Source organism: Bubalus bubalis, chromosome 4, assembly GCF_019923935.1.
Source record: "Bubalus bubalis isolate 160015118507 breed Murrah chromosome 4, NDDB_SH_1, whole genome shotgun sequence".
In the NCBI taxonomy this organism is placed as follows: Eukaryota; Metazoa; Chordata; class Mammalia; order Artiodactyla; family Bovidae; genus Bubalus; species Bubalus bubalis.
This window is the reverse complement of record NC_059160.1, coordinates 82,756,951-82,878,846: the sequence shown is the minus strand read 5'-3', so window position 1 is coordinate 82,878,846 and position 121,896 is coordinate 82,756,951. Positions and strand designations below refer to the sequence as shown.

Genomic DNA, 121,896 nt, shown 5'->3' with positions numbered 1-121,896 from the left:
TGTCTCAGCTCAGGTAGTCAGGCAGAGAGAGTAAATTTACTCTTTCTCCACATTTTCATACTCTCCAGCCCTCCATGGACTGGATGATGCCATGGGACTGGATGCCACAGACTGGATGACCCACTCCAGGGAGGAAAAATCCACTTTACTCAGTCCACCAATTCAAATGTTAATCACTTCTGAAAACATCTTCATAGTCATACCCAGAAATAATGTTTAATCTGGGCAACCCATGTTTCTATCAAGTTGACACAAAAAATTAACCATCACATCATCTAGCTTTCAATCATCTCCAAAACTTGGGGCTCTATTTCTCAGCACAGGAAACCTGAGAATGTCTGAGTGCAAAAAAAGACGAAAAGAAAAGAATTATTTTTGGAAAGATAGAAAAGCTTAGGGGTGGAAAAATGGGAATATAGCATCCTTTAGCTAATGTAATGGGAAAATCACTAACGAAAGAAAATTTTTAACTGGCAGATTAAAACTTGGATTTTTATCTTTCTTTATACCTCTTTGTTTAAGCATTTTAGTGGAAGAATTACTCAAAATTGGAAATATATTGAGCTCCGTGCAAAAAGGTTAGAGTTGTTTTCATCTTTTTTTAGCAAAAAGAAAACATAGACATTGTAAGCAACATGAGATGTCAATACAACTGCCCCATATACCTTTTCTTCTAAACAACAAAGCTCATCTGGCTACCATTACTTTCCTATCTTGATGGGATATCCTCCATTTATTCTTCCATTCATTTTTGGTTAGAAAGGACATTGGGTATGTTGCTAGAATCACTGGAACCCAGTAACAACTGTACATTATACGCCCTCACTTTACAGTCTTGGCAGGAAGAAAGTTCTGACAATCTGAATACTGCTATTCAGATGGTCTCCCTGGAAGGAAAAAATGCCAAGGGCTTATCTAACCACAAAGAGAGCAAAACCTTCCAGGAACCACAGAAGAGACAAGGTTCCCTCTCTCAATTCAATTTAAGACAGCTTTAGTCAAGATGCAGTTTCAAAAGATTTTGCAGTGATATATTGGGTGCTTTTTCAGCAAACTCAAATCAGAAGGTCCTGACCCATTAAAGTGATATAAAGCATAGCATTAATTAATGTTTTGGTCAATGGTTTCCTAATATCTAGTAATCTTAGCTCAGATATCACCAAATGAATATAAAAAACTGCCTTTTTTATGTGTGTAAATTTTTTTTTGAATTTGTCTAAATAGAGACTCTTTCCTATTGATTTGTTCCCTGGCTCAGGACGTGCTATAGTATACCAGAGTTTGAAGTCAGAAAATTAAGATTCAAACCCTGCCTCTGTCCTTATTATTATCTGAACATGGACAAACAATTTCACAATTCTCACACTCACATTCCCATATATAAAGTAAGGATAATAGAAGCTACTTGATGAGGCTGTTGTATTAAATAATGCACATGCCAAGATATAGCCTAGGGCTTAGCACCTAGGTATGACTCACTCAAGTAAGAGCCGTTCATTTTTCTTAATTGATTTGTGTTTCCTGATGTATTTTTCCCTCTATAAGACATTAAAAAATTGATGAGGAAAAGTCTGACATTATTTTCTATATTCAAAATTTTGATCCATTTTATAAGGTTAACTTATACCTGTGATATCATCTAAAAGTAAAAATGCCTTTTTTTAGAAAAATAAGTATCATATATTAATGTATATATATGGAATCTAGAAAGATGGTACTGATGAACCTACTTGCAGGGCAGCAAAGAAGATGCAGACATAGAGAACATACTTATGGACAAGGGCAAGGGGAGGAAGGTAAAGGGTGAGATGAATGGAGAGAGTAGCATGGAAGCATATACATTACCATGTGTAAAATATATAGCCAATGGAAAAGCTGTGTGACTCAGGGAACTCACACTGGGGCTCTGTAATAACCTAGAAAGGTGGGATGGGGTAGCAGGTGAGAGGGAGGTTCAAGAGGGAGGGGCATATATATACCTATGGTTAATTCACATTAATGTATGACAGAAATCAAGCCAATATTATAAAGCAATTATCCTTCAATTAAAATCAAAATAAATTTAAAAAACTAAACAAATGAACCTCAAAAAATTCCTCTTTTTTATAGCAACAACAAAATAAGAAGAGCTAGAGAATCTACCCGGGCAGTAAGCATTTACTCAGTTATCACAACAGGTCTGTGTTGTATTTGGGTGCTAGAAAGATGATTAAGAAATGGCTAATCTACCCATAATCTAGTGAAAGATATTTGGATTAAGGATTTTATGGGACTTGATGGCATCAGTGATCCTTTATTATCAGGCCTCTGCCTCTCTCTCCAATCTCAGCAATCCCTCAGGACTCTTGTGTCACCCTTCATTCCAGTGCACCCAAAGCTTCTTACAGTTTCCTTTGCCCACACTGATTTCTAGGTCTGGTTCTCATCTAGGTCCTTGGAGACTCAACTCAAATATCATCAACTTCTCAATTCATCTTCCCTTATTCTCCTTGCCTCTCCTACAACCCTCTACTAAAATGGGTTAGGTACCACTCCTTGGGGTTCACCTAACACTTTTGCTTATTTCTATCACTGTAATTAGACATTATTTGACTGTAAACTCTTTAGACTGTGCCTTACTCACCTCTGAATTTCTTCTAAGCACAGAACATGGCATTTAGTAGAAACTCAAAAAGATCAGTGGGATAAACAAATAGATCAATGACATCATGTTAAAAAAATAGTTTAATATTAATTGCTATAGACTGAATGTGTCCCTCCAAAATTCACATGCTGAAAATCACTACTGTGAGGGTATTTAGAGATGGGAGTCTTTAGAAGATGATTAGGTCATGAGGAACATCCTCTTGTGAATGGGATTAGTGTACTTATTAAAGAGGCCCCAGAGACATCACTTACCCTTCTTCTATGTGAGGACACAGTGAAAAGGCAATCATCTATAAACTAGAAAACGGGTCTTTACTAGAAACGAAATCTACCAGCCCTTTGATTTTGGACGTTGCAGCCTCTAGAACTATGAGAAATAGATTTCTGTTATTTATAAACTACTCAGTTTGTGACAATTTGTTATAGGAAGCTGAATAAACAAAGGGAGTAGCATTAGGGACAAAAAACAATGTTCCTGAGTGAAAATCTACACTCATCAGATCATCCAGCATTGCAATTCCTTGGGAAGTTCTGGACACTGTTAATGTATTGTCCTGTTTTTCAAATAGATTAAGGAATAAAAAGCATGATTCCTCATGAGTCAAGGATCTGGCTTGAAATAAAGTCCATACCTCTAATTTCCCAACTTGGGTTTCTGTAACTCTACTGTGCACCCTCTTCTAGAATAAAAATTCTAATAAAAATTCCTTGATATCATTATTCAGTAGCAGGAAATTGTGACATGATATCCTCAAATAAACAAATCTGAGCACACAGGTTTGAGTCTGGATGATTTTAAAAGAAAACCAAAATTCCTCAGACATTTTTTCTGTGACCTTGCAGGCTACCTTAAGTCTGAGGCCAAATCTGTCCAGAGATTTGACAGAACTGTTTAAAAATTCATATGATTTTATTGATTATGCAATGGAAAAAAATTGGAATTGGTCTTATATTGTCATTGGCATTAGTGAGGTTGAGAGTTTTTGTTTGATCTCCATTCAACCTTTCTAGAAACTTGGAAACTACAGACTGAAGCAATTCAAATTTATGCAGAGTTTGACAGTAAGTTAATTACCAGAATTATGCAAAATGGAATTTTCAGAAAACAATTCTGGCATTTTTGAATAGTTGTATGTTACAAATACACTTCTCCATAAGCATATGCAAGCTATCTGTCAACTAGCTGGCTCATTCTGAAGACATGTCCACTTAAGAGAAAATATTATATTTCAAAGAGTCTTAAGAGGCATAGAGAAAAGACTACAAGTACTTTGCCCTTTACCCTTGAAATGTATGCAGAATCCCAAACTTGAGTTGAACTCATAATAACTGAACTCCCAGGCACCATACTTGTTAAAATAGATACAGACACTAATCCAAACAGGCAGGGTGGTCTCTTCTCAAATATTCACATTCCACACCCTGTCACAGACATACTCAAATCAGAGCAAGCCTTAACAGGGAAACAGAGGAGACAGCCAGGCATCTCTGCAGTGTGATTTCAAACATGTTCAGGTTGCCCCCAAGTTATGTTTCTTCACCAGCTGAAATTTCCCAATTCGAGATTTATTTGATGACTTAACATTCTGAATACTGTCAAAAGGGGAATTCTCTGACATATATGCATGAATAATGAAAGAGGCAAAGCAGCTTTAAAATTATTTTTCCTTCCTGTAAATAAATGTATAAGGCAATTTTTTGAAATCAATTATAATAAGGAGAAAGATGAAAGCATGAGTCCTTACACACCAAAAAAATAAAATTGTACCTTTAAAAGTTAGAGAATAGATAAAAGGAAAGACTGAGAGCATCAAAAGCAAACAGATTGTGATATCTGCCTAGTAGGGGGCCTGGGCCCTACAATTTCTAAGGAAAAGGATAACAAAGCAGGAGTGGGGGTGGAGGAGGCAATGTTTTTCTTGCTTGTCACCCTGTCTCTTCAATGAGTCACATTTTCCATCTGAAAGTTTACATATTTGTTTTCAGATTCTCAATATGGTACAAAGAATGAGCCAGGAATCATTTGGTTTCAAGAAACATACACTCACTTATACTTCACAATTACTGAATTTTATTGAAAAGATCTTAGAGAATCTCAAGGAAATAAAGCATTTGCAGGATACCTGGACTTCAGATGATCCAAAAGTCATCAGGCAGCCATTCTTGAATCTTTCCCTCCATAACCACATCCTGTCTGTGCTTCTCCCTGCATGTCTGCCTTGTTCTTGACATGTTTTCTGGAAAAGACTCTTTTGTTTTAATTCTGCTATTAGCATAGCTTTTATAACCCTTATCAACTTACAGTCCAGCTCGAGGGAACTGTCTAATACAGTAGTCACAACAAACTGACTCGATATATATTAACTCCCAATTCTCAGGAGAGACAGACACATACACAGACACACACACACACAAAGAGAAAGAGAGAGACAGAGAGACCCCAACTTGAATGAAGTTGCTACCTTAGAGCATATAATGGCCAATAGAGAGTTCTCTGGTGTTTATCCGCCCTCTAGGTTTAAGTTTTTCAGCAGACATTTAACAGAAGATAAATTATCTTGGAACAATGTATGTGAACAGATATTGATTGAGCATTTCTAGTAAATTAATGTTGCAGAGATAGATGGATAAATAAAAAGGGATTAGGAAAACTGTGTGAATCAGCTCCACCCAGTTTTCCTTATCCTTTAGGCAGACAATTTGAGTTCTGAGCCCTCTAAATACAGTGTGTACACATTAATATAATAATGTATTTAGATAATTTAGATAATATTGTTATCTATATTTAGATAATAATATTCTGTATTTAGATAATAATAATCTGTATTTAGATAATAATGTTACAACATTATTAATCAGAATAGAGTGAATGATCCCAAAGATAAGTCCCAAAATATGTGAGCCAGGTATTTTCCAAAGCAGAAGTTTTATACCCAGTTTAGGCATAAAAATTGGTATTTGACATACACCATTGGAATGATTAAGTGGTGTTTTACAATAAGTAAAGAAACAAAGAGCAGGAAAAGAAGTAAATTCTAAAAATCAGGACCTTCCAAATAATTTTAGTAAATAGAGAATTTTGAAATACCCAAGGAAGAGATTGAATAGGAGATAAGAGAAATGGACAGAAGCATCTGGGCTAACAAAACCTTTTTATGTGTTGTGGAAATTTTCCTAGAGTCTTTTCAGTATCCAGAAAAAATAAAATACTTTTATTTGATTTATTCTCCTTTTTTCTTTATTATACAGTTCCCAACTCTCTGAACCTAAAACTCAGGCTACAATAATGTGGTATTAGTTCAACTTCCATATTACTGAGGACTTTTTGCAGAATTTTGTGAGCCTTATCCATTTCTTATCTAGCATGACAGAATGTGTTTTAGGACCCAACTTGACAAACTTACAAATGAACTTCAACAACTATTTTTAAATTGTGATCTATCTCTAGATCTCATAGAAACCCTAAGAGACTTCCACTTAATCAGCTCACAGATGAACAAACAATGCCCATGTCTGTACCCACAGCAAGTTATTTCTGCTTTCATTGGTTCAGCTATGTGTCAAGCAAGAGTCAAGGTTTTGACCTTAAGCTTCTTTATGCTAATTGCAATTGTATTTGTAATCACATAGTTAAGGTAAATATTATATAAACCAGTGATATACGAGTGGGAAAAAAAATGTGTTCTTTATCTGATAACTAAGTTGAATACTTTGGAAAGGCTAAATAAACATGAGTTGTTAAAAATTTCAGTGTAATTAGAAGCCATTCACACTTGTCATTCATTCAACATTCAATGAATATTTATTGAGTCCTTTCTGTGTGTCAGCCTTTATTCCAGACATTGAAAATACAAGTGTGAATAAAGCAATATTTCCCCTTCTCAATTTGCTTATAGTCCTCTGTGTGAGGCAGATTATCAAATACTGTGTTATTCTCTTTCCATAGATATTGGTTAGGAGGGACACACTATATAATCTTGGGAGTTAAGGAGAGCTTTGGAGAAGGAAATGGCAACCCACTCCAGTGTTCTTGCCTGGAGAGTCCCAGGGACGGGGGAGCCTGATGGGCTGCCGTATATGGGGTTGCACAGAGTTGGACACAACTGAAGCGACTTAGTAGCAGCAGCAGCAAGGAGAGCTTCCTGGTTACATCTGAGAAGAAACCTTTTAATCACTTTTTTGTACACCAGAAGCTAACACAACATTGTAATCTGTTATGAAAATTTTGATACCTCAATAAAAAACGTTTTTAAAGGATAGCAAGGCAATTGATGTGATTAGAAACAAGAGACACATGTCTTGTATAAAGAGTTTGTATTTCATTTTGAGAGAAATGGAAAATTGTTGAGGTGTTTTCAGAGAAGTAAATTAATTAGATAACATCTTTGAGAGATCACACTGACAATACTAAAAAAATAATAAATTGGAATTGAACAGGACCAGTTAGAAATCATTTGTAAACAGCCCACTGGAAAACTAATGATCACTTAAACTAGTATAATATGAATTATCAAAACTGACACAAAATAAGACATAAAACTAGAATATAACCAGAAATAATGATAATATTGCCAAAGAAATGTGTGCTTCCCAAGTCACAAAGCTCAAATGGTTTCATAGGAATGTTACTTGAAATTTTTATGTCGGTGAAGTTGTTTTCAAACAATAAAAAAAAAAAAGAATTCCACTTAGTTTTATGAAATTAGCATAATTTTGGTAATGACATATCTAACAATTACTTACATCAATGTACTCAAATAAATAATAACCAAAATATTTTAAAAATCAATTTATTAATATATTTACAAAATCTCAAATAAACTAAAGGCCAGCTAAATGAAAAGATATATTGGGGAAAAAATCATGATCTCATGAGATTTATTTTTGAAATAAATCACATAATTTATCACATTCCAGGGTAAAGAAAGAAAGCCATATTATTGCCTCAAAATGCAACTTTAGGTCCTCTTAATAATATTTGAAATTTGTGCCTATTTTTAAAAACTCTCCTTAGTAAACTAAGCATAGAAGTTTACTTTCTTAACATAAGAAAAGTTTAAAATTATCATCTTAAATTATATGTAGAGTCAATGTTTAATAAGAATTTAGTCTATACACTATATGCTTTTCATTGTACAAAGATATCTCAATCTGTCATCTCATTTAACTTTCTTATATTTTGTAATTCCCTACTCCTCTTACTCATACCTACCTATACACCTTTACTTTACACCTTGATTTTTCTGTAATACAGACTCCATTTTACTTTTTAACTTAAACGTCACTTTTTCAGAGAGGAATTACTTCACCTTCCAACCTAAATTAAAGTGAGAGTCATTCAGTCGTGTCTGACTCTTTGTGACCCCATGGACTATATAGTCCATGGAATTCTCCAGGCCAGAATACTGGAGTGGGTAGCCTTTCCCTTCTCCAGGGGATCTTCCAAACCAGGGATTGAACCCAGGTATCCTGCACTGCAGGCAGATTCTTTACCAGCTGAGCCACAAGGGAAGCTCAACATTACTGGAGTGGGTAGCCTATACCTTCTCCAGTGGATCTTCCTGACCCAGGATTCAAACTGGGGTCTCCTATATTGCAGGCAGACCTAAATTAAGACACCCTTTTTTTCCTCTCATAGCATCCCCCTATTTTCACTCCTAACACTTTTCACAAGCTATTCTTTTATTTAGTATCTATTATCACAAGCTAGATCTGTTAGACAGAGTGCCTGAAGAACTACGGATGGAGATACATGACGTTGTACAGGAGGCAATAATCAAGACCATCCCCAAGAAAAAGAAATGCAAAAAGGCAAAATGATTGTCTAAGGAGGCCTTACAAATACCTGAGAAAAGAAGAGATGCTAAAGGCAAAGGAGAAAAGGAAAGATAAATCTATCTGAATGCAGAGTTCCAAAGAATAGCAAGGAGAAATAAAGAAAGCCTTCCTCAGGGACCAATGCAAAGAAATAGAGAAAAACAGTAGAATGGGAAAGACTAGAGATCTCTTCAAGAAAATTAGAGATACTAAGGGAACATTTCATGCAAATATGGGCACAATAATGGACAAAAATGGTATTGTCCTAACAGAATAAGATGATATTAAGAAGAGGTGGCAAGAATACACAGAAGAACTATACAGAAAAGATTTTCCTGACCCAGATAACCACGATGGTGTGATCACTCACTTAGAGCCAGACATCCTGGAATGTGAAGTCAAGTCGGCCTTAGGAAGCATCACTATGAACAAAGCTAGTGGAGGTGATGGAATTCCAGTTGAGCTATTTCAAATCCTAAAAGGTTATGCTGTGAAAGTGCTGCACTCAGTATGCCAGAAAATCTGGAAAACTCAGCAGTGGACACAGAACTGGAAAATGTCAGTTTTCATTTCAATTCCAAAGAAGGGCAACACCAAAGAATGTTCAAACTACCACATGATTGTACTCATCTCACACAACAGAAAAATAATGTTAAAATTCTCCAAGCCAGGCTTTAAGAGTACATGAACCATGAACTTCCAGATGTTCAAGCTGAATTGAGAAAAGGCAAGGGAACCAGAGATCAAATTATCAACATCCATTGGATTATCAAAAAAAACGAGAGAGTTCCAGAGAAATATCTACTTCTGTTTTATTGATTACACCAAAGCCTTTGATTGTATAGATCATAACAAACTGTGGAAAATTCTTTAAGAGATGGGAATACTAGACCACTTTACCTTTCTCCTGAGAAATCTATATGCAGGTCAAGAAGCAATAATGAGAACTGGACATGGAATAGACTGGTTCCAAATTGGGAAAGGATTACATCAAGGCTGTATATTGTCACCCTGCTTATTTAACTCATATGCAGAGTACATCATGCAAAATGCTGGGCTGGATGAAGCAAAAGCTGGAATCAAGATTGCTGGAAGAAACACCAATAACCTCAGATATGCAGATGATACCACCCTTATGGCGAAAGTGAAGAGGAACAAAAGAGCCTCTTGATGAAAGTGAAAGAGGAGAGTGAGAAATCTGGCTTAAAACTTAACTTTCAAAAAACTAAAATCATGGCATTCAGTCCCATGACTCCATGGCAAATAGATGGAGAAACAATGGAAACAGTGACAGACTTTATTTTCTTGGGCTCCAAAATCACTGCAGATGGTGATTGCAGTCATGAAATTAAAAGATGCTTGTTAGTTGGAAGAAAAACTATGACAAACCTAGACAGCATATTAAAAAGCAGAGACATTACTCTGCCAACAAAGATCCATCTAGTCAAGGCTATGGTTTTTCCAGTAGTTATGTATGGATGTGAGAGTTGGACTATAAAGAAAGTTGAGCACTGAAAAATGGATGCTTTTGAACTGTGGTGTTGGAGGAGACTCATGAGAGTCCCTTGGACTGCAAGGAGATCCAACCAGTCCATCCTAAAGGAAATCAGTCCTGAATATTCATTGGAGGGACTGATGCTAAAGCTGAAACTCCAATACTTAGGCCACCTGATGTGAAGAGACATCTCATTTGAAAAGACCCAATGCTGGGAAAGATTGAATGAATGTGGAGAAGGGGACGATATAGGATGAGATGGTTGGATGGCATCTCTGACTCAATGGTCATGAGTTTGAGTAAGCTCCAGAAGATGGTGATGAACAGGGAAGCCTGGTGTGCTGCAGTCCATGGGGTTGCAAAGAGTCAGACACAACTGAGCAATGGAACTGAACACTTATCACAAGCTATTATTGTGAGATGGTATCTTCATAACCTTTTAAAACCTTTATCTCTCCACTAGACTTAAATTATATGACATTCAAAATGGTGCCAAATTATTTTACCACCGTACTTACTTCAATGACTACAATGATAGTGCTTAATAAATATTTATGGAACAAATGAATGCTAATAAATGGTGAAATACCAAAGGCATTCCCATTAAACTCAGGAACAAGAAAATGATTATTTCTGTAAACTTTGTTATTCGTTATTATTCAGAAGTTGCAGTCACTAAATAGAGGAGGGAAATGAACGATAAATGTATTTAAGAAAAGAATGATGAGATGATCGTTATTTTTAGAGGCATTTTTTAAAAAATCTGAACAATGCCAGATTACAAATTTCAGCATGGAGCCCAGAAATCAATATAGAAAATTTAAATAGGCTTAACTTATGTTGGCAATAGCCAGTTGGAAAATATTATGGAAAAAATCTCCTATAAATGAAGGAAACACCTAAGAAAAAGCTAATAAGAAATATGGAAATATGTATATGTTAAGAAGCAGAAGGAAGAAGCGTAGAAGAAGAAGACCACGGTACTTTTGAAGCCTTTGACCTTTATCATGCCCTTGTTTGTTACCTGAATCCTTCTGTTTTATTGGTCAATATTCTCATACACTTTCCAGAGTCATTTCAAACTATTCCACAATTCTTAACCCTCCCTCCATTCTCTCAGCAGATGAGTTTGACTGCTATTTCATACGGAAAGTAAAGTCATCAGCTTAAAACCCTTTGAAGTTTCCATTATCTACAAATAAACAGATATGGTTCTAATGCTTCCTTCCTTCCTTTTGCAATGCATTAGATGTCTTTCCTCCCATCTAAAAATAAGCTAACTGTGCAATCGCCATGCAGAACCTCACCGTACTGATTTTCTTCTTCCTCGATTCCATATCTTCCTCCAAACACTGTCCTCTTTTTCTCCATTTCACAACAAACTTTTAGAAAAAGTGGTCTACTCATATTGTGTCCATTACCTCGGCCTTTTGTGTACTTCTTATCTCACTACTTTTTTGTTTCTTCACTGAGTCCACAAATCTTCACTCTTCGAGGCTATCAGGATCTTCATTGAAATAACCTTTAAAAATATCTTTTTAGTTATTATTTTACCTTACTCTGTAGCATTTAATACCATTTCACTTTTCCTTATGCTTGAAACTCCCAGTTTAGCTTGAATGATCCCGGCTCTCCTGTCTTTTCTCTTACCTCTCTGTATCTTTATTCACTCTTTCTCATCCCACCATTAAATGTAGCAGCAGAGTCCTGGTCTTAGCAGCAGAGTCTTGGTCTTTCTTTTCTTATTTTTCACATTCTTCTCAGGCGAACTTGCCAATTTCAATTGTTTCAGTTACTAACTATAATTCTAGTTGCTCCATCCATCTATGTATTTCTAGCCCAGATAAATTTACTGAACCCTGGTACTGAATATATACCTCCCTCCTCACATTTCCTGTTGTTTCTTCTACATACACCTGTATTTTTAACAAATGTAAATGTTACTGGATCATCTTCTCCATGGAAATAGTTTCCCATTTTATGCTCTTTACCTGAGAATGGTACCTCTATCCACAATGTTACTTAAATTTAGTCATTGACTTTGACTCCTCTCCTCTTTACCCCCTGCATCCAGTCAGTCACCAAGTCCTATTGACACTGCTTTAAATATTGGGTTGGCTAAAGAGTTCCTTCAATTCTTTAAGTAAAAATAAAAGACACACTTTTCATTCTCACCAAGAAGTTTATTGAACAATGTATTCACTGTTTTATTCCACTTTGTTGTTGTTTAGTCATTAAATTGTGTCCAAACTTTTTGCAACCCCCATGGATTCTAGCCCACCAGGATCCTCTGCCCATGGGATTTCCCAGGCATGAATACTGGAGTGGGTTGCCTTTTCCTTCTCTAGAGACTCTTCCCAACCCAGGGATCAAACCCTCATCTCCTTCATTGGCGGGTGGATTCTTTACCACTGAGCCACCAGGGAAGCTCTTTTGTTCCACTACCTTCTGCCATTTTCCAGGCAACTTCATAATTTCACCTTCCCAAAACTTTTCATCTTTTTTTATCAAATGACTGTTCTGGATACCTTTTAACTGTCTTCTAAGGAACTGAAATATTTCCCATTAACAGAATTTTATAAAAACTGAAATAAGTGGACATCCAAAGATCCAATGTCTGGTGATTATGGCAGATGAATCAGAACTTCCCAACCAAGCTTTTCCTGGTCATTGAAGAAACATGCAGTCTTGCCTTATCCTGATGGAATATTATGCACTTTCTGTTGACTAATTCTGGATATTTTTCACCAAGTGTTGCTTTCAGTTGGTCTAATTGGGAGCAGTGCTTAACCATTTGGTTTTCTAGAAGGAGCTCATAACAGAGGACTCCCTCCCAATCCCACCATCTACAAAACATAACCTTCATTGAATGAAGACCAGCCTTTGGTGTGGTTGGTGGTGGTTCATTTTGCTGCCCCACAATCTCTTCCATTCTGCATTATTGTACAGTATCCACTTTTCATTGCCCATCAGTTTGTTTTAAAAATGTAATCTTCTCATTTCATTTAAGTAGAGAGTCACATGTGGAAATGCAGTCAAGATTTTTTTTTTAATTTAATTTATGTGGAACCCAAACATTAAAGTGATTAACGTAACCAAAGTAGTACAAATGATTTTCAATGCTTAATTTGGATATTTTGAGAATGCCGATTCTCTCTTGCATGGTATAATGTTGATTGTTCTCAGTTAATGTCTTAATTTGATCACTATCAACTTCAACTGGTCTACCTGACACTGGGACATTGTCCAGCGAGAAATCTCCGGCATGAAACTTTACAAACCACTTTTGACACATTTGATCAGTCACAGCACCTTTTCCATATGCTGCACAAATCTTTTTTTTTTGCTTTTCAGTTGCATTTTTACCTTTTTTGAGATAATAAAGCATAATATGCCAAAAATGTTGCTTTCTTCTTTTATCTTCAATATTAAAATGGTTACACAAAAATTAATCAGTTTTGATAAGCTTCACCAAAGTTATGTTTAAAAAATGACTGCTGATATGTTAACTGTCACATTATAATCTAACAAAATTATTTTGAATGAAGTTAAGGGCAACTAAACACTACTAAAGCCATCTTAGAGAAAAAAAGCAAACGAACCTTTTGGCCAACCCTACTGCTGCTACTGCTAAGTCACTTCAGTCGTGTCCGACTCTGTGCGACCCCATAGATGGCAGCCCACCAGGCTCTGCTGTCCCTGGGATTCTCCAGGCAAGAACACTGGAGTGGGTTGCCATTTCCTTCTCCAATGCATGAAAGTGAAAAGTGAAAGGGAAGTCACTCAGTCATGCCTGACTCTTAGTATCCCCATGGACTGCAGCCCACCAGGCTCCTCCGTCCATGGGATTTTCCAGGCAAGAGTACTGGAGTGGGGTGCCATTGCCTTCTCCTTAGCCAACCCAATACCTTCCAAATACAGCTTCTCCATGTCATTGGTATTCATTTTCTATAGAGTTCTATAGCTAACTCTTGTATCATTTAAAATGCTATTTTGCTGCATATACTGAAAAGCCAAAATATTTATGACTCGCCCAAAACAGAAATTTATTTCTCTCATATAAAAGAGTTTAGGAAATAAGGTTTCCAGGCTGAGGTACCTTAATCATCCAAGTTCTTCCTGTATTCCCACTCTATCATCCTAGTTCATGTTTCTGTCCTTGTGATCAGCTCACAGTCCAAGGTGGTTGCCTTCTATACAGAAAGAAAGAGGAAGGGTCAAGGACTAAAAGCCTTCCTCTCATATGTCAGGTACCTTTAAACAGCTTTCATTGAAAATGCATCAATCACTTCCACTCAACACATTCACTCTGGTCAGAATATATGGGCATTAGACCAAAGAAGGCTGGGACATTACCTTTTAGCTGTGTTCTTTACAGTTCAAAATAAAATCATCAATCTTTTAAAAATAAATAAAGGAAAAATGGATATTGAGTGATAAGAGGGTATCTTGTTAACATGTTAGATTACATTGCATACATTTAGATGTATAGTTACTTATTTATATGTCCAGGCATTAACTGTCAATTGCATACCCTCTGATGGAAATACAAGAGAAGACTATTACCATAATCAATAGTATTTGATGCTAGCAAACAAAATGCACTTGTAGGTCTAGCCTTAAATGTAACTTGTTTGACTCAACTGAGTTCCTCCTTAGAACTATAATTTTATAGTGGAAAGTGATCCTTGCTATTGTCTAAACTCCTTTACTTGGAAGAGCAAGAGAAGTCCACAGGGTGAATTATTGCCACGATAGTATAGTTACTAAACACCGACTCCACAGTCAGACCACTTGAACTAGAATCCTAGTTCCCCTTCTTGCTAACTGTGATTTAACCCTATTGTGCTTGCTTTCATAGGACACACATAAACATAGGTCTATTTATAAGAATTGAATAAGTTATCCCATGACAGGTACTTAAAATAGTGCTTAGCACAGATGAGCACACCACAAGTCCTGACCAGATCTATGACTTCAACCTCTTATTTACAGCCCAATGCTCTTTCTGCTCCTACCATGCTGCCCTCTGACCACAGCTAGGAGTAGAAAGCTGGGAGAATAAGAACCAAGATGGTTAAGATTCAATGGATACAAAGGAAGAAGGATAACGTTCAAGGCTAGAGAGGTAAGTCCAGATTTAATGCCTCTGACAAGAGTTCAAGACAACCAGGGAGCAGTACAGGAGATCTCAGCTCCTAGAAGGTGGCACCAAAAGAGAGGTGGGAAGAAATGGCTGACAAGTTCCACCAATCGCAAAAATTGCCAAAGAATTGTCATACTTGATCAAAAGGTAATAACTTTGTTTTAAAAATTAAAAATCAGAAAAGAATGGAATATTACCGAATACCCTTAATTCTAAATTCAAATGGATATGGAATTTTCCTCTCATCCTTCTTAAAATGGTTTGCAGAATAACATCAAGAAACCAAAATATCAAATGCCAAGAAAGGACAGAAAAGGCTAACACTGTGAGAAGCAAAATATATACAGGATTTAGCTATGAAAATTGCTTGTGATATCTAGATTCATAATTTTCATCTTATCTATAAACATCCCACGAGAAGTATATAAATAGGACTTTTTATCATTAAGGGTTTGTTTAAAGATTTAGAGCTATACCTAATCCATTTCTACATAATAGCTTTGAGGTGTATTTCTCCAGTTTTTGTTAGGAGTTTGAAACACTGAGTGAGATTTGTATGAGCCAGGATCAGACAAAGGATGACAATGCCGTGTTATTGTAGAATGTTAATGCTTGGGGGATTCTATTATACTTCTGTCACTCAAAATAAGCTGAAGCACCAAGTGCTTTCACATGTGGATTATCTTTCCATCATCACAGATAAAAGAATGTTGGTGCTGTTACTTTCACTAAACCTTTCACATGGAGGATTTTCTATCATTTTCTGTGGATAAGGAATGCACACATGAGAAAGAGCAGAATGCTGACATAGGAAAATAAATACTTCTTTTCTAAACTGAGTTTACAATATGAATAGGTGAACAAGTAATGATTAAGAAGATAAAGTTAAAGAACATATTGGTTTCTTTCTCAACCCAGAGGAAATAACATTTCCTTTAGTTTAGATGCCATGAACTTGTTCAAAGAAAGCCTATGAAATCTTAAGTAGAAAAGTGCTGATTATTTTTCTACCTAGAGACCCAACTTTTAGTCTAAGTATGAAACCACTTCCTTATTCAATAAACAGTAGTTTTAATCAGGGAGTATTCTCATAGCTACTTTTCTTCTTACAAAGGAAGAATTTTCTGGAAAATAATTTTCATTGGAGATAGACTGCTAGAATTTTCATGCAATTTTATGACTCCATTTGTTATTTCATTATTGACGTAGGAAAAACATGATGATAAAGGCCAGATGGCAATGACAGACTTAGAATTTTCAAGAAATCCTTATTAATAAGACTAGCAACAACAACATAATAATTACTCCCATCAATTGTGCTAGATTCCTTACAGCTATTATCACATTTAATTCAACAATCATATGAGGAGTAATATGATGGGGAGTAATCATATGGGGAGTAAAAGATGAAGTAATTGAGTCTCAAAGAGACCCTACACAGTCACTCAAAAAATAATCAGGTAGGTTAGGATTTGAATGCAAATCTGTCCAAGGTTCCCTGGGACAATCCTGCTGTGTTCTTCTCATTCCTCATGCTACGTTTCTTTAATTTATTATGAAGATATAGTTGGCCATGACTCCAAAGTTCGACATCAACCACTTTCTCTTTATGTTTTGACCTAGAACATTTTCATGTGCTGTGGCAGACTGTGTTACACTATCATATTCAGTCTTTCCTCAACCCTGTTGTAAAGGAATTATTTCCCTTTTTTTGAAGATTCAAAAGCTGAAGCTCTCTATTAAGTAACTTTCTACACACATAATAAGGATATGTTATCCTCTAATACAGAGTCTAACACATAATAAGTGAAAGTGAAGTTGCTCAGTCGTGTCCGACTCTGCGACCCCGTGAAGCCTACCAGGCTTCTCTGTCCATGGGATTTTCCAAACAAGAGTACCGGAGTGGGTTGCCGTTTCCTTTTCCAGGGGCTCTTCCTGAACCAGGGATCGAACCCCGGTTTCCCGCATTGCAGGCAGACGCTTTACCCTCTGAGCCACCAGGGAAGCCCAACACATAAGTGCTTAGTAAATATTTTCTAATGGATGAAGGAATATAAGTAATACCATATCTGGACTATTTAACCCAGATCTTTTTTATTTTACTTTTTATTGAAATATAATTGATTTACAATGTTGAATTAGTTTCTAATGTACAGCAGCCATTTAGTTATACATATATATATATATTTCTTTTTATATTCTTTTCCATTATATTTTATCACAGGATATTGAATACAGTTTCCTGTACTGTACAGTAGAACCTTGCTGTTTATCCATTCTATATACAACAGTTTGCATCTGTTAACTCTAAATTCCCAATCCATCATTCCCTCTCCCCACCTCCCTCTTTGCAACTACAAGTCTGTTCTCTATGTCTGTGAGTTTCTGTTTTGTAGATAGGTTCATTTATGTTATATTTTAGATTCCCCATATAAGTGATAATCATATTAACCCAGATTATTTTACTTAAAAATCCCTGACTTTTTCCTTATATCTCACTGATTCAGGCCTGGGGTAAACTAAATAGGTTATTGAGTATTAGTGAAATTTAACTGTTGAGTTCTCTGATTACCCTTTTTTAGATTCCTGATTATAAATATTTGCTAGGTACAGAAGATCCCTCTAGAACAGAATTTATATATATCATAAATATTATATATATGATGTATGTATATCACAGACATATATATAAGAAAAGGTTTGGACTTACTCTATTATTCCCATAAAAATATTGGACAATTCTCAGGAATCTTTCTAGATTTATGAAACAGATGTGGGCTAATCCACAGAAACATCATGCGCTAAATCATTTGATTACTAAAATGCTTGGACAAAAAGTAAGAAATTATAAATATAAAATTTAAGTGACTACTTGGCATCTGTGTTCCCCACTAAGAATATATTTAAAGTTAATAGATAAATAATTTTGCAAAGTTTTTTTTAAAAGATTAAAGATCTGCAATGAGGAGTATATGTAATTGCCCCTGAAAAGATGAAATTGAGTCATTTAAAACCTTAAAAAGTCTGTCACTTTGTTAGGAATACCTAAATTTGTCATAAAAATCTGATTTCTTTGTTTGTAATGAGGAGTCTAGTAAAAAAGAAATGATAGAATCTTATCTGTGGTAGACAAAACTTTCTTCTTTCCAGTTTTGTGGGCTTCATTATATATTTATTTCTGAAAGTATCATACAAAAAGAATCCTTCCACTAAAAGCTATCCAAATTGAATTACTTTAAAGCAAAATGGTAGAAAGCATAAACTAAAAGACAGCTATGAGAAGCTGGAAGCCTCAGCATGCCTGCATTCCAAACACCTAGCATTGGTCTACGAATAATTCTACCTGTCCACGTACACCATTGTGGTCTGATTCAGAAGTGGTCAATGATCCTTTGTCTCATGAATTAGTTTTTTGATAACTGATCCAAGGGGTGTGAAACTATGACCTTTGAAATCCCTTCTTTGTGCAAAGTCATTCTCTTCCCTAAGTTGGTGCATTGGCATCCAAACACACATTCACAATAATTCACTTATAGTTTAAGCTAGTTCTTACCTAGTTAAAAACCAGAGTTATTACTTTGCCAACAAAGATCCGTATAGTCAAAGCTATGGTTTTTCCAGTAGTCATGTATGGAAGTGACAGTTGGACCATAAAGAAGACTGAGCACCAAAACATTGATGTTTCTGAAGTGTGGTGTTGGAAATAACTCTTGAGAGTTGCTTGGACTGCAAGGAGACCAAACCAGTCAATCCCAAAGGAAATCAGTCCTGAATATTCATTGGAAGGACTGATGCTGAACCTGAAGCTCCGATACTTTGGCCACCTTATGCCAAGAGACGTCTCATTTGAAAAGACCTTGATGCTAGGAAAGATTGAAGACAGGAGGAGAAGGGGACAACAGAGGATGAGATGGTTGGATGGCATCACCGACTCGATGGACATGAGTTTGAGCAAACTCCAGGAGATGGTGATGGACAGGGAAGCCTAGCATGCTGCAGTCCATGGGGTCACAAAGAGTTGGACACGACTGAGCAACTGAACAGCAACAAGCTCTTACCACTGAGAATGAGACTGTGTGTGCTGTGCTTAGTCTGTCAGTCGTGTCTGACCCCATGGACTGTAGCCCACAGGCTCCTCCATCCACAGTGATTCTCCAGGCAAGAATCTTGGAGTGGGTTGCCATCCAGGGGTTGTACCCAGGTCTCCTGCATTACCATCTAAGCCACCAGAGAATGAGGCTAGGAGAAATGAATTACTAGGCTGCTAGAAGACAAAAATCCAGAGAAATATATTTTAATATGGAAAATGATTTCCAAACAAGTTTCAGTCAAGGAGCTCATGACACATGGTTTTAATTATGAGAAGAATTATTCTTAAAGTGATGAGATGTTTTCCCATGAGAAAAAGCTTGCTATGTCAGATACTGTGGGTGTTTAGTGTATGGGAACAATAGGACATTAGAAAGACAGTTTACTATAAAAAATGATTCCTTATTGCCTGATTAGATTAGATCTTTAACTTACTTTTTTAATGATAATTTTCAGACACAACTTAGAACTGGGATCCAGTACTCTTGCCTGGAAAATCCCATGGACGGAGGACCCTGGTAGGCTGCAGTCCATGGGGTTGTGAAGAGTCAGACACGACTAAGCGACTTCCCTTTCATTTTTCACTTTCATGCATTGAGGAAGGAAATGGCAACCCACTCCAGTGTTCTTGCCTGGAGAATCCCAGGGATGGGGGAGCCTGGTGGGCTGCCGTCTATGGGGTCACACAGAGTCAGACACGACTGAAGTGACTTCGCAGCAGCAGCAGCAGAACTGGGCTTCCCTTGTGGATCAGCTGGTAAAGAATCTGCCTGTAACGTGGGAGACCTGGGTTCAATCCCTGGGTTGGGAAGATCCCCTGGAGAAGGGAAAGGCTACCCACTCCAGTATTCTGGCCTGGTGAATTCTGGACTGTGAATACAGTTCATGGTGTCCCAAGGAGTCAGACATGACTGAGAGACTTTCACTTTCACTTTAGAACTTGATCTTTTAATTGCAACAAAGTTTTGTTCCTAGAATCCAGATGCAAAAAAAAAAAAAAAAAAAAAGAAAGAAAGAAAGTTGTAGGACAAGAATAAAAGATCTCATTTTATAAAAGATTCCAATCACAGTTGAAATAAAAAAAAAATTCCAGAAAGTCTTAAAAGCAGATTTTTTAAATTAGAGAAATTCAAGGAAATTTACAGGTTTTTAAAATTAATACTCTAAATTTTCTGTAACAATAAGATAGAAATGATGTCATTTGAAAGTATCTTATGCATGATTATGGCTGATTGATGGATGCCAAGAGCTTCTGTCTTTCAATGGCTCTGTGTTTCTTTTCTTCATGACTGCTTAACAAAAGGATTTGAGGTTGAGGAGGGCAATGTTGACAGAGCAATCCAACACTCCCCAGTCAGACATGATAACTTTACTGTGACTTGGAAGATGCAGAAGGTGGGCTTGGGATAGATCTGGATTTGAGAAGCAATAGAATTGATGGAGTGATAGTGTGCTGCAAATGGTTGCAAATGGATCTTTAATCAATGATTTTTGTTCGAGTGACATCTCAAGACATAATCATTTCTTCCCATTTTAGTTCCCTGCTTATGTAATAGAGCCCAGTATTCTTACATATTCCTGTCATTCGTGCTTGAGAAAGAAAAAGTGCACTCAGTATAGTCCTGATTCTGGGGCGGATTTCTTTAGGCAAGTGGATCTGGAGACAGAGGTGTGTCTTTAGTAAAGGGGCTAGTCTCTTGGAAACTTAAATTTTAAATGAATTAATGACAGATGGACAAAAAAATATTATTAAATTATACCAAAGAGACTATTCTAAAGTAATTTATATTTTGACAGAAAAACATTTTTTGTAAGTATGATATAGATTAGGAATGGCAATTAGATAGGAACCAAAAAGGATCCCAAGCTCAACAAGAGACTGCATCTGTTCTCAAACTTCAATTGCTATCCATAGGTTGACAGTTCCCAAGTTTATTTCTGCTCCAAACCTTTCTTCCAAGCCACAGATCCTCATTTTCAAGTCTGTAGAGCAAGTCTTACACTACTTGACTAAAACCAAACTCATGATTCACTCTTATTCACATCTTATCCAGCTGCCACTGTTAATTCAGACCTTACTCCTCTCATCCATGGATCACGTCAACAGATTTCATATCATACTGGTATCTCTGTTTCAGTCTCTTTTCTTTCCATTGCATGCTTGATACTTTTGCCAGTTATGTGAACTGAAGTGAAGTGAAGTGAAAATCTCTCAGTCATGTCTGACCTTTTGGGACCTCATGGGCTATACAGTTCATGGAATTCTCCAGGCCAGAATACAGGAATGGATAGCTTTTCCCTTCTCCAGGGGATTTTCCCATCCCAGGGATTGAACCCAGGTCTCCTGCATTGCAGGTGGATTCTTTACCAGCTGAGCCACCAGGGAAGCCCAAGAATACTAGAGTGGGTAGACTATCCCTTCTACAGCAGATCTTCCTGACCCAGGACTCAAACCTGGGTCTCCTACATTACAGGCAGATTCTTTACCAACTGAGCTATGAGGGAAGCCCCATGCCAGTTATACTCCTACTTATTTTTTCCAAATTCTCTTTGAACCTGATTCTTCTGCTTGAAATCTCACTTTCTCTCTATTGCCTGAAGAATAGATTCTAATATCTTACTCTCGTGACTTTCATCTTTACCCAAACCTACTTCTCCAGCCCCATCATTTGCAAAAGCCCTTCATCTAACCCTCCCATTCAGAATGCACCTGGATTCTCACATTCCTTAACCTGCCATATTTACTTGTATTTCAACACCTTTACACATGTTCTTTCTTTTGTATGGAGTGCCCTTCCCCACATTTTCAACCTAGTAAACATCTACTTGACTTTAATTACACAATTTAAATATTATTTCCTGGAGTCTCCACAAGTAGGCTTATTAAGAGTTTGCTCCTCTGTTCTCCCATGAGATTTTGTTCATAATTTTGTTATAATGCTTATTTTATTGTCCAGTAATAATTAGTTTTCAAATATGTTTCACTTATTTATTTATTCTTTTAATTCAGTTGGTAAATAAAATTGTCTGCTATATGAAAGGCTCTGGAACATAATAACAAAAAGCTGCTATCATACTAGTCATATGTATTTCTTTTTTTTTTTTTCATATGTATTTCTTATTCAAACTTTGTCACCCCTTTTGAGACAGAAATTATATTTACTTTAAAGATGGGGAAATTAAGGTTTAAGGAAAGTAAGTATGTGCTGATGATTTGCAGCTAGTAAATAGTGGACCACAATTTCCATACAGACCTGACTTATTCCAAAGGCCAAACTGCTTATCCTGTCTCTCTTCGAGGTACAGAGCCAAGTTGGATGAGGTATGGTATTCATTTTTCTATCCCCAGTGGCTATCAGAATATATGGGATATTTGACAAATGTTCTTGAATAAATGAAAGAATGAATCAGTGGGGACTTCCCTGGTGGTCCAGTGGTTAAGACTCCTTGCTCCCAATGCAGGGGGCATGGGTTTGATCCCTGGTCAGGGATCTAAGACGCATGTTGCACCTAAGACCCAGCACAAACCACCCCCCCACACCAAAAAAATAGAAAAAGAATGAGTGAATAAATAAATGGATATTGTGTACTTCATTTCACATCATGTTCTCAGCAATTACAGTTGTAGAAACATAGATTTTGAAAACAAACACTATTTGAAATATATTATTTTTCTAGAAGTTCTCCTATGGTGAATCTTATTGCAAACTTTCTTTTAAAAGTCTGTCTCGATTGTCACATAGTGGGATTGCATAAAGCTAGATGTAGCCACATGGATAGAATGACATCAAGCTCATGCTATGAGCCTCCAAGGAAGTAACTTCCTACTTAGTCAGCGCTGTTTAGGAGTCTACACTGCAACACTCTGACCATGGGGGCCTACCCAAGGAAGGAGAATTTGGAGCAGATCCAAAGAAGAGCAATGAAAATGATTAAATGGTTGGAAAATTGTCTCTCTGACTTAAGGTCACGGGAACTGGGTCTATTTAGTGCAGAAATATGAAGGGGAAAAGCTACCAACATATTTCAAGGATGTGAAAAAGAATAAGCAGAGGTAAGCAGCTGTTTTTGATTTTTATTTATGATGGCAATAAGTGCAGGAGAGTGATTTCCAATGCAGCATAAAGTTAGGTTAGTCCCTATAAAGTCTTTATGAAACAATAGAGTTAATTAACCCTCCAAGTTATGGCATTTCTTTCTTTGGAAACTTTTGGGAAAAGAGCTTCCATAAAAAAGAAATGTGCTATGGTTGGACCAGATTAAATAGAAGAAATAGATGTTTAGGAGTGCAGTTACAAAGAAAGGCCCAGTGAAGATTCATGCATCTGTGTTATGCACTTGGAAAATAAAAATCATATCCAGCAAACTTGGCTATTATGCAAAGCCTTAATTTTTTTCTTTATGTTTTTTCCTATGATTTTGAAAATTTGAAATCCAAGTATCTTATGAGTAAACTATTTTGGAAAATCTAATATTCAGTGAAAGGCTTTTTGGCAAGAAACACTGGAGTCATGAGCAATTTAAGCAACAATTTATGAACAATTATCCAGAGAATGACAAACTAATAACGCTAAAGAGGAGAATATTTAGGGTTATTAAAAAAAAGGCAGAGCTCACAGAGTAACTAGTCTGAGTGTCTGCTTTCCTTATCTCTGGACAGCAGTGTTAGTGTTGAGAACAAGACAGTTTATACGACTCAGAGGCACCCAGAACACTGTCTATTTTGCCTTTACACAGACATAAGGTCTGTGAGCTGGAGTTGACAGTAATGGTTTTGGTCCTGCGGAGCCATGTGAAACTCTTAGGGGGTGAGCAATGTTTCTGTTGGATCATGTTACTGCTGCTTTGCTCTAATGTAGTATTAATATGATACAGATGTATTAATTTATTATGGCCTCATAGATATTGAAATATGTTGGCAAAAGAAATGTGTGGGAAGAGTTATCCAGGTCTGCTGAGACTTCTTCAATGATCCAAAAGAAATCAATTCCCAGAAAGAAGCCCACTTACCAGAGAGCAACCACACTGTCTAGACCGCCAAAATTGGTGGTATGGGAAAAATGTTGAAAGCAGATAATTGAATCAAAATGGTATATACCTACAATTTGGGTCGCCAGGAAAAATAAAAATCCTAATTGTAAATGCCAGTGATCTAAAGTATTATTTGATTCTGTTTTCTTCCCCCAGAGACCATTGTTTCAATTCAGTTCTTCAGTGAAAAATTCAAAAAGCAAGGCGTCTTCACCATAGAAGGAATTCCTTTGTTCAGACTGTCTACTGACATTCCAAACAAATTTACACTCAAGATAAGGTTATCCTCTCTGAGAACTCAGACACTTTTTTCTTCCCCATCATCAGCTTGCCAACATTAAAGGCAGTCTCCACTTTTAGACACAGTGCTTGCTGCAAATGCAACTTACAGAGGATGGCTGCAGGGCCAAGGATGGCTGGTCTTGTGTTACATCCGGATTATGCATGAGCTGTCGGATGTGAGGGGAAGCCACCAGATGAATGACCCTGGATGGTAAAAAAGTGAAATATGAGTCTTTATGATTCAATGTCCAATAAGAGGTATGGTGACAAGCAGGCCCCCCAAAATGAACTGATCAAAAGTGAAAGCTATCAGTATCTTTCCACAAAATAAGCAGAGACCTTTCTTCTGAACATAGTAAGTAGTCGCTATTTATAATTGCTACTTAAATGGAGAAACAGAGGGCATCTTTAGACCATCTTCAATTACAAAGCAGGCTCACTTCTCCATTCTCTTTCCAAGTTTCCCATTCTCATTAACAGTATATATGGTAGTTTGGTTCATGCCTTGAGGAACCATTTATGAAGCTACTGAATTATTAAAAGCATGTAGTTGTTCATCGGGCTTCAATTTAAGACGAATTTGGAGCAGTTTTTTTTTTTTTTTTTTTTGCCCCTGAATTGGCAGGAGGAAAAAGGAAAGTAATAGAACTTTCATGGAAACTACTTCCCAGAAAGTTGTTTTTTAACAGTATTTTTAGTCACAGCAAAAATAGGAAACACCAAAAAGAAAGATTCTCTTGAGTTTTCTCCCAAATTTTGTGGAGTCAGCTGCTTATCTGTTTCATAAAACCCTAGATAACTTCCAAACATCTTCTGCTCCACACAATGTGGGCAAGGAGGTGAGTGTGAATGACATGGCGATTATTTAGATGAACATTTTATAATAAATTTTACAATAAATGTTCCATGATTCTTTGTTAGAAGGAAGAAAATGACATTCCATCCTTATGTTATGCTAGTACTTTATGCCATCAAAAAACTTACAGGGAAATAAGTGTTACCCCATGTCCATAAATTTGGCAGACTGATTATGACCATGTATTTATCTACCTCTAACTATCTATCTGGGCTTCCCAGATGGCTCAGTGGTAAAGAATCTGCCTGCAGTGCAGGAGACATGGGTTCAATCCCTGGGTCAGGAAAATCCCCTGGAGAAGGAAACAACAACCCGCTCCAGTATCTTTGCCTGGGAAATTCCAAGGACAGAGGAGCCTTAGTGGGCTATAGGCCATGAGGTTGCAAAAGAGTTGGATGTGACTTAGAAACCAGACAACAGCAACAAGAATCTATCTATCTACCTACCTATGTGATTTCTCATCAGTTCAGTTCAGTTCAGTTGCTCAGTCATGTCTGACTGTTTGCAACCCCCTGAACCACAGCATGCCAGGCCTCCCTGTCCATCACCAACTCCCGGAGTTCACCCAAACTCATGTCCATTGAGTCAGTGATGCCATCCAACCATCTCATCCTCTGTCATCCGCTTCTCCTCCTGCCCTCAATCTTTCCCAGCATCAGGGTCTTTTCAAATGAGTCAGCTCTTCACATCAGGTGGCCAAAGTATTGGAGTTTCAATTGAGCATCAGTCCTGCCAGTGAACACCCAGGACTAATCTCTTTTAGGATGGACTGGTTGGATCTCCTTGCAGTCCAAGGAACTGTCAAGAGTCTTCTCCAACACCACAGTTCAAAAGCATCAATTCTTAGGTGCTCAGCTTTCTTTATAGTTCAATTCTCACATCCATACATGACTACTAGAAAAACCATAGCCTTGACTAGATGAACCTTTGTTGACAAAGTAATGTCTCTGCTTTTTAATATGCTGTCTAGGTTGGTCATAACTTTCCTTGTTTTTCTCATAATTATGTATTAATCAAATACTTACTTTGAATCCAGTGGTGATACATCTCTCAATAGATAGATATAAAGATACTTGTAATATGTTCTTTTCCTCCATAAATGTTCAATAGTTTTAGAAATATTTTCAGGAAAACCCAAAGTCACAACACAGAATGTGGCCATCAAATACTGAGAAAGCTAAACCCAGTAGTATCAAGATGCTTTCATAGTTCAGAAAAGAAACATTAAAAGAAGAATAGAATGGAAGGTCCAGATCTGAGAGATACTTTCTGGCATAAAAAGTAATCAAATTAGGTGAGCAACTGAGTTATTGGTGAGAAAAGTAAAGAAAAATAAAGGAGTATTTGTTGATCTAGAAGATTGGAGAAAATGATCATGGATTTAAGAGGAGGTACATGTTTGGGAAATGAGAAGTGGATAAAAGCAAAGCTTGAGATAAGTTTTAGGCAAATAGTTTAAGGTAGGGTACAAAAGGAGATGATGCGAAGAGCCCAGACAGGAGCCAGTTCATGAAAATCTTTAAGCTGTATTAAGAAGCTTAGGTTGATTCAGTAAACAATGGTGAACCATGGCAATGCTAGAATTAGGAAAGTGACCTGACCAGATGAGGATTTCAAATACAGCATCCAGATTGTTTAAAGGGCAATGTAATGTGGATAAGCCAGTTAGCAACCAGGAAGAGCAGAGGTTTGGTTAGGGAAATATTCCAGGTACACAATTATGATGGACTGAACTGGGAAAGTCTAAAATATTGAGAAATAATCATAAGATAAAATTGGTAGGATTGGCTGGTGGATTGTATGTGGGAGATAAGGGAGAGGAAGTGACTTTGGATGATTCAGTTTCTGGCTGGAGTAATAAATGAATAATGTTGCAATTAATTAATACAGGAAACATCAGAAGAAAGAGTGGGTTTGGAGAGAGAGAGAAAATTCAAATCCACTTTGAACATGTTGTATTTATACATGATGAGTAAGACATCTCAATGGACTAAACTGGAAGGTAGTTAAATATGTGAGTCCAAAGATCAAGTGAGAACTGCAAATCTGATTACAAGGAAACAGGATACAGCAGTAGTTGAAATCAACAAAATGAACAAATTTAATCCAAGGAGTGTAAAGATAGAATGTCAGAAGACCAAAGACAGAAACCCAAGGAGACAACCAGCATTTGGGAATACAAAAAGAAGAGCAGTGCACAAGGAAGACTAAGAAATACTTAGGAAAATACAGAAGAGTTCTGAAAGAGCCCCCTCATTGATGTTAACACAGTAGAGACTAAAGATTTAACGTGTGGATGATAGTGTCAATACTTCAGAGATGTTCAGTAAAACAGGAATTGCAATAACACAGGAAGTTTATCAACAACTTGGCTTTTCCCATATATTATCAGAAGCTAACCTGGTATCCCATGGTGCCATTCAGCTAAAAGACACCTTTCTTCCCAGCACTATGGAGTCCGATTGTCACCATCCGTATACCTAGGTTTTTGCCTTGACCATCAGTCTATATGTAGTCTGTTCTGTGACTTTGCTTTTTATTCTAGGACCCTCTCAGGAATTCTACCTAATAGCTGCATCCATAATGCTTCCCATGTTTCTTGCTTGTTCATTTGTCTATATTTGTCTTATATTTTCCATATATCCAACTATGAATTGAGGGCTCATTGAGGATAAACACCTTCCGCACATCTACCCTTTCCCCAAACTCCTGCTAATAATGTTTTAGACCCACTGATTTGGCCTTACCTGAGAATGACCATATCTACTGGATTAATGCCTTTGGGACATTTCCCAGTGATGTTGCTGGGGCTGACTCTATATAAAAGTTAGCTTTCTGTGTGCCCTCATCCCAGTTAGGATTCCTGTCCTCCCATAATTCAATGTCTCAGATCTATATCACATCTATGATCATGTTGAATTTGAGGTATGGTAGGGGATTCGAACAGAAACACTGGATATGCCATTTCAATTATAGGCTGCAGAGGAGGTACAAGATATAACTTTAGGAGTTGAGATATAATTTTAGGAGCAGGACAAAGGAATGACAGTGAGAAATCTTTAACACGTATCAATAAAGATTTCACACTATCAACCCTTGATAGAGTGAATAAAGAGAAAATATTATAGGGTTTATGACACTTTAAAGGACAATCAGACTTAAAGTGAGAGAGGAGATAAGAAGTCTGAGACATGAAAGGAGAAGCAGAAAAATGGAAAACAGAATAGAAGACAAAGTGAAGTTAACAAAGAGAATGAGAACAGAGAAAAGATCTTCTAAAAAAACAAAAAAAGTCATCATTTTATCTTAATACTTAAGAGAATGATATCAATGAAAGCAAAGCCAGACATAAGTGACTTCTATGGGAATGGTTAGAATAAAAGGAGAGGGAGTGAATTTAGGACATTTGAAAAGTTTTTGAAGAAAGTAAAGAATTTTAACTGGTACTTTAAAAAGAAAATGCACACAAAATTTTCTGTACATTGAATCTTATTTCCTTGCATCCCAAACACCTACAAAAGTGCCTAAGTAGAGCAGCAGTTCAATAAATATTTGCTAAATGAATGAGCCTTGGTTTTGCTTTTATTTTTATTTCAAACATATGTATTTGGTATAAAGTGAAGATGTTAGACAAAAAGCAGATCCTTGTGATAGTAATATCCTGAAAACACTGGTCATGTTTAGAGTCCAGCATTTCAAGAGATGAAGTTTAAATTGGAGGAAAGTGGAGGAGAAAGAGACATAGGAGAATAAACATTAAGAGTTGAAAAAGTAGGCAGATCTGATGTGTATTTCGTCCTAAAGTAGTGGGGTCTCATGACAGTATTGGGAGGTGAAAGGAAACAATGCTTCTAAACTGGTTGCTAAAGCTGAATTAAGATGCAAATTTTCAATGTTAAGGAACATTGAAAACATTCTGTAGACTCAAAAATAAAATAAAATTTAATTTAATTTAAAAGGCAGGGAAAACAACTGGTAGTGGTTATCCAAGGTTGAGAGTTGATGAGTTGGGCAGAAAGAAGAATCACAGAGGCCAACTGAGAAAGTTTGCTGTGGATACAAGGCTGGCTCAGAAAAGAGAGACAGGAGTCACTATTTGAGTACGTACTGGTGCCAAGGAGAACTAAGAATAAAAGTTGGATTAAACGGGGGAAAGAGGCAGGTAAAAAACTGGTTGAAACAGTTAAGTGCTGAATGAAAGAACTTGGAAAGAAAAATATTGACTTGGACTGACAAAGTTCAGGCTAAGTGACTCAGCAAAAAAGGATCTACAGGTCCATAGAATCAGGAATGAGAAGAAATCAAATCAAGGAATCTTCAAGGTCAAAAGTGTAAGTTTTGAAGTTATTGAAGAAGATTGAAGAGCACATGGAAACGGAACTTTTGTGCCAAATCATTTATATAACTTGAAATAAATTATAGGGTGTGGTAGACAAGAGTAGTGATGTTTTAAGGAAGGTCACATAGAGGAAAATAATGGCTTAAAAGTGATAAAAATGGGAGGTGCTTCAAAGGGCAAGGTCCTTCAATTCCAACTGTTATGTTATCATGTGGAAGCAGAAACACGTAAAAATAAAATAAAATAAAGTGTTCTTCTGGTTAGTTTACACCATAGTTGCTCACACACCTGGTTCATTGATCAAGAAATGGAATACAAAGGGAAGCCAGTTCTCATACAAGCCCACCTATTCAAGGTCAGTTTAGGCAAGATCTGCAAGGAAAATGAAAATGGGAATAGAGATTGAGAAAGCAATATTTACATTAGATGAAAAATAAGCATGAAAAAAAGATAATTTTGTCTTACAGAGACAAGTGGTAGGCACAATCCACAGGTACAAGGGAGCAGAACACTTAGAGAAAGAACAACTTCAGAACACAAAGATGCAAACATAAAAGCACACTGCACAATGCCAAGCCCAAACTCTGCCACGTGAGTGGAACATCTTTGAGGTAGAGTTTACATCAACTGTTTCCTTTAGGCAACTATTTGGAATATACTGGTGTTAATGTTCTTCCAGCTACATTTTGCCTGGGAATCACTGAGAAACAGGACTGGATGGAGGAAGAAAGGGCTCTCTAAACAGTTCTTTTTGTGTTTTTTCAGCTTTGGAGGCATCCGTACTACTCAGCAATCAAGAGTTATGGCTATACCAGTGCTTGGAAGAATTCTGCTATCAAGCATTCAGAAGAAGTTTATTTTTAACCAAAGAGCAGCTATAATTGAATCTGGTGGGTATGTTTTGCATATCTTATCAAATACATTGTGGTAGTTATGTCCTTGCTGCTGCCGCTGCTGCTGCTGCTAAGTCGCTTCAGTCGTGTCCAACTCTGTGCAACCCCATAGACGGCAGCCCACCAGGCTCCCCCGTCCCTGGGATTCTCCAGGCAAGAACACTGGAGTGGGTTGCCATTTCCTTCTCCAATGCATGAAAGTAAAAAGTGAAAGTGAAGTCGCTCAGTCGTGTCCAACTCTTCGAGACCCTATGGACTGCAGCCTACCAGGCTCCTCTGTCCATGGGATTTTCCAGGCAAGAGTACTGGAGTGGGGTGCCATCGCCTTCTCCGAGTTATGTCCTTAACACAGACCAAAAATTAAAAAATATGTCACTCCTTATTATGTAATTAAATTTAAGCTGATTTGACAAACTATGAGGGCAGTCAGAAAAAAAAATGTTTTAATCTAAAGGAAAAAGAAACATTCTGCTGCATGTTTAATCATATATAACTATATTGTCTTCTTGTTTGCCTGAATTACTCAAGAGTTAAAATGGCTGTCGCACTGCTCGAATATGACAGAGTAAGTTGTTTGTATGCGTCTTCCACTCTAGGGCTTTGTGGCAGAGTGGTTTTCTGTATGACTTTTGAAGGAGGGGATGGGAGATAATTCAGCAGATGGGGACTGTAAGATTTTTCTTTCATGTCTCAAATACAATATGAAGTGAACTATGAAGTTAACCAGCCACAATTCTTTGCAAAGGTCATCTGGTCTCAACTGATTTCATGTTCTTGCCACAAAGTATTCTTGATCTAAAATAGATTATGTGGAAAAAACTCAGATGTAGCTCTATTCATTATTAATTCATTTCAAATATTTGCTTCAATTCCAGGATAATAAACACAACCTTGACTAAGTCATTCTTTCCCAATTGCAATCCATACTCAATTATCTATGTTGATCTTATAAATGTACTATTTTTATTCATTTCATGAATGTTTGAATTTTTGGTGTTTTTTTAATTATGTTTTGTGATTTTTGTTGTTGCTTGTATTTTTTTCCTCTTCTGGATACTTTCCTTTGTTCATTTGTTTTGGACAGAACAGTAAATAAAGGATAGGTTTCAACCTGGCAGGGCACAAATATGACTTTGCCAAGTAAATTATGAATAAGAACAAATCCACTTCTTCTTTAACATCACAGTACAGAAATGTATCTGTTTTTCTAATCATGCAGAGGGAAAGCAGCCAATCAAACTCTATTGATTAAATACCTGGAATTTATTTTAAAAACAGTTTTGTAAGGATTCTATATGCTCAACATTGTTATAATTATCCTAATGAATACAGAGAAACAAATAGGGATATGGTTTCAGCATTTAAAGTATCTCTCACCTTGCTCAACTACCAAGATTAAATAATACTAAATAATGCTTGAAATAACAAGGAACAATTTAAGATAGTGAGCAACTAAGTATTAATCCCAAAACAGGAGGTCAGTGTGGGTTTTTAAGATAGTGAGCAACTAAGTATTAATCCCAAAACAGGAGGTCAGTGTGGGTTAGGGTTAGAGAAAGTTCAGTGAAGGAGATAGAACTTAAGTACTAGAGAAATGACCTTAACGTTTGGGTAAGACCTGTACAGTGGCAGTGAGGAGTAAAGGCAGGAGGAAGTAATGAGAATAAGTAACAAAAAAAGCAGTGAAAACAACAAGAAGGGGAAGGAGGAAGAAATGAGAGGAAGAAAAGGAGGACTTGCAATGAGTGATTATTATGCTCTAGGAACAAGGATGGGTATATTATACAATCTATAATATCTGTGATATTGTGTCCTAAACACTTTTTTAAGTTTCTTGACCTAAGTCCAGCTTCTTCCAGTATTTCTCTTCTGTGCTGAACTCTTTGAGCTACCCATCTTCCTTCCTCAATTCTCTTTCCAGCCAGCATCACCCAAGGACACAGTAGATAAAAGGAAAGGAAAGCAGAGCTGGGCATCTTTCCTCTTGACATTCTTCTGTGCTCTATCTTGTAATATTTGTATCTTTCTGTAATCAGAAGAAGCAAGGCCCCACTGCTTCTCCTGGCCCCATAAGGTAACCTCTGCTTCCCTTTGTAGGGACTGTACTATATTTGTTCCTGCCTCCTACATCTTCACCCCAGCTTACTTCTCCAGAGTTGCGTTCCCTCACATTTCTTTAGGAAAAAATCCTTCGGAAAAATTTGAGGGTTGGTGGTGGTCTAATTTGATGGCTTCAAAATTATGTTTAAATTTTAAGAGGAATTCTATTACTTAAACCCAAAAGAAAGAGTAAGATTAAGCTGTCAAAAACAAGAATAAAGACAAAGAGTTGCCTATACCTTCATTGGAATGGAATTAAAAGAGAACATTCCCATATTCTCAAGCCAACAAGACAGAATCATACAATTACCTCATCACAAAGCCAGTTAGGCCATGGAAAAGGTTATCTCCATATTGTTAAAGATAACTGGACATAAGTGGGAATTGAACTGATGACCCAGACCCCTTGCACACAATTTTAATAACAAAGAAAAACTATGTCCAGGGGTCAACTAAATCCTGTATCTATAAACTGACTGCACTACTCTCTCTAAAAAGCAGCAGACATGATCATTTGGATTACATTTCTTCGTCTTTTTGAGCAGGATGTGAAGGTAGGAACTGGGGGTAAAACAACAAGTTAATATGTGAGACTGTATTGTGAACTCTGTTTCACTTACAGACCAAGTTCTAACTGATTCACGACTTGGGTCATATAGCTATGTTGGTCCAGATGAGGATTTTTATTCAAGTATCAGTATATAGTAGACAAACCTAACATGGGTTCGATCCCTGGGTTCTTCCCTTCCCATCCCTGGGAGGGAAGATCCCCTGGAGAAGGGAAAGGCTACCCACTCCAGTATTCTGGCCTGGAGAATTCCATGGACTGTATATATAGTCCCTGGGGTCACAAAGAGTCAGCAATTGAGCAACTTTCACTTTCACTTTCAAGATAGCACTGCAAAGAGGGTCAAAGTTACTGTTTGTTTGTTTTTTTTTTTTTTAAACTGCAGGAAAACTAAGAAATATCGTTAGGGAATCAGCAATATATACCAATGGTTTCATACTAAAGACCCAGTCTGAGAGCCAGACTTAGAATCCCTGATTTCAACTACTGTGGATATTTAATGATTGGTTAGAGATATTTTACTGGTGTTTTGTCATATCTCTGGTTCTTTTCATCCTGTCTCTGTGTCTCCTTGTCTTGCCAAATTTAGCTGTTCTAATTCCAGAACAGGTGTGGGATGGCTTGGTCTTTCATGGCAGTACCCCTTGAGGATCCACACTGCCTTTGCCTCTGCAGTAATATCATTAAAAAGACTGAGAGGAAATGAAAGGAAGGAGATTTTTCTCCTCTCTAGCTATTGTTGTTCTTGGCAGGGTGCTACTAAGGGGCATAGATATGTAACACTTAAAGCTTAAATACTACAGCTCATTTGACCAGAGAGCAGTTAAAACACAAAAGCTCTAGTAGATTATGCTCCTTTAAGAGTGACTCATCCCCAGTGATAAATAGAGTGTGCCTCCCACACACAAAAACAGATGCGGCAGATACATAGCCTATAGATGCAGTGCTTAGCAAAAGCTTAGAAGCTACAGAGATTTTGTTCTTAAAATAATGCTTCACATTTCCATAGCATTTTCTTCCCAAGAGTTCACAGCATTTGGGATGGCAGTGAGAGGAGAACATATCATTCCAAGTAAATGATGTGAGGCCCAGCTGAAAGAAAAACATTCACCAAATGTGCAGCCAAAAACAACTGCAGGGGGTTGTTGACAGGATCTGGAAAGCCCTCCCCTGGAGAGTCTGAAGACTTGTCCACCCAGGGAGGCTTCTCTCAGGCCGTCCAACAGGCAGGAAGTGTTAGGTGATTCTTGAGGCTATTTTCATTCATCATATGAAAGGAGACAATTGTAATGCATACCCAGCAACGAAGCTGTTGGCCCAGTTAGTCTTACCAAAACGTGCAAAAGCTGCAGAATCTGATGAAAAGGAAAAAATTATATCCATCATGTTTCTTTTTCCATTACTTACTTTTATTTTTGTATTTAGACTTCTCAGAAGAAAGGAAATGCTTATCTGTCTAAGCGGACTTAGGTCTTTATGGCGGCTCTGGAGAACTGACATTTCCCTGGGAAGCTCCACCTGCTACTAAGTAGCAACTGCTCCTACTAGTTGATTTGCTGTCATCCTTAAAACATGGTTAGTTATTCCCAGGCTTCCATGCTTAGTCTCTGAACCCCACATTGCAATGTGGAACCTACCATCCTTCGCTGCTGCTGCTGCTAAGTCGCTTCAGTCGTGTCTGACTCTGTGTGATCCCAGAGACGACAGCCCACCAGGCTCCCCCGTCCCTGGGATTCTCCATGCAAGAACACTGGAGTGGGTTGCCATTTCCTTCTCCATCCTTCACAGGAATATTCTATTCTTTGGAATCAGCCTTCACCTGAGAACAGGACAGCTTCTATTGAGCAATGGAGATTTCATAACAATGGCTTCTATTACAAAACTATCAGAATTCTGTTTCAGGCACCTCCCCTCCCCTGTGTGCACTGTGAACTCCATGCCATGCTTTTCAAATAGCCAGGTCTTAACAATGATAATGGAGAAGGAAATAGCAACCCACTCCAGTATTCTTGCCTGGAAAATTCCATGACACAGGAGCCTGGCAGGCTACAGTCCATGGGGCGGCAAAGAGTTGGACATGACTTTGTGACTAAACAACAACAACAATGATAAAAATTTCAAAAGTTCCTGGAGGTTGCATGATAAGGTTCTACCTAGTTTTGAAATCAATATTTTAAAAATTTTCTAGAAGAGGGCTCCAAACTATTTCAATAATGATCCCAGGGAATGTATATTAATTTATTTATAAATTATACAGGTAATATGTACAGTACAATGTTAAAGAATGGGAAATGAAACAATGTTTTGTTAACCATGGTGACTGTATAGTTTAGTATATCAAGACTACTATATTAGAATGTCTTACTAAAGTAGACACAAAGCTTTATTTTAAATAACTTTTCTGATAATTTTATTTTTTACTAGCTTCTTGGATATTATCAAGTTGATGTTTTCTTTATCTACCTGAGAAATAGCTCACATTTGGAGAAGAATTGTCAGATCAAACATTTTCTTGTAGTGCCCAAATGCTCACTCAGTTCAGTTCAGTTCAGTCACTTAGTTGTGTCTGATTCTTTGAGACCCCATGAATTGCAGCACTCCAGGCTTCCCTGTCCATCACTGTCCATCCCAGAGTTCACTCAAACTCACGTCCATCAAGTCAGTGATGCCATCCAGCCATCTCATCCTCTGTCATCCCCTTCTCCTCCTGCCCCCAATCCCTCCCAGCATCAGAGTCTTTTCCAATGAGTCAACTCTTCGCATGAGGTGGCCAAAGTACTGGAGTTTCAGCTTCAGCATCATTCCTTCCAAAGAACACCCAGGACTGATCTCCTTCAGAATGGACTGATTGGATCTCCTTGCAGTCCAAGGGACTCTCAAGAGTCCTCTCCAACACCACAGTTCAAAAGCATCAATTCTTCAGTGCTCAGTTTTCTTCACAGTCCAACTCTCGCATTCATACATGACCAATGGAAAAACCATAGCCTTGATTAGATGGACCTTTGTTGGCAAAGTAATGTCTCTGCTTTTCCATATGCTATCTAGGATGGTCATAACTTTTCTTCCAAGGATAAACATGATTTTCAATTTAAACTAGTTTTGCAAGAATATTTTAGACATTTATACATTTTGTGAAGATTGGTAAAAACTGGATAATAAATCATTGTTTATTTAATCATGCATATATTAAACTGTAATGTGTAACAATACATTGAAAGGAAAGGTTCAAGTGTATGCACTGCAGTTAAGCACGCCATCCTGCTCCTCCTCTCAATACTTTCTCTACACAGGCATGTTCTGTATGTAATGACTACCTGACATGCATGTGCATGCAGTGAGGATGCCAATGATGTTTCATAAGACAGATTAATAGTGCTTCATTATTAAGGGAGTGAAAAGACAAGCCACAGGGGTAGAAAAGATTTGTAACACATATCAGTAAAAGACCAGTGTAAAGAATTATTACAAATTATTAAGGAGAGGAGCCAACAGCCTAACCAAAAATCAAAAATGAACAAAAAGGAACCAACAACAACAACAAAAAACTTCAGTAAGAAAATGGGATCTAAGTGGTCCTTAAGCATTTAGAAAGGCTAAAAGTCATTAATCATAAGGGGAATAGAAATTAAAACCACAGTGCAGTGTCATTATATGCAAAAGAAGTGTTGTAAAACTAGATCATATGTTAGTGAAGGTATGGAGCAATTAGAACTCTCATAAAATGGCTGTTGGGAGTATAAACTGATACAACCCCTTTGGAAAATTATTCAGTGCCATATGCTAAAGCCTAATGACCAATCTAGATAGCATATTGAAAAGCGGAGACATTACTTTGCCAACAAAGGTCCATCTAGTCAAGGCTATGGTTTTTCCAGTGGTCATGTATGGATGTGAGAGTTGGACTGTGAAGAAGGCTGAGCACCAAAGAATTGATGCTTTTGAACTGTTGGAGAAGTTCTCCTGGTGTTGGAGAAGACTCCTGAGAGTCCCTTGGACTGCAAGGAGATCCAACCAGTCCATTCTGAAGGAGATCGGCCCTGGGATTTCTTTGGAAGGAATGATGCTGAAGCTGAAACTCCAGTACTTTGGCCACCTCATGTGAAGAGTTGACTCATTGGAAAAGACTCTGATGCTGGGAGGGATTGGGGGCAGGGGGAGAAGGGGACGACAGAGGATGAGATGGCTGGATGGCATCACTGATGGATGTGAGTCTGAGTGAACTCCGGGAGTTGGTGATGGACAGGGAGGCTTGGCGTGCTGTGATTCACAGGGTCGCAGAGTCGGACATGACTGAGCGACTGAACTGAACTGAACTGAATATTTCATACCCTAAAAAAGAGGAATTCTAGTGCTAGCTATCTGTTCAACCAAAATATTGGTTCAGTTCCATTCAGTTAATCTGCTCAGTTATGTCCGATTGTTTGTGACCCCATGGGCTGCAGCACTCCAGGTTTCCCTGTCCATCAAGAACTCCTGGAGTTTATTCAAACTCATGTCCATCAAGTCGATGATGCCATCCAATCATCTCATCTTCTGTCATCCCTTCTCCTGCTGCCTTCAGTCTTTCCCAGCATTAGCATCTTTTCCAAACGAGTCAGTTCTTCACATCATGTGACCAAAGTTTTGGAGTTTCAGCATCAGTCCTTCTAATGAATATTCAGGACTGATTTCCTTTAGCATGGACTGGTTGGTTCTCCTTGCAGTACAAGGGACTCTCAAGAGTCTTCTCTAGCACCACAGTTCAAAAGCATCAATTCTTTGGCACTCAGCTTTCTTTATAGTCCAACTCTCACATCCATACATGACTACTGGAAAAACCACAGCTTCGACTAGACAGACCTTTGTTGGCAAAGTAATGTCTATTCAGTTTAATATGCTGTCTAGGTTTGTCATAGCTCGTCTTCTAAGGACCAAGCATCTCTTAATTTCATAGTGCAGTCCCCATCTGCAGAGATTTTGGAGCCCCCAAAAAGAAAATCACTGTTGCCATTGTTTCCCCCATCTATTTGCTGTGAACTGATGGGACCAGATGCCATGATCTTAGTTTTCTGAATGTTGAGTTTTAAGACAAATTTTCACACTCTTCTTTCACTTTCATCAATAGGCTCTGTCTTTCTTCTTTGCTTTCTGCCATAAGGATGATGTCATCTGCCTATCTGAGGTTATTTTTATTTCTCCCAGCAATCTTGATTCTAGCTTGTGCTTCATCCACCCCAGCATTTCTCATGATGCACTCTGCATATAAGTTAAATAAGCAGGGTGGCAGTATACAGCCTTGACATACTCCTTTCCCAATTTGGAATCAGTCTGTTGTTCCATGTCCAGTTCTAACCGTTGCTTCTTGACCTGCATACAGATTTCTCAGGAGGCAGGTCAGGTGGTCTGGCATTCTCATCTTTTATAGAATTTTCCACAGTTTGTTGTGATCCACACAATCAAAGTCTTTGGCTTAGTCAATAAAGCAGAAGTAGATGTTTTTCTGGAACTCTCTTGTTTTTTTTTGATGATCCAATGGATGTTGGCAATTTGATCTCTTGTTCCTCTGCCTTCCCTAAATCCTTCTTGAACATCTGGAAGTTCACGGTTCACATACTGTTGAAGCTTGGCTTGGAGAATTTTGAACATTACTTAAGTAATGCTCAAAATATTGGTGAAAGTGAAGTCGCTCAGTCGTGTCCAAGTCTTTGCCACCCCGTGGACTGTAGCGTACCAGGCTCCTCCGTCCATGGGATTCTCTAGGCAAGAATACTGGAGTAGGTTGCCATTTCCTTCTCCAGCGGATCTTCCCAACCCAGGGATCGAACCCAGGTCTCCGGAATTGCAGGTAGACGCTTTAACCTCTGAGCCACCAGGGACGCCCGAAAATATTGGTAGATAATACTATTTATTATAGCATTATTTGTGACTGCTAAAACTTGACAGCAACAAAACCCAAATGTTCACCACAGTAGAATGGAGATTGTGATATATTCATAATAGGCAACACTGAAAATGAATGTACTATACCTATAGGTAACAATAGAGATGAATCTCATAAACATGCTGATGAGTAGGAAAGTGCCAGTTACAAAATAATACACAAAAAGTTTCCCTTCAGGCAAAATTTTTAAAAGGCAAAACTAGTAAATGGCACTAGAATTCAGGATAGTTTTTTGTCAAGGAGTAGTCATGGATGGGCGTGGCAGAAGCGTGCCGGCTGCGATGGACCTCACAGAAGCGTGGTGGAGAGGAGCTACCCCACGTCCGAGGTCAGGGGCAGTGGCCGAGACTGTCAGGCTGTGACGGCGCAGCAACAGCCGAGAGGAGCTACCCACGTCTGAAGTCAGAGGCAGCGGCCGGGTCCCCACACCCCAGGTCAGGGGCGGCGGCCGAGAGGAGCAACCACACGTCCAAAAAGTGGTGGCTGCGCGGGTGCAGGAGGGCCTAAAGGAGCTACTCCACGTTCAAGGTCAGGAGCAGCAGCGGTAAGGAGATAACCCTCGTCCAAGGTAAGGAGCAGCAGCTGCCCTTTGCTGGAGCAGCCATGAAGAGATACCCCACATCCAAGGTAAGTGAAAACCCAAGTAAGATGGTAGGTGTTGTGAGAAGGCATCAGAGGGGCAGACACACTGAAATCATAATCACAGAAAACGAGTCAATCTAATCACAGGGACCACAGCCTTGTCTAACTCAACGAAACTAAGCCATGCCCTGTGGGGCCATCCAAGACGGGCAAGTCATGGTGGAGAGGTCTGACAAAAAGTGGTCCAGTGGAGAAGGGAAGGGCAAACCACTTCAGTATTCTTGCCTTGAGAACCCCATGAACAGTATGAAAAGGCAAAATCATAGGATACAGAAAGAGGAACTCCCCAGGTCAGTAGGTGCCCAATATGCTACTGGAGATCAGTGGAGAAATAACTCCAGAAAGAATGAAGGGATGGGGCCAAAGCAAAAACAATACCCAGCTGTGGATGTGACTGGTGATAGAAGCAAGGTCCAATGCTGTAAGAGCAATATTGCATAGGAACCTGGAATGTCAGGTCCATGAATCAAGGCAAATTGGAAGTGGTCAAACAGGAGATGGCAAGAGTGAACATCGACATTCTAGGAATCAGCAAACTAAAATGGACTGGAATGGGTGAATTTAACTGAGATGACCATTATATCTACTACTGAGGGCAGGAATCCCTTAGAATGGAGTAGCCATCATGGTCAACAAAAGAGTCCGAAATGCAGTACTTGGATGCAATCTCAAAAACGACAGAATGATCTCTGTTCGTTTCCAAGGCAAAGCATTCAGTATCACAGTAATCCAAATCTATGCCCCAACCAGTAACACTGAAGAAGCTGAAGTTGAACAGTTCTATGAAGACCTACAAGACCTTTTAGAACTAACACCCAAAAAAGATGTCCTTTTCATTATAGGGGACTGGAATGCAAAAGTAGGAAGTCAAGAAACACCTGGAGTAACAGGAAAATTTTGCCTTGGAATACAGAATGAAGCAGGGCAAAGGCTAATAGAGTTTTGCCAAGAGAACGCCCTGGTCATAGCAAACACCCTCTTCCAACAACATGAGAGAAGACTCTACACATGGACATCACCAGATGGTCAACACCGAAATTAGATTGATTATGTTCTTTGCAGCCAAAGATGGAGAAGCTCTATACAGTCAGCAAAAACAAGAGCAGGAGCTGACTGTGGCTCAGATCATGAACTCTTTATTGCCAAATTAAGACTGAAATTAAAGAAAGTAGGGAAAACCACTAGACCATTCACATATGACCTAAATCAAATATTTTATCATTATACAGTGGAAGTGAGAAATAGATTTAAGGACTAGATCTGATAGATAGAGTGCCTGATGAACTATGGAATGAGGTTCATGACATTGTACAGGAGACAGGGATCAAGACTATCTCCATGGAAAAGAAATGCAAAAAAGCAAAATGGCTGTCTGAGGAGGCCTTACAAATAGCTGTGAAAAGAAGAGAAGCAAAAAGCAAAGGAGAAAAGGAAAGATATAAGCATCTGAATGCAGAGTTCCAAAGAATAGCAAGAAGAGATAAGAAAGCCTTCCTCAGTGATAAATGCAAAGAATTAGAGGAAAACAACAGAATGGGAAAGACTAGAGATCTCTTCAAGAAAATTAGAGATACCAAGGTAACATTTCATGCAAAGATGAGCTCGATAAAGGACAGAAATGGTATGGACCTAACAGAAGCAGAGATATTAAGAAGAGGTGGCAAGAATACACAGAAGAACTGTACAAAAAAGATCTTCACAACCAAGATAATCACGATGGTGTGCTCACTGACCTAGAGCCAGACATCCTGGAATGTGAAGTCAAGTGGGCCTTAGAAAGCATCACTACGAACAAAGCTAGTGGAGGTGATGGAATTCCAGTTGAGCTATTTCAAATCCTGAAAGATGATGCTGTGAAAGTGCTGCACTCAATATGCCAGTAAATTTGGAACACTCAGCAGTGGCCACAGGACTGGAAAAGGTCAGTTTTCATTCCAATCCCAAAGAAAGGCAATGCTGAAGAATGCTCAAACTACCACACAATTGCACTCATCTCACATGCTAGTAAAGTAATGCTCAAAATTCTCCAAGCCAGACTTCAGCAATGCATGAACCATGAACTTCTGATGTTCAAGCTGGTTTTAGAAAAGGCAGAGGCACCAGAGATCAAATTGCCAACATCCGCTGGATCATCGAAAAAGCAAGAGAGTTCCATTAAAACATCTATTTCTGCTTTATTGACTATGCCAAAGCCTTTGACTGTGTGGATTACAATAAACTGTGGAAAATTCTGAAAGAGATGGGAATACCAAACCGCCTGACCTGCCTCTTGAGAAACTTATATGCTGGTCAGGAAGCAACAGTTAGAACTGGACATGGAACAACAGACTGGTTCGAAATAGGAAAAGGAGTACATCAAGGCTGTTTATTGTCACCCTGCTTATTTAACTTATATGCAGAGTACATCATGAGAAACGCTGGGCTGGAAGAAGCACAAGCTGGAATCAAGATTGCCGGAAGAAATATCAATAACCTCAGATATGCAGATGAGACCACCCTTATGGCAGAAAGTGAAGAGGAATTCAAAAGCCTCTTGATGAAAGTGAAAGAGGAGAGTGAAAAAGTTGGCTTAAAGTTCAACATTCAGAAAACAAAGATCATGGCATCTGGTCCCATCACTTCATGGGAAATAAATGGGAAAACAGTAGAAAGAGTGTCAGACTTTATTTTGGGGGGCTCTAAAATCACTGCAGATGTTGACTTCAGCCATGAAATTAAAAGATGCTTACTCCTTGGAAGGAAAGTTATGACCAACCTAGATAGCATATTCAAAAGCAGGGAGATTAAATCCTTGCCAACAAAGGTCTGTCTAGTCAAGGCTATGGTTTTTCCAGTGGTCATGTATGGATGTGAGAGTTAGACTGTGAAGAAGGCTGAGCGCCGAAGAATTGATGCTTTTGAACTGTGGTGTTGGAGAAGACTCTTGAGAGTCCCTTGGACTGCAAGGAGATCCAACCAGTCCATTCTGAAGGAGATCAGTCCTGGGTGTCCTTTGGAAGGAATGATGCTGAAGCTGAAACTCCAGTACTTTGGCCACCTCATGTGAAGAGTTAACTCATTGGAAAAGACTCTGATGCTGGGAGGGATTGGGGGCAGGAGGAGAAGGGGATGACAGAGGATGAGATGGCTGGATGGCATCACTGACTCGATGGACGTGAGTTTGAGTGAACTCTGGGAGTTGGTGATGGACAGGGAGGCCTGGCATGCTGCAATTCATGGGGTTGCAAAGAGTTGGATACAACTGAGTGGCTGAACTAAACTGAACTGAACTGAGTCATGCATGGGAGGTACAAGGCAGTTCTTTGGGGTTGCTGCTGCCTATTTATTAATCTGTGTTGATTACCTGAGTAATGTGTTCACTTTATGAAATTAATCCAACTGCATACAAATCATTGTTCACTTTTTTGCATGTATGGTATGCTCAACAAATTTACAAAAAAAAAAAACTTCCAAAGAATGAAAAAAGCTTTAGCTCATTTTTAAAAAATTATAGATAAAAATAAATGAAAATTTTGTTCCTTTTCACAGCCTACTCAATGATGTGATGATTCACTCTAAAGCATGCTCTGAAGCCACACTCCCTCCCAGCCAATGGTTCTAATGTTTAAAAATTCTAGGTCAAAAGAGAAAAATTGCTGATTTAGAGAATATGGAATCTGTTGCCCCTTCCCTGAAGACCACTTTGTGCTGGTCAGTTTAACAGAATATTAGGAAAAGGGAAAGAGTAAATTCTTCTCATCTTCCCATTATAAACTTCCTCTAGTCCCAAGACTGAGTGGTCAGTCGTTCAGTCGTGTCTGACTCTGTGACCCCATGAACTGTAAACTGCCAGGCTTCTCTGTCCATGGAATTTTCCAGGCAAGAATACTGGAGTGGATTGCCATTTCCTACTCCAGGGGGGTCTTCTTGACCAAGGGATCAAACCCAGATCTCTTGTGTCTCCTGCATTGGTAGGTGAATTCTTCACCACGGTACCTGGGAAGCCCAGTCCCAGTATTGGCTAATTAGAAACTCCAGCATGTTAATTAAATCTCTGCTTTCTTCTATTTAAGTAAGACCAACCCTCCTCCTCTTTTCTCTCCAGGGCACAAAATAGGCAATGCATGTAAATCAAGTATTTGCTTTGTGCAGCCTGGCACAATTACTGAAATTCTTCACATGCTTCAAATACAAAAATGACCTTTGCATTCCTCTCTGCTGATTTCATCACTAAACAAATTTTATGTCATCCTGTAACATTTGTTGACACATTCAGCTACTAATCCATATTCAATATTTAGTGCCTGTTTTGTCTGAGGCATTCTGCTAAGTCCTGATATTATAACCATAAATAAGAAATCGCTATCTTTGTTCTTAAAGATCTATAAATATTCATGTTGCAATTTTATACATTGTTTAATTTTCCAAAAGTTTGTTATAAAATAGTACAACCTAACAGGCATAATTTACCCAATATAGTGAATGAAATTTTTTCATTTCTTCAGCCAAAATTGGTATCGGTGGCAATGTACTACTGTCAGATCATATAACTGGTTAAGTCTGTTGAAGTCAAGAAAAAAAAATGTCTTAGGGAGTTTAAAACAATAAAGAGTAGAGCCAAGAAAAAGGTCCCTTTATCCATTATCAAATATCCTTTAATGACTCAAGTGTAAGTGGATGAAATAGAATAATTAAATTTCTCTTGAATATACAAACATTTACATGTATGTGGAATTTCTGAGTGGAATGTATTTTCATTTTTATTGAAACTAAAACATTTGTTCAGAAGATGAACTTCATACCCAGCAGGCTTTTCAGCCTACTTGCTCACCCACTGTGAGTACCAATCTTGGTATTTAAGTGAGTATATCATTTACCAATAAGGGTACTTAATAATTTCAATAACTCAACAGACTTTTTTTCTAAGAATAAATTCTAATTTAAACTATTCATAAATAAAATGAATTTTAAAATCTAACCATTAGATATTGTTTTATACTATCTACCAGACATATATTTTTTTTTTAACGAGTTTTACAATTGAAACCAAAAACCACGCCTGTAGACTCCAGGATCACAATACAGTACAATTTGCAACAATTTGGAAGTACTTAAGATCTGATTACAGTGCTGTTATCACTATGCTGGAATTACGCAAGCTGAGTTGAGGAGACTGTTAAACACTGCAGTTTTTGAGAAAAGACTACATGGCATTGAAGGAGTAATAAGATGGGCGTTTCTTTTTGCACTCAGTGATATGACTGCCAAATAAATCAGAGATGACAATAATTTACATTCATTCATTAATTCTCCCCCTTTTTTTCTTTTAGCGTTTATTATTTGCCTATCATGTGCCAGACACTGACAGGCTGTGGGTACACCAAGTGAATTAAATAAAACGCTGTCTCAGTTTTTTGAAGAGCTCAGTCTGGTGAGAGAGACAGACGTGTAAACAAATAATTACAATGCAATGTGAGGAGTGCTATAAGAGAAGAGGAATGCACTGTTAGCAGAGATGTTACAAGAGATGAAGGAGATGTAATCCTTCTGGAGGGGGAAGGAGGGAGGTTATGAGCAAGAGAAGTCAGAAGAAATTTCAAAGAAGAGATAATGTTTGAGTTACCTCAGGGCTTGAGAGAAATTGAATTTAACCATTAAGATATTAGGAACAGACTTAATAATACATATAATAATATAAGAAACTTTCTTTTCTTCTATTAGAGGACCATGCTCTCTCATAAAACTGTCTAAGAGAATGTGGCATTTCTGTGTCTCTCACTGAATATCGTGCATCAGCGAAACCTAAAATTGGGTACATAGTAAATATCATAGGTGATTCTTTCACCCAATTTTCAGTTTAGAAAACCCTGTCTATTTCAATAGTGTTATTAGATTGAGCCAGTTTCTTTTCCAACAGCTATAAATATCTCTAATCCCAAGAGTTACATCCAAATGGAAGTGTAATTACCTTATTGATGACAAGAAAGCTATAAACATAAATCCAAAAGGGTCAACTCATTCATGTTAATATATAATTTATTCACGTAGGCCTTGTGCCTTTCCAGGTTGCCCAGAATCAAAAAATCTTTTAGCACAAAAACAACAAGGGATTATTACTTTTTACCAACATTTCCACATTGTATTATTACTATTGCCACCAAAGTTTCTCATCACTTTTGTCTCTTCATGTTTGAAATTTAATTTTAAATCTTCAAGTCATCATCTTAAAGACATTAACAATATTTTACAATACAAGGAAATAGTATATTTTAATCATCATTTAGCAATTCATACTACAAGAAAATATAAGAGTTTGTAATATAGTATTTAAATATGTGATCAGTAATCTTTTTCTGCAAATCCATATAGACTTCTAGTAAGTCAAGCTTTTGATAGTATTCCAAAGTGTCAGTTGTGTGCTGGGAACTATCAGCTACATTTGGAAGTACTTAGAAATGCTTATAATCAAATACGAGTCTTAAATTTTATAATATGTTTAAGAAAATCATAAAGCAAAATAAAGGTAAACCCTCGGAACACATGGACTAATGATATGGACACATGGCTCTCTCACCAGTTCCTTGAAAAAGAAGATGAAGCCAAAACTAACACTTAAGTTTAGACTTAACACCATTATCTCCAAGTTCCCTCACACCACTCCTGATATGACCTACACAAAAGTAGCTAGATTTAATTTATCCTTTTTATGCCATGGCAACTAAATCAAGAGTAAAGCTTTCAGATCAAATGCGGTCTGGGTGGAAATATTGAAAACAGGCTTCCAAACAACCAGAAATGTGTGAAAAAAGGGGTGGGGGCAATGTAACAGGTTCTGTGATGCAGGTGAAGTCTTGTTATAATTAAGCTTGTTAAAGTCCCAATTCTACTTCAATAAAACAGTACGAGACTCCAGCTGGTAGCCAGCTGCTCTCCAGACCCTTTCCATGCCAAAAGAAAAAAAAATTTTAAGGCCTCATGGTGTAAGGCCCTATAGGTTTGTTTTAACCACATTTCACTTGTCCAGGTAAATCAAACAATGCCAGATAGAGTTATCTGAGTATGCAGAAACTAATGTCTTTCATCAGTCAATAAATATACCTAGATCATTTTATAAATACCTTATTCTGTTCAGATGTATCGCTATGAAGAGGAACATATGGCAAGATTTTATGTAGCTCACTCATGGAAAATTGGGACATAATTCAAAAAAGTGAAGCCTTGAGAAGTTTTTATTATTTTGGATTAAAAAATCCTACTAGTGTAGGCACGAGCTTTCAAAGTTGCTTGTCAGGACTGCAAAATCTAAGAAAGACTTTTAAGAACACATTACTAATCATATGGATGGAAAATCTCAAGGGAATTGATTACAGCAAGGTCTAAGATTCCAGTATGTTTGGACCAAAAATTCAAATGCCTTTTCTGCATAATGGGAAACTCATGTATATTTGCATTTTTATTGTTATTTTGACCTATGAGTTAGCTGTGTATAGGTAACAAATCATTCACAGGAAATATTCACAAATTTTGATGGGTAGACTGAAAATAGAACCCATTGGAAGCCAAGGCTGAAAAGTAGGTAGTGAGAAAAAGTGGAAGGAGAAAAGTAGCAAAATAGGATTTTTCAAAATTTACTCTCTCTCCTCTCAAAGTGATATCTGTTCTTTCCACTACTCTCAGAAAGCTACAGAGTGATTAAAGGGGCTTCATACTTATAAAGGCAGGCCTCACCTTTAAGTCAAATTAACTCATTCTTAATATGCTAAAACATTTAAGAAAATAATAAGGGTGACTTGGAAACTGTCCGGAAGACAGAGTATATTTGAATAATATATTTTAATGAATTCATCATTGATTCATCCTTTCAATTCATCAGTGAAAAGAATAACTCTTTAACACCTACTATGAGCCAGACACTGAATAAAATAGAATCTTCTGTTCTCCTATAGTTCACAGATCAGAGGGTGATAAAATTAAAACACAAAACATTATGAGGATGGAGGGCAAGTAAGACCCTGTGGAGGGGACTACAGAGGGGGTTGGCCATTAAAGTTCCCTGGACATGATGAAACATGCAATGAAATGTGAAGATTGACTGAGAGTCAATTACACAAAATGATGGCCAAAATATAGGCAGAAGCAAAGAACACAGAAGTAAATACTCAGAAGTAAGAGGAACTGGGGCAAAATTGAGGACCTGGAACACATTCAGCTTGACTGAACTACAGATACTTAAATGCCAAGGTGATAGTGATAATATACAAGACTTGGGTAGGAAAGAAGATCCTGACCATGAAGAAACATACAGGCTAGCAAAGCACATATGATGACTCAATCATGAGACTTAGGAACAAAAACCCAAACTTGAGACTTACTCATTGTAAGACATTCAAAATATACCCATAAGCCTTCTGAGTCTTACTTTCCTGATTTATAAACTGATGATGCCACCTACTTCGTACTGCTATTTTAAGGATAGGATGAGACAATGCATGAGAAATTATACATATAAAATATACTATGAATACAGAAGCATGCACTGGAGTAGGTCAAGGAGAATCCAGTTTACAGAGGGACAAAGCAAGAATAGAGGAGTCTGATTTAATGATATCTTTCAGGTCTAGAAAAGGAAATGTATTTTGAATGAGCTCAATCTTTGTCCTTGTTTTCAATAGCCATAGAGTTATACCCTTCTCCAAATCTCTTCTTACAAACACGCAATTCTACATTTATTTCAACGCTCTGCTTCCCAGAATTACTGGCCCAATGCCCACTTCCCTTCATTCTCCATCTAAGAATCCCTTTATCTGTGAACAGCTTGCACATGGCAACAGGTAACTTGGAAGACTGTAAGGGGAGAATGGTGGTTTCCTGACAACCTCCCTCCCCCACCCCACCCCCACCTCCACAGAATGGGTCTCCAGAGGAAGATCAATGCTAGAAAACTTCCCTGATCTATTTTCACTTACTCCCTAAGACTTATCCAGATCTCAATTTTCATTCACCTAATTAGGGATTTATTCCTGAGGGTTAAAATTTTCTAAAGCATTAAAAAGGAAGTAAATTTGTTACTTTAAGTCTTATTCTAACATCCAACACATGTTCTCACAAGGGACTATAACAGTAACATCCATATGAGGAAAATGTGTTAAAGAATTTAAAATGAATCTTGTGTATTCGGATACCCTGAAAAATAACTACAGAACCTAAAATATAAGCACCCCAAAGTGCTGCTCAATGCAGCAGACAGTAGACAAGTTCTTCCAGGCCATCCATAGGGCCTTGGCAGGAACTGCTGACATCAAGACCTTTGCACAAAGTAGATGGTTTTGACTTTGAGAAGTACATTTTAACAACCTGCTCATTAATAATAATTAAAAAAATATATATATATATATTAGTTTTATTCAATGATTCAAATTAAGTATTTTTATCAGTATCTTGGAGGTAGTCCTAATGTTTTCTTCAAATTTATTGAGCTTGTCAAATTATTTCTTCTATTATTTTAAACTTTTAATTAATAAAATATAAAGCTACAAAGATATATAATCCCTGCCCTCAGTTAGCTTAAAATCAAATCTTCCAAGTCTTCTTTGCCCATCTAATGAAGATAATCCTATTTTGCGCATAGTGCAAAGGTAATGAATGGTTTTTTAACAGTGATAGTAGCATGGAACCCAAATTTATCAAGTGGGAGGGAAAGTCGTAGAAACTTCTGGCTGCCTCATTCAGCTTTCACTGAATTCTTGTTTTCTACTCTCTGACTTGCAGCCATTCTAAAACTTAGTTCTTTACTTGATACTCATTAACAATACATGCATATATATGGAAACACTCAAATCAACAGAAAAAACTTCCTTGAGGCCTCCCCATGAGCATCATGGAAGTTAGTGATAACCTGGGTCACAGAAGGCTTTTGCATTGTCAAAGTGCGATCAGGTGAACTAAATGAAGATCAAAGACATGAGGAGGTGCCATCTTCCTTCCCAAGTCCTAAGAAGTTGGAAGGAATAACAAAGTGGGATGGATAACATAATGTGTGAGAATGGAGAAGAAAGTGCTTTGTTTTTATAGTTTAATTTAAGAACAGTAATATTTTAAGCTAACTTTTTTGTCATTTACAACTCAATATGTTGTTGTTGTTGTTGTTGTTTAGTCCCTAAGTCATGTCCAACTCTTTTGTGACTCCATGGATGGACTGTAGCCCACCAGGCTCCTCTGTCAATGGGATTTCCCAGGCAAGAATACTGGAATGGGTTGCCATTTCCTTCTCTAGGAGATCTTTCCAGTCCAGGGATCAAACCCATGTCTCCTGCAGTGGCAGGCAGATTCTTTACCACTGAGCAACCAGGTAATCCCACAGTTCAATATAAAGGATTTCAAATCCCTCAAATGGAAAAAATTTCAAACTCTCTTCTCTCAAATGGGCTTGTAACAATCTCACTCTTGCTCATTACACTCTAGTCTGCTCCCCAGTCTTTCATGTTGTCACATTTCCTTTTATACGTTGAGTCTTAAATATCACTCTTCAAAAGTGCTTTTCCTGATCATTCTGCATAGTGCATATCCCTCCCTGTCTATTTATAACATTGTATTGTTTCATTAACTTCACAGCCTTCATCAAACTCTAAAACTACCTGAATTATGTTTCTTATTCATTTTTATGTCACACTTCTATGGAATGAGCTCCTTGAGGGCAGGAATCATGTCTGTCAGTAATGCTAGCACTTAAATTGGTTTCCTATTCGATAATATTAGCTAATAAGTATTTGAACAGAAACATAGTCAGTGTCCCTAGCAACTTCAGTTACTGAGGACAGACATACATCAACAGATACTCATTAAACTATAAATTGGTTGCAGTGGTTGAGTAGATTTTGAATGCTACTGGGCCAAGGGAGAAAGATCCTTATCATGTGAGGGAGAGAATGGAGACACAGGAGACTGAGAAGTGATACCTAAGATAAGGCATAATAATAAATCATTAAGCTGGTCAATTGAAGGAAGGAGAAGACAGCAAGGACAAAGAAAGTGTAAAGTGAAATACAGAACAGCAAGCAGTGGAACTGCTAATTCAATGTCAAATTTGAAGTAAGGAGTAACTAGAGGAAAAGCTGAATGGTTTTAAAAGGGGCAGATTAGAGGCAGCATTGCATTCATGTCAAGGAGTTTGGATTTAATCATGAAATAGTTGATGAAATTAAAGAATTTTAGACATTAAAGTGCTGTGGCCCAGCTTGTGATTTCGATGGATCATTAGAGAAGCTTGATGGAGGAAACATTTACAACAAGCAAACTAGAATAGGGACCAGGATACTGGGTAAAAGATTAGAAGAATAGTCAGAAGGAGATGATCCATCACCTTAGGTGATGATAACTGAGATAAATAGAATGGATAAGGAGGTAAAATGACCAGGGTTTAGTCATGAGTCAGCTACATAGACAAGGCAGAATCAGTGGTAACACCCAAATTCTAGCTTAAACAACTGAGCGTAAGCAAGAGAAGACTCTCCAGCAGATGCCTTCAGACTTCATCTGCACTGTCAGCTTTTCTGAGTCTCCAGCCTGCCAGCTCACCCTGCAGATTTGGTCTTGACAGCCTCCATAATTATAGGAGCCAATTTCTCACCAAAAAACAACAACAACAACAACAACAAAAAAAGCAAAAAAAAACCTCTTTCTATATATACACACATCCTATTGGTTCTGTTTCTCTGAAAAATGCTGACTAATACAAGTATGGAAGTGGAGCATGAATCTTTGATGGCGAGCCAAAGCCCATATTTCCAGCCACCAAATTCATGGGCAGATCTCACACATCATTTGCCTCTTCAAAGAAGACAGTGTGTGGTCCAATACAGTCACTTCATCCAGCTCAAGGATCTCTGAGTGACGTGGAGCCTTCTCCATCAAGTTTAAATATTGTTCCTTATCGTCCAAAAACAAAGAAACTTGAAGACAAATTATCTCCTCTTGCCCTTGCCCTAACCCAGTAGGAAATATCAGTGCAGAGACCAGAAGTCTATCATAAAATACTTCATTCAGGAAAAAGGATCAGAGATACACAGCATTCATTGCTCCATATCAATACTTTCCTGCAGGGAAATTCCCTAGCAGTGGGAGAGTTACTTCATTAGATGCTGGTTTCTACTTACTAGGAAGAATATCCTTGACCATTGTTCTTAGGGAACATAGCTCCACTTCTGCAAAAATTTTCCTGTCCTTTTTCCTCCATGGTCACACGTGAAATGAATCTGGAGACATAGCTCCTTCTTAGTGCCTGCATGGCTTTAATAGCCCTTTCTTGCTGGGGTTTATTTGGGAAGTCCATGATAGTTTTAGAATAACTAGGTTTAATTATTTTGGCATTGTATTTCTTAAAAAAAAAAACAAACAAAAAAACTAATTTACATCTTATTTAGTTTACTTGTTTTAAATCAATTTAATTGTGGCAAGAGTTCTCCAAGAGTTCTCCTAGTTATATTCTACTTAGCTCCCTTTATTTCTATGCCTTCTTGCCCTTATACTAACCTCTCTCAACTTAAAGCTGGGTATTTTGAGGCCATCTAAAGGGCTTTCCTGGTGGCTCAGAGGTTAAAGCATCTGCCGTCAATGTGGGAGACCTGGGTTCGATCCCTGGGTCGGGAAGATCTCCTGGAGAAGGAAATGGCAACCCACTCCAGTATTCTTGCCTGGAGAATCCCATGGATGGAGGAACCTGGTGGGCTACAGTCTACAGGGTCACAAAGAGTCGGACATGACTGAGCCACTTCACTTCACTTCAAAGCAGTAGACATGGCTGGGACAATGACCACGAGGCTAAGCTCCTTTGTTTTGTAAGATATTTTAATGAGTATTGCCCGCAAAGACTCTCTTTTTAACAAATGGGGACTAGAAATTGAGAGAGTCAATTTCTGTCAATTTCTAGGCAGATTGATAAGAAGTCCAGGGTCCCTGAGGAGGGGAAAGGGGTCTGGGGTTCTCGAGGAGGAGATAGGGGTCTGAAATTCTCAAAGAGGAGGAAAGGACAAATATCTTTTTTTTTCCCCCCTCTCTCTACATTCCTTAGTCTTAGTCAGATAAAACCTGTTTTTGTTTTTTTTTTTTTCCCCTTTAAGCCCAGAACTAATGATTACACAACTGAACAACTCAGTTTAAACTCTGTACTAAAAATTATATAACAACAATGTATTCTGCTTGAGGACAGTTTCTCCTTCTTGAAAACCTTCTGACTAATCTTGTTATTTTAAAATGCATATTTCTTTTACAAGTGGTTGACCAGTTTTCCCAGCACCACTTGTTAAAGAGGTTGTCTTTTCTCCATTGTATATTCTTGCCTCCTTTGTCAAAGATAAGGTGTCCATAGGTACGTGGACTTATCTCTGGGCTTTCTATTTTGTTCCATTGATCTATATTTCCGTCTTTGTGTCATTACCATACTGTCTTGATGACTGTGGCTTTGTAGTAGAGCTTGAAGTCAGGCAGGTTGATTCCTCCAGTTCCGTTCTTCTTTCTGAAGACTGCTTTGGATATTCGAGGTTTTTTGTATTTCAATATAAATTGTGAAATTATTTGTTCTAGCTCTGTGAAAAATACTGTTGGCAACTTGATAGGGATTGCATTGAATCTATACATTGCTTTGTGTAGTATACTCATTTTCACTATATTGATTCTTCCAATCCATGAACACAGTATATTTCTCCATCTATTAGTGTCTAACTAAAACACATTCTAACACCATACACAAAAATAAACTCAAAATGGATTAAAGATCTAAACGTAAGATCAGAAACTATAAAACACTTAGAGAAGAACATAGGCAAAACACTCTCTGACATAAATCACAGCAGGATCCTCTATGACCCATCTCCCAGAATATTGGAAATAAAAGCAAAAATAAACAGGTCAGTTCAGTTTAGTTCAGTCGCTCAGTCGTGTCCAACTCTTTGAACCCCATGAATCGCAGCACGCCAGTCCTCCCTGTCCATCACCAACGCCAGGAGTTCACTCAGACTCATGTCTATTGAGTCAGTGAAGCCATCCAGCCATCTCATCCTCTGTCGTCCCCTTCTCCTCCTGCCCCCAATCCCTCCCAGCATCTGAGTCTTTTCCAATGAGTCAACTCTTCACATGAGGTGGCCAAAGTACTGGAGTTTCAGCTTTAGCATCATTCCTTCCAAAGAAATCCCAGGGCTGATCTCCTTCAGAATGGACTGGTTGGATCTCCTTGCAGTCCAAGGGACTCTCAAGAGTCTTCTCCAACACCACAGCTCAAAAGCATCAATTCTTTGGCGCTCAGCCTTCTTCACAGTCCAACTCTCACATCCATACATGACCACTGGAAAAACCATAGCCTTGACTAGATGGACCTTTGTTGGCAAAGTAATGTCTTTGCTTTTGAATATGCTATCTAGGTTGGTCATAACTTTCCTTCCAAGGAGTAAGCATCTTTTAATTTCATGGCTGCAGTCACCATCTGCAGTGATTTTGAAGCCCAATAAAATAAAGTCTGACACTGTTTCCACTGTTTCCCCATCTATTTCCCATGAAGTGATGGGACCGGATGCCATGATCTTCGTTTTCTGAATGTTGAGCTTTCAGCCAACTTTTTCACTCTCCACTTTCACTTTCATCAAGAGGCTTTTGAGTTCCTCTTCACTTTCTGCCATAAGGGTGGTGTCATCTGCATAGCTGAGGTTACTGATATTTCTCCCAGCAATCTTGATTCTAGCTTGTGTTTCTTCCAGTCCAGCATTTCTCATGATGTAGTCTGCATATAAGTTAAATAAGCAGGGTGACAATATACAGCCTTGACAGACTCCTTTTCCTATTTGGAACCAGTCTTTTGTTCCATGTCCAGTTCTAACTGTTGCTTCCTGACCTGCATACAAATTTCTCAAGAGGCAGGTCAGATGGTCTAGTATTCCCATGTCTTTCAGAATTTTCCACAGTTTGTTGTGATCCACACAGTCAAAGGCTTTGGCATAGTCAATAAAGCAGAAATAGATGCTTTTCTGGAACTCTCTTGCTTTTTCCATGATCCAGCAGATGTTGGCAATTTGATCTCTGGTTCCTCTGCCTTTTCTAGATTTGGGAGAAAGGCATTGAAACATGTAAAATATCATGTATGAAATGAGTTGCCAGTCCAGGTTCGATGCACGATACTGCATGCTTGGGGCTGGTGCACTGGGACGACCCAGAGGGATGGAATGGGGAGGGAGGAGGGAGGAGGGTTCAGGATGGGGAACACATGTATACCTGTGGCAGATTCATTTTGATATTTGGCAAATCTAATACAGTTATGTAAAGTTTAAAAATAAAATAAAATTAAAAAAAAAAAAAGAAAAAAAAAAACAAATAATGAAGGCAAAAATAAAAAAAAAAAAAAAGAAATTCCACTGGAATCATAAAAAAAAAAAAACAAAAAACCAGCTTGAACATCAGGAAGTTCATTGTTCATGTATTGCTGAAGCCTGGCTTGGACAATTTTGAGCATTACTTTACTAGCGTGTGAGATGAGTGCAATTGTGCGGTAGTTTGAGCATTCTTTGGCATTGCCTTTCTTTGGGATTGGAATGAAAACCAACCTTTTCCAGTCCTGTGGCCACTGTTGAGTGTTCCAAATTTGCTGGCCTATTGAGTGCAGAATTTTCACAGCATCATCTTTCAGGATTTGAAATAGCTGAACTGGAATTCCATCACCTCCACTACCTTTGTTTGTAGTGATGCTTTCTAAGGCCCACTTGACTTCACATTCCAGGATGTCTGGCTCTAGGTGAATGATCACACCATCGTGATTATCTTGGTCGTGAAGATCTTTTTTGTACAGTTCTTCTGTGTATTCTTGCCACCTCTTCTTAATATCTTCTGCTTCTGTTAGGTCCATACCATTTCTGTCTTTTATCGAGCCCATCTTTGCATGAAAATTTTCCTTGGTATCTCTCATTTTCTTGGAGAGATCTCTAGTCTTTCCCATTCTGTTGTTTTCCTCTAATTCTTTGCATTGATTACTGAAGAAGGCTTTCTTATCTCTTCTTGCTATTCTTTGGAACTCTGCATTCAGATGCTTATATCTTTCCTTTTCTCCTTTGCTTTTCACTTCTCTTCTTTTCACAGCTATTTGTAAGGCCTCCCCAGACAGCCATTTTGCTTTTTTGCATTTCTTTTCCATGGGGATGGTCTTGATCCCTGTCTCCTGTACAATGTCACGAACCTCATTCCATAGCTCATCAGGCACACTATCTATCAGATCTAGGCCCTTAAATCTATTTCTCACTTCCACTGTATAATCATAAGGGATTTGATTTAGGTCATACCTGAATGGTCTAGTGGTTTTCCCTACTTTCTTCAATTTCAGTCTGAATTTGGCAATAAGGAGTTCATGATCTGAGCCACAGTCAGCTCCTGGTCTTGTTTTTGCTGACTGTATAGAGCTTCTCCATCTTTGGAAGCAAAGAATATAATCAATCTGATTTCGGTGTTGACCATCTGGTGATGTTCATGTGTAGAGTCTTCTCTTGTGTTGTTGGAAGAGGGTGTTTGTTATGACCAGTGCATTTTCTTGGCAAACCTCTATTAGTCTTTGCCCTGCTTCATTCTGTATTCCAAGGCGAAATTTGCCTGTTACTCCAGGTGTTTCTTGACTTCCTTCTTTTGCATTCCAGTCCCCTATAATGAAAATAACATCTTTTTTGGCTGTTAGTTCTAAAAGGTCTTGTAGGTCTTCATAGAACCGTTCAACTTCAGCTTCTTCAGCATGACTGGTTGGGGCATAGACTTGGATTACTGTGATATTGAATGGTTTGCCTTGGAAACAAACAGAGATCATTCTGTCATTTTTGAGATTGCATCCAAGTACTGCATTTCGGACTCAAACAAATGGGACCTAATTAAAATTAAAAGCTTCTGCACAACAAAGGAAACTGTAAGCAAGGTGAAAAGACAGCCTTCAGAATGGGAGAAAATTATAGCAAATGAAGAAACTGACGAAGAAGTAATTCCAAAACATATACAAGCAACTCCTGCAGCTCAACTCCAGAAAAATAAATGACCCAATCAAAAAATGGGACAAAGAACTAAATAGACATTTCTCCAAAGAAGACATACAGATGGCTAACAAACACATGAAAAGATGCTCAACATCACTCATTTTCAGAGAAATGCAAATCACAACCACAATGAGGTACCATTTCACACCAGTCAGAATGGCTGCAATCCAAAAGTCTACAAGCAATAAATGCTGGAGAGGGTGTGGAGAAAAGAGAGCCCTCTTACACTGTTGGTGGGAATGCAAACTAATATAGCCACTATGCAGAACAGTGTGGAGATTCCTTAAAAAACTGGAAATAGAACTGCCATATGACCCAGCAATCCCACTGCTGGGCATACACACTGAGGAAACCAGAATTGAAAGAGACATGTGTACCCCAATGTTCATCACAGCACTGTTTACAATAGCCAGGACATGGAAGCAACCTAGACGTCCATCAGCAGACGAATGGATAAGAAAGCTGTGGTATATATACACACAATGGAGTATTACTCAGCTATTAAAAATAATACATTTGAATCAGTTCTAACTAGGTGGATGAAACTGGAGCGTATTATACAGAGTGAAGTAAGCCAGAAAGAAAAACACTAATACAGTATACTAATGCATATATATGGAATTTAGAAAGATGGTAACGATAACCCTGTATGAGAGACAGCTAAAGAGACACAGATGTATAGAACAGTCATTTGGACTCTGTGGGAAAGGGAGAAGGTGGGATGATTTGGGAGAATGGCATTGAAACATGTATAATATCATATGTGAAACGAATCGCCAGTCCAGGTTCTATGCATGATACAGGATACTCAGGGCTGGTGCACTGGGATTACCCAGAGGGATGGAATGGGGAAGGAGGTGGGAGGGGGGTTCAGGATGCGGAACACGTGTGCACCCGTGGTGGATTCATGTTGATGTATGGCAATACCAATACAATACTGTAAAGTAATTAACACCCAATTAAAATAAATAAATTTATATTAAAAATAAATAAATAAAATGTATATTTCTTTCTATTGTTAGTTCTAATCCTGTCATCTTACAATTTAAATTGTGGGAGTTGGCCTAGTAAATCTTGACAGCCTTGAGACATTCTTTTGATTTATTGTAATAACCAATTAAAAAAGCATATAACTCCTTTGCTTAGACTAGCATGGGAGCACTCTCCATCCCCCTTCTGATGTCTATGTCAGACACTTTCTCTGTTCCTTTTCATACTTTAATAAAACTCTGCTACACAAAAGCTCTTGAGTGATCAAGCCTGGTCCCTGGTCCTGAAGCTAAATCTTCTTCAGAGATCAAGAATCTGATCAAGAATCGCTGTGAGAATGTTTATTTATTACCACTTTAATAGATTATTATTTTAGAGAAAAATTGAGCAGGTAGTGCAGAGTTTCCACATAGCTCTGTCCATACTCATATAGCATCATCCACTAACAACATTCACCCTAGTCGTACCTTTGTAACAGTGGATGTATTGACACATTATTATCAACCAAAATCTATAGTTCATTCTTGGTGTTGTACATCCTTTGAGTTTAACAAAGGGGTAATGATATATATCAACATGAATCTGAGCAAACTCCAGGAGATAGTGAAGGACAGGGAAGCCTGGCATACTGCAGTCCATGGGGTTGCAAAGAGTCGGATATGACAGAGTATGAACAGCAAATAATGATACATGTATCCACTGCTATAAAATCATACAGAATAGGTTTATTGCCCTAAAAGTCCTCTGTGCTCTGTCTATTCATCTTTCCCCCCATCCTTAATGCTTGACAATCACTGACTTTTTTTATCATTTTCATTGCCTTTTGCAGATGTCACATAGTTGGAATCATATAGGATGTAGATTTTTCATCCTGTCTTTGTTCACTTACAAGCATATATTAATGTTTCCCCATTTCTTTTATTTTTTCTTAGCTTTAATGAGGTATGACTGATAAAAATTGTACATATTTAGGTTCTACAACGTGATGATTTAATACACATATACACTGGGAAACAATTACCACAATTGAGTTAATTAACTCTACTCATTTATTTTTAATTAACTTTTAATTATCTCTTTAATTAAGTTAACTCTACGTCATATACTATCTTTGTTATATGTGTAGGGAGGAATTAAGATCTACCGTCTTAGCAAATTTCAAGCTTTCAATACAGTATTATTATTTTTTAACTTGATTTTTAAAAAGTCTTTATCAAATTTGTTACAACATTGCTTCTGTTTCATGTTTTGGCTCCTAGACCCCAAGGTATATGGGATCAAGATTCCAAACCAAGAATCAAACCTGCACCTCCTTCCCGACTTGCAGGATCTTAGTTCTCTGACCAGGGATCAAACCTGTGCCTTTGTCAGTGAAAGTACAGACTCATAACCACCAGGAATTCGCTCTTCTATTCTGTAAGTTATCCTTTCATTTTGTTGATTATTTCTCTGGCTGTCCAAGAGGTTTTTAGTTTGATATAGTCCCATTTGTGGTTTCTTTTATTTTTTTGCTTTTGTAACCTGTGTTTTGGTGTCATATTTAAAAACATCACTTTCTTGAAAAGTTTCAGAAGCTTTCCCCCTTGTTTCTATTAGAGTTTTATAGTTTCAGGTGTGGTGTTTAAGTCATTAGTCCCTTTTGAGTTAATTTTTTATTTTTATTTTTTATTTTTTTTTAACTTTCTTTTTTTTTTTTTAATTTTATTTTATTTTTAAACTTTACATAACTGTATTAGTTTTGCCAAATATCAAAATGAATCCACCACAGGTATACATGTGTTCCCCATCCTGAACCCTCCTCCCTCCTCCCTCCCCATTCCATCCCTCTGGGTCATCCCAGTGCACCAGCCCCAAGCATCCAGTATCGTGCATTGAACCTGGACTGGCAACTCATTTCATACATGATATTTTACATGTTTCAATGCCATTCTCCCAAATCTTCCCACCCTCTCCCTCTCCCACAGATTCCATAAGACTGTTCTATACATCAGTGTCTCTTTTGCTGTCTCGTACACAGGGTTATTGTTACCATCTTTCTAAATTCCATATATATGCGTTAGTATACTGTATTGGTGTTTTTCTTTCTGGCTTACTTCACTCTGTATAATAGGCTCCAAATGTGGTGTAAGATAAGGGTCCATTTGCCTTCTTTTGTATATGAATATCTAATTTTCCCAACACTACTTACTGAAGAGACTAAACTTTCCCCCATTGTATACTCTTGTCAAATTCATCAAAGATTAGTCGACCATTTGCATGGATTTATTTCTGAGCTCCTAATTGTGTTCCATTGGTTTATGTGCCTGTTTTTATGCCAATACCATACTGCTTTGCTTACTACAGATTTAAAGTGTCATTTAAATCCAAATGGGTGATGGGAATGAGACATCTTGCTTGCTTCCAAGTTTTGCAATTATAAAGAAAGCATACTATAAGCATCTATGTGCAGGAATATTTGTAGATATAAATTTTCACCTTGTTTTTGTAAATACCAAGGAACAATATTACTGCATTATACGGTAAGAGTATATATAGTTTCCAGAGACTGCCAACCTGTCTTTTGGAGTGGCTATGTCATATTTTATTTCCACCAGCGATTAATGAAGTTTCCTATTAATTAATTAATGAAAGTGGAACCACACCTTCACCAGCATTGGGTGTTGTCAGAATTTTGGACTTCTCCCATTTTAACAGATTTGTAGTTATATCTCATCATTTTTAATATTTTTTTAATTTTATTGAAGTGTAGTTGATTTACAATGTTGTTAGTTTCATGTGTACAGCCAAGTGATTCAGTTATATATACCTAAATCTTCATTCTTTTTCAGATTCTTTTCTCATATAGGTTATCACAGAATATTCAATAGATTTCCCTATCCTATACAGTAAGTCCTCATTGGTTATCTATTTTATATATAGTAGTGTGTTTATGTTCATCCTAAATTCCTTATTTATCCCTATCCCTACTCCCATGTTTCTCTTTTGGTATCCATAAGTTTGTTTTCAATATCTGTAAGTCTGTTTCTGTTTTGTAAACCAGATCATTTGTATCACTTTTTAAAATTAGATCATATGATCAAGTGGGATTTATCTTAGGTTTGCAGTGATTTTTCAATATCCACAAATCAGTTAGTGTGATATACCACATTAACGAACTATAGAAGAAAAAGTATGATCCTATCAATAAATGCAGAAAAACCCTGTGACAAAATTCAACACCGATTTATGATAAAACTCTCCAGAAAGTGGGAATGGAGGGAACTTGCTTCAGCATTAATAGTTGTCATGTACGGCAAAACTACAACTAACAGTATTTTCAGTGATGAAAATCTCAGAGTCCCTCTAAGGTCAGAAGCTGGAAGCATTCCCCCTAAGATCAGGAATGAGACAAGGGTGTCCATTTTCAGCACTTTTATTCAACATAGCTTCGGAAGTCCTAGCCATGGATATCAGAGAAAAGAAAGAAATAAATGGAATCCAAATTGGAAAACAAGTAAAAATGCCACTGTTTGCAGATTATATGAGTCTAGTATATAGAAAACCCTAAAGATGCTACCAGAATATCACTAGAGTTCATGAACACATTCCATAAAATTGCAGGATACAACATTAATATACAGAAATCTCTTCCATTCCTATACACTAACAACAAAAGATCAGAAGGATAACTTAAAGAAACAATTCCATTTACCATTGTATCAAGAATAATAAAATACCTAAGGAGACAAAAGACTGTACTCTGAAAACTATAAGATTCTAAAGAAAGAAATCAAAGATGATACAAACATATGGAAAGATATAACATGTTTTGGAATTGGAAGAATAAACATTATGAAAATGACTATACTACCCAAGGCAATCTACAGAGTCAATGCATTCTTTATCAAATAACTATTGACATTTATCACAGAATTAGGATTTTTTTTAATTTATATGGAAACACAAAAGACTCCTGAAAAGCCAAAGCATTTCTGAGAAAGAAAAATGACACTGGAGGAATTAAACTCCCTGACTTCAGACTATACTACAAAGCTACAGTCATCAAAACAGTATGGTGTTGGCACTAAAATAGAAATATAGATCAATGGAACAGGATAGACAACCCAGAAATAAACTCATGTAGCTGTGATCAATTAATCTACAACAAAGATGTTAAGAATACTCAGATAAAAAACAGTCTCTTCGACAAGGGATGGATTTCATCATTTTAATTTACAACTTCCTTATTATTTATGATGTTGAGCATAGTCAATGAAGCAGAAGTAGATGTTTCTGTGGAGTTTTATTGCTTTTTCTATGATCCATTGGATGTTGGCAATTTGATCTCTGGTTCCTCTGCCTGTTCTAAATCCAGCTTGTACACCTGGAAGTTCCCAGATCATGTATTGTTGAAGGCTGGCTTAAAAGATTTTGAGCATGACCTTGCTAGCATGTGAAAGAAGCACAATGTATGGTAGTTTGAACATTCTTTGGCATTGCCCTTCTTTGGGATTGGAAGGAAGACTGATCTTTTCCAATCCTGTGACCACTGCTGTTTTTTGCAGATTTGCTGGCATACTGAGTGCAGCACTTTAATGGCATCATCTTTTAGGATTTGAAATAGTTCAGCTACAATTCCATCACCTCCACTAGCTTTGCTCATAGTAATGCTTCTTAAGGCCCACTTGATGTCATAGTCCAGGATGTCTGGCTGTAGGTGGGTGATCATAACATGGTGGTTATCTGGCTCTACATGGGTGATCACAACAGGTCATTAAGGCCTTTTTTGCATAGCTCTTCTGGGTATTCTTGCCACCTCCTCTTAATCTCTTCTGATTCTATTAGGTCCTTGCTGTTTCTGACCTTTATTGTGCATATCTTTGCATGAAATGTTCCTTTGGTATCTCTAATTTTCTTGAGGAGATCTCTTGCCTTTCCCATTCTATTGTTTTCCTTTATTTTTTTGCATTATTTACTTAAGGTTTTCTTATCTCTCCTTACTGTTCTTTGGAATTCTTCATTCCATTGGGTGTATCTTTCCCATTTTCCTTTGCCTTTCACTTCTCTTCTTTGCCCAGCTATTTGTAAGGCCTTCTCAGACAACCATTTCTCTTGTTGTATTTCTTTTTCTAGGGGATGGTTTTGGTCACCACCTTCTGTACAATGTTACAAACCTTTCTGTCCATAGTTCTCCAGACACTCTATCAGATCTAATCCCTTGAGTCTATTTGTCACATACTATTTAATCATAAAGGATTTGATTTAGGTCATACCTGAATGGCCTAGTGACTTTCCCTACTTTCTTCAATTGAAGTCTGAACTTTGCAATAAGGAGCTTATGATCTGAGCCACAGTCAGCTCCAGGTCTTATTTTTGCTGACTGTATATAGTTTCTCCAACTTCAGCTGCAAAGAATATAATCAATCTGATTTTGGTATTGGCCATCTAATGATATTCATATGTAGAGTTGTCTCTTGTGCTGTTAGAAGAGGGTGTTTTCTATGACCAGTGTGTTCTCTTGGCAAAACTCTGTTAGATTTTTGCCTTGCTTCATTTTGTACTCCAAGGCCAAACTTTCCTGATACTGCAGGTATCTCTCGCTTCTTACTTTCACATTCCAATTCCTTATAATGAAAATGATGTTGTTTTTGGCGTTAGTTCTAGAAGGTCTTATACGTCATCATAGAACCATTTGACTTCAGCTTCTTCAGCATTAATAATTGGGGCATAGACTTGGATTGATGTTGAATGGTTTGCCTTGGAAACTAATAGAAATCATTCTGTCGTTTTTGAGATTTCACCCAAGTACCGCATTTCAGAGCCTTTTGTTGACTATGAGGGCTACTTTATTTCTTCTAAGGATTCTTGCCCATAGTATTAGATACATAATGGTCATCTGAATTAACTTCACCCATTCCCATCCATTTTAGTTCACTGATTCCTAAAATGTCAATGTTCACGCTTGCCATCTCCTGTTTGACCATTTCCAGTTTACCTTGATTCATGGACGTAACATTTCAGGTTCCTATGTAATATTGTTCTTTACAGCACTGGACTTAACTTTCACCCCCAGACACATCCACAACTGAGCATAGTTTCCACTTTGGCTCACCCTCTTCATTCTTTTTGGAGTTATTTCTCCATTTTTCCCCAGTATCATATTGGACACCTACCAACCTCAGAGGCTCATCTTCCAGTGTCATATCTTTTTGCCTTTTCATGCTGTTGATGGAGTTCCCAAGGCAAGAATACTGAAGTGGTTTGTCAACCCACTGTCCAGAGGACCACAATGAAATTTAGCTTATCAATTATTTCTTTCAAGAATTGTGCCTTTGGTAATTTGTCTTCTCAAAGCCTGTTTAAGTCTTATTTCCTTTTGACTGGAGTCTAAAAATAGTAATGTTTTTCTCACTTTCAGAGATTCCATATTTCAGGACTTTCTCTACTTCTTTCACTGACTGCTTGTATAATGATTCTTTCTTGTCTGACCACATCTTTTTCCACTCATAACTTGTTAAAGTTAAGCAGTAACAATCAACAATTGGTACTAACATTCTGTTTTCCAGTCTTTGCTCCTACAACTACAGAGAGGAGCCTTGGATGCCTTCCAAGTTATTACAAGAAATACTTCCAAATATTTTACTACTGTGTGATTTTGTCAACATCTTACTATACTCTGATATTGATTTCCTATTGCCTGCTACCCAAATACTAAACCAGTTCCACATATTCCAAGTTTTTCAATTATAACACTACACTTCAAGTTTCTAACATATATTAGAATAACATTGGCTACTGCAATAAATAAATCCCCAAATTTAAGTGGCTTAATACCATGTAAATTTATTTCTGAGTTACATAAATGTCAAACATAAATGTCCCTAGCTGGTGTTTAGTTACATGCTGATTATGAATTCCATGTTATTTCAGTGTATGGTTCCATTTTCTCCCAGGAAAACAGGAAAGCCAGAAGAGGTTTTGTTTCTTTGTTTTTAGTTTCCTTGGCCTAGAAATGACTTATTATTTCTCTTCATAGTCTATTATCATGAATTGGTCTTTTGCCCTCTCTGGGATTTAAGGGGGCTTGGTCTGAGAAATGTGATTATTAAATGGAAAATCTCTCTGGATTATGGTAGAGAGATTTTGTAGGACATATATTAATAAGTTATTTGTATAAAAGTGTCATAGAGTGAAAGATTTCAGCCAGGAGAAATTTGAGAAGAGAAATAAGTGAAAAAGTCAAAGATGAATTTCTAGAGCATATCAACATTTAAGAGACTGGCTAGGGAAGAGACCATTGGGAAGAAGACAGAAAAAATCATTAGCCAGAAAGCAAAATCAAGCAGACTAAGCAAAGAGAACTGTTCCAGGGAAAAATAAATCAAGATCTGATTGAAGAAGATGTGAAAGGTAATAGAGGGACTTAAAAGAATTTGTTGTATTTGGTATTAATAGCACATGCACTCACACTCAAAATCAGTATGGATGGTGACTGCAGCCATGAAATTAAAAGATGCTTGCTCCTTGTAAGAATAGCTATGACTAACCTAGATAGTGTATTAAAAAACAGAGACATCACTCTGCCAACAAAGGTCCGTATAGTCAAGGCTATGGTTTTTCCAGTAGTCATGTATGGGTGTGAGAGTTGGACCAATAAAGAAGACTGAAAGCCAAAGAATTAATGCATTTGAACTGTGGTGCTGGAGAAGACTCTGGAGAGTCCCTTGGACTGCAAGGAGATCCAACCAGTCAATCCTAAGGGAAATGAACCCTGAATATTCATTGGAAGGACTGGTGCTGAAGCTGAAGCTCCAATTCTTTGGCCACCTGATGCAAAGAGCCAACTCATTGGAAAAGACCATGAAGCTGGGAAAGATTGAAGGAAGGAGGAGAAGGGGATGACAGAGGATGAGATGGCTGGATGGCATCACCAACTCAACGGACATGAGTTTGAGCAAACTCATGGAGATGGTGAAGGAGAGGGAAGCCTGGCATGCTGCTGTTCATGGGGTCGCAAAGAGTCAGACTCAGCTTAGCGACTGAACAACAAAGTGAAGTGGTAGATGTAGAAGTCAGTTTGAACATGATTGTGAAGTGGATGAATTTTGAACAAGGATTTGGGAAAAGGAACTAAAACTCTTTCTTTTAAGAACTTTGCATTTGAGGAGGATAAGAAATCTAGAAAAATTCCTCCAGAGAGACAGAGGGAAAAGGAAAGAGTTTATTTTTGGATTTGTTGTAAAAAGTTTTGTAATGAAAAGACTAAGTTTTGTTGCAAAATATTATTGTATTTTGAGATGGGAGAGACTTAACCATGGTCATGTGCTTAAAAGAGCATTTATTTCCTGCTAATATTAAAAAAAAAAATCCCTTATCTGAACACCCTATCAATATTTAACTCTATCACAGTAATATGTACAGGTGTTGACATATTTCCCCTACCAGACTGTAACATTCCTGTGACAGAGTCCAATTCTAATTTATATTTGCATTTGCAGATGTGTTTTAGGAATATTCAGTGTCTACTTTCTGTATATACAATAGGTGTTGAGAAATATTCTCTGCATAAATGTTGTAAGAAATCTTCCAATTCCAGAATTATTTATTTATTGAAGTGCGGAGAAGGCAATAGCACCCCACTCCAGTACTCTTGCCTGGAAAATCCATGGACGGAGGAACCTGGTAGGCTGCAGTCCATGGGGTCACTAAGAGTCGGACACAACTGAGCGACTTCACTTTCACTTTTCTCTTTCATGCATTGGAGAAGGAAATGGCAACCCATTCCAGTATTCTTGCCTGGAGAATCCCAGGAACGGCGGAGCCTGGTGGGCTGCCATCTATGGGGTCACACAGAGTCGGACACGACTGAAGCAACTTAGCATTAGCATTAGCATTGCTTCATGGAAAGATAGATGATGGTTCTATGACTACCCACCTTCTTTGTGCTCCATAATTTTCTTCTCTTCTTTTCATATTCTTATTTAGTTTTCTCCCATGTACTATTAAACAACAGACACAGCCATCACAATTACAAAAAAAATCCAACATGAACTACTTCATAAAGAAACATTATTTGTGATTAATATAAAGAGATTAAAGAATCATAATGCCCTTTGGAGCCATCCAACCTTATTTTCTGTGGTATTTGCATAATATATCAATCATATCTGTAATACTTTATTCTCTTTGGTGGGTGAACTCCCTATTCCCTTTCATTAAATCGTTAAGGGCTTCCTCAGTGATTTGCCATTTGCTTTTGCCTCGATGGTTTTTAGATATTTGTTTAGAGCTTTTCATTTAGTTTCCTGAATTGATAACTTCATAGGAATATTGACTATGAACAGGAATTCATTTGAAAAATCATTTACTAATACATCTAAGTTCTCAATTCAGTGTACTGTCTAAATCTAATCTTGCTTACTCACACAATATTTATAAATCAAAATATAATACAGTTTTTTCTTCTAGACTTAATCAGAGACCTGAGATTTCACTTGCCTTGTGGTATATGTATATATCACATCTTCTTTATTCATTCATCACCAGAGGAAACAAATTGTTTCCATATCTTGGCTGTTGTAAATAATACTGCAATGAATATGAATGTGGTGGTGGGGAGATATGTGTGTTTTTTCAAATTAGTGTTTTAATTTTCTTTGAATAATATCCAGAAGTGGAATTGCTGGATCATGTAGTCCTATTTTTAAATTTTTGAGGAATTTCAATACTGTTTCCATAGTGTCTGCACCAATTTACATTCCCACCAACAGCAATGATTGTTCCCTTTTACCACATCCTCACCAACACTTATTTGCTTTTTCTTTGAAAATAGCCATTATGGCAGATGAGAGGTGTTACTAGTGCGATTTTGATTTGCACTTCTCAGATAATTAATGGTGTAGAGCATCTTCTCATGTACCTATTGACCATTTGTATGTCTCCTTTGGAAAAATTCAGATCTTATGCTCATTTGTTAATCAGATTGTTCACTTTTCCACTATTGAGTTGTCTGAGTTATTTTTATATTTTGAATACTGACCCTTTGTCAAATATATGATATGCTATTATCTTTTACAATTTAGTAGGTTACCTTTTTGTTTTGTTAGTGAATGGTTGCCAATTCTGTGCAGAAGCCTTTTAGTTTAAAGTAATCCTTCTTATTTATTTTTTTCTTTTGCTTCTGGTATCAGATTCAAAAAGTTTTGCAAAGACCTATGCCATGGAGCTTACCACCTATGTTTTCTTCCCTGATTGTATGGCTTGGGGTCTTACATTCAAGTCTTTAATTCATTTTGAGTTAATTTTTTGTGTATGGTTAAGATAATGTTCAGTTTCATCCTTTTGCATGTGGTTGTCATATTTTTTCCATACCATTTATTGAAGAAACTATCTCTTCTCCCATTGTATATCCTTTGCTCCTTTGTTATAAATTAACCAACCACATGCTTGTTGGTTTATTTCTGCATTCTAACTATTTCATTGATCTCTGAATCTGTTTTTATGCCAGTACATATTATTTCAAATGCTATAGCTTTGTAATATAATCTGAAATCAAAAAATGTGATGCCTCTGACTTTGTTCTTTTCTTCAAAATTGCTTTGACTACTCAGAGTCTATTGTTGTTCCTTGCAAATTTTAGGATTGTTTGTTCTGTTCCTGTGAAAAATATCATTAACATTTTGATAGGGATTGCATTGAATCTGTAGATTTCTTTGGGTAGTACAAATATTTTAAAAATATAAATTCTTCCAATCCATAAGCAAGGAACATAGCTCTACTTCTATGTATCCTCTTTAATTTTTTTTCATTAATGTCTTATAGTTTTTATTAAACAGGTCTTTTGTCATCTTGGTTAGATTTATTCCTTGGTATTTTATTCTTTTTGATGCCATTATATATGGGGTTATTTTCTTAATTGCTCTTTCTGGTTATTTTCTTTCTGCTTTTTCATTACTAGTTTAAGGAAATGAAACAGGTTTTTGTGAATTGATTTTGCATCCTGGAAATTTGCTCAATTCACTTATTAGCTTTAATAGTTTTTTAATGAAGTCTTCAGGGTTTTCTATATATTATATCTTGTCATCTATGAATAGTGACAATTTTACTTCTTCCTTTCCAATTTGGATACCTTTCATTTCTTTTTTTGCCTAATTGTTCTGGCTAAGATTTCAATATTATGCTGAATAAAAGTGATGAAAGTAGACATCCTTGTCTTCTTCCTGATCTTAGAGGAAATATTTTCAGCTTTTCACTACTGAGTTTGATATTAGCTTCAGGCTTGTTACATTTAGCCCTTATTATGTTGAGATGTTTTCCTACTTTACCTGCTTTGTTGAGGGTTTTTAACATAAATGAATGTTGAATTGTGTCACATTGACTGATTTGCAGATGTTTAACCATCCTTTCCAGAGAAGGCAATGGCACCCCACTCCAGTACTCTTGCCTGGAAAATCCCATGGACAGAGGAGCCTGGTAGGCTGCAGTCCAAGGTGTCGCTAAGAGTTGGACAGGACTGAACGACTTCACTTTCACTTTTCACTTTCATGCATTGGAGAAGGCAATGGCAACCCACTCCAGTGTTCTTGCCTGGAGAATCCCAGGGATGGTGGAGCCTGGTGGGCTGCTGTCTATGGGGTCACACAGAGTCGGACACGACTGAAGCAACTTAGCAGCAGCAGCAGCAACCATCCTTTCATTCCTGGAATAAATCCACTAGATCATGATGGATGATTCTTTTAATATATTGTTGAATTCAGCTTACTAATATTTTGTTGAGGATTTTCTCACCAAGGTCATCAAGAATATTGGCCTGTAATTTTCTTCTATGGCATACTTGTCTGGTTTTGGTATCAGGGTCATACTGACCTCATAAGGTGTGTTTGGAAGAGCTCCCCCTGATTATCTAACTTTTCACATGGGTCTGTCTCTCTCTCTGAAAAACAGTGACTGTATATTTTGCTTCTTTGAATATTTACACATAATAGATTCTCACTTATAAAATGTATTGATGATAAATAATTTCAAATAGAGATGAAATATTCTAGTAATAAGTATTCAAGATAAGAAAGAAATAAAGGGATTATTGTGTCATATCTTCATGGGGGGATTATATGGGATGCTTGTTAACAACAGCAGATTTTCAGAAGAGGGAAAATAGGCAAAGATATTGAGCTGTTGATGTGAGGTAGAGTGAAGGCCTTTTCACAAATTCAAGGGTAAAGTGTGCATCAAGAGGATAGACTGGCAACTGTGGTAAGTGCTGGTGAGCAGTCAAATGATAATTATGTTTGACAAGACAGAAATCTTTGCAGAATTTGATGAGAGCTATTTCAGCAGAGTGCTGGGTCCAGGAACCTGTATCTTTAACAAGAGCCTCAGATGAGTCGTGTGCAGGATGACTCCAGACAACACTGAGCAACATTATCTTATATTATTTTTACAAACTAGACACAAAATCAAATGACTTGATTATTTGCCTAAACAGATTATTTATTTAGGTTATTCTAGATTATTCTGCCTAAGTAAGTGGTCTCATTGTAACTGGAAATAACCTGAGATCTAGGTGTTTTCTGTTTAAGTGAAAGGAACTTCAATTAAAGCATTAGTAATAAACATTCTAAGTTCCAAAATGTGTCTTTCTATACTCATTTCATGAATGCCAGATGTAAGAGAGTTTTTATTCTTGTTGAACAAAAGAATTATAATAAAGTAAAAACTTCTCATAATGTTTTCCATATAAGACAAGGAATAAAATATTTTAAGTACAAGAGTAGAAAGAAATGTCAGGTATATGCACAAGAATGGATTTCCAAAGGATAAGCATTATAAGAAGAAAATTTTATGCATATCTCACTGTGTTGAAAAAATTATATATATATGTACATATATATATATATGTTCAACTAGAAATTATGCTTAAAAGGTGTTTTACAAAGATTTAATGCAAAAGTAAGGATATTAAAATAATCTTAAAAAATGTTGTAATATTTATTTGACACTTTCCACAGGAAATAGAGTTTTAGTAATAATTAAATACAAATAGCATCAACTAAAAGAGGCTTATAAGTGGTTTTATGTAATACCAGATTTAAAATTGGAAGGTTCCTGCTCTCAGCTCTACTTTTGAGAATAATAGTAAAATAAAAATATAACAAGAGACTATTACTTAGGAAAGATAATTGTGTTTCTGTGTGCATTCACACGGATTACAGAGAGACTTACTGTGTAGGAATATAATTTTTATTATGTAAGATAATGGGTTCAAGAAAGTCAGCTGGTAATTAATAACCCTCAGGGGGTTTAATTGTTATTTTCCATTTTTATGAACTTGTTTCGGATGCCCAATAAATAGCTGATGAATCATGCAGAAACTAATGGGGAAAAAAACTATATGAATCAGTGCCTTTTGTACAGAGTTGGGTTTTTATTGTGACACTGATGTTTCCTGGTGTCCAGGAAACAGTACCCAAAGCAATTCTAACATAATTTACTAATGAAAATGAATATATTCAGCAGACTAAAGTGTGATTTTGAAACTCTCAAAGGGAAAGTAGATGATTATTTTAGAACAGGTCATCAAGAAAAACATCCTAGTATTTAAAACTATTCAGTGATAAATGCTTCAATTAAGTGATTTTCATTTTTAAAGACACAAGGCATGGAATTATTTAACAATGTATACAGTAACTGGATTTCTGAATTCATTTAAAGAATTGTACATCACAATTTCCAAAGAAAGATTTATATAGTTTCCACAGAATACACATGCATTCATCTTCTTCCCTTCTCCTTTTAATTTTCCAGATCTCATGGTCCGGTTGTAATGTGTTCTAGCCATTTGCTGTATGTACCCTTTCACAAAAAACGTAGTCGATTTAAAAGAGTGAAAAATTGCACTGTCTGGTTTTCAAATTTAACATGAAATCAAGGCCATCAGGCCTGGAAAGCCTAGGTTATGGAGGCAGAATCATTATAATTGGTGAGACGAGCCCATCACTTATGGGAACTCAGGATCTGAACTTTCAAAGGTTTACAAGCAAACTTCCCTACCTACGGAGGTCTAGCTTCACTGTGAAGTGATCTTTAGACCTTTGAGTCTTCAAAGTGAAGGTTTTTTGTTGTTGTTATTGTTTTCTTGTTGTTTTTACTTCTTAACCATTTTGAATTTGACCCTTCAGAGAGTCAAAAGGCACAAACTCAGTGTCCCATGGTGAATATCTTTCCACAGAGCTAACTCGGTGCCATGGCCAAAGTCAGTAGTATTGGGCAGAATTCATTCAGAGCTCTCAAGGTCTGTCAGAGTTCTCTCAAAAGTATATTTTCATTTATAAGATCAAAATGAAATATTGTGTGGGAGAATAGCTCAGAGAAGTGATAAAGTCATTGCCTTTTGAGGGAGGAACTCATGAGGAAGAAGTAGCTATAACCTGGAAGTTCAGGTATTTCCATTCTGTGTGTGGTCATTAATTTGGAGGTAACTACTTAAGTCTTACAACTGCCGGACCCCAACTCCATACATAGACTTTCTAAAAACTTATATATTTTAAAATATACTACATTTTAAAGCAGTTTTAAGTTCATAGCAAAACTGAGTAGAAAGTCTACCCATATATCCCCTCTTCCCACACGTCTGTAGCCTCCTGACATCTACATCCCCCACCACAGTGGCACATTTGCTACAAGGGATAATGTACATTGACACATCATTATCACCCAAAGTCCAATTTCTTTCTTTTTTTCCTCTCTTCCTGCTTTTTAAGAAATCTTTTCTGTTCCCTTGAGGACTAAATTTATTTCAATGTTTCAGAAGTTTCCAGTTATTTAAAGGATAGGTTTTGACAGTAGGATGAAATATTATACATCCCTTAGCCTTGATATCATCACCCACATTTCTTCAAACTGACAAATGCAGAGAATTATGGGTACATTAGTTCAATATATAGAAATGCCTGTTAATCTGCTGCTTCCCAACCAATGTGACTGGCCAAGAAACAGAGTACAATCAATATATATCTATGATCTTTATATCCTTTGGTGAAAAAAATATATTAATGCATTTCAAGTGTCAGAATTGCATGCTAAAGGGCCCACTTCTTCCCTCTGCCAATTAACTAAACTGCAAGCCCCGTACTACTGACATGGGCCATGGCACCGAGTTAGCTCTGTGGAAAGATATTCACCATGGGACACTGAGTTTGTGCCTTTTGACTCTCTGAGGGGTCAAATTCAAAATGGTAAAGAAATAAAAAACACTATTTCTCCATAAGCAAAAAAACACCAACAAGAAAGATTGCCAAATGCTAATAGTGTGCTTTACAACTGAATTATCTTTATAATAGTTTAAATTTCGGAGAAGGCAATGGCAACCCACTCCAGTACTCTTGCCTGGAAAATCCCATGGACAGAGGAGCCTGGCAGGCTGCAGACCATGGGGTCGCTAAGAGTCAGGCACAACTGAGCGACTTCACTTTCACTTTTCACTTTCATACATTGGAGAAGGAAATGGCAACCCATTCCAGTGTTCTTGCCTGGAGAATCCTGGGGATGGAGAAGCCTGGTGGGCTGCCGTCTATGGGGTCGCACAAAGTCGGGCACTACTGAAGCAACTTAGCAGCAGCAGCAGCAGCAGTTTAAATTTCTGCTTCTCTCTTTTTTCCTCTGCCTTCTCTCCTTCTCTGACAGTGCCTTCTTAGTGAGACCAGCCCTAACCTTTCAAGTGCTGTATAGAGGGCTTCCCTGGTAGCTCAGCTGGTAAAGAATCTGCCTTTTTTTTTTTTTTAATTTTATTTTATTTTTAAACTTTACATAACTGTATTAGTTTTTCCAAATATCAAAATGAATCCGCCACAGGTATACATGTGTTCCCCATCCTGAACCCTCCTCCCTCCTCCCTCCCCATTCCAGATTTTCCCAACCCAGGAATCCAGCCAAGGTCTCCTACATTAAAGGCAGATTCTTTTCATGGCTAACAAACACATGAAAAGAATCTGCCTTTAATGTAGGAGACCTTGGCTGGATTCCTGGGTTGGGAAAATCTGGATAAGGAAACGGCTACCCACTCCAGTATTCTGGCCTGGAGAATTCCATGGACTGTATAGTCCATGGAGTTGCAAAGAGTCAGACATGACTGGGCCAATTTCACTTTCAGAGAAGATTAAAAAAATAAGGAAAAATGAAATGTAGCACATTCATTGTTCTATAGTATAAGTCTAATAAGTGAAAGTGGCTTCAGTAGCAAATTTGTCTGTTGGATTTTTGTTGTCATTATTTGTTTTTCATCACTCAACCAGCAGTCACCAATGGGTGCAGAATTCCACATTCAATATGCTGAGGTTCCATCAGAAGTGACCCAAGTGAATTCCACTGCTGGAACCTCATTCTACACTTCTTCCTTAGTCATTAAATCATATCCACTCACTCAGTCATTAATTCCATCTCCAGATGGAAGCTCATCTCCAGACTGTGCTTAATCACTCAGTCCTGTCTGACTCTTTGCCACCCCATAGTGTGTAGCCCTCCAGGCTCTTCTGTTCATGGGATTCCCCAGGCAAGAATACTGGAGGGGGTTGCCATTCCCTCCTCCAGGGGATCTTCCCAACCCAGGAATTGAACCCAGGTCTCCCACATTGCAGGTGGGTTCTTTATCGACTGAGCCACCAGGGAAGCCAGATGGAAGCACCCACTGTGTGCCAAACACTGAACCATGATCACTAAGCAAACATTGGTAAATACAACAGACATGATCCCTGCCTTTGAAGAGATTTTATTCTTTTGGGGTAAAATGTAATCAAAGTATTAAAAAATAAACAAAATAGCTACCAGAGCAAATAGGTTAATCTTTATAAATTGGTCAAGAAAAGACTTTTTCAAGAGGATAGTGTTAATCCTACATACCTTCAGAAGAGCTGAAAGGCCTTTCAAGAAAGTACACCCACAGAAGAGAGAACTACACACTTTCAAACAGAAGAAAAACACTTTAGGAGCATGGGGATCATGGTTTCTCATAAATAACTTGCTTCTGAATTTATTTGAATATTCACTAATAGCAGAAATTGTTATGAAAATGACATGGTTTAGCAAACTTGCTTCCCTAAAAGTATACATTATAAATGGTAAAAAGGAAGAAAGCTTTAGACACTGGTTACTTAAAATATTGAAAAACTCCCTTTACTTTTCTTGTCTTCAAATCCTTCTAAAAATAATAAAGACAATAAAAATATCTACCACATCAAGCCCTAGGGTTATCATTACAATGAAACTATGGGATGCTAGTCCAAAATATCTAATAATAGATTCAAAAAACACTTTGTGAAAAATATCTACCCTGCTAATATTAACCTGATGATAATAGAATTTAAAACATAAAAGTCCCAAAGACTAAAGGTCTCAGAGCATTTTAGTTTATGGTAACATATTACTCAATAAAAATTGAGATGCAAGTTAGGTTCCAATTGTACATCAATACAATCTTACACTCTCTGCCTACAAAGAGGACACAGAAGAAAGGAAGTGTATTGCTATCCATTAGTTGGTCACCAAAATGTGTGGATGTAACTGGTGATGGAAGCAACATCCAATGCTGTAAAGAGCAATATTGCATAGGAACCTGGAATGTTAAGTCCATGAATCAAGGCAAATTGGAAGTGATCAAACAGGAGATGGCAAGAGTGAACGTCGACATTCTAGGAATCAACGAACTAAATGGACTGGAATGGGTGAATTTAACTCAGATGACCATTATATATACTACTGTGGGCAGGAATCCCTTAGAAGAAATGGAGTAGCCATCATGGTCAACAAAAGAGTCTGAAATGGAGTACTCGGATGCAATCTCCAAACCTACAGAATGATCTCTGTTTGTTTCCAAGGCAAACCATTCAATATCACTGTAATCCAAGCCTATGCCCTAACCAGTAACACTGAAGAAGCTGAAGTTGAACAGTTCTATGAAGACCTTCAAGACCTTTTAGAACTAACATCCAAAAAAGATGTCCTTTACATCACAGAGGACTGGAATGCAAAAGTAGGAAGTCAAGAAACACCTGGAGTAACAGGAAAATTTGGCCTTGGAGTACAGAATGAAGCAGGGGAAAGGCTAATAGAGTTTTGCCAAGAGAACGCACTGACCATAGCAAACACCCTCTTCTAACAACACGAGAAGACTCTACACATGGACATCACCAGATGGTCAACACCGAAATTAGATTGATTATGTTCTTTGCAGCCAAAGATGGAGAAGCTCTATACAGTCAGCAAAAACAAGACCAGAGAGCTGACTGTGGCTCAGATCATGAACTTCTTATTGCCAAATTCAGACTTAAATTGAAGAAAGTAATGAAAACCACTAGACCATTCAGGTATGACCTAAATCAAATCCCTTATGATTATACAGTGGAAGTGAGAAATATATTTAAGGGACTAGATCTGTTAGAGAGAGGGCCTGATAAACTATGGACGGAGGTTTGTGACATTGTACAGGAGACAGGGATCAAGACCATCCCCATGGAAAAGAAATACAAAAAAGCAAAATGGTTCTCTGAGGAGGCCTTACAAATAGCTGTGAAAAGAAGACAAGCGAAAAGCAAAGGAGAAAAGGAAAGATATAAGCATCTGAAAGCAGAGTTCCAAAGAATAGCAAAGAGAGATAAGAAAGCCTTCCTCAGTGATCAATGCAAAGAAATAGAGGAAAACAACAGAATGGGAAAGACTAGAGATCTCTTCAAGAAAATTAGAGAGACGGTGGGATGATTTGGGAGAACGGCATTGAAACATGTATAATATCATATATGAAATGAGTCACCAGTCCAGGTTCGATTGACGATACTGGATGCTTGGGGCTGGTGCACTGGGATGACCCAGAAGGATGGTATGGGGAGGGAGGAGGGAGGAGGGTTCAGGATGGGGAACACATGCATACATGTGGTGAATTCATTTTGATATATGGCAAAACGAATACAATATTGTTAAGTTAAAAAAATAAAATTAAATTAAAAAAAAAAGAAAATTATATATACCAAGGGAACATTTCATGCAAAGATGGGCTCGATAAAGGACAGAAATGCTATGGACCTAACAGAAGCAGAAGATATTAAGAAGAGGTGGCAAGAATACACAGAAGAACTGTACAAAAAAGATCTTCACAACTCAGATAGTCACAATGGTGTGATCACTCACCTAGAGCCAGACATCCTGGAATGTGAAGTCAAGTGGGCCTTAGAAAGCATCACTACAAACAAAGCTAGTGGAGGTGATGGAATTCCAGTTCAGCTATTTCAAATCCTGAAAGATGATGCTGTGAAAGTGCTGCACTCAATATGCCAGCAAATGTGGAAAACTCAGTAGTGGCCACAGAACTGGAAAGGTCAGTTTTCATTCCAATCCCAAAGAAAGGCAATGCCAAAGAATGCTCAAACTACTGCACAATTGCACTCATCTCACACGCTAGTAAAGTAATGCTCAAAATTCTCCAAGCCAGGATTCAGCAATACGTGAATCGTGAACTTCCAGATGTTCAAGCTGGATTTAGAGAAGACAGCGGAACCAGTGATCAAATTGCCAACATCCACAAGATCATGGAAAAAGCAAGAGAGTTCCAGAAAAACATCTATTTCTGCTTTATTGTCTATGCCAAAGCCTTTAACTATGTGGATCACAATAAACTGTGGAAAATTCTGAAAGACCACCTGACCTGCCTCTTGAGAAACCTATATGCAGGTCAGAAAGAACAGTTAGAACTGGACTTGGAACAATAGACTGGTTCCAAATAGGAAAAGGAGTCTGTCAAGGCTGTATATTGTCACCCTGCTTATTTAACTTCTATGCAGAGTACATCATGAGAAACGCTGGGCTGGAAGAAGCACAAGCTGGAATCAAGATTGCCAGGAGAAATATCAATAACCTCAGATATGCATATGACAACACCCTTATGGCAGAAAGTGAGGAGGAACTAAAAAGCCTCTTGATGAAAGTGAAAGTGGAGAGTGAAAAAGTTGGCTGAAAGCTCAACATTCAGAAAACGAAGATCATGGCATCTGGTTCCATCACTTCATGGGAAATAGATGGGGAAACAGTAGAAACAGTGTCAGACTTTATTTTTGGGGGTCCAAAATCACTGCAGATGGTGATTGCAGCCTTGAAATTAAAAGACACTTACTCCTTGGAAGGAAAATTATGACCAACATAGATAGCATATTGAAAAGCAGAGACATTACTTCGCCAACAAAGGTCCATCTAGTCAAGGCTATGGTTTTTCCAGTAGTCATGTATGGATGTGAGAGTTGGACTGTGAAGAAAGCTGAGTTCCATAGAATTGATGCTTTTGAACTGTGGTGTTGGAGAAGACTCTTGAGAGTCCCTTGGACTGCAAGGAGATCCAACCAGTCCATTCTAAAGGAGATCAGTCCTGGTGTTCATTGGAAGGACTGATGCTGAAGCTGAAATTCCAATACTTTGGCCACCTCATGCAAAAAGTTGACTCATTGGAAAAGACCCTGATGCTGGGAGGGATTAGGGGCAGGAGGAGAAGGGGATGACAGAGGATGGGATGGCTGAATGGCATCACTGACTCAATGGACATGAGTTTGAGTAAGCTCCGGGCGTTGGTGATGGACAGGGAGGCCTGGCATGCTGCAATTCATGGGGTCGCAAAGAATTGGACATGACTGAGCGACTGAACTGAATTGAACTGAAAACTTCTCTCTACGAATGTATTTTGAAAAATTTTGGAAATTAGCAAAATCAAGATACGCTTGTAGGAAACGATATTAATATGTACCTATATGAACAGTACACGTGGTTTTAATGCTGCTAATACTATTTGTTTTCACTGAAACTAAGAAACAGCAAAACAGAGAGAGAACAAACACTTTTCCAAGAGAGGTCCCTGTGTATTGCTGGTCATTGTCAGCTGCCCTAAGCAATATTCTGGTTTGCCTTTTTTTTCTTTTTTTATCTTTTTTTTTCCTTTACCATGATCGTATGTCACTGGTCAAGAGGTTAATTTCTAGCACAAGGTTTAATCAAGAGTTAATAATGAGGTTTTTCTTTCCTGTGATAAGGAATATTTTAAATGTAATGAATATTGGCAAAATGCTGCTGAGCCTTAATTGATAAATACCCAAGAGTACATGATAGCACTGCAGGCCATCTGCCCAGAACTTTGAATGACTACAAATTTCAGGTCTGCAGGATACTCAAATTGATTCTGGGTTCTTTCTTAAAGTACCCCTCATTTCCATTATCAGAAACCTCTATTTCATCTTTGTAAATCTGACACTATGACAAGAATTCAAATGCTCTGATGACCTGTTTTTGAAAACCAGTGAAATAGTAAATGTCTCCTAGAACTGATCAGTATAATTTGTCATCTATTTTTTATGGAACAAATCATAAACAAGTTGGGTAAGTAAGTTCGAAATGTTCAAGACTGGTTTCAGTCATGAAAATAATAACAAAAGTACAACATAAACAAAGCAGGGTTTGAAAACACAGCCAGATTCCAACTCTACATCGGAACTTCAAAAGTCTTGGACAAGTAATTCTTCAGCCAATCGTCTTGTTGTGAAATAGGAACAATAAGCTTACCTTGCAGATTTGTCAGGAGATCTGTGGCTTAGCTGGTAAAGAATCTGTCTGCAATGTGGGAGACCTGGGTTCAGTTCCTGGGTTGGGAAGGTCTGCTGGAGAAGGGAAAGGCTACCCACTCCAGTATTCTGGCCTAGAGAATTCCATGGACTTCATAGTCCATGGGTTCGCAAGGAATCAGAAACGACTGAGAGACTTTCACTATACTGCTAAAAGAGGACCATAAAGAAGACTGAGCACCAAAGAACTGATGCTTTCAAATTATGGTATTGGAGAAGACTCTTGAGAGCCCCTTGGACTGTAAGGAGATCAGACCAATCAATCTTAAAGGAAATCAACCCTAAATATTCTTTGGAAGGACTGACACTGCCACTGGAGCTCCAATACTTAGGCTACCTGATGCAAAGAGCCAACACATTGGAAAAGACCCTGATGCTGGGAAAGATAGAAGGCAGAAGGAGAAGGGGAGGACAGAAGCAGAAGCAGGAGGACAGAGGACAAGGTGATTGGATGGCATCACTGACTTAACAGACATGAGTTTGAGCAAGCTCTGGGAGATAGTGAAGGACAGGGAAGCCTGGTGTGCTGCAGTCCATGGGGTCACAAAGAGTTGGACTTAACTGAGCGACTGAAGAACTGCTGAAAGCATGTGTGTCCTATGGCCTGGCATGTGATGGAATGTGCAGTTAATTAATATCATTATCTCCCCATGTTAGCAGAGGTTGAGAGAATCCTGTGGATGGAGGAGCCTGGTAGGCTGCTGTCCATAGGGTTGCACAGGGTCAGACACGACTGAAGCAACTTAGCATGCATGCATGGCAACCCATTCCAGTGTTCTTGCCTGGAGAATCCCAGGGACAGAGGAGCCTGGTGGGCTGCTGTCTGTGGGGTCGCACAGAGTCGGACACGACTGAAGCGACTTAGCGGCAGCAGCCCAACCACACCTTCTGTACAATCTACTCTGGCCTCTGAGTCCAGCATTAGCTGATTCACTCACCGTGCCTCAGTGCTGATTCTGAGTAGTCACAAGAATGCTAAGGAATGGGGTGTTTAGTACTGATGTCTACATTAAAAACTGTGAAAGTAAAAAAGGGCCATGTCTTTCTGACCACAGCAAAGTAGTAATTTGAAGATTAAATAGGCCAAATACTAACAGCACATTTTACGCTTGATTTACTGAAGTAACAGCCCATATCTACCCTTCTTTTGGGCCATGACTCAAATTCATCTCTAATACCTAAGAACCACAATGCTTCAGTTTGCTCAGGGGACCCAAGCCCTGGGCACAGGGGACTTCACAAATCAGCACTGAGGTTCCAAGTTAAAGTGCTTCAGGAAATCATTTCCTGATTCAAAAATGTCTACCACTAGGATCCTCTGCAATGTTACACACATGAAGTCTCTGTGTTCAAAATATAATAATACTAAGCATCTGTAGAAGAGTAAATTGATACTAACATCAAAATGTAAACATGTTCCAGAATTTTATAAGATTTGCTTTTTGCATTTTCTTTTTCATATTCTATAAAAAATATAGGATAAGCAAAATGGTTGTCTCCATCTAACTACAGATACAGTTTTAGCTCTTTTAACTGCATTAATCCTTCAAGATCCTCTCTCATAGTTTAAAATATCATCCAAATTTTACTCCAGACATTTACCCTTTCCATATGTTCCAAGCAGGAAATGTAACTGAAAACAGAAATTCAAGAAGACATTTTATATTCAACAATATAAAACATTTTTTAAGAAGAACAAAAGAGACACTCTAATGAAAATACTTGTTGGATTTGGTTTTATTCCAATGTTATCCAAGTATCATTGCTTTGGTAATCATTGTTTTAAGAGTTCATTTTTCTGAGATTTTTTGAATACTCTTCTATGAAGATGTTTTTATAACAGAGGTTGTTATTTTAAGTCTTATTTCAAATATCTTCTAACTAAAAAGTGTAGCTGAAGCCACTTCTCAAATGAAACTTTCCCCTGTCCTTTTCTGAAGCTGTGGGCTTTACTCAGTACAATAGTACAATTGTTTGGGCTGCAGCACATCCCTTTAGATGAGACACTGATTAAGTCATCAGAAGTTAAGATGCATCACATCATTTAAAAGATTAAAACTAATGTAATAGATTAAGGAAATCCATCAATGATGATTAAATATTTTTTGACAGTTACATTTTAATCTAGGGACTGTAAGTGGTGGTTAGTTTCTGAAAAATCCAGACAGTAATTTCTCTAAGTAAGAGTATAAAAGTATTACCATTTGAGATCTCTTTAAAGCATACATGGGTGAGTGAGGGATGTATAGTGAATGTGGTCTGAAATTTTGAATTATATAATGGGATGGAACAAGACAGGAAGGATTTTAAACACCTTCTTAGAAAACCATGCAGCAATAAAGCAAAATGTACACTTATTGAAATCTCTAGGCTTCCCTGATGGCTCAGCTAGTAAAGAATCCACCTGCAAGGTGGGAGACCTAGGTTCAATCCCTGGGTTGGGAAGACTTCCTGGAGAAGGGAAAGGCTACCCACTCCAGTATTCTGGCCTGGAGATTTCCATGGACTATAGTCCACAGGGTCATGAAGTTGGACACAACTGAGTGACTTTCACTTTCTTTCACCTTTCTCTTCAGGAAATACAAAGTTTATGTCTTTCTGTCTTTCAAATTAAAAAATCTTTATAAATTAAGTTATTTCATTTTATCCAATAATATTCTTGAAGTTTTGCCAATAAAAGGGATTTTCTTATACTAAAGGAACATTTAGATAAAACCAGGATAAGGATGGCAAACGCACGGCAGTAATAACTGCCAAAACTCTTGGCTGTCATTCAACATGCTGCAAGCTTGCATTGCATTCTTCTTCAGTGTGATAGTTAATTTCATGTGTCCACTTAGCTAGGCTAAAGCACCCAGTTGTTTGGTCATACAGTTTAGATGTCATTGTGAAGAAATTGCTTAGAAATGATTAATTTTTACAAGCAGTACACTTTTGAGTAAAGCAGATTACCCTCCATAGTATGAGTAGGGCTTACCCAATGAGTTGAAGGCTTTAAGAGGAAAATTTGAGGTTTCTTAAAGAAGAAACAATTCTGTGTCAAGACCGTACCATCCAATGTTATCTGAATTTCAACCTACTGACCAGGACTATAGATTCTACTCTTTGCCAGCTTCCATAATTGCAAGAGCCAATTCCTTAAAATGAATCTCTTTCTGTATTTAAATAAACACATTGGTTCTGGAGATCTATAACTAATATGCCCAGTAAGTCCAGGCATGGTTTTTCTCTCAAAGCTTGCTCTAGGCAGCCACTGCCAATTAGAGGTGACATACGTAATTAAGCTTATTTGCATTTCTATACTAGGAGATCTTACTTTTAAGGAAATAGAAAATTTTTTACTTTTTTATATAAAGTAAAAAAAAATCCTTTTGCAATATATTTAATTATTTTTGTCATTTGAGTATAGTTTGTTTGTTCTTTAATCAGCTTGCTTAAATCAAAACATATTTCACAACTTTTTATTATTTGTATTGTAGAAAAATTTTTCTCACAGCCTAATTGTTGAATTACACAGCACAGAGATGTTTTAAAAATCAAAACTTATGTTATAAAGCAATCTACTTGGGCTTTTCTAAACCATGCAAGCTAAACCTGATGTTTTAAAATGTGTATTTCTAATATAGCATAAAGCCATCCCTGGAGACATGTTATCTAATTGTGCCTTAGTTTTGAGGACCCGGCTGAGACTGAACAAGCCCTTCAGCATCTCTGAGAGTCAGATTCTCCATCAAAAAATGATGTGATGGATTAGATGTCTTTACAACCCTTTCCTGCCTTGGGATCAATGGCTCACAGCAAATGGAGAATGTGACTCGAAGACAGTTTTATTTCAGAGACTTGCCTTTTAAGGTCACTTTAAAATGTCTCCAGTAGTGACCTACATACTATGCTTTATTATCCATATCATTTACATTACAAGATCCTCAGCATTCTGGTCAATTTCAACATTTATAGTCATAATTTATTAGCCATTAACTAATAAAGAAATAAGTGAGTTTGTGAAGTTTATATTACCTAATGCTATGTTATGAATAAGCTTCCCTGGAGGCTCAGGTGGTAAAGAATCTGCCTGCAATGCGGGAGACCTGGGTTCGATCCCTGGTTTGGAAAGATCCCCTGGAGAAGGACATGGCAACCCACTCCAGTATTGTTGACTGGAGAATCCCCATGGACAGAGGAACCTGGTGGGCTACAGTCCATAGGGTCTCAAAGAGTTGGACACGACTGAGGGACTAAGCACAGGACATGTTGTGAATGACTTTTGCAAAACATTCCATAGTTTTAAATGTTTTAAGTCAGGCAGTATTTTAAGCATAGTAAAAAACTCTAGAATAGGGGCTTCCCTAGTGACTCAGATGGTAAAGAATCTGCATGCAATGCAGGAGACCCAGGTTCAAACCCTGGGTTGGGAAAATCCCCTGAAAATTGGAATGACAACCCGCTCTCCAGTATTCTTGCCTGGAGAGAGTAACCTGGTGGGTTACACTCCATGGGGTTGCAAAGAGTCAGACAGGCTAAGTGACTACACCTTCACTTTCACTTTCATAGACTATACTAAAACAGAATCTATGTATCTGTCATTCTGATTCACCAGTGCATTTTGTAAATTTTGCTCAAGACATTTTAAAGATAAAATACTACCTATAAAGCTAGTTTCAAGTGTCAAATCTCCATTGTGAACTTCTCCATCTCCACTCAACCTTTAAATGTGCTTCTTCCTGACCTTGATCTTAAAATGACCTTTCCTCTTTCTCTACTTTTTCTCTCTAAATTACTTCATCTATTTCCTCAGATTTAAAGGCATCATTAAGATGAAGGCACACACTTTGCCAGAAGGTCTTAGTCACAGAGCCTTTCTCCAGCACTGAAAGGACCTACTAGCCAGACTTACTGCTAAATATCAGCAATTATATACTGAGCAAAATATATTAAAGTTATACTATTTATCCTACTTAGACTTATTTTCAATGTATTTATAAGGATTGCTTTTAAATTTAATATTAATTTTGATTAATTAGGTTTGTTTTAATATTTTATGAGATTAATTCTCACCTATGTTTTTCCTCATTATTACAGTTAATACAAATATTTTTGCTTATAATATTTCATTGTGACATCATATGTTGTCATACCTGTGCATATTATATATGTTTCCTTTCAATACAAATTAATATAGTACATTGTTGTTGTTCAGTCACTCAGTCATGTCTGACATTTTGCAACCCCATGGATTGTCCTTCACTATCTCCAAGAGTTTGCCCCAATTCATGTCCACGGAGTTGGTGAGGCTATCCAACCATCTCATACTCTGCTGCCGTCTTTACCTTTTGCCTACAATCTTCCCCAGCACCAGGGTCTTTTCCAATTAGCCAGCTCTCCACATCTGGTGGCCCAATTACTAGACCTTGAGCTTCAACATCAGTCCTTCCAATGGATATTCAAATTTATTTCCTTTAGGATTGACTGGTTTGATCTCTTTGCAGTCCAGGTGACTCTCAAGAATCTCTCCCAGTACCATGAACTGTAGCTTACCAGTGTCCTGTATTCATGGGATTTTCTAGGCAAGAATACTAGAGAGGGTTGCTATTTCCATCTTCAGGGGATCTTCCCAACCCAAGAGCTAAACCTGCGTCTCTGGCATTGGCAGGTGAATTCTTTACCACTGAGCCAACATAGGTGTGGATTTATCATGATACAGTGACAAATAATTTACTGTTGGTTATTACAAATTGCTTTGAACAGTAATGTATCTGGAGCCATAAACAAGAGATGATTCTTTAAGAAAAACTGGAGACAGCAGAGCAATTTTAGGCAAATTAAGTAGGCATAGGTTTCTGTAAACATTGTTGATGTTTAGTCATTTGGTCTTTAACCTAGTCAAAAAAAAAAAAAAATACAGAGCAAGACAAAAAATAAAGGCCTTTCAGTTTGGATCCCTTCACTCAAGCCATAAAGATAATAAATGTTTATTTCTTTGAAGTAAAATATGTATTTCCTTAAGTTAGTAGGAAAATAATGATATTTTCATTTGAAACATATCTAAAGACCATCAGCTTATTTTATTAATATGTTTCACTATTTAAGACAAACACTCTTCTGTGAAAGGTATTGCATCACCCACTGGGTCCCAAATACGGTGAAGAGCCAGCCAGCCCACCTTCATTAAAAAACCATAGCATATAGTACATCATTGACATAGGTGCCCCCAGGTCCTGTAGCCTAGGGCAAAGGGGGCACATGGGAAGGCACATTGATTCCTTCAGTTAAGAGTCCTTTGGGGAAGATGACGTTCATATTGGCATTTGAAGGATGGATAGAGTTTCACCAAATTGAGAATAGAAGGAAAGTGCAATCAACATTGAAATCAGGGTAAGTAAAGGCATGGGAAGCACAATTTTTAAAATCTTTAATATACAGAGCTGATTTGTCCTTCAATAAAAATCCAGTAGTTCATTTTTTCAGTTACACACATTTCATAGGGGGAAATAAACCAAATGTACTATCTTTGTTATAAAATCCATATTCTTTGACCAAAAACTCCAAAGCAAATATATTAGTGGAAGAGATAATCACACACATATACTGAAAGAAAAATAATTCACTAGTATATAATGAAATTTTAAATATATATATATGTTAGGTTAGTGGCAATTCATATCTCACTCAGAGTGGCATAAAATTGTTTTTGGAGTTATTTTTAAAATCTAATTTTAGCAGATTAATTTCCATACAAGTATCTGACTTGTTTTCCTTTTTAAATGCCAATGCTATCATTATAGGAGACAATAAATGTTAGTTAACAATATAAGTAACTTCAATACAGAATCACATCTGCCACAAGGCAGTCAAAGCCACCTATAACAAAGCTTCCATATCTAAATTATAAATACATGCCTTTTGTTATATTCTGTCTTACAGAATATGGAAGAATCAAAGAAATTAAAGGCCTTTTTATTTGGTGCCTTGAAATGGACAACATGAAAGACACATGTGAAATTCATAGCCATTAACAAGTTCACAGAACACTTTAGACAAACATATTTATCAAAAAATGTTTATAGTTTTGGGAAACCATAGACGAAATTTCACTGGCCAATCATTATCTCTTTTGCACTGTGCCTACTGCACATGGCCAACCCAGTGTCAGGCATTCCTGAGTCCTCAGGCCACGCTGTGCAAGGGCAAATTCCACCACGTTCCTAGGCAGTGTTCCATGCTTCATTTACACAGAGCGCCTAGTACATGTGTGTTTTTTATTTTAAGTTTTGCCTCCTTGAATGCTATTTTCTCTCTTTTGGCTTTCACCAAGGTCAAAGGAATCTCTAGCAAAAAAAAAAATCTGGTACTGGAAATCTGTCCACCCAGTGTCTAAACAACCCTAACTTCAAAGTTCACAAGTTCATTAAGTACACTACCAAGAAAACTATGGTACATATACACAATGGAGTATTACTCAGCCATTAAAAAGAATACATTTGAATCAGTTCTAATGAGGTGGATGAAACTGGAGCCTATTATACAGAGTGAAGTAAGCCAGAAAGAAAAACACCAATACAGTATACTAACGCATATATATGGAATTTAGAAAGATGGTAACAATAACCCTGTGTACGAGACAGCAAAAGAGACACTGATGTATAGAACAGTCTTATGGACTCTGTGGGAGAGGGAGAGGGTGGGAAGATTTGGGAGAATGGCATTGAAACATGTAAAATATCATGTATGAAACGAGTTGCCAGTCCAGGTTCGATGCACGATACTGGATGCTTGGGGCTGGTGCACTGGAACGACCCAGAGGGATGGTATGGGGAGGGAGGAGGGAGGAGGGTTCAGGATGGGGAACACATGTATACCTGTGGCGGATTCATTTTGATATTTGGCAAAACTAATACAATTATGTAAAATTTAAAAATAAAATAAAATAAATTTAAAAAAATAAAAATAATAGTTAGGGGCAATAACAAGACCTATTGAAGGCTGACCGTGATGACTTTACCTAATATTTCTCCTTTTTGTTCAGTATCTGAGGATGTATACAAGCATCAATCATCACAAGGGTGATCAATTCTAAATGCCAGTCTCTAAACAGCATCCAGGCTAAAGAGTCTCTAATTCACCTTCCAACACATCCTACCATCCCCTTACTATAGAGCATCTCAAGCATCAAATTCATCCCAACAGGCAGACTAGAACCTCCATGAGTCTCACAGAGGGGGAAATCTAGACAGGCCAGTATGTGAGCACAGCCTCTAGAAGCAACTCTACTCTTCCACACAGGACCTTTCATAAGTAATCTTTTCTTCTTCTCCTTCCTTAAAGGCCTGTAGTGTTTGATGGCCAGAAGACTGAATATGAGATGTGAATGCTGCATTGCAGAAGCTTTCAGCAAGATCTTTAAAACTAATGCCCTGGGAAAGTGAAGCATCCAGTTACTAATTACAGATAAAGGAATTACCAGGATTCAATTTTCAACAGAGCTACCTAATTATCCACACTCATTGCTGCCTCATTATGAACACATGTATGTTGAACAATTAGAATTTTATCGCTAAACTGAAGCTGAATTTTTATAAATTAAAATACATTAAAGAGACTCTCTCATGGTGAATTTTATAAGAAGGTTTCAAAGATGTTTAGAAACATAGTTCTTGCAACCCCAAATGAAAAGAATATATGAAATTTCACTGCAGCAAACTTCAGTTTATATACTGCTTCCATTTGATGCTTTTTTATTTTAAATGCTCATACGTTAAACCTCATCCAAAGGCTCTTTTGAGTAAATTACTCACTGTGTAACATTTTCTCACATAAAATGTGGAGAAGCAGCCTCCTGGAAGTCATTAAAAATATATTTCTAAGTATACATTTCTGACATAGATGTTCCAAAAAATCAATTCAGTTAAAAAAATATTGGTCTCACTTGGCTTGTTAAAATAAGTTGTATGCTAATAACATGAAGGATATTTTTTAAATCTATAACTTCTGTTATCGCTTAATGTTTCTCAATTTTTTGGAATTAATTTAATTATTCAAGATATATTTTGACATTTACTATGTCCCTCAGTGTTTGGGGCTTCCCTGGTGGCTCAGATGGAAAGGGATCTGCCTGCAATGCAGGAGACTTGAGTTCAATCCCTGGGTAGGGAAGTTCCCCAGGAGAAGGAAATGGTTATCCACTCCAGTATTCTTGCTTGGAAAATTCTTTGGACAGAGCAGCCTGGGGAGCTATAGCCCATGGGGCTGCAAAGGGCTGAGCAACTAACACACTCAGTGCTTGGAGTTGGCAAGAGGCTATCTGGTGGTATTCTCAAAAGGTGAAGGAAATAAAAAAAAAAAAAAAAGAACAGGTCCAGGGAAGAAGGACCAAGATGGAAAGCTGTTAAGTGTGATCTACTTGCAAGATAGCTAGATATCCATGACTAATAGGCAACAAAAGATGAGGAGAATTATCAAGTTAGAGATATAAATTGTTATGAATGAGACTGTGCAGGCTGTGTGTACAGGATGAAAAGAGGGAGGAGAAGCAAATCCTGTGAAACATTAACTTTTAAGGGAAAGATGGAATTAGAGGAGCTTGAAGAGGAAGCTGAGAAGGAGGAGCCAGAAAGAAAGAAAAAATTCCAGCAGCATGTGGTGCCAGGAACTTCATGGGAGCAGCACATTCTGAGAAAGAGAAAGTGAGAACTAAGTTCAGAGCTGAGAAGTATGGCTTTGGTTGACCATTGGCTTGGGTTGACCATTGAAGAAATCAGGCTGACTGTCAAGGGGACCTCTTCAAGTGTGGGGAAGGGAAAGGGAAGAAGAGGAGATGGTGATTGCAGGATTCTCTCAACTTGTAGATCTGGAGTTTTTGTTTTAAAACTCTATAGAAAGGATTTTAGTTTTGTAAAAAAGCTAAGGCTTGAAACTGTTTAGTAGCTCTTGGAAGGGGACCTGTGGCAAAGAGGATAGAGATAAAAGCCTAAAAGAGACAATATCACTGATCTCACAGGAAAAAGATATATGTTCAGCAATAACCTGAATAAGATGTAATTATAAATAAATAAATGAAAAGTTTTCCCTAAATCTGTGTTTATTATTTACTAAACTTTCATTATTTACTGTACTTATTATTTATTATTTCCTAAATCTCTATTGATTATTTACTAAGACACTTAAGTACTAACTCCTTAGTACTTGAGGTACTTGAGGTCCATAGTACCTCAAAGGCTGGAGGGACTTGAGGTCAATAACAGCAAAACAATAACAAAAACTGAAACTGTATTACAAAATTGCAGACTTAATTTGGGGCTTTGGGTTAAAATGATGTAAGAAAATGTTATAAACATACTAATAAAAACATAAGTAACATTACAAATAGCTTTGAAAAGAAGACAAGTGAAAAGCAAAGGAGAAAAGGAAAGATATAAGCATCTTAATGCAGAGTTCCAAAGAATAGCAAGAAGAGATAAGAAAGCCTTCCTCAGTGATCAGTGCAAAGAAATAGAGGAAAACAACAGAATGGGAAAGACTAGGGATCTCTTCAAGAAAATTAGAGATACCAAGGGAACATTTCATGCAAAGATGGGCTCGATAAAGGACAGAAATGGTATGGACCTAACAGAAGCAGAAGATATTAAGAAGAGGTGGCAAGAATACACAGAAGAACTGTACAAAAAAGATCTTCACGACCCAGATAATCACGATGGTGTGATCATTCACCTAGAGCCAGACATCCTGGAATGTGAAGTCAAGTGGGCCTTAGAAAGCATCACTACGAACAAAGCTAGTGGAGGTGATGGAATTCCAGTTGAGCTATTTCAAATCCTGAAAGATGATGCTGTGAAAGTGCTGCACTCAATATGCCAGCAAATTTGGAAAACTCAGCAGTGGCCACAGGACTGGAAAAGGTCCGTTTTCATTCCAATCCCAAAGAAAGGCAATGCCAAAGAATGCTCAAACTACCGCACAATTGCACTCATCTCACACGCTAGCAAAGTAATGCTCAAAATTCTCCAAGCCAGGCTTCAGCAATACGTGAACTGTGAACTTCCTGATGTTCAAGCTGGTTTTAGAAAAGGCAGAGGAACCAGAGATCAAATTGCCAACATCCGCTGGATCATGGAAAAAGCAAGAGAGTTCCAGAAAAACATCTATTTCTGCTTTATTGACTATGCCAAAGCCTTTGACTGTGTGGATCACAATAAACTGTGGAAAATTCTTCAAGAGATGGGAATACCAGACCACCTGATCTGCCTCTTGAGAAATCTGTATGCAGGTCAGGAAGCAACAGTTAGAACTGGACATGGAACAACAGACTGGTTCCATATAGGAAAAGGAGTACGTCAAGGCTGTATATTGTCACCTTGCTTATTTAACTTCTATGCAGACTACATCATGAGAAACAACTGGACTGGAAGAAGCACAAGCTGGAATCAAGATTTCTGAGAGAAATATCAATAACCTCAGATATGCAGATGACACCACCCTTATGGCAGAAAGTGAAGAGGAACTCAAAAGCCTCTTGATGAAAGTGAAAGTGGAGAGTGAAAAAGTTGGCTGAAAGCTCAACATTCAGAAAACGAAGATCATGACATCTGGTCCCATCACTTCATGGGAAATAGATAGGGAAACAGTGGAAACAGTGTCAGACTTTATTTTCGGGGGCTCGAAAATCACTGCAGATGGTGACTTCAGCCATGAAATTAAAAGACGCTTACTCCTTGGAAGGAAAGTTATGACCAACCTAGATAGCATTGAAAAGCAGAGACATTACTTTGCCAACAAAGGTTCATCTAGTCAAGGCTATGGTTTTTCCAGTGATCATGTATGGATGTGAGAGTTGGACTGTGAAGAAGGCTGAGCGCCAAAGAACTGATGCTTTTGAACTGTGGTGTTGGAGAAGACTCTTGAGAGTCCCTTGGACTGCAAGGAGATCCAACCAGTCCATTCTGAAGGAGATCAGCCCTGGGATTTCTTTGGAAGGAATGATGCTAAAGCTGAAACTCCAGTACTTTGGCCACCTCATGTGAAGAGTTGACTCATTGGAAAAGACTCTGATGCTGGGAGGGATTGGGGGCAGGAGGAAGAGGGGACAACAGAGAATGAGATGGCTGGATGGCATCACTGACTCGATGGACATGAGTCTGGGTGAACTCCAGGAGTTGGTGATGGACAGGGAGGCCTGGCGTGTTGCGATTCATGGGGTCGCAAAGAGTCAGACATGACTGAGTGACTGAACTGAACTGACTGATATATAATTAAATGTATGAATTATAAAATAAACATAAAGTCTTTAGAATGATCATCATTTAACTTAACAGTGCCTCGTCTGAGGAATTTATTAAGCAAATAATCTGCTACATGCTGAAAAAATATGTACATAGATATTCATCAAAGAATTATTCTCAACAACAAAAAACTCAAATAATCTAATTTTCCAGTTATATGAAATAGATTAAATTGCTTATGATATACCCAAATGATCGAATAATACTGGGATATTAAAAGTCATGGTCTTAAATGATATAGAATGTAATACATAAAACAGTATATAGCCTTTAAATTAAATTTGTAAACATAATTCCACTCACAAATAAGTGATATTTTCAAAATAAAAAGTGGTTACCTATGGATTGTAAGATCATGAGACTTTTGTATTTCTTCATATTTTATGTTGTTCACAGTCTCCAAAGTTTATATAATAATTAATATGTTACTTTTGTAGTCAGAAATATATTATCATTATTATCAAAGACTGATAATTTGTGTTTTTCAAAATATTTACCTAAAGTTTAGTATGCATTAATATAGCCTAAGATGCTGTGTATCTTAAAACTGATTTTCTTGGTCATTATTCAACACAGAAGTGGTTTAATATCCTTATTCAGCTTTTCTTGATGTTTAAAGATATTCAAACCAATACAATATTGTCAAGTTAAACAAAATAAAAAAAAATAAAAAATAAAAGATCTAATTGGTCACTTTTGTAGACTTAGAAATGCTGACTGTTGAAAAAGAAAATTAAAAAAAAAAGATATTCAGTGAAGTTTCCTAACACTTATACATTATTAGTGCATTTTGGGGACTAGATTAGCAACTTAGTGAATATCTTTGGTGACTTAGCATTTGGCAGACTGCTATTGCCAAAAAAAAGTCTATCACTATGACTTCTCTGAAACACTAAAGTAACAAAAATATACATTTATGGATGGAGTTGATTTATATTAAATTCTATTCCCTACACACTGTATTAATATTTGCATTTTTATGGTATTGTTTGCTGTTGTTTATTTGCTAACTCATGTCTGACTCTTTGCAGCCCCATGGACTGTCACCTGTCAGGCTCCTCTGTTCAAGAATACTGGAATGGGTTGCCATTTCCATAAAATTTTGTAGCAAGACCTTTAAGTATTCTGTTGCTAACATCATTACATAGTACCTGATTAGATTATGTTGAATGTAATTTATTAAACTGATTATCTGAAATTACTTATTTCTTTAATTCAATAGATGAATGTGAAAATTTATTCCAACCCTGAGACTCTGTGATTGCATGAATTATGATATTTGGCACATGATAAATCTCCTTTTAACCAGAATATTCATACAATAGAAATCTTTCTGTATAAATCTATTTTTACTGAATATATATATGAGCACAGTTCCAGAAATTACAGTAATCACAATAATTTACAGAGGCAAATTGTGAAGATTTGATTTTAAAAAGTTCAAAAATACCTCAAACAGATCTATTCATTATCAAATCATTCGTCCAATGTAGTTTAAAATGTTTGTCATTGAGGCTTTCCCCACACATTTTTTTAAAGTCTAAAACTTAACAGAATTAGCATAATTCTTAGGAATTTTAGAATTGATGTTTTGTGAAATACTAAATCTCCCATTCAAGAGATGGGAATACCAGACCACCTGACCTGCCTCTTGAGAAATCTGTAATTCTTGAGAAATGCTAAAGTAGGTCAGAAAGCAACAGTTAGAACTGGACATGGAACAACAGACTGGTTCCAAATAGGAAAAGGAGTCCATCAAGGCTGTATATTGTCACTGTGCTTATTTAACTAATATACAGAGTACATCATGAGAAATGCTGGACTGGATGAAGCACAAGCTGGAATCAAGATAGCCAGGAGAAGTATCAATAACCTCAGATATGCAGATGACACCACCCTTATAGCAGAAAGTGAAGAACTGAAGAGCCTCTTGATGAAAGTGAAAGAGGAGAGTGAAAAAGTTGGCTTAAAGCTCAATATTCAGAAAACAAAGACCATGGCATCTGGTCCCATTGCTGCTGCTGCTGCTGCTAAGTCAGACGGCAGCCCACCAGGCCCCGCCGTCCCATTACTTCACGGCAAATAAATGGAGAAACAGTGGAAACAGTGTCAGACTTTATTTTTGGGGGCTCCAAAATCACTGCAGATGATGACTGCAGCCATGAAATTAAGCCACTTGCTCCTTGGAAGAAAAACTATGACCAACCTAGACAGCATATTAAAAAGCAGAGACATTACTTAGCCATCAAAGGTCCGTCTAGTCAAGGCTATGGTTTTTCCAGTAGTCATGTATGGATGTGAGAGTTGGACTGTGAAGAAAGCTGAGGGCAGAAGAATTGATGCTTTTGAACTGTGATGTTGGAGAAGACTCTTGAGAGTCCCTCGGACTGCAAGGAGATCCAACAAAGGACTGATGTTGAAGCTGAAACTCCAATACTTTGGCCACCTGATGCCAAGAGCTGACTCATTTGGAAAGACCCTGATGCTGCGAAAGATTGAAGGCAAAAGGAGAAGGGGACGACAGAGGATAAGATGGTTGGGTGGCATCATCGACTCAAAGAATATGAGTTTGAGTAAACTCCGGGAGTTGGTGATGGACAGGGAGGCCTGGCGTGCTGCAGTCCATGGGTCACAAAGAGTCAGACACGATTGAGCGACCTAACTAAACTGAACTGAAATACTAAATATCTTCATTGTTAAGCCAGGGTTCAGTTAGATATGCAGTCACTTAAATCTAAAATTATCTTAACTGACACACTAGACATATTTAGCAAATTCAGTGTTTTCTTGGTTGATTTAGAAGAGTTTGTGTTTGAGAACATGTTTGTTTATGTTTTATTACCAACTCACACCTAAATAACCTACAAAACTGCAATGGGAAATTGTTCATGTTTAATTACATTTTAACCAGTCATTCTCTTGCCACTGAAATTCATGAAACTGGCACTAAACCAAGTGATTTGATGTGCGTCCAGAAACATTAAGAGCATTGGATGAAATTGCCTGAATTATAGAGCTAGTGCTTAAATCAGTGGCTCAGCATTTAGACAATTTAATTAGATTCCTCTTGCATTAATGTGGAAATCAGAACAATTAGCACTTATAGGTTTTTCCCATTCTACTCTAAAAGCACTATGACAAACACCTGCATAAAAACTTAAGTTTCATGAATCACTGTTTTTAATTTTATCTACAAAATATCAAAACTCTAAAATATTGAAAGTTTCAAAATATTAAATGCTATGTACTCAACTATCAGGTGATGATTGATTTCATCAGTATTTATCTAGATGTTTTGGTGACATCATGAGCAGGATTATCTCCTACTGAATATCATCTTACCTAGAAACAAACTGTGACTATAAAATATTGCTATGTGTCCCATTATCATTTTTTGTAGCTCATTCAGAGTGATAAAGAGTTAAATGTCAATATCATTTTAACCAGTTTGATTCAAAATATTTCCAGGTTATTATGCTAACAACCTAAAAATGTATTCATCTAATTATTTACAAATATGGCATTAATAAATTATAAGAATAATGATTACAGTAAAATATTATGTCCCAAGATTTATGGCAATTAAAGTTGAAGGAATTAAATTAAGGAAATAATAATGAGTTATATAATCCAATTATCACTTGATCACATATCAGCTTTGTCTGGGTCAGTTAAGGAAACTGAAACACCACATGTGTTCAAAATAAAGTGACAAATAATGTAAGAATTAGGTCTTGTGAATGTGGGAAGAACTGGGCAGCAAACACCTGAAAGTCTGCAACTAGAACATCAGGGCGGAGAAGGCGATGGCACCCCACTCCAGTACTCTTGCCTGGAAAATCCCAGGGATGGGGAAGCCTGGTGGGCTGCTGTCTATGGGGTCACACAGAGTCGGACATGACTTAAGTGACTTAGCAGCAGCAGCAGAACATCAGGGAAGCAATTACTCATGATTTCAGCCCACAGCACTGGAGAAGGTGGCCAAGCCAGAGTCACCAAGAAGGTCAAGAAGCCACCACATCTGACTGCCATGACTGTGGAGGAAGGGCTCATGGAAAGATCTGTGATGCTACCATGTCTGGCTGTGAAATGAGACTCCCAGAGAGCTACCACATCTGCCTCAACATGCTCCCACTACATCCTCCCAAGACTAGTGACTTTGTTTTTATTTCCAAATTCCAAATCTCCCAGTAGTTCTTCTAACTGGCAAACTCTAAGGCCACAACCATACAGGGAAGCAAATTCTTAGAAATATACTTATCATTGTTAAAAGTTTTGATGAATGGGTCAACTCAGCATCCATAAACACCTCTTTCAGTTCAGTTCAGTTCAGTTGCTCAGTTGTGTCCAACTCTTTGTGACCCCATGAATCGCAACACACCAGGACTCCCTGTCTATCACCAACTCCCGGAGTTCACTCAAACTCACGTCCATCGAGTCAGTGATGCCATCCAGCCATCTCATCCTCTGTCGTCCCCTTCTCCTCCTGCCCCCAATCCCTCCCAGCATCAGAGTCTCTCCCAATGAGTCAACTCTTCACATGAGGTAGCCAAAGTACTGGAGTTTCAGCTTTAGCATCATTCCTTCCAAAGAAATCCCAGGGCTGATCTCCTTCAGAATGGACTGGTTGGATCTCCTTACAGACCAAGGGACTCTCAAGAGTCTTCTCCAACACCACAGTTCAAAAGCATCAATTCTTAGGTGCTCTGCTTTCTTCACAGTCCAACTCTCACATCCATACATGACCACTGGAAAAACCATAGCCTTGACTAGACGAACCTTTGTTGGCAAAGTAATGTCTCTGCTTTTCAATATGCTATCTAGGTTGGTCATAACTTTCCTTCCAAGGAGTAAGCATCTTTTAATTTCATGGCTGAAGTCACCATCTGCAGTGATTTTGGAGCCCCAAAAAATAGTCTGACACTGTTTCCACTGTTTCCCCATCTATTTCCCATGAAGTGATGGGACCAGATGCCATGATCTTCGTTTTCTGAATGTTGAGCTTTAAGTCAACTTTTTCACTCTCCTCTTTCACTTTCATTGAGGCCTTTTAGTTCCTCTTCACTTTCTGCCATAAGGGTGGTGTCATCTGCATATCTGAGGTTATTGATATTTCTCCCAGCAATCTTGATTCCAGCTTGTGCTTCTTCCAGTCCAGTGTTTCTCATGATGTACTCTGCATATAAGTTAAATAAGCAGGGTGACAATATACAACCTTGACGTACTCCTTTTCCTATTTGGAACCAGTCTGTTGTTCCATGTCCAGTTCTAACTGTTGCTTCCTGACCTGCATATTGGTTTCTCAAGAGGCAGGTTTGTGAAAGTGCTGCACTCAATATGCCAGCAAATTTGGAAAACTCAGGAGTGGCCACAGGATGGGAAAAGGTCAGTTTTCATTCCAATCCCAAAGAAAGGCAATGCCAAAGAACGCTCAAACTACCACACAATTGCACTCATCTCACACACTAGTAAAGTAATGCTCAAAATTCTCCAAGCCAGGATTCAGCAATACATGAACCGTGAACTTCCAGATGTTCAAGCTGGTTTTAGAAAAGGCAGAGGAACCAGAGATAAAATTGCCAACATCCACTGGATCATTGAAAAAGCAATAGAGTTCCAGAAAAACATCTATTTCTGCTTTATTGACTATGCCAAAGCCTTTGACTGTGTGGATCACAATAAACTGTGGAAACATCTCTTTACCCACATTTAATTTCTAAATAAAGACAAAAACATATTTCCACCTGATATATTGCAACTATTCTTCATTCAATTGAAGACAAGCTTACCTCCGGAAAAGATGAAACATAAAGTCCCATATCATTTTATGCTTCTCTGGGTGATTTTTATTTCTTTCCTAATAATTCACAATCCCTTTTTGATACTATGTAGTTTCATATTGAGATTAATCATTGCAACATACCTTAGATTATAAGAGAATTGAGCAGAGGAAAAGACTGATGTAAAGGAATATATTAATAGCAAAGCAAGGAAAAAATACACATGACTTCTGCAGCTCTTGTTTGTGAAAACACTCATGGGGGTGCAGTTGGTATTTATAATGTCCTTCTTCCATTACTGCTCTAAATTTTCTCCAGCCTCATCAAGCACCTGATTTGTCTTGGTTCTTTTCCTGATGTGGTAATTCATATCTTTGTTCCTGGAGTGTTTGTGTCGTTAGCAGTTATGCCTATATCCTTTTACCACTGAACATGGAAAAACTGAGTGGCACATTGAGAGAATCATCAAGTTCCAAGCAGATTCATCTTCAGTGCCACTGTGTCAGATCAGCTCCATTTCCCCATAATAATCAGGATTAATTTTCAGTCAAAAGATATCCATTTCTTCTTGTGGTTTCAGGGTCATGAGGTACCTTAAGTGGCCTGGTGGCAGTCTCAAATTCTAGTTCAATGGAACTATTGCAGTGTCCCCTGGTGGGACTATCCCTCTCTTGTGAGCTAAAATCTGGAAACAGGTGGAGATAAAGAACAGGAAAAGTGCTTTGATAATAGATCAGTAAGATACACATTAAGGGGAGTCACTCTCATTTTCCCTACCTTTTGTTCTTTTGGGTTATTAACACATTCACCTTGGCAATGCCTCCAACCCCATGGTGAGAGTATATTTCTCTGGATGGGCTCCTCCCAACTGAGGAACTTCATGCAGGACTTGGACTGCTTCAGTTTAGTTCCACCACTGCCAGCTGCACACTGCTCTGACTCCGTGTAAAGTGCTGGTGAACCAATGGCATCTTTCCCATTGACCCTTCTGCTCCACTCTGCTTTATTTTACTTTTGGTTTCAAATTTTAAAATGGAAAACTAACCAAGTCAGCAGCAGCAAAATAACAAACCATTGATTCAGTTCAGTTGCTCAGTCGTGTCTGACTCTTTGTGACCCCATGGACTGCAGCACGCCAGGCTTCCCTGTCCATCACCAACTCCCGGGGCCTACTCAAACTCATGTTCATTGAGTCGGTGATGCCAACCAGCCATCTCATCCTCTGTCATCCCCTTCTTCTCTCGTCTTCAATCTTTCCCAGCATCAGGGTCTTTTCAGATGAGTCGATTCTTCCCATCAAGTGGCCAAAGTATTGGAGTTTCAGCTTCAGCATCAGTCCTTCCAATGAACATTCAGGACTGATTTCCTTTAGGATGGACTGGTTGGATCTCCTTGTAGTTCAAGGGACTATCAAGAGTCTTCTCCAACACCACAGTTCAGAAGCATGAATTCTTTGGTGCTCAGCTTTCTTTATAGTCCAGCTCTCACATTCATACATGACTACTGGTAAAACCAAACTTTGACTAGACAGACCTTTGTTGGTAAAGTAATGTTTCTGCTTTTAATATGCTGTCTAGGTTGGTATTAGCTTTCCTTCCAAGGACCAAGTGTCTTTTAATTTCATGACTGCAGTCACCATCTACAGTGATTTTGAAGCCCAGAAAAATAAAGTCTGTCACTGTTTCCATTGTTTCCGCATCTATTTGTGATGAAGTGATGGGACAAGATGGCATGATCTTAGTTTTCTGAATGTTGAGGTTTAAGCCAACTTTTTCCCTCTCCTCTTTCACTTTCATCAAGAGGCTCTTTAGTTCCTTTTCACTTTCTGCCATAAGGGTGGTGTCATCTGCATATCTGAGGTTATTGATATTTCTCCCAGCAATCTTGATTCCAGCTTGTGCTTCATCCAGCCTGGCATTTCACATGATGTACTCTGCATATAAGCTAAATAAACAGGGTGACAATAAACAGCTTTGACGTACTCCTTTTCCTATTTGGAACCATTCTGTTGTTCCATGTCTAGTTCTAACTGTTGCTTCTTGACCTGCATACAGATTTCTCAGGAGGCTGCTCAGGTGGTCTGGTTTTCCCATCTCTTTCAGAATTTTCCACAGTTTGTTGTGATCCACACAGTCAAAGGCTTTGGCATAGTCAATAAAGCAAAAGTAGATGTTTTTCTGGAACTCTCTTGCTTTTTCGGTGATCCAACAGATATTGGCAATTTGATCTCTGGTTCCTCTGCCTTTTCTAAAACCAGCTTGAACATCTGGAAGTTCACAGTTCACATACTGTTGAAGCCTGGCTTGGAGAATTTTGAGCATTACTTTGCTAGCGTGTGAGATGAGTGCAATTGTGCAGTAGTTTGAGCATTCTTTGGCATTGCCTTTCTCTGGGATTGGAATGAAAGCTGACCTTTTCCCATCCTGTGGCCACTGCTGAGTTTTCCAGATTTGCTGACACATTGAGTGCAGCACTTTAACAGCATCATCTTTTAGGATTTGAAAAAGCTCAATTGGAATTGCATCACCTTCACTGGTTTTGTTCACAGTGATGTTTCCTAAGGCAGACTTGACTTCACATTCCAGGATGTCTAGCTCTAGGCGAGTGATCACACCATCATGATTAACTGGATCATGAAGATCTTTTTTGTACAGTTCTTCTGTGTATTCTTGCCACCTCTTCTTAATATCTTCTGCTTCTGTTAGGTCCATACCACTTCTGTCATTCTCTTGGAGTCTAGTCTAAGCAAGAAAATAACTACTAACTTTAGAGGAGGTTTTTCTAAAATAATAGCAACATCACTCTATCTTTAATCAGAACTGTTGTATACTCAAAGAATAATGTATTGGATGAAAATTCATGTGAATGAATTTCAGGAGATAGCAGTGAATAAGAAGAGAAGAGTTAAAGAGAAGTTGAAGGCCTATAACATTACTTAGTCTAAGGAAGAAAAAGTTATTGGGTGACAATAATCTTCCAGTATCTAAAGTAATTAATGAGGAAAATTTAGCTTGGCAAACGGGAAAAAAGACTCCATGAGTAAAAAGATCAAAGGGCTGGACTGGATTATGAAAGGAGACTTCATGAATCTTGCCTGTGGTTCTAGAAAAGCAGTCCAATGTTAGGAGAGGGATGAAATAAAGTGACCATAAGGTCCTCATAAATTCTAGGTTTTTCATATTGTATCTTATTTACAAAGAGGAAATGTGGCCCAGAAAGTCTGGCAATACAGTGTAAATGTAGCAGAACCAGGGATAACAACAATTATGTCACGTCCATTTCAGGGATAGGAGGAGGGTTTGGGAAGGTTGTCTGGCAAGTTTGTATTTTACAAAGTACTATCTCCCAAACAAACTTCTCTTAGCCCCTTAGCAGCACTAGGAGATTTGTATCATTAAATACATGCTCTGAAGTGGCTTTTTAAGGTTATACAACTGGAAGAGAAAGTAGAGGGTATATGGAATATTTATTGACCTCTTATGAGTAAGCTCCTATGAATAAATATTTTCCTATATACTTTAATCAATATTAAAACAATTTGACAAATAGACACTTGCACAAGTATAAGTCTTAAATAAAGACAGTTGTGATTACTAAAAGAAGTATCTCCAAAATCAATATTTGCTGTTTGATTTTCTCAAAAGTTCTCGCTAGAGGAAAAGTATTATAAGGAGGACAGAGAGTTTGTGCTTTGGTGCTTGTTTTGAATCTTGATAGGCAAGAACTGGAATAGTTTTGGAAAAGTTACCTAACTTCTCTGAGCTACTGATTCTTCTTCTATGAAAACAGAGAAAATAACATACATCCACATAGGTGTTTTGAGTAAAAATTCCCCAATACAGTGTTTATTTTCCTTTCTTTTATTCCCATCTGTCTTTATTTGTTCATCTTCTATCTAATTTGGTCCCTTCAGCTTTTATAAAGACCAAGAAGAAGTCAGCTGGCACGAGCATAAATTATAAATATAAATAAAGATAAAACTATATAACAATCAGTTCCCATGAACAGTCAATTTATATATAACAACCAAAGGGTGTTCAACAAAGTAATCCAGAATTACCAAAGGCTTTGAACCTAGGAGAATCTGTGAGAAGAGCGGCAACCTTGTGGAGCAGCACATTCTGATACAACTGCAATAGGAGCCACATAAGTAATCTACATTATCTGTAGCCACATTAGAATAAGTCAAAAAGAAGCCAGTGAAATCAATTTTATATTATCATTTCAAAATATAATCAATATAGAAATATTGAGATGCTTTCATTGTTTTTTATACTAAGCCTCTGAAATCTGGTGTGTGTTTTACTTTCACAGCACATGTCAATTGTAGCCACGTTTCAAGTGCTTAGCAGCCACATGTGGCTTGTGGCTCCCACATTGAACAGAGCAGCCCTAGCCCTCAGTCTTCTGGGAAATACTGAACATACAAAACAGAAGCCACTGGAAGGAAGCCAACTCGCTACTCTTGTAGGTAATGACAGGTTGCTAAGAGTCACTCCAGCCCTGATCTCAGGTCTGCACTGAGTTTCTGGGCCAGAAACCAAATGCTTTTTGGGCAGCCTCTGACCTCTTCATGAGCTTTTTTGTAACCTTTTAGAGGTATGGGTCATTGACTGTGAAACAAACAAATAAAAAAAATGTTAGTCTTGGGACAAACAGGATATGGTCCCAAATACCCAAAGCTCTGATGGGAACAAAGGGACTTGCTGAATATCCTTAGGGCTGCTAAAGTATTTTATGGTCCAGCTGTGAGGTCTTAAGCTTTGAGTTGGCTGGGAACACCAAAATCAGTCCTATAACCTAGCTTTGATAAAAGGGCATTTGGGGCAATTTATTGTCTTTTATTTGTTTGCAAAAATCCGTGGAGCCTCATTAAGGAAAGGAAGGGGTTGGTCTTTCCGTTAGCTCATTTGATCTTTGTTGTTGTTTGAACAGGTGTGAAGCCTAGAATTATCTGATGTATTTATATAATTTTTTTACTTGTAACAAACCATTGTAAATTTGGTCATCAAACTTTAAAACCTAACCACTCAACAGGGAGAAGCTTAAATTTGGGGACTATTAAAAATCACACATTTCACATTTTATTTCTCACCTACTGAAGGTTTTAAAATGCTTGAACCCTGACTTTTCCAGAGTTGATACCCCAAGTCAAGACCTCACTGTACCTCACTCCAACCTCTTGCCTAATAAGCTCCAGTTTGTTTTTTGAGTTTCAACTTGACTCCTTTCCCTAAGTATTCTACCCCTTTTGCCCCCACCCTGGCCTGTTGTCAGACTGCACAAGAGTCTTCCTGAGGTGCAGCTCTAATCACATCCTAGCTGAGACTAATAATTACTTTCAATTGCTACGTTTCAGGCATATGCACTTTGCCATTTAAAGCCTCACAGCAACTCTTAAAAGTAATGACTCCTACACAGATTTTGCTATTAAGGACATTAAGGTTTAGATAAAGCCCAATATCAAACAATTTATAAGTGTTTCCAACTGAGATTTAAATCACAGTAGACTTGAGTCTCATTGCATAAACAAGAAACTATCTCAAAAATATTTGGTAGCTCCCTATCCTCATGAATCTAAAGTAAGGCTTTTCACCATCCCACATCCTAATTTTCATAAATCCATGCTTTTATTTAACATCATTTCTACTGTCAGAAACTTCAAACCCTTGTACTTTAAACCATTTTCAAGGCTCATGTTATTTTCCCCAGATAAAACTGGTACCTTCATTTCATAAATTAGAACTGGTCTTTTTTTTTTAAGGATCCCCATCCCTGTAAAAACCCTTTACAGCATTATTAATTTATTTGAGACATTGCGCTTGGTGCCTCCAACTTGAACTAAGAAATCAAGGACTTTCTTAAACAAAAAACTTGGCTTTACCAGTGAGGGATTTGTGGGCCAGTAAGAGTGCCCCAGGATGTATTCTCTTAGCTTCACACATAACATACATGCTCCTGATCATTTTCTTATTCCTTTCAATATAATTATACAAAACAAATATAATTTTGAAAACAAATACAATTAATACTTATTGCTAGTCTTCCCTTGTGGCTCAGAGAGTAAAGAATCTGCCTGCCAATGCAGGACACCGGGATTTGATCCTTGGATCAGAAAGATCCCCTGGAGAAGGGAATGGCTACCCACTCTAGTATTCCTGGCTGGAGAATCCCATGAACAGAAGAGCTGGGCAGGCTACAGGTCATGGGGTCACAAAGAATTGGACGCAACTAAACGACTAAGCACACAACTACCTATTGCTGGTATAGTCTTCTGTTTCTTATATATTCTTCTTTTGCTCATAAGATTTTATAAGGTTGAGAAAAAAGCAAGATGCAAATGAAATGCCCACCTACTGAAGAAGCTCAATTGATCCCCTGACCCAGACTTTACAGAAAGAATCAAAAAGGAAATTTGGGCTTAATATACAGCATCAAAATCTCATTTCTGATTCCCTAAATAAATAAAACAAAAACAGGATGATTGGAAGCAGTTAATGCCTTCAATTTATATAATGCATTTTTTTCCTAAAGTGCTTAATTTTTGGTACAGATTTCAAATGTTTCTCTATAAACGAAAAGTGAGACTAATAAATAAAATCTGCATTTGACCAGCTTTAATATTTTCTAGAGGTTTGCACAATTGATCTGTCACTGATCTGTGAGGTAGCTACTTCCTCTACAGATATAAAATTGGCAACAGAGTGTATAAATGGTTCCTTTTAAGGGATAGTGCAAATTTGCAAGTGAAATATAGATTCCACATATCTTGTCTTTCAGATTCTTTTGATTTAACTGTTCTGCTTTCCTTGACATTTTAATCTATTCTTTGGGGTTTCATGACAAGTTCAATAACACTAAAAGAAAAGATACTGTAGTCACTAAGATTGACTCTTTGAAAAAAAACCTCAAAGATAAAAGGAGCCCAAGTCACAGTCTACACAATTTGTGCTTATTACATGCTTCCGATAAAAGAACTGAACTGATCAGTGAAAGAGAAAAAAAACTACTCTATATTATCTGGATTTAACCTGTTCATTTTATGGAACTATTATGCTTGGTTGTCATAAAAATGGATGCATGCATTCAGTTCAGTTCAGTCGCTCAGTCATGTTCGACTCTTTGCAACCCCATGAATCACAGCATGCCAGGCCTCCCTGTCCATCACCAACTCCCAGGCAGAGATAATTTTTAAAAGAAAAGTAGAAAAAATATTAAACCAGAATATAAATTTTATAATTGAATGGTATTGACCTAAAACAAACAAACACCAACTATTTCTCCAGCAAAAATGAGTTTATTCAGCATCAGCAGCAAATTGCAATTTGGGGTCTATTATGCAATCATGATGAGCCAAATGCAAGTCCCCACATAGAAGAGAAGAATTCATTTATTGAAAGGAAAAGAAAGTTGAGAGGGTAATAGTAAACAAAGAGTCTGTGGCTGAACATTGCCTGAGTTGTTGCCAAAAAAGAAGAGAGTTCTTCTTTGTTCCCTTAGAGACCAGATAGATAGGAAGGGCATGAAAGCTTCCCTTTCTGGTCACCTGACTCTAATATTTAATTGATATTTCTGTTTATTAATCTTTTTGGCAGTTTCCCCTTCAGATCAAGACCTTTCTCTGAAATCATTGATCAAGAGTCACATTAACCACTTTTGAGGGACTGTTTCCCCTCAGTTCCAAGAAGGATCAGTGTCCCACATTGGAAAGAAAATGTACAGATTGGAAACCTATTGATATCATTGCCTCCCTGGTGGCTCAGACAGTGAAAATATCTGCCTACAATGTGGGAGACCAAGGTTCAATCCCTGGGTTGGGAAGATCCCCTGGAGAAGGAAATGATAACCCACTCCAGTACTCTTGCCTTAAATATCCCATGGATGGAGGAGCCTGGTAGGCTACAGGCCATGGGGAGGCAAACAGTTGGACACAACTGAGCAACTTCACTTTAACTTTCAAGTAACAAGGAGGAGCAGAAGGGAGAACTCTGAGACACATTATAAAGTCAATATGTTATCAAGGTCGTAGACAATGGAGTTCATTTGAAGTGTTGTTCAGCAGTACGTGTACCGTGAACTTCCAGATGTTGAAGCTGGTTTTAGAAAAGGCAGAGGAACCAGAGATCAAATTGCCAACATCTGCTGGATCATGGAAAAAGCAAGAGAGTCCCAGAAAAACATCTATTTCTGCTTTATTGACTATGCCAAAGCCTTTGACTGTGTGGATCACAACAAACTGGAAAATTCTGAAAGAGATGGGAATACCAGACCATCTGACCTGCCTCTTGAGAAATCTGAATGCAGGTCAGGAAGCAACAGTTAGAACTGGACATGGAACAACAGACTGGTTCCAAATAGGAAAAGGAGTACATCAAGGCTGTATATTGTCATCCTGCTTATTTAACATCTATCCAGAGTACATCATGAGAAACGCTGGACTGGAAGAAGCACAAGCTGGAATCAAGATTTCCGGGAGGAATATCAATAACCTCAGATATGCAGATGAGACGACCCTTATGGCAGAAAGTGAAGAGGAACTCAAAAGCCTCTTGATGAAAGTGAATGAGGAGAGTGAAAAAGTTGGCTTAAAGCTCAACATTCAGAAAACAAATATCATGGCATCTGGTCCCATCACTTCATGGGAAATAGATGGGGAAACAGTGGAAACAGTGTCAGACTTTATTTTTTATTTTTTTGGACTCCAAAGTCACTGCAGATGGTGATTGCAGCTGTGAAATTAAAAGACACTTACTCCTTGGAAGGAAAGTTATGACCAACCTAGATAGCATATTGAAAAACAGAGACATTACTTTGCCAACAAAGGTTCATCTAGTCAAGGCTATGGTTTTTCCTGTGGTCATGTATGGATGTGAGAGTCAGACTGTGAAGAAAGCTGAGTGCTGTAGAATTGATGCTTTTGAACTGTGGTGTTGGAGAAGACTCTTGAGAGTCACTTGGACTTCAAGGAGATCCAACCAGTCCATTCTAAAGGAGATCAGTCCTGGGTGTTCATTGGAAGGACTGATGCTGAATCTGAAACTCCAGTACTTTGGCCACCTCATGCGAAAAGTTGACTCATTGGAAAAGACCCTGATGCTGGGAGGGATTGGGGGCAGGAGGAGAAGGGGACGACAGAGGATGAGATGGCTAGATAGCATTACCGGCTAGATAGCATTACCGACTCGATGGACATGAGTTTAGGTAAACTCCGGGAGTTGGTGATGGACAAGGAGGCCTGGCATGCTGATTCATGGGGTTGCAAAGAGTCGGACATGACTGAGTGAATGAACTGAACTGAACTGAACTGAACTGATCATCATCAAAGATTTGAAGAGAAGCTTCCAACAGGTCTAACTGGGCTATCTTGGGAAATATGCTTCATCAGCTGTTTTCTGCTTCAATTTTGGGAAATTTTTACCTTTAGATCACCAGATGATATGCAGGTCCAGTCAGGTTTAGGTGTGTCATGTGGATCCAAGAATCAGTTCCCTGAAGTTTGGCAGCACAAGTGTTTGTTAGCAGTACTTAATAGGGGCTTTTCCAGTGAGGTTGACAAGAGTTATTCTGGAGATGAATTTTCCAATAGATGAAATCTCAAGTTTTCAAGTTTTGATGCTTAAAATTTTTGTCTCCTAAGGGTGCTCTGTGAAAAGATTGTTCTACCAAAACATGGTTATTTTTAATTGAGGCCATTAGAGTTTTTCAATATTGCAGTATCTTTTCCTTTGTCTGCTCTGGTCAAACGAAACAGAAGCCAAGTACATTGGGTATCCTGTGACTATGTAAAAAGATGAGAGTTTATGAGTTCCTAACACAGTGGATCTATAATTTAGGACAAACAGCAATGCTTTTGCCCAAGGTATTTGGAGGGCCTTTGCAAATTTTAATTGAATTTTAATATTACTGTTAGTGCATTCAACTGAACAGAAAGACTGAGGGTGGCAAGCACGGTGAAATTTCTGTTGCTATTTTTCAGTCACTCAGTCAAGTCTGACTCTTTGCAACCCCATGGACTGCAGCACACCAGGTTTCTCTGTCAATCAACATCTCCTGGTATAATTTCTGTAAAACTGGCCAAACAAAGTATCTGACCAATAAAATGAGTTTATTAATTGCTGTGAAGTTTAAAAGGAGTTCTTCAAGTGTGGATACTCTTCTCTAAAAGGATTTTAGCCATATAAGAGACAGTAGTCTGTCAGTAATGAAAGGCTTCAGTCCAGTGTCAAAACATACATACCATGGCTAAAGCATATTTATACCATGATATGGAGGAAGTTGTAAGAAATCTAATTTTTAAATCTTACATGACCCATTAGGTAGTTTAAAATGCCCAGTAGCAGTACAAACAGGCTTCCCTGGGTTGTATTTCAAACAAGTGGCACAGTGAAGTAGGTACTTTTTACAGCTTTGCTACTGTTTCCCCCAATATTGATTCATTAATGGTATAATTTTTAAGAATGTTGCTGCTGCTGCTAAGTCACTTCAGTCGCGTCTGACTCTGTGGGACTCCATAGATGGCAGCCCACCAGGCTCTGCCGTCCCTGGGATTCTCCAGGCAAGAACACTGGAGTGGGTTGCCATTTCCTTCTCCAATGCATGAAAGTGAAAAGTGAAAGTGAAGTCACTCAGTCATGTCTGACTCTTTGTGACCCCATGGACTGCAGCCTACCAGGCTCTTCTGTCCATGGGATTTTCCAGGCAAGAGTACTGCCAATAGTTTAATGCCTGTACTGTGGTGAGGAATGATGATTTTAGAACCTCCAGTAAGACTGGTTTGTGACTTGGTGCAAACTACAGTTCTCTCTTTATCAGGCCAATAATTATTGAATTTCCTGTCTCATTTTTCCTTGTTTGAGGCTAATTGTTGGGCATCTCTGGCCAGCTTTTATAAGTTATCATCTGGGGAAATATCCTTTTGGACCTGACAGAGGTTTATCTGCTCTTAGCTTCTTTAAGGGCATCATTCTCTGTGGAAATGTCAGCAGGGTGATTTTCCTTAGATTTAGACAGTCAAGTTTAGAACACAGAGAAACCTTAATAACTAAAGTAACAGATAATAATTGCATCCAATAATTCTTAAACAAAAAGCCATTTTTTAATTTTATTTCCATCAGAAGTAAGAAAGCCACATTGCTTCCAAGACGTTCCAAAAGCAAAACGGTATAAATATTTCCAGTTTTGCCCATGGCCAAAGTACAAACCTGTGTAGTAGTAGTAGTGTTAGTTGCTCAGTCACGTCTGACATTTTGCAACCCCGTGGACTATAGCCCACCAGGCCCCTCTGTCCATGGAATTCTCCAGGCAAGAATACTGGAATGGGTAGCCCTTCCCTTCTCCAGGGGATCTTCCCAACCCAGGGATCAAACCCATGTTTCCCACACTGCATGCAGATTCTTTACCATCTGAGCCTGTGTAAGAGCATATACGGAGAAGGCAATGGCAACCCACTCCAGTACTCTTGCCTGGAAAATCCCATGGATGGAGGAGCCTGGAAGGCTGCAGTCCATGGGGTCACAAAGAGTCAGACATGACTGAGTGACTTCACTTTTCACTTTCATGCATTGGAGAAGGAAATGGCAACCCACTCCAGTGTGCTTGCCTGGATAATCTCAGGGACGGCAGAGCTTGATGGGCTGCCATCTATGGGGTCGCACAGAGTCGGACACGACTGAAGCGACTTAGCAGCAGCAGCAGCAAGAGCATATAATTCAGCCTGTTGAGCTGAAGTAGCCATAGGTAAACACCAACAACATCAAAAGGAGTTGCAATAAATTCAATATCAGAAAAAACAAAAAGTCCAATAAAAATGGGCAAAAAACCTAAACAGACATTTCTCTAAAGAATACATGCAGATGGCTAATAATAATGAAAAAATGCTAAACACTGCTTATTATCAGAGAAATGCAAATCAAAGCTACAATAAGATATCACCTACTCTGATCAGAATGGTTGTGATCAGAAAAAATCTACAAATAATAAATGCTGGAGAGGATGTGGAAAAAAGGGAACCATCTTGCACTGTTGGGAATGTAAATTGATGCACCACTATGGAGATTAGTGTGGAGACTTCTTTAAAAACTAAGATTCCTTAAAAAACTGGAAATAGAACTGCCTTATGATCCAGCAATCCCACTGCTGGGCATACACACTGAGGAAACCAGAAGGGAAAGAGACACATGTACCCCAATGTTCATCGCAGCACTGTTTATAACAGCCAGGACATGGAAGCAACCTAGATGTCCATCAGCAGATGAATGGATAAGAAAGCTATGGTACATATACACAATGGAGTATTACTCAGTCATTAAAAAGAATACATTTGAATCAGATCTAATGAGGTGGATGAAACTGGAGCCTATTATACAGAGTGAAGTAAGCCAGAAAGAAAAACACCAATACAGTATACTAACACATATATATGGAATTTAGAAAGATGGTAACAATAACACTGTATACGAGACAGCAAAAGAGACACTGATGTATAGAACAGTCTTTTGGACTCTGTGAGAGAGGGAGAGGGTGGGATTATTTGGGAGAATGGCATTGAAATATGTATAATAGCATATATGGGACAAGTCGCCAGTTCAGGTTCGATGCACGATACTGGATGCTTGGGGCTGGTGCACTGGGACGACCCAGAGGGATGGTATGGGGAGGGAGGAGGGAGGAGGGTTCACGATGGGGAACACATGTATACCTGTGGCGGATTCATTTCTATATTTGGCAAAACCAATGCAATATTGTAAAGTTTAAAAATAAAATAAAATAAAAAAAAATGTCAAGGGGTATAAAAAAATTAATTAATTAAAAAAATAAATAAAAACTAAGAATAAAACTACCATATGACAACAGTCCAACTAGTGGGTTATACCCTGAAGAAACCACAATTCTAAAAGACACATGTACTTCAATATTCATTACAGCACTATTTACAATAATCAGGACATGGAAGCAACGTAGATATCCATCAACATAGGGTACATATATACAATGGAATATTGTTGTTGTTCAGTCACCCAGTTGTGTCCGACTCTTTGAGACCCCATGGACTGTAGCGCTCAGCTATAAAAAGGAATGAATTTGAGTCGGTTATAGTGAGGTGGATGAGCCTGTTGTACAGAGTGAAGTAAGTCACTAAGAGAAAAGCAGATATCGTTAATGCATATACATGGAATTTAGAAAAATGATACTGATGAACCTATTTGTTGGGCAGCAATAGAGAGGCAGACATAGAGAAGAGACATGTGGACACAGTGGGGCAAGGAGAGGGTGGGACTGACTGAGAGTAGCACTGAAACATGTACATTACCATGTATAAAACAGATAACCACTGGGAACTTGCTGTATGTTGCAGGGAGCTCAACCCTGTACTTTGTGACAACCTAAAGGGATTGAATGGGGTGGAAAGTGGGAGGGAGGTTAAAGAAGGAGGGGACATACATATACCTATGACTAATTCAGGTTGATGTTTGACAAAAACCAACACAACACTGGAAAACAATTTTCTTCCAATTAATATTAAATAAATTTTAAAAAAGAAAAAAAGGGCTTGCAATAGCATTGTTGTTCTGTCACTCAGTCATGCCCATCTCTTGTTACCCCATGAACTGCATCACGCCAGGCTTCCCTGTCCTTCACTATTTCCCAGAGTTTGCTCAAACTCATGTCTATTGAGTCAGTGACAGCATCCAACCATCTTGCCCTCTGTCATCCCCATCTCCTCCTGCCTTCAATCTTTTCCAGCATCAGTGACTTTTCCAATGAGTCAGTTCTTCACATCAGGTGGCCAAAGTATTGGCGTTTCAGCTTCAGCATCAGTCCTTACAATAAATCTTCAGGGTTGATTTCCTTTAGGACTGACTGGTTTGATCTCCTTGCTGTCCAAGCGACTCTCAAGAGTCTTCTAAAGACTTCTCAAGAGTCTTCAACAGCACCACAGTTTGGCGACCTCCTCCAAAAGGACGTATGCCAGCACACTGCACCTCCCAGGACTGTTGTAATAGGTGCCCCTGCCCCCATGGCAAGCCATGATCAACCCATGCCTCTGCCAGAGACTCCCAGACACACACAGGCAAGTCTGGCTCAGTCTCTTGTGGGGTCACTGCTCCTTTCTCCTGGGTCCTGGTGCACACACAGTTTTGTTTGTTCTCTCCCAGGGTCTGTTTCCCCAGTTCTGTGGAAGTTCTCTAATCAAATCCCACTGATCTATGAAGTCAGATTCCCTGGGGATACTTAGTCCTTTTGCTGGATGCCCAGGTTGGGAAGTCTTCTGTGGAGCGTAGAACTTTCACAGCTGTGTGAGAACTTCTTTGGTATAATTGTTTTCCAGTTTGTGATTCGCCTGCCTAGCAGCTCTATAGTGGGGCTGATGGTCACCTCCTTCAAGAGGACTTGTGCCACATGCTGCGCCTCCCAGGACTGCTACTGCCAGAGCTCCTAGCCTCCACAGCAGACTGTCAAACACTCAAAGGTAGGTCTGGCTCAGTCTCTTGTGGGGGCCGCTGCTCCTTTCCCTTGGTCTGGTGCCCACAAGGACCCTTTCTTTGTGCCCTCCAAGTGTCTCTGGTGGGTATGAGGTTTGATTTCTAAATGCAATAGCATGTCCAGCACAATATTTGCCATTGTCAGTTTTTAAATAAGAACCATCAGTGAGCCATGAGAAGTCAACATTACCTAAAAAAAATTTCCTGTAAATCATCATGAGGACTGAGTAAATGATCTGTCAGCATTAAGAAGTCATGAGGGAATCTGTAAGGATGAGAAGAGTAGCAGGGCTCAGGTTATTATAATGTAAAAGAGTCATGTGAAGAGTAGTTAACAAAAAGATTTCATAGTATGTAAGGAGGCTGACTGAGAAATGTTGAGTGTGAGAATTCAGGACTGATTTTATTGCACAAGGTACAAAATGGTAAGGGGAGCCCACAGTTATTTTCTCAGTGGCTTTAACCAAAAAGTTACCATGTGTTTATGTGCCATGGAAACATTGTCACCCTACTTGCAGACTAATAGAAATTGGACAATTTAATCTACCTCTAAATTTGCATTCATTGTCTCTAATGGGCTAGGAAATTTACAGGGTTATTGTGAATACTAAATATCTCCCAAGTAACTAAGGTCATGCCAGGCACAGGACAGTCACTTGATCCATGGAGCTGCCTCCCCCAGGACCCAACTCAATGTCAGGCCCATGACAGGTATTCCTGGGTAGAATGGATTGTTCAGTTGATAGACTGGAGATGGTGGCAGTATAACCATAATTATTTTTTCAGTGTTTCCATATTAGAGAATAATATGATTGATGGAGGTTGACAAAGGGAAAGGAAATGAGCAGTAATTTGAGGGAAGTAGTAAGACAGATAGGACAATGTCACGCACAGAAATGCATGCATATAGTGACTGCCTTCTTAAAGAAACAGGATAATATAGACATTGCTTCCTGGTCACAATTATAAGCTCTGAAGGCTGAAAAGGAGTGCTGGAGACCCTAGACCTACTCTCTCATTGCAGAGGTAAGGCAATCAAGACCTAGGGAGAGGACTGTAGAGATAGGAATAAAATTGGGTTCTGGGAAGAGGCTATACAATCCCAGGAGCAGCAGGGGCCCCAAGTCTCACCTTAGTCCTGACTGCCCCTTTCCTTCCCAATGCCACTCTAGCCCAATTCCTGTCCTTGTAGATGGGAAAGATTACTTCACAGATTTTGAAGATTCAGTATGCAGATCAGCAATTTGCATATAATGCATTTCTTCTTTTTTTCTTTTTTATTCTCTCTTTCTTGTTCATAAGATTTTCTTTCTCTTTTCCTCTTTTTTATGATTCTCTTGCTGAAGGACTTGGTCTCATCCAAGCGGATGAGGCCATTGGATCTTAAATGTCCATAAATCCCTCTCCAGCCCTGCTCACCTATTTTCTTAGCATTGACCCAGTTTCTGACCCACTAGTTACAATGAAAGACTGAATATGCAAATGGACCATAGCTGACTGTGTGTAAAAATAAGATTCAGTATGTACCTGAAATATGTAGCAACCAACCCAGGAATCAACACATTATCTACAGTTTTCAGCCCAGAAAGCAGGCCTACCAAGTGTAAGTCAGACCTATTGGAAGTTTGACCATTGTATCTAGCAACCAGCTCAGGAATCTAAACAATAACCTAACAATAATTGGCCTAAAATAGCCATATTTATAACTAAGAGTTTTCCTAATTATTGTACTCTCTTCCAACTTAAGACCAATCAGAGAAAGCGAAATATGTACCCCTGACAATGACACAGGATATCCCACTTCTAGATAGATTCTTAGGGCTTCCTCATGCCTACACACCCTAACTGGGCCATACCTGAAGCCTTCCCTTCTCCCAGTGTAAAGATTCCCCACCCCTCTGCCTGATTTTGAGTCTCTGTCAGAATGCAAGTGATAGCAGCTCTAGACACCCCTGAATAATAGTCTTTGTTTGTTCTCATTTGGTTGGCCTTTGTTGGACAGTTAATTGTGGAGAATCCTCTGAGGCCCAGTATGATGAGCATCCTGTTGCTCCAGACCCCATCTGAAGCAGGCATGGTACCCAGAGAGGCCACTGCTTGGCTGCTTGCAGCTTGTAGAGTCCATGATGATGTGGTAAGTCCTCTGGGTCTGAACTTCACTCTTTTTGTGTGAGTTCCTGCTTATTCTCAGTTTGGTGCCCCTTTGTTTAGCTCCTTGGTGGAATCAAGCCATTCCTTTCCATCCCTTTGCGTTGTATTCTGTGGTACTGTTTTGTTTGGTGCTGTATGAAAGTATTGTGTCATAAGAAGGATACTCAAAGGATAAAACCAAGAATAGGTCTTATGAGTCTTCTTTGAGCCAGCCTTACAGAGTGAGTTTGACATTCCCACGGGACAGGTATCATTCTGGAAGAATTTTCTGAAAGTCACCAATCATGCTGGATGAGGCTCTCTTTCTATCTGGATTTTGCTTCCTAAGAGAATCTTTTCTTTGGTTCTCCGCTGGCTGGCAGTACAAAATGTTCAGTGTGTGATCAGAGCACAAGCAGCGTATTTGTAGCAGCTGTCACCTTGGGATATTTAAGTCTACACCCGCTCTTCTACCAGGAAAAAAAAAAGCTTGATTCTTGTATACACGCTCATTAAATCCTGATTCTAAATGGATTCTAAATCCCTTTCTATATGGTACAACTTTAGCAAGAAAGATTTGGGTCTTCAGTCCTTACTCTGGAGAAGACTTAATTAGAACAAAATTGTTCATTCAAGATGAGCCTTAGAAAATGAAGGAAGTAAGGTGTCACAACTCAATGGGCTGCACTTTTTGATAGATATGATGAGGCCTCCAAAGAAAATTCTGAATTGAAAATTGCTTCCTAAATCTACTCAGTGTTCTGTGGTGACTAAATGGGAAGGAATCCAAAAAAGAGGGAATATATGTATACATATAGCTGACCCACTTTGCTGCACAGTAGAAATCAACACAACATTGTAAACCAACTCTATGCCAATAAAATTAACTTAAAAACACAAATTCCTGAATTTTGCCTAAAGAAGAGCAACAGCAGTCACCTTGTTTTTTTCTAGAATTCATTGTCTACAAAATGAAACACAAAAGCTATAGAAGTATTGTTTGTTCCTTTGCTACTAAATGCACTTTCTTTTAAAAATGTATTTGTTTAATTTAATTGGAGGATAATTGTTTTACAATATTGTAATGGTTTTTGCTATATATCAACATGAATCCACCATAGGTATACATGTGTCCCCCTTATCCTGAAACCCCATCCCACCTCTCTCCCTAACCCAGTCCCTCTAGGTTGTCCAAAAGCACCAGCTTTGGGTGCCCTGCTTCATACATTGAACTCACACTGGTCATCTATTTTACATATGGCAATGTACATGATTCAGTGCTATTCTCTCAAATCATCCCACCCTTGCCTTCTCCCACTGAGTTCAAAAGTCTGTTCTTTGCGTCTGCATGTCCTTTGCTCCCCTGCGTGTTTTATCGCTGTTACCATCTTTCTGAATTCTGTATATATGCAATATATAGTATTTGTCTTTCTCTCTCTGGTTTACTTCACTCAGTATAATAGGCTCCAGGTTCATCTACCTCATTAGAACTGACTCAGATGCATTTTTTTTTTTAGAGGTAAGTGTACTTTCAAGAGGGCTTCCCACATGGTGATAGTGGTAAAGAACACACCTGCCAATGCAGAAGATGTAAGAGACATCAGTTAGATCCCTGGGTCAGGAAGATCCCCTGGAGGAGGGTATGGCAACCCATTCCAGTATTCTTGCCTGGAGAATCCCATGGACAGAGGAGCCTGGCAGGCTATGGTCTATCAGGTTGCAAAGAGTTGGACAAGACTGAAGCAACTTCACACACATGTACTTTCAAGAATAAGTTTCTCACAAGTAAAAATAATATTAAACAAGTTATTTAACATCAAAAGAAAAGAAAATCGCTTCCTAAGAGAGGACCTCCTAAGGACTTCCTAAGAGAGGACCTGTAAAAACTGGATACAGAAACACAATTGGAATATAGGGAGTGGCCATACCTGAAAGCCGTATCTGAAAGCCATACCTGAAACATTTCTAATAAAAAGTGATTGGATCATCATCAGTCATGGAAACAGAAAAAATTCCAGACAGACTAGAAAATACCTTCTGATAACATTTATGAATTAAAAAAAAAAAAGAAAAGGACTGATTCAATAGCACCCCTTCCATCTCACTTTGTCAGTGGAGTCACATTGAAACTGAAGATCTAATTTGAAAATATAACTAAAATGGAAGATAGCCGCTTTAGCAGAAATACAAGACCTGGCAGGACATTGTGAAAGGGTTTTAGAACAAAAAGGTGGCAGGATACAAAATTGGCCCCGCACATCAAACAGCTAGATGACCTATTCCCCAACCAATGTTCTACTGACAAGGACATTTGTAGGTATTGTAAATAGAAGGGACACTGGAAAAAAGATGATCTTTTAGAAAGGAAACCGTAGACCAAGCAAAATTCAGATAAATGAGGGTGCTCTGAAGGACAAAAGCAGCCAATATCTTGCCCTGCCCTTAAGGATTCAAGATGAATTAATCATAAATTTTGACATCATCTTCATCAAATCCTGGTATGTATTGATGCTACTCCTTCTACATTATATGTTGCCACCTTTGCTCATCCTCTTCATTACAGTAAACATACCACACCCCATACATGTGATAGGTATGTCAAATAACCTTACGTTTTAACTGTCTCTCAGCCCCTGACCACAACTTTTGAGTCCTTGACTGAAAAGAAGTATCTTGGTTTTCTGTGGTACCATCCTGTAGATTTAATTGGAAGAAACTTATTTAGCAAATGAAATGGTAGTATTGAACGCACACTGAAGAAAGTATTTCTTGAGTATCCCAGAGGACTCTTCTATCATAACTAAGTTGTATCTTCTCTGGATAAACCTTTGCCTCTTTCATTAAATTTAATGCACACTCCACATAAGGATCTTGGTGCTGTACCTGATAGTCTATGAACTATTAATAAAAAATTCACTGACATAGGCAAAATAATTGAATCAGAACCCATAAAATTTCAGATAGAGCCTACTAAACCACTGTCTATACTTCCCCAATATCGCTTAGAAGCAAAGGAAAGAATCAAACCTGTAGATAAAAGCCTTATATCCCAAAGTCTTTACACACTCTCCACTAGCCCTGGTAACACTCCTATCTTGCCAGTGAAGACACCAGAGGGATGAGGGTTTTTTTTAAGACCTCAGCATCATCAACAAAATCATCAGCCCTTACTTCGTTGCAGTACTTAATCCAAATACCATCCTGTTAAAGCCACTTGCTTTACTGCAGTGGATCTTTGCTCTGCCTTCTCCAATGTGCCTCTAGACCAGGAAGGTCAATACAATTTTGCCTTCACTTGGATAGGAAAATAGTAAACCTGGACAATCATGCCCCTGGAAGTTCACTGAAGCCCCTCCACTTTTCCCAGGTGCTCCATCAAGACTTTAAAAAATCTAAATTTCTCTTGCAATTCAGTTCTGACACAATATGTCAATTATCTCCTACTTTGTGCAAAGAACAAAAGCCTGTAGGAAGGATTCCATTTACTTGTTCTTAACTTTAGCTAAAAGAAAAAAGGAGCATAATGTTTCAAAAGAAATTACAATTTTGCCAGACACTGTTCATTATTTAAGTCATAACCTAGCAAAAGAGAGCAAAACACTCTCATCCTTAAAACTATCAAAACTTTCAAAAACCTCTGAGCTCTCTTGGTGTGAATACTCATGTCTTGCCTATCCTGTTCACGACGCCGATTGTCTCCCTGTGTCACACTGTCTGCACTGTTTGCTGAACCCAGAATAGGCAAGGCACAAGCTAAGAGGCTGGAAGGAGATGGGAGAAGCCATAGGAACTGCAGACACATTTATTCTCTCCTTTGATGCAGCAGCCGTAGCAGCAGCCATAGCATAACGTAACAACACAACGTCTCTCCTGGTTGGCACAGGGGCCATAATAGTATTCTCTCCTGGCTAATGCAGCAGCCATACCACAGTTCTCTCTTCTCATGGCTGACCCCATGGATGCAGCCGTGAGGCAGCAGTAATGCCCTTGCTTTCTTGGGTAGAGCTCAAATATGTGTATAGCACCAGGTAACTCATGACCACGTGAGTATGAAGGCCATGTGCAGTGCTATACAGGATCTCAGCTGTTACACAGTCATTATTTACAAAAAGTGGGGTGAGAAAGCCTGAACACACCATCTTGGCTAATTTGCTCTCTCCTCATAACACACTAGCATTTATGGCCATACAGTCAATTCCCTCAGGAACACGTAGGTTCTCTGTCTATATTAGTAGCTAGAAGACCCCCTACTGCATACAGATATCAAAATATTGCAAAGGACTCTTGTACTATATACCCAATCCTTTCACCCACAAGTTAAAACTGTCTTACTTCAACATCTCTTTAAAAGCCTCTTCATGATTTTGAACAGATTTTGACTACTGGGAGACACATCCAAGGAAAACTGCTCTTAAACCTCATTGAAAGAGGCCTTATCAGTTCAGTTCAGTTCAGTCACTCAGTCATGTCCGTCTCTTTGCGATCCCATGAACCGCAGCATGCCAGGCCTCCCTGTCCATCATCAACTCCCAGAACCTACCCAAACTCATGTCCATTGAGTTGGTGCTGCCATCCAACCATCTTATCCTCTGTTGTCCCCTACTCCTCCTGCCATCAATCTTTCCCAGCATCAGGGTCTTTTCCAATGAGTCACTTAGCATCAGGTGGCCAAAATATTGGAGTTTCAGCTTCAACATCAGTCCTTCCAAAGAACACCCAGGACTGGTCTCTTTTAGGGTGGATTGGTTGGATCTCCTTCCAGTCCAAGGGACTTTCGAGACTCTTCTCCAATACCACAATTAAAAAGCGTCAATTCTTTGGCGCTCAGCTTTCTTTATAGTCCAGCTCTCACATCCATATGACTACTGGAAAAACCATAGTCTTGACTAGACTGAACATTGTGGGCAAAGTAATGTGTTTGCTTTTTAATGTGCTCTCCTGGTTGGTCATAACTTTCCTTCCAAGGAGTAAGCGTCTTTTAATTTCATGGCTGCAGTCACCATCTACAGTGATTTTGGAGCCCAAAAAAATAAAGTCTGACACTGTTTCCACTGTTTCCCCATCTATTTGCCATGAAGTGATGGTATCAGGTGCCATGATCTTAGTTTACTGAATGTTGAGCTTTAAGCCAACTTTTTCACTCTCCTCTTTCACTTTCATCAAGAGGCTTTTGAGTTCCTTTTCACTTTCTGCCATAAGGGTGGTGTCATCTGCATATCTGAGGTTATTGATATTTCTCCAAGCAATCTTGATTCCAGCTTGTGCTTCTTCCAGCCCTGCATTTCTCATGCTGTACTCTGCCTATGAGTTAAACAAGCAGGGTGACAATATACAGCCTTGATGGACTCCTTTTCCTATTTGGAACCAGTCTGTTGTTCCATGTCCAGTTCTAACTGTTGCTTCCTGACCTGCATACAGATTTCTCAAGAGGCAGGTCAGGTGGTCTGGTATTCCCATGTCTTTCAGAATTGTTCACAGTTTATTGTGATCCACACAGCCAAAGGCTTTGGCATAGTCAATAAAGCAGAAAGTGAAGTTGCTCAGTTGTGTCTGACTCTTTGCTATCCCGTGGACTATAGCCTACCAGGTTCCACCGTCCATGGGATTTTCCAGGCAAGAATACTGGAGTGGGTTGCCATTTCCTTCTCTAGAACATCTTCCCAACCCAGGGAATGAACCTAGGTCTCCCACATTGTAGGCATTGTAGGCAGACCCTTTACCATCTGAGCCACCAGGGAAGTCTCAATAAAGCAGAAGTAGATGTTTTTCTGGAACTCTCTTGCTTTTTCCATGATCCAGCAGATGTTGGCAATTTGATCTCTGGTTCCTCTGCCTTTTCTAAAACCAGCTTGAACATCTGGAAGTTCACGGTTCACATATTGCTGAAGCCTGGCTTGGAGAATTTTGAGCATCACTTTACTAGCATGTGAGATGAGTGCAATTGTGCAGTAGCTGGAGCATTCTTTGGTATTGCCTTTCTTTGGGATTGAAATGAAAACTGACCTTTTCCAGTCCTGTGGCCACTGCTGAGATTTTCAAATTTGCTGGCATATTGAGTGCAGCACTTCCACAGCACCATCTTTCAGGATCTGAAATAACTCAACTGGAATTCCATCACCTCCACTGACTTTGTTCGTAGTGATGCTTCCTAAGACCCATTTGAGTTCACATTCCAGGATGTCTGGCTCTAGGTGAGTGATCACACCATCGTGATTATCTGGGTCATGAAGATCCTTTTTGTACAGTTCTGTGTATTCTTGCCACCTCTTCTTAATATCTTCTGCTTCTGTCAGGTCCATACCATCTGCCCTTTATTGAGCCCATCTTTGCATGAAATGTTCCCTTGGTATCTCTAATTTTCTTGATGAGATCTCTAGTCTTTCCCATTATATTGTTTTCCTCTATTTCTTTGCATTGATCACTGAGGAAGGCTTTCTTATCTCTCCTTGCTATTCTTTGGAACTCTGCATTCAGATGCTTATATCTTTCCTTTTTTCCTTTGCTTTTTGCTTCTTTTCACAGCTATTTGTAAGGCCTCCTCGGACAGCCATTTTGCTTTTTTGCATTTTTTTTGGGGGGAATGGTCTTGATCCCTACCTCCTGTACAATGTCATGAACCTCCATCCATAGTTCATCAGGCACTCTGTCTATCAGACCTAGTCCCTTAAATCTATTTCTCACTTCCACTGTATAGTCATAATGGATTTGATTTAGGTCATACCTGAGTGGTCTAGTGGTTTTCCACACTTTCTTCTATTTAAGTCTGAATTTGGCAATAAGGAGTTCATGATATGAGCCACAGTCAGCTCCTGATCTTGTTTTTGATGACTGTATAGAGCTTCTCCACCATTGGCTGCAAAGAATATAATCCATCTGATTTTGGTGTTGACCATCTGGTGATGTCCATGTGTAGAGTCTTCTCTTGTGTTGTTGGAAGAGGGTGTTTGCTATGACCAGTGTGTTCTCTTGGCAAAACTCTATTAGCCTTTGCCCTGCTTCATTCTGTACTCCAAGGCCAAATTTGCCTGTTACTCCAGGTGTTTCTTGATCCTACTTTTGCATTCCAGTCCCCTATAATGAAAATGACATCTTCTTTGATTGTTAGTTCTAAAAGTTCTTGTAGGTCTTCATAGAACTGTTCAACTTCAGCTTCTTCAGCATTACTGGTTGGGGCATAGACTTGAATTATCATGATATTGAATGGTTTGCCTTGGAAACAGAGATAATTCTGTCAGGTACTGTTAAAAAAAAATGGTGAAACTCTTAGAAGTTAATCTTCAGGTTTGTATTTCATAACCAAAAAAAAAAAAATCAGTAAAAGTGAGAATGTTAGTCATTCAGTCAGGTTTGACACTTTGCGACCCCAATAAATTGCCTGGCTCCTCTGCCCATGGAATTCATCAGGCAAGAATACTGGCATGGGTAGTCATTCCCTTCTCCAGGAATCTTCCTGACCCAAGGATCTAAGCTGGGTCTCTCCCACATTGCAGGCAGATTCTTTACCTTCTGAGCCATCAGGGAAAAATTTCACACAGTTGGAAAGCTACTCAAATTTGGAGACTTCAAAAGGAGGGTTCTCCAAGATCATCCAGAAGCAACCAATCTTCAAAAGCAGACAGCTGACCCAACCTTCAGATCAAGAAAGTGATAATAGAGAATGGACAATTTCACTGATGAGTATTTGACTGAGACATCCAACTAATTCCTCTTTTTGTTTCATATCTGCTTACTTCTGAACATTCTTCTCATTTTCTATAGACTCCTTGTTGCCAT

At 38.1% G+C, this 121,896-nt stretch overlaps 1 long non-coding RNA gene across 2 annotated transcripts; it reads left to right on the top strand.

Annotated features, from left to right (window-relative positions):
* Positions 1 to 14,914: 14,914 nt before the first annotated feature.
* Positions 14,915 to 89,526, top strand: LOC123333288. Of its 2 annotated transcripts, none has more exons than XR_006550559.2 (4): positions 14,915 to 15,086; positions 30,467 to 30,591; positions 59,098 to 59,254; positions 87,781 to 89,526. It is a non-coding gene; the product is annotated as an uncharacterized LOC123333288 (long non-coding RNA). The 2 variants fall into 2 exon arrangements; XR_006550560.2 differs by lacking the exon at positions 14,915 to 15,086 and adding an exon at positions 23,083 to 23,247.
* The last annotated feature ends 32,370 nt before the right edge of the window (positions 89,527 to 121,896 follow it).